Consider the following 144,179-nt stretch of genomic DNA (forward strand, 5'->3'; position numbering starts at 1 on the left):
ATGTATGTTTATGGCTCATATTAAGACACTGTAATTTTTCTGTAGTATATTGAATCACCAAACTGTTAGAACCTCATGGGACATCTATCATGAGATACACTCATCCACTTTGCCAGGAAAAAAACTTAAGGCCCAAAGAACTTAAGTCCCATTGGCAATCCAGTGCTTTTATCAACCTGTCAATCAGGGAAACAGACAGACATTCAAAAGAGTTAGAGAGTTGTGCATCTAGCCAGAAACAAACAAACAAACAAACAAAAAGATAAATTGGGAACCTAAAATAAAAGCCACTGCCTTCATTCACGCAGATAAACAAGACCCTAATTGTAGAACAATTCCTATTCATCTTTAATGTGTTTCCTGGAAATGATGTGTGTTTAATGAGTTCATCTTTAATGTGTTTCCTGGAAATGATGATTCTAAAGCATTTTCCTTAGAGTGAGTTAAACCCGCCTCAAAATGAAGTGCTTGGTAAAAGAAAAATTCAACATATTTGTAGAAAAAAAAAACCAAACTTTTTTCTTTCTCTCTCTCAGGATACAAGACAAGAAGAAGAAAGCTTCTTTCTTGCCAAGTGATCCTCTATTATTAAAATATTTCCAATACTTATATGATAAATTGCTCCCCCTTCAAAGTGAAACATTTCTCCTTAAATTTTCAGGATTATATACGACTATTTTTTAAGTTACCATCACCAAATACACAAAGGCCAAAGACTAGGTATAAACTTCTATGCTTAATCTTTTTAACCAAATAAGGAGAGTGGGAATGACTCTTCGACGCTACCATGTGCCAAGAGGTGACCCAACACACTCATAACAGTCTTGAGTTACTGTGCAATGTTCATTGGTGCAATGGAGAGTGATACCATTTGGCCTCACATGACACAAAAGGGTTATTTGCCTATTTAGTTCACCTTTGTTCTTTTCTCATCATGCTGCGATATATCCAGTGAAACTAGTTGGTGTCCAAAGCCAAATAAAGAGAATGAAATCTCCTCTTGTACTTGGTGGTGAGGATGATGAAGATGATGACAGAGGTGGTGGTAAATGATGATCATTGGTAACATGATTACAGACATGATCACTGTATCGAACATTAATTTAGGACCTCCTATATGCTAAGCATTGTTTTTATTTTAAATGTCTTATCTCATCTAGTTATGACAATAACCCTATGAAGTAGCTAATATGGTCGTCCTCTTTTTTAGATAAGTAAAATCATATATAGGAAGATGGAAGTACCTATATGCAAGCCCTGCCTATCATTCTATAACATCCTAGGTCAATCTAATTATACAGTGTACAGTCATATTTATTAATACTCTCAATATATATGACATATACTTTATATATATCATATGTACTTAAAAGATTGCACAATAATTTGAAGTTCTGAAAATAATAAGTTCTTGAATGCCAGTTTACGATCTATCTCCATTTTTATATCACTGGTAGAAAGTATCTGTATATACTCTCTTAAAGTGACCACTCTGGACCACTCTTTAGCTCGCTCTCCTAAACTGTCTCTAAGGGTTAGAGGTAACAAATATTCTGTTTAATATATCATGACTGCCTTAGTTTCTTTACGCAAAGTAAAAAATACAAAGATCATGGTGCAATTTCTAGTAATTTACACATTCAGTCATTTTCTTTATTAGAAGTTTTTACATTGACATTTTAAATTGTTTTGGCTTAACTCGGTGACTCAATTACACATTCCACAGTGTTAGAAAGAAATGAGTGGTCCAAAAGTCGTGTAAAAATATATCCTGATATGAGCTTCCTGGAAGAGTCAGACTAGATTAAAGTGGGAAGGTATTTGAAAATTTGCTAACATTTGTATAGTTATGGTGAGTTGCATTTACTTTAACTTCAGTGTAGCCTGAAGTGAGAGTTTGATATATAGGGAATATTATTTTCTCAGAGCAGGCTAGTTCTATTCAACATAGCATAAATACTTAGGTATTTCAGGCTGTTCAAACAGACAAACTCAGTAATTCAAGACAACCACCCTTTTCCTTCTCCCCAGCAGATGCGTATGCTCCCTCTGCATAAAAATGATGCAGTTCCTGTTATGAACTGAATGTTTATGTCCCCTTTAATTTTACATGTTGGAGACCTAACCCCCAGTTATGCTGTATTTGGAGATGGGGCCGCTAAAGAAATAAGGTTAAGGATGGGTCTCTGATCAGATAATATTAGTGTCCTTTATAGAAGAAATATCAGAGCACTCCCACCCCTCTCTCTAGCTCTCTTTGTCTCTGTCTCTCACTCTTCCCGAGGGCTCAAGGAAGGGATCATGTAAGGGCAAGGTGAGATGGCAGCTGCCCGCAAGACCAGAAGAAAACTCTCACCAGAAACTGACCTTGATCTTGGACTTCCAGCCTCCAAAACTATAAGAAAATAAATTTCCATTGTCTAAGCCACCTAGTCTGGGGCATGTTGTTGTCTCAGCCTGAGAAGACTAACATAGTTCCTGAATATGATTTTCCCTTGTTCCTTTTCACATCACTGTACAGTAAAGTATTTTTCATAGTGAAATTATTGGGGCAGTGTAATACCTTGGGCTGAATGTAAATGTTGTCTTGAGGCATTTCAGTTTAGCGTCCAGAGTTATTACATCTGACCTCAGCATAGTATTCAGGGGATATAGACAGTAGCCTCTGAGAGCTATGTCTGGGGACATGTATCTTTTTTTCTAGATCCTTATTTTTGTTTGTTTGCTTGAATTTTGATCAAATCTATCTAAGTCAAATGTGGGAAGTCAACTAATTAACACTTAATTGTCCCCCACAAAGCCTTGTAGTAGGAAAATAGAAATGAGAGACTTTTATTTCCAGGTTTAGAATGGGGTTAGGGATGCTGAAAATTGTTGGGTTATCTATTGTAACAAATTGTATACTTGAAAAAAATTATCTCTTCTAACAGATTATATACTTGAAAAAAATCCCTATCCTGAAACTAATTTAGATACTAAGATATTCTTAAATACATTTATACATTTACCTCTTTAACTCCATTTCGATTTTTATTATTGTATGTGGTCAACAAAAGACTTCAAGCAGATCTAGTCTAGCAAGCTGGCATGAAGCTTGCCTATTATTGGTTGTAAAACTGAATGTTAGACATTTCAATTAGTTAATAGTTTATATTGTTACCTCTTAAGAAACAGCTTTTACACATATTTTTCTTTTCTGAAATAGTCTCATTTAAATAAAAAGGAAATAGGTCTTTTCTCTAAGATATTGGCAAATATTAATCTGAATGATTTTGATAATCTTATGAAAAATCTTTAAGAATAGTTATTTAGAAAGATTACAATATTGGAAAGGACCTAAAGAGGTCATTACATTCTTAAGCTGCACTGGACAGAAAGGTGAAATACCATTTCAATATATTGATTGGAGAAATCCAGGCTGTTAATACCAATGCTATAGCTGTGGCATTATGTGAGACCTTACTATCTTTATTCATGGTTTATACTATAATTAGTATAGCTGTGCCATTAGGAGAGTAAGGATTAATTACACAGGCTATAGGTTGCTTTGCAAATAAACAATCACTTATTTATAGGTTAGTTAATGTGATATTGATTCCCCAGCTCATTGTGGACCCAGTGTCAAATCCTGACATTAGTCAGGTAAAGAAACTTTTCCTCAAGGATACAGCCTGAATTAGTCAATGCTTAATATTTTCTGATTTTGTACAAAAGTACTTTTACAAAGTTTGAAGGATCATAATTTAAATTAAGCTATTTTAATGGATTCCGTAAGGTGGAATTTTTTCATCTTTGGTTGAGGTTTTCTCTGGAAGTATCTGCCTCTGGAGAAATTAGATTCCATTAACTGTCTGATTCACTTAACCTGCAATTCTCAGAAAGCAAACAACACTGGCCGTCACCAGAGGCTTTATATTTGAAGAAGAGACCACTTTGGTCTTATAAGCCTGTGGATTCTTTTTCATCTGCTCAGTGTGCTTAGGTAAATGGTATCTAACTATTTACTCAGAGCCAAAGAGGATGTAAAAAAATACTTTCGCTTTCTGGAATTTATCCAAATTAAAAAGTTTCTATAGAAGTACAACTGGCTTTAATCAGGTCAGTCCTCTACTACCTCTGTGTTTTCTAACTTGTTTTCCATTCTAGACATGCTTTTCGTCTCTGACCCACCTATGTGCTTACCATTATTTAGTGGCCATTCATTTTACTTGCCTGATAAAATCCACACGGAAAGGGAATGTGCTATTACTACAACGTGCATAGGCAAGTTTTGGGATTTGGCAACTATAGTTGTGCATTTATTGAACACTCCCCTGTCTTCTTCATTGGCATATAGGAATTATATACTTGATTCACTTTCCTCCCCCAACACCCCCGCCAAATGATTCAACTTTAGGATGGAAAAAAATAGATGCTGAGCTGGTATTAGCAACTTGAATATATATTTACTGCCTTTTTAAGTAAAGTCATTCTAAGAGTCTAAAAAACTCCAAGGATTCTCAGAACTATATATTCAGGCATGCTGAAAAATGTTCTAGGTCTTTCCCTTGGTACTTTTTGCTTTCTGCTCTAAGTTGAAAGTTGAATGCTTGAAAACCAACACACTACGGAAAAAACAATTACCTACAGAAAAATGCTTTATGGAATTGATCTAAGTGGACTTTTATGCCCACTTACACTGGATGAATTTTCACTAAAATTATGCTTTCAAATATAGTAAAGTGTATAAATTCTGAAAATAACTGGATTTGTCATTTGGAAAGTTTCTCTTCACTAAACCTACTTTCCACATGTATCCTGCATAACCTGAGAAGAAGTCCAGGTGGGAGAAACTTCCCATCAAAGGAAAAAACAACAACAACATGTGTTTAAAAATTTTATTATGCTCACACTGTTTTCTCTATTTTATAAAATGTCTCTAAGATATTTTAAAAATTACTGCCAAATATGAAACAAAGAGTAAACTGAAATGTGAGAATTGCAAAGTTAATATGATGCAAGAATCTCCATGTTGGCTCATTCATGTTGGTTCATGAATTAGAGTGGTAAGAAAAAGCCATGAGCGGTTAAGGGCTCTGTGCCATGCAAGGTACTGCCTTGCTCAGGATCTTTTTTTCATAAAAACTCCTAAGAGCATTGAGAAGACTTATCCTCATACTAAATTCACCAGTGGAAATTATTGACCTGACTTGGTAGTTAACTGGAAATTCTAACAGCTTACATAAGATGTCTCATCAGAGAAATTTATCTTTTCTGACAGCCACATAGCATTGTGACCATGAAATAATGGGGTAGAAAAGATCTGTCTTCATATAGTAGGCAGTGAATTCTTTATAAATATCTCCCTATTCTATAGTAATGGAGAGACAAAACAGAAACTCAGATTTGAGGGAATGGTTTTTGCTCATGCTGTATTGATTTCGGTTCTATGAAAACTAGCCAATCCCTTAATCTCTTTTGATTTCAATTTTATATTCTATAAAACAGAAATTAAAATAACCCCTGTTTTTCTTTGTATTTCACAGGAAATTTGTAAGTAATCAAATTTTTAAGCAGTATGTGTGTTCATGTGTTTGTGTGTGTGTGTGTGTGTGTGTGTGTGTGTGTGAATTAAAACATTTTGAAAAGTGTAAACATCTAATTATCAGGCAAGAGAAATTAAAAAAAAATAGTCCAAAAAGAACATTTGTCCCCTTTTATTTGCATAGGAAGCCACTTCAATTTTACCCCCTAAAAATTCACATTTTGTGTAGTTCTGTACATTCATTCTTTATGCCCAAGTCAGTCGAATTGAAATGTGATTTTATTGAGTGTTTATTACATACAGGTACTGGACTAGCCTGGCCTTTTAATAATTTTAATTTCTCTACTTACTCTGAAAGTTTGGTTCCTATTTTGATGTAAATGAGTTGTTTGTTTGTTTTAACTATGACACTGGTATTTTGAACACATCAGACATTTTCTTTTCTATCACACCAATATTTGCTTTATAAATTTGTTTCTCACTTCCCACATCTGTACATTCCAGTTGCTCTATCATTTTATCTCATTACAGTTTTGAACACAGGGGGGCTTTAGGCATCCCTGTATGAAAGATATATTTCTTATTTTTTCTATTCCTCTATTCAAGTCCAGGTGATAGGTATTTTTTCTCTCTTGAGTTGGAAGCATGGGGAATATCTTCCTTCATTCACCTCCCAGCATCTCAAGAGGTTTAGAAATTATGGAGTTAGTAAAGGTATATTCTGGAGAAGTAACATTTTTTTAAATGTTCATTTATTATTTTGAGAGAAAAAGAAGGAGGAGGGGAAGAGAGAAGGGAGAGAGAGAATCCCAAGCAGGCTCAATCTGTCAGCACAGAGCCCTAAGTGGGGCTTGATCTCATGAACCGAACTCTGAGCCCAAGTCATATGCTTAACTGACTGAGCCACCCAGGTGCCCCATGAAATAAAGGGTTTTAATATATTAATTCTTATGTATATTACAATTAACTTTGAAAAAAATAATTTTTCATAGATAACATGTTCTTAAGATATGCTAAGATATGCATTTAAAAACAGTTACTATATGTATATTCTATAAATGCCTTATATCTGGTATATAATCTCAGGCATTATACAAAAATAGATTTTATTTTATAGCACCTATTAAACACCTGTTTTTTTAAGTTTATTTTTTAGAGAAAAAGACAGAACATGCAAGCAGGGGAGGGGCAGAGAGAGAGGGAGAGAGAGAATCTCAAGAAGGCTCCGCACTGTCAGTGCGTACCCCCAACATAGGGCTCAATCCCACACACTGTTAAACACCTATTTTTTTATTTTAATTTTTGTTTTTTAATATGAAATTTATTGTCAAATTGATATCCATACAACACAACACCCAGTGCTCATCCCAACAGGTGCCGTCCTCAATGCCCATCACCCATCCTCCCATCCCTCCCACCCCCCATCAACCCTCAGTTTGTTCTCCATTTCTTTTTTTTTTAATTTTTTTTAACGTTTATTTATTTTTGAGACAGAGACAGAGCATGAACAGGGGAGGAGCAGAGAGAGAGGGAGACACAGAATCTGAAACAGGCTCCAGGCTCTGAGCTGTCAGCACAGAGCCCGACGTGGGGCTCGAACTCACAGACCGTGAGATCATGACCTGAGCTGAAGTCGGACGCTTAACTGACCGAGCCACCCAGGCGCACCTTGTTCTCCATTTTTAAGAGTCTCTTATGTTTTGGCTCCCTCCCTTTCTCACCTTTTTTTTTCCCCTTCCCCTCCCCCATGGTCTTCTGTTAAGTTTCTCAGGATCCACATAAGAATGAAAACATATGGTATCTGTCTTTCTCTGTATGACTTATTTCACTTAGCATAACACTCTCCGGTTCCATCCACGTTGCCACAAAAGGCCATATTTCATTCTTTCTCATTGCCACGTAGTATTCCATTGTGTATGTGAACCACAATTTCTTTATCCATTCATCAGTTGATGGACATTTAGGCTCTTTGCATACTTTGGCTATTGTTGAAAGGGCTGCTATAAACCCCTATTTTTAAATGAGAGACTTAGAGGTGTTAAGTGACTGGTTGAAGGGTCTGTAGCCAAAAGGATGTAGACTCAGAATTCGAGGTGGAGAAATTTTGCTCTTCACTCTGAACCCACTGATGACAGCTTCCTCTATGCCTGAAGGATGTCCTGTTTCCTTTATGCTCATCCTGTGGTGGAGTAGATGAACAATAACAAAAAAAAAATCAAAACTAAGTGAATTGACTTTCTTTAATGATGTTAGTTTCTCTCAGAACACTAACATGTAATGTACTTGGCAGGGATGCATATTGCAGGATCACGGTCTGTGTCTATAGGACTGTATCTTCAGTGGATATTTATATGCATGTGCTCCATCTTCTTCATTTGTCTCTCCATCTAGAACTGGAGTTAACATGCCTGTTAGACATATTCCATTTTTCTGTCTGATTGTTATTTGTCAGTTTCTCTGTCTAGCAATATACTTTAGTATGCACCTAATGTGTCTACATATATCATTGTTCAACCTCAGAAGGCTTGCTTTATCCTATTTCATTTTTCAATTCCTTCCCCATCTGACTTAATGATTTCTATAATAATGGCAATGGATGCAATTCATAATCTAACAGCCTTAAATCTGATATACTTGAGACTGTAGCAGTGTGCTATTTCCTCTTTCCTCTGATTATTTAATTGTGCTTGTATCACTCATGTAGACATGATATTAAAATCAAGAGTGATTGAATTAAGTATATGCTTACTCTGAAATGTGTATTTTTATTGTAAACACATACATAAATTTTTATATGTATATTAACCTTAAACAAGATGTTAGGTCACTAAGGTCCCACATCTAACTGACCTTTCATATCCAGTTCAGTGGATTATAGCACAGTGTTTTAAAGAGTATAAATTTTGTCACAGTGCTTTATAATAAGATTCTAAGAAGCTGATGTAAAGACATCTAATTGAAGCAGGAGCATATTTTTTTAATGGCTAGCTTGGGCAATAGTTCCACCAGAATGCGTAACTCTGCACCAATGATTACTTCTAGAAGTATAATTACTACTTTTTTTTAATGTTTATTTATTTTTGAGAGAGAGACAGAGCATGAGTGGGGGAGGATCAGAGAGAGAGGGAGACACAGAATCTGAAGCAGGCTCCAGGCTCTGAGCTGTCAGCACAGAGCCTGACGCAGGGCTTGAACACATGAACCATGAGATGATGACCTGAGCTGAAGTTGGAAACTTAACTAACTGAGCCACCCAGCGCACCAATGATTACTTCTAACATTGAACAAGATAGCTACATTTTCTAAAATTCCATTTTCTCAAATTGGAATTACAAAATTTGTCTCAAATTGTCACTATGGGATTTTTGCTTCTGGCTATGGTGGAGTAATTGGCACCAGATTACCAGGCTAGCTCTCCTGCCAACATATATACATATACACATACATATACATATACATACACATACATGTATATATATACACATACACATATATACATATACATACACACACACATACATATATATATACGCATATACGTATATGTATATACGTATATACATATATATGTATATATATACATATATACATATGCATGCATGTATGTATATGTGTATATGTGTGTGAACTGGTTTTAGATGTTGCAACTAAGTAGAATTATATTATGATATCTGGGGGAAAAAATGGTGTTTAAGGTGATCCTAGCACTTTGCCTGGAGAAACTTTCCAGATGGCAGTGCAAGAAAGTAATGCTGAGGTTGAATACAGAAACCTTGAAGTATTGAGAAGGGAGAGATGAGAGTTCGTGGCTTCAGGGTGGTCTGGAATTTGTATGAGAGGACACCAGAATGAGTGTGTTGAACAGAGAAGTTCCTCAGTTTGTTTAGGAGTATTCTTAAGTTGTTGACCATACAAATATGGTGAATATGCACGGTGAATCTCCATGAGTCTGACAGAAAAGTTATTTTGAGGTGATAGATGCTATATAGTGGTACACTGGGATATATAAAAATTCCAAAATGGCAGTCAGGAGACCTATTTGAACACCGCAGGGATTTGGTTAAACCCCTGAAAGGCCATGCTTAAGGATTAAGGTGACTGGAGTCTTCCAGGCCTACACTAAGCTAAAAACAAATACGTAAAAGATAAAGCTGATCCTTTATTAAATTAACTAACTAACCCCCCAAAAAGAATCTTAATAAGTTTTGAAGGAAGACAATGAAACTCATTCTCAACATGATAGTATCTATAATGACTACCATACAATAAAATATTACTCAATATATAAAACAGAATAATGGCACCCAAACTGTCAACACATATTTTGATGTTATATGCATTATATACTGTCTTGTTACAATCAAGTAAGCTACAGAAAAGAAGATGTTAAGAAAATCTTAAGGAAGAGAAAATACATTTATAGCTCTGTACTGTATCCAAAAAACTTCACATATAGAGGCACCTGGATGGTTCAGTCGGTTGAGTGTCCAACTTCGGCTCAGGTCACAATCTCATGGTTTATGAGTTGGAGCCCTGCATCAGGCTCTGTGCTGATGGCTCGGAGCCTGGAGCCTGTTTCTGATTCTGTGACTCCTTCTCTCTCTGCCCCTCCCCCACTTGTCCTCTGTCTCTCTCTGCCTCTCAAAAATAAATGAATGTTAAAAAAAAAAAAAAAAAAAAAAACCTTCACATATAAGCAGACCTGGGAAGGTCAAACATGGCTGTTCAAGGGTCAATTGTACCTAGCAATAGAGTTCAAAATATACTGGAAGGAAAACTGGCAATTGGAAATACCTCAACTTATAATTGCATTGAAAATTTAATCAATCCTCTTTCACTAATAGATTGAACTAGTAGATTGAAAACTTAATAAGATACACACCTATTAGAATAGCTAATGTCCAAAAAAAAAAAAAAAAGACACTACCAGTTGCCAGGGAGAATGCAGAGCAGTAAGACCCTCATTGATTGCTGTCGGAGAAAGCAAAGTGCTTTCAATTTGGAAGACAGTTTGATGGTTTCTTACAAAGCTAAACATAGTCTTATCATGTAATCCAGCAAACAGGCTCATAGATGTTTTTCCCAACCGATTTGAAGGCTTACATCCACAAGAGAAAATCCTTTTGAACGTTTAGAGCACCTTCATTCATGATCTCCAAACTGGAGGCACTCAAGATGTTCTTCAATAGGAGAACAGACAAGCAAAGCATACAATAGAATATTATTCAGTAACAAAAAGAAGTGAGCCATCAAGTCATGAAAAGACATGGATAAATTTAAGTGCATATTGCTAAGTGAAAGAAGCCAGTCTTTAAAGGTTAAATATAATAGATTCTAATAATAGGAGATTCCAGGAAAGGCAAAACTATAATGAAGGTAAAAATATTACAGTGGCTTGGGTTTGGGGTGGAAGTGAAGGGTTGAACAGGTGAAGCACCTGGGATTTTAAGAGCTGGTAAGCCACTCTGATATTATAATGGTAGATACGTGTCATTATGCATTTGGCAAAACTATAGACATTCACAGTACAAAGGATAAACCTTAATGTATGTGATTTAAAAAAAAAAACACCCAGGAAGAAATGTAAAAAGTCACAAACCAACCTAACTGTATTACAAATCTATGACACAAACTACGAAATGGGTTGAGGAGAATAGTGCTAACCTACATAACTTCAGAAAGGGGTGGAGTCCTAAATCCAAAGGCAAAATAAAGTGTACATAAGTACTGTATGGTAACTGATGAAGTCGCTTCCCTTGAACATTCAGATTAACAATATTGATTATGTATGCAGGACTGAAAATGATACAAATTGATGGCATGTGGTGGAAATTAAACCTTTTATTGTTGGAGTGGAAATGTACCAATAATCATGAGCACAAGGCTAAAATGGTCGATGGGGTAATGAATTCTAGTTGGAGATATCAGAGTGAATTAATGCTTAATTTAATATAGATACAGGTGGTTACACGAGGAAGTATAGATAAGTGAAGATACATGTAGTGTATAGGCGTGTAATTCATAGCTGTTTCACCAAAAGAGCCTAGAAGCAAAGACACTCTGGTAGCAACCAGCACCCCCAACAACATGTCTTGATTTCTAATGCCATTCTCCAATAAAAGGAGCCAAGCCTCTTTGGAGAAATGGCTGATCTGGAATTGGTGCCCATAATATAAAAAAATGTAAAAGATGATTCTGGAATATGTTATAAAAAACCCACTCACACACATTATGGGAATATGGCAAAGATACATAGTTGATGCAACTGAAAGAACTCCCAACACTTTGAGCACGAAATAAAGTAATATTGCATAATAACTCCAAGTAAAAAATAATATTCATAATTCCATACCGATACAAATAATTTATGTAAATATACAAATAAATGAAAGAGACTAAGCAAATCTTACGTGCACAAAAGGTTCCAATAATGTTTGTATATAGACTGCCTTAAAGGAGGCTGTGCATAAATCCCACTTCTTAAGTGTAGATTGCAGTAGTAACCGCTTTCCAAAAAAGTACAGTACAGGAAGTGGTGGTGGGGGGGGAGAATAATTAGAGAGTGGAGAAATTTAGCAAACACTACCTGAGCCATGTGATCAATGTCAACATGAATAGTGATAATTCATGTTGATAGTATCTAGCCTTGTTATGATGTGATGAAATGACATGTTATGATCCTGGACTCCCCCCGCTGCCCCAACCTCATAGCCCCATTCTAACCGCAACAAAAATATCAGAGAAATTGCAATACTTGAGAAGTCCTAAAAACTGTCCAGGGCAGCAAAAATAAGGACAATCTGAGAAATTGTCACAGTTTGAAGGAACCTGAGGAGACATTGCAATCCACTGTAATGTGGTATCTTGGATGGAATCCTGAAACAGTAATAAAAGGCACTAGGTAGGGGCACCTGGGTGGCTCAGTTGGTTAAGCATCCAACTTTGGCTCAGGTCATGATTTCGCAGTTTGTGAGTTCGAGCCCCGCATGGGGCTCTGTGCTAACAGCTCAGAGCTTGGAGCCTGCTACAGATTCTGTGTCTTCCCCTCTCTCTGGGACATGCTCTGACTCTCTCTGTCTCTCAATAATAAATAAATATTGAAAAACAATAAAAAAGGCATTAGGTAAAAACTAAGGGATTTGGAATAAACTATTTTAATTAACAATAGTATAGCAATATTGGTTCATTAATTATAATAAATGGAACATACTACTTTAAAATAATAATAGGAGAAACTGGGTGCTGGGTACATAGAAGTTTTTGGTACTATACGATTTTTCTGAAAATCTAAAACTGTTCTAAAATTAAAAGTTTTTTTAGTATCAACAAGAATGCAGATTTATATATATATTATCAACCAACTTGATCTAATTTTCTTGGTATAATGCTACATTGTTAAAAAAAAGTATATTTATTTTTGAGAGAGAGAGAGAGAGCACAAAAAGGGGAGGGGGCAGAGAGAGAGAATGAAAGATACAAAATCCAAAGCAGTCTCCAGGTTCTGAGCTATGAGCGCAAAGCCCAATGTAGGGCTCAAACCCATGAACCATGAGATCATGACCTGCACCAAAGTCTGAAGCTTAACCCACTGAGCCACCCAGGTGCCCTGATATGAATGCTATATGGAAAACTCACAGTATGTCGTGTGCTTGGGTGGCTCAGTCAGTTAAGTGTCCAACTCTTGTTTTTGGCTCAGGTCATGAAAGCACAGAACTTGTCTGGGATTCTCTCTTTCCTTCTCTCTCTGCCTCTCCCCTTCTCCTGCTCTCTCTCTCTCGCTCTCTCTCTCTCTCTCAAAATAAATAAAAACTTTAAAACCCTCAGTATACATATTCTTTTTACATATGCATGAAACATTCCCTATGATGGAACTTAATATTCACTGCAATAATGAAACATGATAGTGGCACGTACATGTGCAGTCTCTGGCCTCAGATAACTTATATTACCGATAGAAAAGGATATCTTAAAAAAATCCAAACGTTTGGAAACTAAGAAAGGAGTCCAGTGTATACATGTGTCAAATATAAAATGACAAGGATAGCAGACCTTGGGCCTGAATGATAATGAACATTCAAATTACCTAAATTTTGGGACACAGCTGCAGAGTCTCAGAGGAAAACAATGTATATACCACTAAATTACTGTATGAGAAGAAAGGAAGATTAGAATAAATGATATGAAAGGATAGGAGCAGATATCAATAAAATAAACAATAGAGAATATCAATTAAATGAAAATTGGATCAGCATTAATAAAATTAAAAAAAACCCTAGGTAGACTTAATATGATTATATATATATAATTCTATATTAATGCATATTAAGGATTTAATGAATGAGTACTTAATTGAGTGATAACAATTAAGGATTAATATATGACCTTAAAATATTTCAGCATAGCAAATAGTGCAATTTATAAAATGCATTATATACAATGATATTTGTTTTACCTGAGTAAAATAGAATTTGGCTTTACATTTGAAGAGCAAGCAATAGAATTTATCACATTTGTAGATTAAAACAGAAAAATATGATTATTTTAATGGATTCTGAAAGCCTTTCACACAAAATTCAGTACCAATTCATGAGAGCAAATTTCTGCAAGAGAATGAAAGGAAGGGATTTCCTCAATATAATAAATAATATCTGATACAAACCTATACCTATAATCCTAATAACTGGTACTGAACATTGTACTGAACACGTTTCTCCCAAAAAGAGAAGCAAGGCAAGAATGTTCTCTTTCATTATTTCTAATCAGCACTATACTAGAGGCACTAGTGAATTCAAAAAGGAGAGAAATACATCAAAAAGGTACACAGATTGGATAAGAAGAAAGAATTATATATAATTTTTTGTAGATGACATAGAGAATGCTAAGGTATTGGAAAAATGCCTATAGATATAACAAATATCTTTAACAAGGTGGCAGGTATAAGGTCAGTATATAAAATTGAATTGCATTCTATTAAAATCAAACAAATGGAAAACAGAAGTTTGAAAGTATAATTTAAAATACCATACAAGTGTAAAGCTCTTAAATAATCTATTTATTTTCAGTTTTAATGAAAAACAAATACAATTTAAAAACAGTTGAGGGGTGCCTGGGTGACTCAGTAGGCTGAGCATCCGACTTTGGCTCAGGTCATGATCTCATGGTTTGGTTTGTAAGTGGGAGCCCAGCATCTGGCTTGCTGCTGTGAGCATAGAGCCCACCTGGGTCCTCTGTCCCCTTCTCTTTCTGCCCTTCCCCTGCTGGCATACTCTTTCTCTCAAAAATAAATAAAAAAGTTAACAAAATAGTTGAAAGAAATTAAAGGAAACCTTAATTAAGGAGAGAGATACTATATACATGCATTTGATGACTCTCTATTGCTAAAATACCTACACTTACATATTGACATATAGTTTCAAAGTAATTCCAATTAAATACAATGAACTTTTCTTGTAAAAATTAACAGGCTGATTTTAAAGTTTATATGGAGATGTAATGGACCCGGAATAGTGCAAATCTGCTTGAAAAGCAACAATGTTTCAGGGTGCACATTAGCTGATTTAATTGAATGGTGTAACCTATACCTGATAATGGGATAGATCTGATGAGAACAAGCATATAGATTAATTCAGTGGAATAGGGAATGAGGAAACACACTTGTATGCTCAGTTAATTTCTGAAAAATGTACCAAAACAGCTCAGTGGAAGAAAAAACATTTTCAACAATCCATCCTGGAAGAAGTAGATACCATAAATAAAAAAATAAATAAACTACCTCACACCATACACAGGGATTGAATCCCACATGAAGAAGAAGGTTAACAACCATACATCTGTTGAAGTAGGTGACAAGATGCCTTTGTGTGTCAGTTGGTGGCCAAAATTAAATATGTTTCCAGAAAAAAAAATGTTGAAATCTAGGTCTTGGGATTATGAAGTCTGAATATCTATTACCATCTGATCAGAACCATATATGAGTGATGTCAGGCAAGAACCATCCAGTTGATCACTGTTAACCCACAAGATGATGAGAAATAATAATTTCCTTTTAAAACCAATATTTCCTGCATGCCTTGTTTCTCAATAATAGATAACCAAAATGGAAGAATCTCACTACAGAGAGAAAACAAGCAAAAAACAAAAACAAAATAAACAAAACAGTTGAACATACGCACAGACATTTAAACATGGCAGGAGATAATCCATAATAATGGAATTCAGATGGCACAGAGAATTTATGACCTCAAGAACTTATTAGCAATAGATAATCCGAAAGAATGCATGTTATGTAACAGACCTATGCTAGATAAAATAAATCACAACTTCTCTGTATTTTACTTGAGAGACTGAATTGTATCCTAATCATAGCTGAGACTTAATGTGAATTATGAACAGTGCTGGATATACCTTACCTAGAATGCACAATATATGACTTGAAGTGAAATAATATTTAATAAAACCTAGTATTATTTATATTAACAAGCCAAGGGAGTAAGCAAAAGTTCTTATTGTAATTAATTAACCTGACTACCCTAAGTACTTTTTAGTAGTAGATAGTTTATTTTATAGCAATTAACTGTTAGAATAACTATATATTTATATTATCATGAACTTGTATTGTTTTAAACTGTAACTTGACTGAGGAGAGCAGTGTAGTTTGAGAATATAAACACTATTTATTATATTGTTTCTTGAGAAATTATATTCTGAAAATTAGAAAACTAGGTTATAAACAGATAATTAAATGTGAAAATTAATTCTGTTTAATGGGGATCAATTACCTAGTGTGAACAATATAAATCGTTTAAGCTTAGTTGTTAAAAACAACATGCATATTCAGAAAGTCTATGATTACCCTTTATGAATAATAAGTAGATATATTTTTAGTCAAATTACCTACTATATGGAGGAATGCTAACATCGCTTACCTTGACAATGAACTTTCAGTTTCAGGTCAAGTTGTAGCTAAGCATCTGCTGTGGCCATATGTCGTCTCAGTAGACTGCCACCAGGTGAAATTTGTAATGTGACACCAAATTCTAACAACTATCACAGGAGAAGCTCTAGTCCATAAGGCTTTCTTTTGCTTGTCCCCCCCAACCCCCTCTCCCAGGTCCCAATTTCAGCTAATATTATTTGGGTTCCTGCCATGGAGCTGGAGAATATTTCTGACTACAAAGACTCTCCCACTGGCACCTAGAAAGTGAATGTTAGATTAAAAGTCAGAGAAAGAGGGGCATCTGGGTGGCTCAGCCAGTTGAGCGCCGGACTTCCGCTCAGGTCATGATCTCACGGTTCATGGGTTGGAGTCCTGCATGGGGCTCTGTGCTGACAGCCCAGAGCCTGGGCCTCCTTCAGATTCTGTCTGTCTGTCTGTCTGTCTGTCTCTCTCTCTGCCCCTCCCCCACTCCCATTCTGACTCTCTCTCTCTCTCTCTCTCTCAAAAATAATAAAAAACAATAAAAATTAAAAAAAAATAAAGAATATATTACTCGTGGTGGATGGGTCCTAAATTTTTCATTCTCAGAGACTCCCAAAGCGTGATTAGATTTTTCTACTATTTTGAGGCACCCTTGGTACTTTAGCTCTCTTCCATAAAGCCTGAATATCCTTGATTCAGTAAGATACTTTCAATCCTTAAGTACTTACGAGTCTGATTCCATAATTAAACTGTTGTGTCCATTATTCATTACGATAGGTCAATCTATTTGCTCTTTAAACAGAATGGAGTCTCAATGTGTCAGTAAATGAAATACACTAAAATATGTTAAATTAGTATAAAAAGAGGAACATTAGATATTATCTGACATAATTTTAAAATAAATGCAAGTATTTTATTTTATTTTCCATACTCAAGTTCTCAAACAACAGTTTGGCATAGAGTAGGAATGGAGAAATTCAAATATGGAAACACCAGTGTAGCTAAAAGTTACTGTATTCAATTAGACAAGATATACTTTAGATTTTACATTTGAAATGTACTTATATACAAATTGTACCTAGATATTAAAACTATACCCATTACATTGCTGTTTTTTAAAATTATTATTGAAGTATAGTTGGCATACAATGTTATATTCATTTCTGCTGCACAACATAGTGATCTGACAATTCTCTACATTATGCAATGCTCACCCCAGAAGTGCAGTTACCATCTATCACCATACATGTTATTAAGTTAAAGCCTTTCCTAATCTCACCTAGAAGAGAGGTTTATAATGTTTTGATCAAGTTTGGGAAAATGATCTGTGCTGGGCAGAATTCTAAAACACCCATGTTTCTGCCCCCTGATACATGTGCCCTGTGTAATCCCCTTCTCTTGAGTGTAGTGAACAGATGAATATGATAGGACGCTATTTCTGTAAAGAGATTATGAATCCCCTCACGTTAGTCAAGACAGAGATGATCAAAGTGGACCTGGCTTAGTGAGGGAACCCATTTGAAAGAAAATGAAGCATCAAAAAGATGCCCCCATGTTGTCCTTGAGAAAGCTGATCACCAGGCCGGGAAGGCCATGGGAAAGAACACAGTGGGTAGCCTCTTAGAGCTAAGGGCCTCCTTCCTATGAAATTACAAGGAAATGAATTGTGCCACTAACTAATGAGTTTGGGAATGGATTCCAAGCTTAAAGGGGAATGATGCTCCCTGCCAACGCTTTGATTGCAGCCTGTGGGAGCACAGGACCCAGCTAATACATGTCTGGACTTCTGACCCGTGGAAACCGTAAAATGATAAATGGTATTTACACTGCTAAATTTATGGTGATTTGTTGCAAGCAATAGAAAACTAGGTCATATTGCACTTACACTCTCTCCAAAACACTAAGCTGAATAAGAATGATAGCAAGCATGCAACTCTAAGTCCAATTCAGATAATACCAAACCAGCCTCAACTGACTTTTGTTCTTTCTCAGCTGTGAAAAGCTTAGGTGCTGCACATTTGGAAGGCATGACATCTGTGTTTTTGAGGTTGAAAATGTAGTAATTGGATGAAAAATGCACAAATCTATTATATATCATAGATCATATCACATATTGAATAGCTTTGGGAAAATCAGAATAATGACAATCTTCCTAAAATATGTAAATCGTCTAATAATATGTGAAATTACACACACACACACACACACACACATATATATATATATATATATATACACACACACACACACACACACACGTGTATATATATACACAAATCTGTGGGATAGCTTCTCAGAACTCAACAATCCAAACTGTTAGGCATCTTGTAATTAAGAGGGGAAAGATTTACATGTGACCCCAGGTAGAAGGCAGCAGCATAGGGGTACCTGGTTGTCTTGGTCAGTTGAACATCTAACTTTGGCTCAGGCCATGACCTTGCGGTTCCTGGGTTTGAGCCCTGTGTTGGGCTCTGTGCTGGAGCCCGCTTTGGATTTTGAAGCTTCCTCTCTCTTTGTCCCTCCCTCACTCATTCTCTCTCTCTCTCCCTCTCAAAAATACACATTAAAGCAAATTAAAAGGGCAGCAGCACATGACTTAATAGTCCAGGTTGACAAGCCACGTTGTGTGAAATGTCAGCTTTACCTCTTACTACCTAGGTATTCATAAACGTGTTATTTAATGTCTTGGTGTTTCAGTTTTCAAGTCTATAAAGTAGGGATATCAACTCCCTTTTGTCAATTCTTTGCAGGCTGCATGAATTAAAGTATACAAAATCTTTCTCACACATAATAAATGCTTATAATTAGCTTTACTCTACGTCAAAAGTACAGAAGACCTTAAAGTGCTGCCTATAGAACATTACTATGAATGTTTCCATTTTGTTATTTCTAGCAAATAATACCTACACTGAAATAATTCTCCTCAAAAATGGTAACTCTCAAAACGAAGCATTGTGTTCCAATGCATGCTATGCGTAATTAATGTGTTGCTTAGATGGATGCATGATTTGTCAAGGTCTTTAAAGAAGATAATGTTGATTTTTAATCTAAAATTAGCAACTGATTTGTTTGCTCTGTTCAACATTGTGTTTAGTCTTCCTGTTCCCCTTCAAGTTACCTTATTTGCATATCTTTAAACTACCCTGTTTGGTTTCATCATGTGGCCATATTCACAGTTTGCTTGGTTGTTTATAAATTGCCAAACTGAATTCATCAAATGAATAATGAATACTACATATGACATTCATTATTTTGATTTTCAATAGAGTAAATTGCATCCAATTTGTTATTCATTTCACTTTGAAATGAAACAGATAGTTTTTCCAATAATTATTCTCTTTTATTGACAGTAACCAGTCTCTTACATGAATACCAAGTAATGGTTTTATTATATATCTATAAGTATAACTTTTCATCAAATGGAGACATTTAGTTATTAAATTGATGATTTTTTAATGAAAATTAGCATTGAGCAATACAGCCTAAACAACACAGAAAGTAAATATCATCCCTGTGGTAAGCAGAATAATGTATTTCCTTACCCCCCAAATATCTATATCCTAATCCCAGAGACCTGTGAATATACTATGTTACGTGGCAATTGGCAATTAAAGTTGCAGGTGGAATTAAATTTACTAAAGACTTTCCCTTAACATATGGAGATTATTCTAGATTATCTGGGTGGGCCCGGTGTTATGGTTTAAAAATGGAAGAGAAATGCAGAAGAAGTCAGAATGATGCCATGTGAGAAGGATTCAATCTACCCTTTTGAAGTTGGAAAAAGGGGGCCTTGAGCCAAGGGTTGAGCGCAGCCTCTGGAAGCTGGAAAGACAAGGAAATGGATTCTCCCCTAGAGTTTCCGGAAATGAACATGGTCCTGCCATCCCTTGATGTTAGGCGTAACCTGTGTTAAATTTCTGACCTACAGTACTGTAAGATATTAAATGTGTCCTGTTTTAGGCCACTGCATTTGTGGTAATTTGTTACGACAGCAGTAGAAACTAATATGGTCCTCATCTTCTGGAGGGGTGCTCTCCTGGCTGACTTATAGACTAGCAGACTAGGTGCAAATTGAACACCTATGACCATAGACTCACTTAAATTCCAGACAGCATAGTTTACAGAAGAAGAATATTTCAGGAATCCCCATTAGAGAAATGTTACAAGAGTGACAGCAAGTCCACCAACAGGAACACATCTAGCAGTTGCTGCCAATTTCACAATAACTTCCTTCGGGGTAGGGGGGAGGTTAGCTTAAGACATCACATGAATCTATTGTATATACTCTAACCATTTACCTAGTAATTTTAAATTTTACTCAAATTGTGATAAATATCATACAGTTTTCTATATTTTGCTTAACAGCTTAGAGATAGAGCCCCTAGATCCATTGTTCACATTGCTTATTCAAGGGAAATATATTTGTATATATGTAAATATAAATTATATATAGAAATAAATTATAATTATGAATAAATTATATATATATATATATATATATATATATATATATATATATATATACTTTAGCCTTTTCAAAAAAGAATAAAGGAGAACCACTTTGAGTTTAGAACTATATGGCTATATTCACTCATGAATTTGCCGTAATGAATTGGAAGGTGCTTTTTTTTTTTCTTCCATCCTCTCATAAGAACCTTCTTACTTTGCTTGCCAGCATTTGAAGAGAAATGAAAGAAATAGTTCATAAGGCATGAAGGAGTAGGAAATTCCTTCCTAAAGTTGTCATGTTATCTTTCTGGCCACCTGGCCCACATTCTGACACAGAGAGACCAGTTTAGTTTATTATTTAAAGCTGAACACATTGGTTCTTCAAGAGAAGGCTAAGATCTAAAGGAGGTACTTCACTGGGGACAAGAAATTACTGTGACCTTGACTACATGTTTCATTAATAGTGAACTATTTTCATTTCCACTGTCTTTTTATGTTAAAGCAGTAGGTTGTGGTGAACATAAAACCATGGAGAGCAATTATGGCATATTAAATTGACATATTAAAGATTTTTGACGTTACAACTATTGAGAGTTATTTAATTTATTTCCAGAATGACAGTGTGGTACATATTAGAAACAACAACCTAAAATGTGGCAAATTTTCTAAAAAGATTTAATTTTAAATTTTAAAATATAAGTTTTTCATAGGTCAGATAAAGCACTGATTTATGAGTAATTATTTAATTTTTTCTCCTTTATCCCTCTTCCCTCTCTTAAAGAAGCACGGATATCCAACTCCTTAAAAAAAGAACTGGTACAATGAAATTAATATGTTGCTTCTTGCTGCATTAAAATGCAGTACATAATATAGAACTGGCAAATTTAAAATTTTTACAAAATGAGAAATATACAAGCAAGGGTCAATACACATAATGCTTACAATGTGAAGGCATTTGTTTTAAGCATTTTATATGTATTAATTCACTTAATTGTCACAAAAAAGTAGGACTGTTATTGAGTTTTGCACAAGATAGGTCACACAGTGGATCTGATAAACATAATAATCCTGCTAGTAGAGAAAGTTTCTTTTCTATGTTTCTATCCAAAGCATAGATTAAAATGAGTTTTGGCTCTTTGGTTGCAAATGATAGAATAAATGCAAGAAAGAAAAGGGAAGATAGTAAAAAAACATATTTTAAGGGCACAGTAACATCTGGACTGGCACAGTCAGGGAATAAGGAAGAGGTTGGAGCCATGCAATAAAAAAGCACTTAGAATTACATTAAAAAATTTTTTTTAATATTTATTTTTGAGAGAGACAGAGACAGGATGCGAGTGGGTTAGGGGCAGAGAGAGAGGGAGACACAGAATCCGAAGCAGGCTCCAGGCTCCCGGCTCCCAGCCATCAGCACAGAGCCCGAAGCGGGGCTCAAACTCACGACCTGTGAGATCATGACCTGAGCCAAAGCTGGACACTCAACTGACTGAGCCACCCAGGCACCCCATACAATTACATTTTAATCTTTCACTTCTTAGCATTTTCTTCTGTTGCTTTGTTCTTTCTTCTCAGTAGACGAGTCTTCTCAGTCCCCTTATCTGTTTCATAGAGGTTGGCCACCCCATAGCTCTCGAGGCCTTTCATTCTGTGATCAATCCACATGAAGTTTCTCCTAATTATACATTCTTATGCTAAGACATTAAGTTGGTTAATGTCTCAGATACCTCAAACTTAGTTCAGGTATCTGTCTCTGTCAAAACAGTTCTACTGTTAATAACTTGTCATTCGATGAGTAAAAGAAGTCAAACAGAGGCAGTGGACTAGAAGATACTGTCATTTTGGTCACGGGAATTTTCCAATGTAAATTAATGTATTTGTTATATATTATTAATTCAAACTCATGTGATACCACTAGCTGAGGATCTGCTGTGCAAATTATGTAACTAGACAAAAAAACATCAAAGCTAAAATAAGCTATAATTTGGCTCCCAACTCCCCCCACCTGAAACATGCACAAAAAGGCTGTGAGAGCACAGTCAAACTCAATAATACAAGGAAGTATTTATATGATTATATTAAAAAAGTATAAATATATATAATTTTTGCTATATGCTTTTAATGCATTTAATGTCACTAGGTGTGAAATAGTTCATTCAAATCTTATGATTCTTCTGTGAGATGAAAATTTTTGATTTCTTAAAAAAATAAATTCCATTAGTATATACACATGATTAAAAAAATAAGCAGTTGTAATTTTCACGGGTCAGTCTTGTACCTGTTTCTAGCACATTTCCTGACAAGACCTATTTGGAAACTTAATATTAATTAACCAATTTCTGCATAAAACATAAATCTTATGGATTTTGGGGGGCTTGCAGCACACTTTGGAAAACTCGCAGTGGACAAAAGTAGCATTAAGTGTATGCGGAGTATAAGGGGCGGATAGCCGAACGGATATTAATACAAGCAGGAGATAGGACCATGGACCATTTCAAACATGAAATACCTTACATATTAAAACACTGTTTTTAAAAAATGAAAAATAACTAAAACTAAACAATATTTTGTTTAAAGATAAACATGTGATAAAAATATAAATAAAAAGGCAAAATTCAAAATTTGGGTTATAATGATTACCTCTGGACAGGGAGGGCAGCCATCAGGGATTTGGAATCTGAATGAGGGAAATATTAGATAAAGAGAGCTAGGGACTTATAACAATGTTGTGGTTCTTGAATTGTCTACAGATTCTCAGGGATTCTTTTATGGTTCATAACTTATGTGCATGCCACATATACTTTATATATATCAAATATTTAAAATAACAAAACTAAAAAAGGAATATATTGATATAACTTAATATAAAATTAAATGCTGTTTTATAAACTAATTTTGTACTTTAAACTTTGTTCTTTAGAGTACAAAGGAATACAAGGTCTAAATCGGTGTTTCTTGGGGGCTATATGTCCCTTAAGGTTGTGAAAATTTCTTCCCTTTCTCCTCCCTCACTTTTCCCTCCCTGTCCTCCTCATTGGTGATTACCATAAGAAATTTTTAAGTGTCTGCATTGACTTCAATTATAAGTTTAAACAATGGGTACTAGTACATTCTGCATCATTTCAATGGTTACCTTAAAAGTCATAACTATTACAACTATAATGGCTACATTATAGAATGAATTTACTTCTATGTTTACAATCTGCTGAGTCAACAAATCATTTTACTTTTTAATGATATCAGGTTAATAAGAAAGGAATGGAGGTCAAGGAAAAAGTAAACAAAGTATTCTTGCCAAGACACGACCGTGGGATCTCATAGCACACAATGTAAACTCAAATTTTAGAGTGATTTGAGTAATAAAACTAAAATTGATTCAAGAATGGAATCATCACATACCTGACACTAAAGTATGTGTAGTGAACTCAAAAACCCTTACTGGTGTGGCAACTGGTGTTTTTATATTTTAAGTGGTGATTCAGCTTCAGCAAAACACTATCTGCCATGGTCTAATTTATCGTCTAATTTATCAATTATTTAACGATTTCTATTTAATTAGTATTTTTTTTTTGGTTTTGTAATTGTATGATTGCATCATAGCTTATTACTAGCTCCATGTTTATACATTTTAATTAACTTTATGATTAAATAATTTACCGTCACTGAAAACAGCTAAATATATTTTTCTCTCAAAGGCTGTCTGTCACTAGTTGAACATGTTTGAGATTACCAGGTTGAGTCTTGAAAAGCTCAAATAATTTTCAAGAGTGGTGTAATTTGGATGATGAATTTTCATTTGAAAATCTGAGGGAATCATAATTAACAGAATAAAAAATTTGCATCTCAATCACAGTTGTAAGTTACTAAAAGGAGATTAAACCAATAATATTAGGTAGCAGGTAAGAAAGCAAGCATTTTTATGCTCCCCTATTGAGCATTCCACAATATAACTTTTTAATTTTTCTAAGAAAGGTTGGAAGATACTATATGAATTCTCATTAGAAAGATATTATAACTACCTCTGTAAAATATGACTGGTATCCTTGCCTAGCATTCCAGCTCACTGCACACAGCTCATTATATACAAGATATTCATGTTTATTTGTATAAATCGATGAACGAATAAATAAATGAACAGATCTTGCAGAAATGTATTTCATATTAGTAGCATTTCTCTCCTTCAATAGAAGATATATTCCAGTATCCTAAGTGTCAGATTCTAGTTATCTCTTCTGGTCTATGCCTGATCATTTCATGCTTCTTTTAATCTCCTCGTGTTTGTTTTCTTGCTCAAATGCTTCTTTTAAGTGCATCTGGATGTATTTAAGTATCCAAGATGCCTTCGAAGCCAGTGTCATTTCACTAATATATAATTAAGATTTTTAAAGTACAACATCTTGTAAAGTTTGAGATTTTGTATATGCCCCTAATGTACAGTAGATATGGAATTCCAAAGATAAATTACCATGTGAAGAATTCACCAAAAGAAACTTAAAATAATAAAAATAAATTGATCTTAGCGTTTTGAATCCTCTCACCACCAGGATAGAAGAGATAAAAGAAAGAAAGGAGAGAGGGTTTTGGAGGAGAAGATGTTAGGAGGAAGATATTTTTGGATAAAAATGTGATGTGTTATTCTTTGCTTCCCCTTCTCCCTCCCTATACTTGAACATTCTTGTGAGTGCAGACTCTCACACGCATCTGTGGAGATCTTAATATGTGATGCCTTCATGTGGGAGGCAGAGACCACTAGGGTCTGAGTTCCACCTTGGAACCCTCACGAAATAAAAAGAACTTAAAAACTCTTTAGAGAGTCACGCTATTTTGGGGTCGACCTACATACACTCCCTGATTGTGTGGTAACAATGGATGCCTCTAGGGTTCTCTTCTATTGGATGTGATCTGTGCAGAACAAGTCGTCCTGATTTCTGTCCAATAGCGCCACCTGGAGTCACGGAGGGAACACAGCAGCACGAAGCTGAAGGTGCATATTCAGAGCCCAGGAAAAGAGTGGCAGAGAACCACCTAGAGTAGAAGTTAAGATAAAGGTAGAGGAGAGGTAGCCAGCAGGAAACCATAGAAGAACTCAGGAAAGAAACTCTCCCAAGATATGTCAGTCCCCTAGAGATGAATGATGGGTAAAGTAAGAACTGTCCTTACCTTGAAAACAGCAACTAGAAAAGAGGTGAAGGAAAGAGCTGTTTATGAGAGGGGTTTAGATGAATAAATGGAAACGCCAACTATATCCGTTTTTAATCCTAAAGGCTTCCAGCCTGAAGCAGGCTGGTGTTAACGTAAAATGGTAAACTTATGCTATTAAATTTCAGAGTTGTGATGAGTATCTTGGGTTGAACGTTCTAATTACAGAAATGCGTCTGTAATAACAATTTAAAGTTTCCCTACAACTGATTTTATCTAAGGTTGGGCAGAGAAGTCCTGAAAATTACCTCACTAAATATATGTTAAAGGGGCAATGGTTAACAAAAATAAATTTGCATTTTGGATTCATCAGAAGGAGCTGCTCAACCTCTAGGTCACATAAGAAAAGGTAAAAGTTTTCTTAACTAAGCTAATCCAGTCTTCTATGCTACACTGTCAAAAGAGGGGGTTGTGTTCTTTGACAAGGTTATGTCTGCAGTGCAACCTGCCGGATTCCTGTTACAGACACTGTAGTGTACTTTGGAAATACTATATAGGTGCTCATTTTCAGCTGAGGTCAGGGGAGAAGCAGGATTTTTCCCCCTTTTCTTTCTTCTTTAATGGTGAATGTCTAGGTTAAGTCTTATATTTGCTTTAAAGTGTGGATTTGGAGATATCTTCCATAGTGAGAGGCAGTTATATTTAAGCAACCTGGAAAGTTGAAAGTAAAGTGTTGCTTGAAGAAGAGTCCTTCTGAATATGTTCCCACACAGATTTAAAGCTGTTACTGTCAGTTGTATTTTGTTTTTCATTTCTTTTATATTTGTTCCACTTGCTGCTTTACAGAGTCACCTGAGTACTTACCCTTAGGTGTATAAATTTGGCAATGGTGCCATGGAATTGGTGTTCAAGTAAACCAGGTTATCTGGATTATCATCATTTTCATTACACACTCAGCAATTTCAACATCTTCCCTGCAAAAGATGTAGAAGAGAGTCTACAATAGGTCTCATTTGAAAATTGCATGTATTTTGAAGATATATTAATATCATGTATCTTTACCATCAAGTGAACAATTTCGTGTACAAGTGGGCATCTGTTATTAATATCTGTTGTTTGGTATTGCTACTTGCAAAGTAACATTTAAGATTTCTATTGGTCAACACTGAAATGCAGCCATTGTGTCTTGTTTGAACATCGTGTATAAATATGACAAGATAATTACAAAATCTTTTCCATGTCATGAGGTTTCTGTAGGGCTTAAACAATGATGAAGAGAGATTGGTTATCCGTTGGCTTATAACCATTACTTTTATTTTATTTTTTTGCTGTGATATAATTGTTTTATGAACACATAATTGAAGTGAATAAATAAAACAACATATCATATGCTTTTGATACTAGAGTTTATCTCAGCCTTTATCATATTTATCTCATTGTCATGACACTTAACTGATTTTCCAGTCTACAAATATTTTTTATCATATTGCCATGTCGTTAGTTGAGTAACATCCTGAAATCTCTCATCAAACAAGTAAAGCAGAAACTCAGTTAAGTTCATCATAAATCTATGATACTGTCAGGTCACAAAAAAGTCTCATTTTACATTTCCTAACACCTCATGTGTAATACATTTAAATAGCACAATTTATTATATAAACAATGGTATTGTGCACGAATTTGTGTACTACTGCAGTAATTTGAACAAAGTGTTGTGGTAGCACAAAGGAATAAGGAACAAATAGTACTTTAACAATGGAAAACTTTTGAAGGAGGAAGTATTTAAACTTTGTCAGAAAGAATGAGTAAGAGTTTTCCGTGCTAAAGGCTACAGAGCATTTGAAATGATTTGGCCCCTGCCTTTCCTTTCTCCCTTCATCCCTTCTTTCCTTCCTTCTCTCTTTTTGTAAACTGTACCATCGGTTTGTGTTTTCGTCCAGATATCCATGAATGACTAAAGATTATTTTTTCATAATATAGGTATTTTTTATGATTATCAGCACAATTCCCAAATATAGAGTATTCCCATTAACATATATGGCTTACACATGTTAAAATAATCCATTGGTTTTTAACTTCTATGTGCTATTTTTGATATTTAACTTCCATAGGTCTTTATTTTAAAGCAAGAATTATACCCTTCTCCCTGTTGTCTTTCTCACATACTTTTTATACGAAAGCTATTAGTCTGTGCTTTTCAACATCATTTCAAGAAACTACTTATTTCTCTTTTTTTAATTTAATTTTTTTATTTTTTTAAATTTACATCCAAATTAGTGAATGAAACCTTGCCATTTGCAGCTACATGGATGGAACTGGAGGGTATTATGCTAAGTGAAATTAGCCAGAGAAAGACAAGTATCATATGACTTCACTCATATGAGGACTTTAAGAGACAAAACAGGTGAACATAAGGGAAGGGAAACAAAAATAATATAAAAACATGGAGGGGACAAAACAGAGAGACTCATAAATATGGAGAAGCTACTTGTTTCTTAATTGTCATTCAGTATGAAGAGGTGAAATAGACTCTTGCTTCCAAATCCTGTAATTTACCCGCATTTTAAAAATACTAGAGGCTAATATATTTCCTTCCAATAAAACCAATGTCACCTTGTTTTCCTATAGAACCATTAAAAGGTCTCCATCAGCATCTTTACCAAAGGTGCTTCCCTGTCCTGGTAATTTGTGCTTCAAAGTACTTCGCTGATTGTGCACTCGCTCAGGTGATATTTTGAGTCTCATTTATAGTAGATCTGTGAGTGTCCTTTATGCCTTTATACCAGATGTAAATCTATTTTGCCCCTAAAAATAAAACATCTGAGAAATGTTGAGCCCAAACTCTTATTGTTTTCTTTCACATTTTCATTGCACTGTGCCTCTAGAGAAGGGAGATATATTTACATTTTATATTTATACATACATTTACGTGTATATGTATTTATAAATACATATAAAAATTAAGAAGCATAAGAATGTAGATGAGCTAAATCTCTAGGTCTTTAAGAAAATTTACATTTCATTATTTGAAACAGAAAATAGTAATCAAATAAGCTCATACCAATGTATACCATGCTATAGAGTGGTAATAGGTACTACGAGGACATATGGAGCAAAGAGAACAATAGTGACAATGTTGCCATTCTTTACTAGACCTGACAAAGTAGCCCTCTCAGTTGAAGTGACTTTTGGGGAAAAAAAACTGATGAAAGAGGGGGAATACGCTATACACAAATATTTGAGGGACCAGCTCTAGGTTCAAGGAAGAGCAAGTAGGAAAGGCTGAGTTAAGAGCATATTTACGACCATGTTCAAGAAATACAAGGAGGATAGTGTGGATTCACTGATAAACTAATAAAAGTGATAGGATGTTAAGTGACAGAGGTAGGTAGGGCTGGAAGGGGTAGGTCCATGCTTCCTGATCTTATTGAACTAAGCATGCTATGACAAATATATGGATGTGTGTGTGTGTGGGGGGGGGGTATGTGTGTACATATATTATAGGGACTCAAATATGACAAACCAAAATATGTCACTTATTTTGAGTTGATGCACATGAGATTCAACAGATGAAGAAAGAATCCTTCCCAGAGTTTCCCTTGTCTGACTGAAAGCAGAAACTTTGGGGATATGAGGACTGCCGTAAATCTCCTCCTCTGGGCCAGTTTTATGGACACGATGAAGATGGAAAGTTGGCTCCAAAATGGACCTCATAAACAAACCATATGCTATTAGTTTCCCCCATATATTTATCTTCTCACAGTTTGCTACCTTGAAAGCCCAAACCCTTTCCTTCTGTCTTGTCATTTGAACATTTATTGTTCTCTGTTTGCATGTTGTGTTAGCCAAGTTTCTAACCACCCCTTTCCCTCCCCGCACATTAATGAACTCCCTTTGTTTTCTCTCTTGTGCCCCTGTCTTTTGTGGGTCTAATTTGTGGGGCACCAGCCAGAGAAATTAGGAGGGTAGAGGAAAAAGTTTTTCTTCTCCTTTACAATATATTTTTAATTTTGCCATCTTTAAGTGGAAATAAAAGATTATTTAGCCTATGTAATCATAGTGTTTTCTAAAGGCAATATAATGTACTAACAGTAATATGAAAGAAAAATAAAAATAATATAATTTATAAAAATACGGCTTCTAAAATAGGGGCGCCTGGGTGGTTCGGTTGGTTAAGCATCCAACTCTTCATTTCGGCTCAGGTCGTGATCTCGCAGTTTTGTGGGTTGGAGCCCCGCATCGGGCTCTGTGCTGACGGCATGGAGCCTGCTTGGGATTCTCTCTCTCCCTTTCTCTCTGCCCCTCCCCCACTCGTGCTTTTTCTCTCTCTCTCTCAAAAATAAATAAATAAACTTAAAAAATATGTATTTCCATATAAAGACACATCTATACTTTATGACAGAACAAAGTTGTCGATGCTGGTCTTCGTATGTATCCTTACTGTGATTCTTGCAGCTGTGTGGCTGTGGCCTGAATTGGCAATTCAACACTACAGACGCTTTCGATTACAGTAATGGGACTGTTTAAAAAGTGAATGACTGGGGTGCCTGAGTGCCCAGTCTGTTCAGCGTCAAACTCTTCATTTTGGCTCAGGTCATGATCTCACGGTTCCTGGGATCGAGTCCTGTGTTGGGCTCTGTGTTGACAGCCTGGGATTCTCTCTTTACCTCTGTTTCTGCCCCTCCTCTTCTCTCTCTCTCTCTCTCTCAAAATAAATAAACTTACAAAAAAAAAAAAGAAAAAAGTGAATGATTGCTTGGTTCTGATGAAAACACAGCCAGCCCTACTTTTACTTGATTTACCTAATGTTTTCCTTCTGAAGAATGTAAATTTACTAAACTTTTATCTTCTCAGGAACGTAAATACATGTAAATTTATTTACATTTAAATTCTAAAGTGACATTAGAGTCTAGGCATACAATAGAACATGCTGAGACATTCAGGGCGATTTTTCGTTGTGTGGTATTGTCTTTGCATTTCAGAATATCCTACTCTCTGGACTTTTAAAATATAGTTGTGTCACAGTCAGTGGGATAAGCAAGGTACTTTGAAATTTATCCAAGATTCTTCCTTGGATTTTGGTAAAAATCTTAGTTTTATTCTAACTGTAATGGCATGTGTAATGGCAAACCACTGTGGTTTTTTGATGGAAAGTGACATCAGATTAATATTTTAAAAGGATTGTTCTGTTAAGCTTCAGGGTGTGAAAATTAAAAACCACAATCAAATCAAATAACTTTATTTACAAATTTTTATTCCTTTTTATCATTTTCCTCTCAATGTTTCAAAATAATATATTATTTTTGGACAAATATTAAATGTATTGAAAAAACAGAACAGTCTGTTCCTTGTTCTGTTAACAATAACCCAGTTACCAAGCTTTAAAGTTATAGTAGAGACATTCAGTCTGAAAAAGTTCAGATGTGGACAGTTGGGGAAATAGTACAAAACTGAATATTTGGAGTTGATATTTGTTAAGTTCTAAATAGTGTCTGTGTAGTTAACCACTATGTAAATGTGGGCAGCTACCCCTCCACACTCATAAAGGTGAATCTACAATTGCATTCTCCCTTTGAGTGACCTCACGTTAAACTTAACACTATATTTTTGGGATAACAGTTTCCTTTCTCATTTTAAGAAAACACATAATCCAGCAATGAATCGGAAGAGCAGGTATCATTTTGGCTTAAAAATGATTTTCTGTTTATCCTCTCCCTGTCTGCTTGTATCTCCTGATACAAGTTTTCCCACCTCATAACTCATGCTGAGAGTAAAGTGACCAGGGTAGCTAGAAAGACTACTCAAATCAAAGAGATATGTGGTCCCGATGGAGACAATACTTCTCTCTGAACCTTATATCATGCTCACTTGATTCAAAAAATGGTAGTTTAAGGGAGATGTTTTTTTCCTAGGCCCAATTCATCAAATATATTAGAAAACTTTTCACACTAAAAAACTGTGTGTAGCAATAAATCACTCAATAGTATCTGTAAAAGAGGAAAAGAAAAGCCGCTTTAATTGTTTAAGCCATTAAATCAGTCAAGAAGGACATACCAATTTAGGAATTTTGACAGTCAAATCTTATTTATGAACCATCTGCTAAGTTCTCCATCAATTTTATCATTAATGTTATTTTTGAAAGCATTTGATTTGGTATTAACATCCAAATGTTAACATATACTAAAATTAGGAAAAATGTGGGCCCAGGATCAAACAACATTACGTGTATAGAGTAATGAGGAGACAGTGTAGTAGTTCATTTAAAAGCAGGGACTCAAGTCTGGCTCTGGGGGTTTACATGTTAGCTCCATCACTAAGCAGGTATGTCACCTCAAGCAAATTATTTTCCTTTTCTACACCTCAATTTTTCTATCTATAAAGGAATTTCTAACTACACGTCTGTGGTGAGCATTAAAATAATGAAGTGCATTTAAAATACTTAGAGTGTGCTTGGTGCATAGGAATCCACAAATAAAGATGTGGAATTATTGCTGTAATTTAGAAGATGAGGTGTATTTATATTTTGACTTAAGAACACATTTTTGATACATAATAACTATGTATCTCTTAACTATGATGGAGGACATAGAACTGAGTACTATGCTTACAAGATACTTTTTCCTCTTGTATCATGAACTGTGATACATTTAAGTTTCTCTTTTAAAGTGCAAAAGTTCACTTATGAATTTTAATCTCTTCTGCAGAATAGGCAGCTTCTATTGACACAACAGGGATTAAGGGCCAGATGTGTGTGTTGACAGCCCTTGGATTCCTAAATAAAGTTGCACACATGGCTTGAGTTCATGCCCTTTTATGAATTTCCTAATATTAAAGATAAAAAAAATGGCTATGGTTAAGTTGGTAGTAACAGTTAATTCTACAAAGTCCTAGAGTGAAAGGGAGAAGAGAAATAATGGTTGAGAAGCTGCCAAATTAAAGATACTATGAAGATTATTTCAAAGCAAGAACACCTCTGCCTTCACCTCATCCATTGAAACAAATTACCCATAGGATATTTGACTAAATAAAACAAATAATTGCTTCTATGTATGACTTCAGTTTTAATAGAGACATCTTTGTTAGAACATATTAAATTTTCCAGAGAAAATAGAATGGAGAAATTATAGACATGTCCAGGTATATGAAACAAATTGTTATTCTAAATTTAGACATTAACAAGAATACATTAAATATTTTCTTTAAAAAAACAAGAGAGGGGCGCCTGGGTGGCTTGGTCGGTTAAGCGTCCGACTTCGGCTCAGGTCATGATCTCACGGTCTGTGAGTTCGAGCCCCGCGTCGGGCTCTGTGCTGACAGCTCAGAGCCTGGAGCCTGTTTCAGATTCTGTGTCTCCCTCTCTCTCTGACCCTCCCCCATTCATGCTCTGTCTCTCTCTGTCTCAAAAATAAATAAACGTTAAAAAAAAAAAACAAGAGAGTGGTAAAATAATAATTCAAGATATTTATTAAAGTTGACAACCTACGAGGGCTCCTGGGTTGCTCAGTTGGTTAAGTGTCCAACTTCAGCTCAAGTCGTGATCTCTTGGTTCATGGGTTTGAGCTCCATGTTGGGTTCTGTGCTGGCAGCTCAGAGTCTGGAGCCTGCTTCTTCGGATTCTGTGTCTCCCTTTCTGCCCCTCCCCTGCTTGCACTCTGTTTCTCTGTCTGTCAAAAATAAGCAAATGTTACAAAATATTTATTTAAAAGTTGACAACTTAGGAAGAAAACCCTCCAAAAGACAAGAACATTGAAAAATATTTATCATATCTTCAAAAGCTTCAGTGATACAATTGTCCCGGTCCTTAAATAAAGGCAAATAAGATATGGCTCTGGGCTTTGTGTTGCTTCCAATGTGTTGGGAAACAATGAAGAATTGTAAGAACCTTGATGAGTATTGAAAAAGAGGTATATATACATAGGGCTAAGAAGAACATTGATGAAGGAAGAGTTTGGTGGGGAATAGGAATTAATGAAGAAATGAGGTGAGGGAAAGGAACATTGAGATTGAATTTTGAAGATGCACAGGTGTTCCTCAGACCTCTCAGAAGACATGCATCATAAGCAGAGAACATAGAGAAAAATATTTGGAAGTATGCTGTGATACTCGGGGAATTGCTTTTCTGAAATGAATGGATGGTACATGCTATGGAGTGGGAATGGCAAAGGTTGATAGAAAAAGAAATTATAAATATACCTGGTCTTAACATTCCTTACAAAGAGACATTAGTGACCTAGTGCCACAATGTTAAACTTTTTTTCCAGGGCAATATTTTCCTACTTCCTGATGAAAAAAAGATTCCTTACATCTCTTTAATAACTGCCCCTCCCTTCAAAGTGCACAACTGGGGCCCCATTATTAAAATACAACTTATTTGATTTTTTAAAGATAAGACTCAAAATGCAGTTCTCAGGAGGCATATGTGTTGGCTTCAATCATTTGAAATTATAAAGGGCTGACAGACAGATACTTCTTTACTGAAACACATTTTGATAGGCAAGGATATATAAAATTCTAGAGATGAGGACATTTCCAGCAAGGGAGTGAAAAAAACGCTGTGAGTAAGGAAAGCTAGCCTGGCTTCTTCCATTTGGTCTCTGGGCCTTACTGTGTTACATAGTAAAGCTAAGGAGAGAATTTGCTGTATGTTTCTTTTTGTTCATTCACACAAATGATTTTTTTTTCTGGATAATTTAAGCTAAGCTTCATTTATAAAGTTAAATGCCATGCAAAATCATAGCAGCCACTGTGGAAAACACTATGGAGTTTGCTCAAAAAGTTAAAAATTGAACTATCTTATGATCCAGCAACGACACTACTGGGTATGTATCCAAGGAATTTAAGAATACTAATTCAAAGATATACATGTATCCCATGTTTATAGCAGCATTATTCACAATAGTCGAGATATGGAAGGAGCCCAAGTGGCCATTAACTAATGAATGGATAACGAAGATGTAAGACTAGATAGATAGATCGGTAGATAGATAATGGAATATTATTTGACCATTAAAAAAGAATGAAATCTCACAATTTGCAAGGGTATGGATGGAGCTACAGAACGTAATTCTTAGTGAAATAAATCACAGAAAGACAAATGCCATGCAGTTTCGCTCATATGGAATTTAAGAAACAAACAGAAATTGAGAAATCAAGAAATAAACTCTTTTTTCAAATGTTTACTTTTGGGAGAGAGAGAGAGAGACAGAGAGACAGAGACAGAGTGAAAGTGGGGGAGGGGCAGAGAGAGAGGGAGACACAGAATCCGAAGCAGGCTCCAGGCTCTGAGCTGTCAGCACAGAGCCTGACACGGGGCTCGAAGTCACAAACTGTGAGATGATGACCTGAGCACAAGTTGGACGCTTAGCCAACTGAGCCACCCAAGCGCCCCGAAATAAACTCAATTATAGAGACAAGCTGATGGTTATCCAGAGGGGAGGTTGGTGGGTGAAATAGGTGATGGGGATTAAGGAGCATACTTGTCATGGTTAGCACAGGGTGATGTATGAAAATGTTGACTTACTATATTGTACACCTGAAACTAATATAACACCGTATATGTTAATTAACTGGAATGAAACTGAAACTTAAAAAAAAAGTTATGGCAGAAAGTCATCCCAAAAAACTTAAATTTCTGTTAAAATAAATGGTGTTTTCTTTTCAAACCCAAGTTAGCCCATTAATGCAGCAAAAATCCAAACCTACTATTATGTTATTAGAACCATAAAAACACTATTCATCAAAGCTCTGGATTTTTATGGGCGAAGATGTGAAGACTATCCTATTATTTTTTCATGATTGTTAACACTCCCATTTTATGTTATTTGTCTATCAAATGTTTGAGAAGTTATTGTGCTTCCTACTCATTTGTGTAGCACTTACTGTCCAGTGTCTACAATGAAATTTATTTTTTCTCTGAGTAATGTTCTCATCTGTTAGTGCTGTACAGCTGTCAGTAGCAACAATAGCAGCAGGAATTGCCATGATGTTCTAGAAACTCTCATAAAGATAGAAGTATCTGAATGTCTGAAGGAAAGGGCTGAGGATTCCCTCTTCAGTTCCCATTTACCTAGATACATATTTGGCAATATTGATTGGGTGCTTACTATGTATCTGGTAACTTCTTTATGTAATGGGGATGCAAACCTGAATGAAACAGAGTTACTGTTTCAGAGACACTCACCAAAGCCCCAGTGGAGTAAATACACACATACACTTGAGCTTGCGAAGGCCCCTGTTCTCTACGCCTCTCCCCTGTTATTAGGGTTCCCGTTAGTTTGGGCAAGCCTTTTCACCCCCACTTCAGAGTTGATGAAAATGCAGTTGAGATTAGGATGCAAACACCCTCCCTATAACCTCATGTTTCACTGATAATGGTATTTATTGGTGGTGGTAACACACTGAAATATTTCTATTGGTAAGAATCTAAATTTCAGTGCAGGCCATGGTTGAGTTCTAATGGCTTTAGAGCAGAGTTTTGAAATGTCTAAAATCAGATTAAGGGGACTTTCTATGATCATTTTATTTGCCTGAGGATAATTGGGCTCTGTATACATATTGCCTTAAAGTCAAACCCACACATTACACATTATATTTTATATAACATATAAAATTACCTTTCATATTTCAAAATTTAAAAGTCACATGTGTATACCATATATATAAATGTATTCAATGGCTACATATATGTATATGTATGTTATACAACATAAAATAAATGGACTCCAAAATTTCCATAAATGTAAGAATTTTATAGACTTTAATATAACATCTGGTATTTTTTTAGATCCTTGAGATAACTTTGCCACATGAAAATCATCAGCTTACAAAAATTATTCTATAAATTACCAAATGTCGAATATTTAAAAGAAAGTATCTGTTTAGTTTATTAAAAGTCAATTAAGCAAGCTCAGTCTTAACCTTCTCTCAATGCTTTAATAAAACTGCATTGCATAAGGGACATATTTTATCACCCAGGTAAAAGTGGAAACCTGAAAGCTATTGAGCAGTGTAGATTTCCCAATGTATCATAATTACAGAAACACCTGTGTTAAATAACTCTGAGTTGAGCCACTCTAAAAATACAGAGTCCTTAATAATCCCGTGAAACGAACACATTGCCAACAAGCCACAGGTGTTCACCACAGGAAGATATAAAAAATGTGATGATGAAGGATGTGATGACATTTCCCAACCCATAATATATATATCCCAAAATGAACTTACGCATGTATAATTGAGTTGGTTTATAAAAGTTGTTAATGTGGCATTTGTTTTTTAGAATAAAAAGCAATACAGCTTCCCAAATGTGAATAATATATTAGTTTATAAAATTGGATGCAAAGGGATAAAATCAAGCTAAGAATCAGAGGCTTAATTAAAAAAAAATTATCCGTGGTAACACTTGACTTGCCTGTGTCTTACACTGAATCTACAGATGTATGCAGATAAGTAGTTATATGAATGAATGTTCATTATAATAAAATACAGCTTTTGAATTTTCTTAATTCAAGCAACGACCTTCAAATAGACTATTTACTGTAATAAAAAATTATAATGTTTCACCTAAGATTGTATTTGTTATGTTCACATAAAAAGTTATATCTATAGGGAGCCATAATCAAATTGCCCCATATTTCTTTAACATGTACACTAACCTTTCTATTTCATTCCATTTAACATAAAATAATACTTAGTAAGGCATCTTGCAAGCTTTATTAATGCCTAGCAGACGTTGATGTATAACTGAACTCAACACATGTTTATCCAAGCTGATGGAAGCCTACAGAAGCATGGATAATTGAAAGTTAGTAGGTAATTCAGAAAATTGCTATGCAGTCAAATGCACATACACAGAAACAAACTCACAAGTTTATTCAAATATATTCCCCCCTCCCGCTGCCAGTCCTGTAAGTAAGTGATCCAAAGTGGTAGATGGAAAAGAAGTGGTTTCTGGTTTCTGCCAAAGTACATGCAGGTAATAAAAATATATGTGCCACCATCTGACCCACCACAGCGAAGAATGTCTAGGTTTCTACTTCTAGAACCTAACTGATGACTTTACGTTTCTATGTAGGCAATTCAAACCTTTCCCTCTAGGTTGGTTGTACCTGAGGTGGTCCAGTTGTAATACCAGAATATTAGCAGTCTAAAGAAAAAAGGATTAAGGTTACATAGCAGTTTGGTAGATCTGACTGGGACACAAGGGTCAGTACAACGGACTATAAATCAGAAACAGAAATAACTCCTAAATCTGATATTTTTGACATAAAATATATTGTTAAGGATATGTAACTACTTCAAAAGAAGTCAAATGCCAGTCGTGTAAATAAGATAGACATGTATTTCCCATTTGTGTTCAACATGACCTGCTAGGAGCAGCAGGTGATGGGTTTCTCTGCTCTAGAAAGTCAGGCAGGCATCCGCCTTCCTGTATTTTGTTGTTTCAGCATCCACTGCCGGTGTCCTCATAACCGTATCCATGTCTCAGCCCACGGAGGGAGAGGGAAGAGAAAATAGAAAACAAGCAGTTTTCCTTCAATGAGGGTGCTAGAGGAATCCAGTGTTATATATATTCCAGAACTTAAGCACATGTTCTAGGCTGGCTGCAATGCAAGCTGTGAACTTAATCTCTAACTTGGGGCTCATTTACTCAACTAAAACTCAAGAATTCAGACTAAAAGAATGAAGAGAAAATGAATATTTGAAGATAAGTATAGTCTTTTCCAGAAGAGATAACAAGGAGAAATATTACCATAAATTATAATGAATAGCTGGGATAGTTTTCTCCCTTTCTCTTTCTCTCTCTTTCCCTTCCTTCCTTCCTTCCTTCCTTCCTTCCTTCCTTCCTTCCTTCCTTCCTTCCTTCCTTCTTTCTTCTCATAAATGGCTGAAATCAGGTAAGATTCCAAGGAAAGAAAATGAGACCACCCCCCCCCCCTTTTTTTGGAAGAAGCTTCCCATGCAAAGATTCTAGGAGTGTCAAAAGTTCTCATCTTCCCTGAGGCACTATATTCTGAAAAAATAAATTGTTTGAATTCCATACTAAGTGGAAAGTTAGAACTTAAAGGGTAATGTTCATAGCAATGCTCATATTTTCCAGTGTTCTCCAAAATATGTCCTCTTAATTACTAGTCCCATGAAACAGTTTATGGAAAACTTATTTTTTTGTCAAGTAGATTTGGGAGACATTGCATACTATATATCCACTTGGATAATTATAAGATAATTTAAAATATTAATGGATAGTTTTATACATAGTAAAGAAAGGTTTAAATTTCTTTGTTCCAAATCAATTTCAGAAAATTGATTTAATTCAAACTCCTTATTTTGCAAGAGAGTATAACAAACAAGAACCAAGCATTTATATACCTTAATGAGAACTAGATAAGTCAATTAACCTACTATTGACAATTGTATTGATTTAATCCAGGGGTCAGAAAACCGGTTCAAGGGCCAAAGCAGGACCACTGCCTATTTTCATAAGTAAAGTGTGATGGGAAAACAGTTGTGTTCCCTCATTTACACATTGTCTATGGTTCATTTCTCACTGCAACGGCAGAGTTGAGTAGTTAGGACATAGACTGTATGGCCCACAAAGCCTAAAATATACACTGTTGGGCCTTTTACAGAAAAATCATTTGTCGAATCCTGATTTAATTCACTCAGCAACATTGTATGATGTCAATATAAGTCAGTATCCCAAGCACCCCAGTGTATCGCAGGCCTACTTATAGAAGAAAACCAATTTGATATGAAATTGCATTGAGCTCAGTAAAACCTTTTGGAAACAGTAATTATTCTTATCGCAACCTATGTCGTTTTTTTTTCCCCCCACAAAACTTATTGGTGAGAAATTGAGCTGAATAATATCTAAGACCTCTCAACTGGGTTTTGTCTGTTACTTGAAAGCCACTGAACTCCAATGATGCCGTTGTGTTAAGCACCGATGGCAGGGAGACGAATGGGGGCATAGTACCGGCTTTTGACTAGCTTCCCAACTAGCTCACTGTCCAGTAGAGAAGATAGAAAAGAAATCCATCAGTTATTACATGGCGACAGGATCTCTAATAACGTTAACCAAACTCTATCTGAGAGAGAAGTATGCCACACTGTTTAAGCGTAGTCTCTTTTTTTCTTTTCCTTCGAAGTTACCTGTTACATATATGGCAGACACTGTTCCAATTACTTTCTATGTATTAATACATATAGTCATCAAAACAACTATAAATATAGTACTTCTCAGTCTGAGAAGACATAGATTAAAGGGAGAAAAAAAATTTTTACTCAGAACAGAATGTGTCAGGGGGCGCCTGGGTGGCTCAGTCGGTTAAGCGTCCAACTTCGGCTCAGGTCATGATCTCCCGGTCCGTGAGTTCGAGCCCCGCGTCAGGCTACGTGCTGACTGCTCAGAGCCTGGAGCCTGTTTCGGATTCTGTGTCTCCCTCTCTCTCTGACCCTCTCCCGTTCATGTTCTGTCTCTCTCTGTCTCAAAAATAAATAAATGTTTAAAAAAATGTTTAAAAAAAAAAAAGAACAGAATGTGCCAGGACACAGCGCAAGACAGGTGCTGAAAAAGAGAAAGTGTTTTCTATATTAAGTATTTCATATAAGTGATGTAATTTCTTTTGTTCCAAATGCAATATCAAAAAGGATGGGAAACAGGAGTGTATGGACCAACTCAGAGGAGCATATTATCTAGAAGATTGTATCACAATCAGAAGAAGGATAAAAAAAATCAAATACCAGATGGCAGATATTGATGTCAGATAAATTCAGAGACAATGCGTAATATCATGATTTTGGTTTAGTCCAGTTCAGTTTTTTGGCATCAGGTGTGGTGAGATCATATTGTGAAATTTCTGGGTGGCTCCATGATGGTTTGAATTACTTCACAAAACTCCTTTTGATGTCTGATTCAGTCAAAACTGTGCAGTGTATATACAAGCTGGCATTATAAAAAGTAGTTCAAATAAAATAATGGTTTATTAAATTATATTTTATACACAGACATATATGGATACCCTGGCATTGATAAAATACCAATAATATGATCTTAAGAGGTTATCTAGTCCAATATCTTAATTGACTCAGAGAGGCTGGGCAAGTTTTATAATGCCACACAGCTAATTCCATCATTCTGATTTCAAAAATATTAGAAAAGCCTTGTACTGCAGTGGGCTGACTTATATTAGTTACAGTACAAAACTATTTTTTACTGAAATAAAGTATTTGTATTTGTGACTTCTATCTTAATAAATTATATCTAGTTTTATAGCTAGTATTTTTGAATAACACTGAAAAGACACTTAAATCTTCTTAAAAATATTTATTTTATTGTTTTAAAGCTTATTTACTTATTTTGATCAGGAGAGGGTCAGAGGGAGAGAGAGAATCCCAAGCAGACTCCACACTGTCCATGCACTGCCAATGCAGAGCCCACTGTGGGGCTTGATCCCATGAACCATGAGATCCTGACCTGAACTGAACCAACTAAGCCACCCACGCACCCCTCAAAAGATAATTTTAATACTTACTGCCATTAAAGCATATTATCAGGCCATTATAATATATTTGTTGACAGTTTCACTGTTACATTCTTTGGAAATAAGACTTAATTCAAAAATGCCATTGGAAAAGAATCCAGCTTTTCAAAATCTTGAAAGAGAGAGTCAACAGACATAGAGATAAATGTTTAATTTTGGAAAAGCAATCTCTCAAGTGTATAAATATGAAATAAAAATAATCACTGCCATTTATAAACTTAAGCAAACACAATTCATTACCATAATAAAAACACGTATGGCAAAAAAAATTTATTGCTGGAAAAGTAATTGAATACTGAAATCAATAAATATTTACATAACATGTGGAAAACCAGATACAATCTTTCCCTTGGACTTTGAATTAGTGCAACTGGACTGAAGGATTGTGTCCAATTATGACTTCCAAAGTTAAAGAAAAGGTTCATGACATAGGATGGAATAGTATGTAGGTTGCCCAAGAAGATATGTGGGGATACCATCCATTTACATTCAGAATAATTATGGAAAGATATGAATTAAGTGTCATTGTGGTGTCTGTAGATTTCGTGTTTTTGGTGATGTCTTTGGCCCTTTGTAGCCTTTGTTGCTTTCCACTCACAGACCCAGCAATTGCACTACTAGGAATTTACCCAAAGGATACAAACATGCTGATTCACAGAGGCACATACACCCCAATATTTATAGCAGCACTACCAACAATAGCCAAATTATGGAAAGAGCCTAAATGTCCATCAACAGATGAATGGATTGAGAAGATGTGGTATATAAATACAATGGAATACTACTTGGTGATGAAAAAGAATGAAATCTTGCCATTTGCAACAACGTGGTTGGAACTGAAGGATATTATGCTATGTGAAATAAGTCAGAGAAAGACAGAGATATGATTTCACTTATATGTGGAATTTGAAAAACTTAACAGATGAACGTAGGGGAAGTGAAGGAAAAATAAGATAAAAACAGAGGGAGACAAACTATAAGAGACTTTTAAATACAGAGAACAAACTGAGGATTGATGGGGGTGGGAGGTGGATGGGTGGCTTAAATGGGTGACAGGCATTAAGGAGGGCACTCTTCGAGATGAGCACTGGGTGTCATACGTAAGAGATGAATCACTGAGTTCTACTCCTGAAGCCAAGACTACACTGTACATTAACTAACCTGAGAATAAAAAAAATAAAGAAAAAAAAAAAAGACATGTGGGAACATACTTGCAATAAAAGCAGGTTAAATAGCAATACATGATGAGATTTATTTTATTTTATTTAAAACAATTTTTAAAATGTTTTTTTTTTAATTTTTTTTTTAACGTTTATTTATTTTTGAGACAGAGAGAGACAGAGCATGAACAGGGGAGGGTCAGAGAGAGGGAGACACAGAGTCTGAAACAGGCTCCAGGCTCGGAGCTGTCAGCACAGAGCCCGACGCGGGGCTTGAACTCATGGACCGTGAGATCATGACCTGAGCCGAAGCCGGATGCCTAACCAACTGAGCCACCCAGGCGCCCCAATGTTTATTTATTTTTGAAGGAGAGGGAGACAGAGTGTGAGCAGTGGAGGGGCAGAGAGAGAGGGAGACACAGAATCTGAAGCAGGCTCCAGGCTCTGAGCTGTCAGCACAGAGTCTGATGTGGGGCTCGAACCCATGAAATGTTAGATCGTGACCTGAGCTGAAGTCGGACGCTCAACCAACTGAGCCACGCAGGCGCTCCATGATGATATTTATTTTAATGTTTATATACTATAAACCTTGAGAACAAATGGGAGATTTAACCTACAGCCTGACGGTAAACACTGGATCACTTAGTAACATTAGTAAAAGGAAAAATGGGATTAGTAAGAAGATTCACTTTCCAAACTTCTGTGTTGAAAAACTAGCATTGGTCATATCTGGGACAACATCTAGTCCTTGAATCAAAGGATGGATGGAGGGATGATGAGTAGTGATGCAGCAAACATAGTGATAAACCAAGACATCTGTCATTAGAAAGATCATCTTAGACTTATACTGTGTCAATAGATTGTGACTTTCCTGAGGGGGGAAATGTAATATTCCCCTTCCATTGTTCAGTGACCAAAACAAGTATTCTAGAACCAGATTGTCTGAGTTTAAATCCCAACTCTTCATTTTATTAATTCTGTTACCCTGGGATCAATTCATTTCTCCAGACCCCATTTTAAAATCTTTAAAATGAGAAAAATGACAAAGCCTGTTTTATGATATATTCTAACATCAACTTTTAGATTTCATAGAAGACCAACACAGATTAAGCTCTGCAAGTAAAATATCTCTTTTGGCATGTACTTAATTGACACCTCTGTTGATGTTTGTTTTTACAAACTGAACTGGTAGTATAAAAAACAGCAAGGTTATTATCCTAAACTATATTCCAAAACTTTGGTGGTGCTTATGTATGTACAAAATGTCCCTTGGTTACATTATAAGCCCAGAAGATATTCTGAATGAAAGTATAGACAAAACTATGATAGGCACTTGCAAAGTAAATGTACTCTTCCAACTTCTTATAGTACCATTTATCGCATTAAAATTTGGGGGGAGGGGGGAGAGGGTCTTGGATCTGAATCTTGAAGTAGCCACTTATTATCATATATATACATATACATATATGTATATATATACACATATATATGTATATGTGTGTATGTGTGTGTGTGTGTGTATATATACATATATATATATATATATATATATAGTAATTGTATACATACACGTACATATAGTGGAATAAATAGCAAGAAAATGAATCCTCTGTTCATAAATAGGTAGTTTCCTCAGACTCTTATCTGTTCTCCTACAAAGAGCAACAGTGTTAAAATGTGTATAAAGATGGAGACTCTCTTGAACCCTTTAACACAAAACTTGAGAGCCTGATCAGACTCTTCCAGACTTTCTTTACACAGAAAACGTTAAAGAGCAAGGCTACCTTCAAAAGCAAAGCTACCTATCTGTCTCATTTATAATTTCAAAAACAATAATAAAATTAAAAAAGAAAATAAAAGAAATCTAAAAACAGAGAGGAAATAGCATATCTCTGCTTAGTGCTGTCTAAAATTCCTTCTTTTTCTCAAAAATTCAACTGCCAAGACTGATGACCCTGTTGTGTACTCTTGGATATAAAACTGAATTTACCAGATTTAAAAAACCCAATAGCTTCTCATTGAGTGAAATCCTGCCTGCAGGAATAAAATTCAGGCAGTCTGGAAGCCCACGCTTCTTAAAGGAATGGTATAACTGAAAAAAATTGGTAAATGATTCACTTAAATTCATAGTAATCCTTCAAATATATTCTGAAATTATTTGAAAGTGGTGGAGAAACATGCAGGTAGCCAGGGTCACCAGAGGTGTTATGAGAAATCGAAATGGTTTAAACACCCTGCCGTAAACTAAGAATGGCAGTCTACCCCTTGAAAGATATAGAATTACAACTTAGAACTGGGTGCCTTTGGGATTTCAGCAGGAGAGAAGTTTGTCCCCAGCTGGTAGGACCGCTCTTTCAGTAAATAATTTACCTTTCCATAAACTCAAAACTTACTATGTTTTTATGTACATTAAGACAAATCACATATAGACCTTTTGCCTGCTGGTGTCTTTCTTTTAGTTATACCATTGTAATTATTTTTGCAAAACCACCATCTTTCTAAGAGGGAAGAGAGAGAAAAAAAATAAAGCCACTAAAATGGGTCATTGAACTGTAGGTGGATTATTTATTTCAGAAGATCCAAAGCCTGCATGTCCTTATAAGAAAGTTCCTGTCGCTAATAATGTTCTCATCTCCACCTTAGCTTCCAAATTCCCTGAATTGTGGAACCAACCCATCTGGAGTCAACAGGGAGACTCTTGTCACTTGTTCCTCTTTTCTTCTCATGTCCCTAGCAAACCCCTTTTAGAACTAAGAGATGGGGTGCCTGGGTGGCCCAGTTGGTTAAGTGACTTTGGCTCAGGTCATGATCTCATGGTGGTTTGTGAGTTCGAGTCCTGTATCGGGCTCTCTGCTGTCAGCATGGAGCTCATTTAGGATCCTCTGTTCCCCTCTATATCTGACCCTCCCTCTCTGTCTCTCAAAAATTAATAAACATTAAAAAAAACTGAGACACATATTAACACATTCAGGCTTTTACAAGGTCAGGCTCATTATTACAGTCAAAGTTTCAGCAATTAACATGAAATACGTGCTAACAGAGGGTGGAACTTTTTGATTCTAACTTACCCATGCTATTCATCACTAAATATTTTGGAAAACATTCAAGAAAGATTTGCTATGTTAAATGTTGTCCCCAAAGTTAGTAAATATAGTCCCCAAAGTTAGGACATATATAGTAAAAATATATGTCCCAAAGTTAGTAAATGAATAAAAGCCAGTTAGAGTGTTGTATCTTTCAAGTAACTGACTGATGAAGCATATTTTATTTTTATTTCTTAACCAAATAAATGATGTGATAAAAATAACCATAGTCCAAGAGCAAACCACTGCCTCATACTATATGTTTGGTCATTTCATTTTGCTATGAACTGGTAATTTTTCATATATTTTTGGGCTAGATACTTTTATGGTGTGAAAATGTGAATTAGTTTTTACAATTTCCCTTCATTTTCTGTTTTCCTAAGAGTGTCCTTTTAACTGTGTCTGAGTCCCAGTTCCTGTACAGAGAGCAGCATGAGAATTCTGTATTTCTCCATTCAGCGTGGATTTCTAAAAAAAACCTTCAAGGAGTTTTAGTTCATCTATATCACATTCATGACTCATTCAGCTCTGATCTTTCCGGATTGTTCTTTCTATTGCAGATGTTCTGACTAAAAGATAATTCAGTTCGTAGTGTTGATTCTGACAGAAGAAAACATGAATTATGTCTTTAGTTTCATAAAAACAACACTTCTGGAGAATGGAATAAAACATAAATATATTCACTCAAGACATTTTAAAACCTTAGGAATTAGAGCAGGTTTTATGACTATGTCAGGTAAAAATGGTATTAAAATATTTTGCAGTCCTTTATAGTATCTTTAGTTTAAAATAAAAAGGGCTTTTAAAAACAGCAATACAAAATGAAATGTCAAGGATAGAAATTTGTCAGTAATACCAAGAGAATTGAGAAAGAAAATACTCTCATAATTAAATAATTTTACTTCTGGAAATATAACCTAAGAAAATACCACCACCCCCGACCACCAACACACACACTACACACACACACAGACACACACACACACACACACAGATCTGTTACATTTTAATAAAGATGATGCGATTAGCACATACTATAAGTCTCTGGAACTCCAAATAACATGTAGCAATGATAAATAAATATTAAAATATAATAAAATTCACGACGGTGCTCAAAGGATGGCAAATTTCTCCGTAGTCCAAAGGTGGAAAAGAATCTTCACAATGGTTATGTGAGGGATAATGTCATGGGGCTCATGATTTTCAGGAACAGCCCTGGGGAGATTGGATTCCAGTATGGTAACTAAGACTAACCTTCCCATTATGTCACTGATGATTAACTAAGGGACATCATTTTGTATTAGGATCTGGAGCAGTTTCCTGTACTCAATTAAAATCCAGAGACAAATTCTGACAGCTTCCTGGAGTTGCCACGTTTAGAGTAGAAAGAAAGAAGAGAAGGCCACATAATGGGAATTGCACCAAGGTATTCACTGATTAAGTGAAAAGATCTATGACATTCATCATATGAGCTGAGCACAGAAAACCTCACTCTCATTAAGAAATGTACAAGACTGGGGTGACATGTTAGTTGGTCGTGGTGGCCATAACTAGGGACACACACACATGCAGAGAGATAGAGAGATGGGGGAAGGACAGAGAAGGAAAAAGAGAGAGACACTCACATTCAGGATAAATATACAACAGAGCCCTTTTTCCCAAAGAATTTGAAGAAAACTAGCGACTAAGAACAAATTATTATCAACTTACCTCACAATAAGTGTTAAGTGATAGATCACTCTAAACATAATAAAAAGTATTTTCTCAAAGTGATAAAGGAATAAATAGAATACATAAAAGTGATAAACTATAATATGGAAATAGCATATACTAATAAAAGCAGATATTTATTTAAAAAAACCATTAAAAATTTTAGGAATAAAAATTATAATCACTGAATAGTAAAAGGTAATATCACAATATTTAGGATGAATTCTAGAAATGACTCAGAAAGAATAAGAAATATGGAAGATAGTAGTAATTAAGTTACCCAAAATTCTGCACAAAAAGCAGAGGAAATAAAAGAATAAATGATATATTTAGAACCTCCAAAAATAGCTCCAGAAGTCAGGATTAGATGACATACTAGAGTTGCAATTTTTGAGGACATAATAACTGAGGTTTTTCCAGAATCGATGAAAAACTAGCTGAAAACTCAGTGAAAACTAAATAGGATAAATGAAAATAAGCTAACAAAAATAAGTATATCAGTAATGACAATATATCAAAAGGACTGGAGTCACCTCAAATCGGTATTTTTAAACCCCCCCTTTTTTTTGCTGTTTACTTGATTTACATATAAAATAAATCGATAGTAAATATTGGACCTCTAACTATAAAATGCTAAGTCATTGATCAAAAGAAAATACTAAGAGTACTATAGTACAGTGCATTAGTTACCAAAAATATTGCAGTTGTAACAAAATTACCACAAAAAGTGGCTTAAAACAGCACAAATAGATGACTTTACAGTTCTGGAGCTCAGAAGTCTGAAATCACTCAGGTTCTTTCTGGTGACTGGGGAGAATCTGTTTGCTTGCCTTCCATCTGAATAATCCAGAATAATCTCTCCATCAAGATTAGATATAATCACATCTGTAAAGTCTCTTTTGCCCTTATATAAGGTAATATTCACTAGTTCCAAAGATTAGGCCATGGGCATTATTTTGGGGGCCCTTATTGAGCTAACATAGGCAGAAAATTAATAAGGACACTTACTATTTGGAGAAATATAATTCTTGCATAAATAAATCTGTACATTCTTTTTCCATCATTATCTGAATATAATTTTTCAAGAACTTAATGTGGAAGAGCAAATTATAAAAAAACAGTAAAAATAATGGGGATTTTTTTTACTGGTTATGAAGATACACACATTTATAGTAATTAAGAAACAAGCAAAGAAATAGTATTTGCCAATTGGTATAGGGAAATGTGGGTTCACGTGGAAAAACGCAAATTAGATATTTACCTTATACCATAAAAATAAACTTCAGATAAAGGAGACACAAAAATACATAAAAAACCTGAAAGCACTAGAAGTAAATAGAATTTCTTTACAACCTCCATATTATAAATAATTTTTTGAATCTGGCAAAAATATTAAAATTCTTAAAGCAGAAGGATAATACATCTGACCATGCAAAATTAATTGTCTGATTGATTAAGCAATGCCAAAAACAAACAAAAACCAAAAAACCTACTCCCTGGCATAAAACATTTGTCACATTGTGGAGTTATAAAATTGATATTATTGAACAGAACATTCTTCGTTTACAGCACATGTGATTTTCAGCAAAATTAAAGTGATTAAAAAGTATCCACTTTAAGGTTGATAAAAACTTAAGGTAAAACTGCGATTTTGGAATAATTGTTGTTAATACTTATTAAAAGAAGTCAACAAGAAGTTCTGAAGATACTTTTTTGATACGAAGATATATAATTAATGCATATATTTATAAAAAGGGAAATTTTATTTTCTCTCTAATTTCCTAACAGTCAAATGACAGCGTGTTACATACGGAATTAAATACAGGGTCTCCAAATTTTAATTACTTCTTTTTTCATTGGCAATGCTCTTTTCTCTTGAATTTTTCTAGAACTTTTTCATACTCTATCAACGTAAAACGTTATTTTAATAAACTTCCAAAAATGGCGACTAACTGCTAAACTTGAAATATTTTTAAGTTTTAGTATTAATGTATAAGATACATGTCAATACAGAAAGCCAATGAGTCTGAAAGCTGTTACTTTTAAGAAAGGAAATACTAATATTAAGGAACTTGATTTTAATTGATTCATTTTACTGTTTTGTCTCACTTAGCAAATTAAACGCTGTTATATCCATAAAAAATCACTTTAATAAAGTCCATTGATGAGGTAGCTGGCTTCAAAATCTTACTAATCGAAATTAAATAATCCTATTCTCATTCTTCTCTGAACACAGAGGATAGCCAGTTATCACTGTCATGGTTTATTTGCATGAAAAATGCTTTTGTTGTTTTGATAATCTCATAATAAGTTGATTTTCACAGTGACTGTATAGGAGGAGAGAGCATTCTGTACCGTATTTTAAAATGAATTAAAATGAAGAATGTTTCTGAAATGAGCATTTATTATCTCAAGAGCCTGGGCCAATTAAACTTTTTTTTTTTTAATTAATGTATTCTATACTAAAACAGAAAGCTTATAAGCCTGTCACTTCACTGTCAAAAAGAGCATTGTATTTTTTTAAGGAGTTTTTATCCTTTTGAAGTATTCAGAGGTTAGAAAATCATCTGCAAGGAATTCATTACAAGTTGTAATAAAGGTGATTAATATTTTGGTGATGAGAGAGAGAGAGAGAGAGAGGGGGGGGGGGGAGGGAGAGAATGACAACTCATTTACCTCAGAAATAATCACTGTGACTTCATGAACAAAAGCTGCGTTTGAAGTTTACGTAGTCCATCCAAGTATTTTGAAGCTCTTCTTCCTTTAAGGACAAACTATTAGGTGAGGTGAATTTGTAAATTAACTTTTACAAAACATCCTCAGGGGCGCCTGGGTGGCTCAGTGTGTTAAGTGTCCCACTTCTGCTCAGGTCTGAACTCACCTTTTGTGAGTTCAAGCCCTGCATTGGGCTCTGTGCTGACAGCTCAGAGCCTGGAGCCTGCTTTGGATTCTGTGTCTCCCTCTCTCTCTGCCCCTCCCCCACTCACATTTTGTCTCTCTTTCTGTCAAAAATAAGTAAAAGATTTAAAAAAAATTAAAAAAACACCCCCAACTATCTTCCTGTTACTCCCTGTCTCTTTCCCTTCCCCTCCCCTCCCCTCTCCTCCTCTTCCCTTCCCTCCTTTCCCCTCCCCTCCCTCTCCTCTTCTTCCCTTCCCTCCTTTCCCCTCCCCTCCCTCTCCTCTTCTTCCCTTCCTTTCCCTTCCCTTCCCTTCCCTTCCCTTCCCTTCCCTTCCCTTCCCTTCCCTTCCCTTCCCTTCCCTCTCTCTTTTTTATTTTTACTTGATTGAATCCTGAAGCCTTTTTAAAAATCAAATCATTACCTTTGGGCCCATAGTTCCAAATCATTTTACACACTTGTGAACACTGTATGAAAAACTAGTCAATAGATAACCTCTCCAGTATGTGATGGTTGTTCTAGGACCTGTGCTTTTCATGTACATTTTAGAATCAGTTTGTCAGTATCTACCAAACAGCTTGCTAAGACACTGATTTGAATTGTGTTGAATTTGGTGATCAAATTGGGAAGAATAACATATTCACAATACTGAGTTCTCTAGTTCATGAACATAGAATATCTTGTCTTCTATTTAAGTCTTCTTTGGTTTCATTCATTGTTTTACAGTTTTACCTACAGATCCTGTAAATATCGCTTTTTATATTTATACCTAAGTACTTAATTACCTTTGGTGTTATTCTAGATAGTAGTTTTTGGTTTTGGTTTTGGTTTTTTGTTTGTTTTGTTTTTTAATTTGATGTCCCAATTGTTTATTGCTGGTATAAAGGAAAGCGATTGGCTTGTGACTGGATGACTTTTGAATTTTGACGTTTTATACTATGACCTTTGCATACTTACTTATTAGCTCCAAATGATTTTTGTAGAATCTTTGTGTTTTTCTATAGAGACAATCCTGTAATATTTGAACAAAAATATTTATTTCTTCTTTTCAAATCTATTATTTTCATATCTTACTGCATTTGCTAAGACATTGGTATAATGTTGAATAAGAATGGTATGAAAGGACATCCTGGTCCTTTCTTAATTTAAACAGGAAATTGTTCACTTTCTCACCATTAAGTAGGAGGTTTAATGTAGATTTTTTTGAGTATATTTTCTTTATTAGATTAAGGTAGCTCTAAGGGGATGGGTGTGCCCTTAGGCCCAGGGTAGGGAAGCTATAACAGGTTAGGAACCCACATGCAGAACAAGTTACAAAGTTAGAAACCTGGGGTAGGGGTCCGGGGCTCAAGAAAATACAAAACAAGGGATTGGATTGGGCCATCAGTGAGGTGGAAGGGACAGGAGGAAGGTCTCTTCCAGCTGTGGCTCAACAGTAGCTTCAGGTCTGACCTTCAGAGTAGAGGGACCAGCTGGGAGTGGGGTAATAGGGTGGGGGCCAGCCCCCTCCCTTCCTTGCCCCCAATTCCTGTTCAAGGATCCTCAGTTACTTATTTACTGAGAGCTCTTATCATGAATAAATGTTTATTGAATGCTTATTCTGAATCTGTTGGCATAATCATATGTTTTATCTTATTCAGTCTGTTAATATAATGAATTACATTGACTGCTTAATAATTGTTAAATAGCCTTGCTTTTCTACAAATAACATCACTTGGTCATAACATATCGTCTTTATATATTGCCAGATTTGATTCTCTAATATTTTAAGAATCTTTTGTCTACATTCATGAGAAATGTGTTTGATGTTTTCTTCAGTTGTTGTGTCTGTATCTGATTTTTATTAGGGAAATGGTGGCCTCACAAAATTAGTTGTGAAGTCTTACCTTTGCTTCTACGTTTTGAAAAAAATGTGGGGAACTGGTATCATTTCCTTCTGAAATATTTAGTACAATTTACTAAATTTACCAGGAAAGCCATATATGGGTTTGGTTCTTTCTTTTGTGGATGTTTATTAATTTTTGATCCAATTTCTTTAATAGATACGAGTCTATTTATCTTATCTATTTCTTCTTGTGTGAGTTTGTGTCTTTTGAGGAATTGATCAGTTTCATGTAAGTTATCAACATTATTAGCATAGACTTGAATGTGTTATTTAAGTATCCTTTTAATGTCTCTTTAATCAGTATCAATAAGCCCTTTCTCATTTCTGATATTGGTAATTTGTGTTTTTTCTCTTTATTTTTTGGCTAGGCTGGCTGGTGGTTTATTCACTTTATTGATCTTTTCAGTGAACAACATTTAGTTGATACTTCTGATTGGTTATAAAACGGGCTTCCTACCACTTCCTCTTCAGGTTTGTTAATTTGCTAGAACTGAAAACTGAACTCAGAAAAACACAATGTACTTACTAGAGTTGAGGTTTGTTATAAAATAATACAAGTCAGGAAATGCAGATAGAAGAGATTTATAGACCAAGGTATGAGGAAGGAATACAAAGCTTCCATACCCTTTTCATGTATGCCACCCTCCCGGTACCTCCGTGTGCTGATTAAATTATTGGCCATTGGTGATTGAACTCAACCGCCAGCCTATCTTTCCTCCCCAGAGGCCTGGAGTGGGGTTGAAAGTTCCAACCTTCTAATCACTTGTTGGTTCCCTTTGCAACCAGCTTCCATCCTTAGGTTCTTTCCAAAAATCACCTCATGAACATAAACTGGGGTTGAAACAGGTGTGTTATGAATAGCAAAGGATATTCCTTTGACTTTTATCTCTCCTTAGCTATTTTGGGAACTGGGAACAAAATCCAAAAATGATAACAAAAGGTGTTTCCATCACTTTTATTCTTATCATTTAGGAAATTACAATGGCCAGGAATAAAGACCAAAAATAAAAACATATTCATTAAATGCTATTAAAATTCCCTCTAATTACTGTTTTCACTTTCCCCACAACTTTAGATAATTATGTTTTCATGTTTATTTAATTTAAAGAATTTTAAAATTTCTCTTGAGACCTCTTCTATGACCCATTGATTATTTATGCTGTTTGTCTTCCAAACAGCATAGATTTGGGAGAAAATTCTAGCTATTTTTTGTTGTTGTTAGTAGTTGTTGTTCTTCTTCTTGATTTCTAGTTTAATTCCACGTATTTGAGAACTTACTTAACATGGTTTGTATTTTTGTATATCTTTAAGTACTGTTCTATGACAGAATGCAGCCTGTCTTGGTGAATATTCCATGTGAACTTAAAAGGGTATATTCTCCTTTGAGCCCTCTATAAATATCAACCAGATCATACCGAATTTTACGTCATCTGTATCCCTCCTAATTTTCTACCTGTTTCATCTGCAAATTAGTGATAGAGGGGTTTTGACGTTTCCAACTATTTCAGTAGATTTTTCCATTTCTCTTATCATTATGCCAGTTTTTATCTCATGTAGTTTGCTTCATCTTTTGGTGCATAGATGTTTAAGTGTTTACATTTATTGGAGATTTGAACCATTGCTTATTATGTAACAGTGCATCTCTTTATCTTTGATGGTTTTCCTTATTATAAAATCTGCTAGGTCTTAAATGAATGGTGTCACTTTAGCTTCCTTTTTATCAGTGTTAGCATGGTATCTATATTCTATTCTGTATTCTCTTGTAACCTGTCTGAATTTTTATGTTTAAATTGAGTTACTTATAGGTAGCATATATTTCTTCTTGTATTTTTTTAATCCACTAAGATAATTAATCTTATTTTGTGTTTTTAGGATATTTATACTTAAAGTGATTATTGATATAGTTGGATTATTATCTACCAATTCTGAAACTTGCATTTGTTCTGTTTCTTTTTCTCCACCCACCCTTCTTTTAACCTTTTCTCAGCTTAATGAAGCATTTCATATAATTATATTTTCTCTCTTCTCTGAGCTCATCATTTTATTTTTAAAAAAGTGTTTTCCCTAGAATTACAGTATGCGCTTTAAATTAACCTTAGCTATTTTAACTCCTCTGTCTGATTATTTCAATATCTGTGTCTTATCTGAGTCTATTGTTTTCAATGTTTATTTTTGAGAGAGAGAGAGAGAGTGAGAGAGAGAGAGAGACAAAGCACGAGGAGGGGAGGGGCAGAGAGAGAGTGAGACACAGAATCTGAAGCAGGCTCCAGCCCTGAGCCGTCAGCACAGAGATAGGCACAGGGCTCCAACTCAGAAACCGTGAGATCATGACCTGAGCCACAAGTCAGATGCTTAAGCAACTAAGCTACCCAGGCACCCCATCTGAATCTATGTTATGAGGACTTGTCTTCTTAGACTTTTTTTTTCTTGCCCTTTTTCATGCTTTGTAAGTTTTTGTTAAAATCCATATGTGTTGTATAGGACAATAAAAAGTAAGGTAAATGGGCCTTTAAGGTAATGACTAGGCTAGGGAGTCCACTGTTTTATGCTTGTTGGAGCTTGTTACTGAAGATTAGGTATCAGTCTTCTATCCTTCTAGTGTCTTTGTTTTTATCTCTTCTCTAGACTTTGGGGATTCCATGTATATTCCTCCAAGAGTTTGTTTCTTTCTCCTTTATTTCCAATGTAATCCACTATTATTAGACTAAGCCTTGTTGGTTTGGTTATAAAACGTGGGATAGGAGGAGCTTTCTATGGTTTTCTGATTAATTCCCAATTATTTTAATGGCCCCGTGTTTTAGTTCTGTTAACCATCACGAGTATTTCTCTAGTGATACAGCTTTTTTTTTTTTTTCCTGCTGTGTCATACTCCTTTCTTGAGAGACAGCATCCCACCTATTTTCTTGACGTTCTGTCCCCTGTTATTGTTTCTACCCTTTAGGTGAGATAGAATCTCAGAAGCAGCATTGTGTGGGGAGAAGTTCCTTTCTGCCAGTTGGGATAAGATCTCTGAATTGCTGTCTAGCGAAGCCCTTTTTCCTAGAGAGGACACCTAAGTTTTGGAGGAGACGGTAGGCATGCTTCACAATGATTCATTTTCTTTCCATTTGAGGGATAAGAAAAATCTTACTTGGATCCTCACCATAGAATCTCCTGGCTTTCTAGAGACAACTCATGAAACTGTGGAAGTTCTACTAAGAACCTAGGAGTTTCTGGCTCAAGCTAGTCCACAATTAGCCTCCAGGGTTGATCAAAATTACCAAGTGGCCTCACTAGCTTATAGATTCAGGAATATTTACACTAGAAAATCAAATCTCAATTGCAGTAACACTCTGAATTTGCCTGTCTGTCCGGATTTCAGAGTAGCCTGTGGCCTCTGTTCTGTGATGAGTACAAGAAAAGTGACTGCTTTTTAGTAGCTGACTTTTAGTACCAAATACATCTCATATTGGACATGCTGGGTACCCTGAATTCCTGACCCTCTCTGAATTTCTCTCACAAGCAAAAATTTATATCTTTGTTTTTCCCATTTAGTTGGCTAGTTTGGTTTCCACTCATCCATCTGTTTTGCATCTTAAAAAATTTGATATCCTTATTATTTCTTTTCTCTTAGTACTTGTGGATTTATGTTTTTCTTTCTCTCCTTCATTACCATTTGGTGTCATTTCAGTGGTAACAATTAGCCAACACGTGTCTATTCCATACTTTGCGAACTTAACCTCTTTTCCACATTTCTTTAATTGCTGAATGTGAGTATTAACTAAGCACATACTATATGTAGGTCTGGATATGAATGGTAACACCATTTAGTTCCTGGCCTTATGGTAATTTGAGCACAAACAGATGTTTATAGTAATTGTGAGCACAAACAGATGAGAAAAAGTATAAATATTATATTGAATTAAGCAGACTTGACGCTGGAAACTTTATTTTTCTTCTTAATCTTATTTTAAAAGCCCTGGATGGGCTATTTCTCTCCTTACCTCCATACAAAGTCTTCATCAGGTTCTATAGATTTGCAATCATGCAGGCGTTCATTTCATGGATTGGTAGATTTCATAGATTTCAATCGTACAGTCAACTTTCTTTCCACTGATTAGGATAATATGTCTCTTCTAGCTGGCACTGCGTTTCTAACTTCCAGTCAAGAGATTCTATGAACTGAATAGAAGGGTATTATATCTTAGAAAATGTTGAATTTGAAACCTCTGTGAAACTAGGACCTGCCTCAGTTGCAGAACACTGCCTCACTAAAGGTCATACCTTTCCTGGAGCAGTGGGAATCTGAAAACTGAGTGAGACTAGAATATTGAGATCCAGACACCTTAACCAGGTATAGGACAATTATGATGAGAAATAGTTACTCTAGAGCTCTGTTTGGGGTTGTCTGTTATGAATGAATGTTTGAGTCTCCCCAAAATTCAGATGTTGAAATCCTAACCTCCAATGTGATGGTATTAGGAAGTGGGGCCTTTGGTAGGTAATTAGGTCATGAGGGCAGAGTCCTCATGACTAGGATTAGTGCCCTTGTAAAAGAGACCATGGAGACCTCTCTCACCATGTCAGCCATGTAAGCATACAATGAGAATGCTTTGTACCCCAGAAGAGGAATAGCCCCAGAACCTGTACATGGTGGCTCTCTGATATTGGACTTTTAGAACTCGAGAATTGTGAGAAATAAATTTTTGTTGCTTAAAAATTATCCATCTATGATATTCTGTTATAGCAGGATACCCTGACTAACATGTTAGACAAGGCTTTGTGGAGCCTGAATCACAGTGTGACTTTTCTCTCTGCCCAATCCTGCTTCATCCACTTCCTTTCAAAATTATTGTCCCTTTAGTAGACAATTTATACCCCCAAACTCTATCCCAGCATCTGCTGAGAAGCCAACTCGTGATGATAACAAAAATCAGTTAAAACAGGAAAATTTCACAATATTTGTTTTCACAATGTTCTCTTTAGCACAAGTTGCTTTGGAGAAGCAGTTACCAACGCGTTGTGTGTGCTACAGAATTATATTTACCTCCAAAGGACAGATTAACTCTGGGGCTAATTACGAGAGTACTTGTGCAACAGCAAAAGGGTCAGTTCTGTCATTTTTTATTACATTTGTATTTGCATATTAATTATTTTCACCAAACCAATCTCTTAACTAGAAAATACGTAAGCCACTCCAATTTTGTGTTTTGGTTTAGCAGCTAAAGTTTAGCCTAAATTAGAAAAAATGGTCAAAAACTTGACTTAATTGGGCACACATATGTTAAAAAATATACAACTGAATGAGAGCACCATATTTCACTTTTCTTTGGGATACCTATTCCCCCCAGCTTAATAAAAGCAGAGCGCATGACCAGTGTAGCCCAGATCGCGCTTACCTGAGGACATTACTGTAACAATGTGCCCATCATTTCTTCCCTTTACACTACAACATATATACATAAACGTTCTACCTTTTATTCTTACACCATATTCAAATATGTTGCATATTTCCCAGGATGTATTCATTCCCAATTCAATACCACTAACTAGATTAAAGTTCCACGAAGAGGAAAACTGTATCTTGTTTTAGTTCCTTGCATTGTATGGGACACAAAATGCATACATATACTTACATATATGTGTGCATGCATGTATGTGTGTGTGTGTGTGTATACACAAGTACATATGTGATAGGAACTTGGAAAAATGTAATTTCTAGGTCATAAACTGATTCATAAAAGCTTGTAAAGATATATAACTTATTCTAAGAAAAAAAGTGAGTTCTTATCAACTTTACTGTGAATTAAAATTTTTTTTCAGCTATAATTAATCGTACTTTCTTTCAGAGCCCCCTACTTTGCTTTTCATCCATATTAATAAACCTATTAGATTTGATGCCCTCTAATCCTTATATGCTGATCTCCCCACTCATCTGTGAAAACCTTAAAAGTCATGCCTTTATATTAACTTCTAAGCCCTAGTGCCTAGCAAAGAGTCTGTAATGTAATAAAATTTCATAAGTTTGTTGAATATAATTTAATCTACATTAACTTTTTTTCCAAGCAAGCTAAATTATTAGAGTAAGATACAAAGGTATTAAAGATTTTGCCTAAAATGAAAAAAGTAAAAAACCAAACACGTATAATGCTTGTAAAGTAGATGGATTTAACTGATTATTTTTGTCTCAGCCACTGTCAACAGAAGCAAATTAAGAAAATACAAAGGAACATTAATAAGTCTTTGCTGTATTTGTGCAATATTATGTTTTTCTTCCACAGCTGAATGATTTGTGACAATGAGAATCCACAGTAAGATTTTTAAGTAGTATTACTTTGAATTATCTCAAACTGTTAGCATTATGCTTCTTTTTTTCTTCATTATACTTCTAAATTCAAGGTAAGGTCTGGAAAAGAAACTTAAATAGATAGTCAATAAATTGAGGAAAGATTTTTTTTAAATCTTTTTTAATCTTTATTTATTTTTGAGAGAGACAGAGTGCGAGCGGGGGAGGAACAGAGACAGAGAGAGAGACACAGAATCCAAAACAGGCTCCAGGCTCTGAGCTGTCAGCACAGAGCCTGTCACGGGGCTTGAACTCATGAGCCATGAGATCACAACCCAAGCTGAAGTCAGAAGCTCAACCAACCGAGCCACCCAGGCACCCCTGAGGAAAGATTTTTTAAAAGATTTACAGGGAAGAAAAGCAGCTGGATACACCAGCGCCTTTGTATCCCTTTGAACTTACCTTTGCGCCTTTGAACTTACCCTACTGGCCAACTCTGTCTTAGTTTGCCTTTCCTTTATCTTTGTTCCTTCCCTTCAGTTATTTACTTAATCACACTCTATAGCACCTGGTGCACCTATGCACGTGGAATGCTGCTATTTCCCTTGCTCTCCTTTTAATGGCCACTATCTTTAAGCGATCGAAATACAGACTTTTCAAAATAAGCCCTATTCTCTCACCAGCTGATAAGCTCCTTATGAGTTATTTAGACCCTGGACCTACTTTAGATGTGGAGAGAGTACAACTTACTACGGACACTTTCATATTACCCATGTGTAAATTGAAACACATTGAATGTGGAAGCAATCATCATCATTGTATGATTGTTATAAAAAATCATTACCTTTCATGCTGGAAATGTCACTTAAATGTCAGTTTGGAAAATATAGAAATCCAACATGGGCCCTAACTACATGCTGCTTAATTCACCTATTTTAGATGAAGTGACATTATACTAACCAGCCATCATCTTGTCACTAAATATTTTCTTGATAGAGTAAAATGACTAGAATATACACAATTTATCAACTAAACGATTTCAATTATTCCTTTTTATTCTCTACTTGTGAGACCAGCTGTGCAAACCTTAACAATAATAAGAGAAGTAAAATACCAGAGGAAATATGTGTTTTCATGGTTCCTATCTGGTTATGCAGAGTAGGAAGGTTTAGCTATTTTGGAACTTTGCCTACATGAAGTTCAACTTTATAACTTCTCTTTCCTAGTAAAATATAGGTTACAAAAGTCTCCAAAACAGTTAGGTGAAGCAAATGTCAGAAGATAAAGAGTCTTTGCTATTGGAACCCTTCTGTTAAATCTCTAGAAATAATTTGATTTTTAAAGGCAAGTTGAATCTAGTGACTCATTAAATAAGGAAGCATGCAAATAATTTCAGAGGCAAGAAAGTATTATTCACTTATTTATAGTCCCCAAAATATCGTGTAAGGCTTCTAAAGGTTTCATCCACATAGTCTTTCACGCAGGAAATAAACATATCTCCCAAAGAAGTCCAGCTTGCGTGGTATTTAATGAAGTAAATAAGACTCTATTGCATGCAATTTCAGTGGAGACACATTAGTGGCTCTGGAGGGGAGAGATAACACAGTGCCATTAACAATGAGTGTTTACAGCTACAAACAATTTAACTAAAGGAAACCACATGCTTTACAACTGGTCTGTCTTACAACTAAAACCTAAGTCCCGTGTGATCTCCCTAGTCATATAAATTAGACTATATCATTAAACAGAAGATTACAAAAGGAATTGTCATTTTTAAGAAGATATTAGAATTCAGAGAGTTGTGAAGAGGACGTACAATTATTAGCGGAATATCAGGGTCTGCATTTCTTTGGCACATTTCCCAACATAAAGCCCCCACTCTGCTCTCTTACCAAAAGTCACAGAACAATACTGTATAAAACAAGTATAACTGTGAAGAAGGATGCCATTAAGAAGTCACCACAGGGCACTCAGGGACTCTTAGCGATGTTTCCTCATGTCCCAACAGCAGCAACCAGTTTCATCTGCCATTACAGGGAGTGGGTACTGAAGAATCTTATCACTTCTCCCAAAGTATTTATATCTTCTTTATCCTTGGCCTCATCTTCAAATTCACAGAAATAATTGAGGCTAGCAAACACAATTTCTTCGAGTTTATTATACCTGTCATCTTCTATCCCTATTGTAACCTCTATAGTCTCACAAATTTCGTACTTCTTTCTCTAATCCAGTGGTTCCCAAACTTTATTGTGCAACAAAGTCATTTGAAGGGTTTTTTAAACATGGACTGTTGGGCTCTAAGCCCAGACTTTCTTTTTCAGTAGATCTGGGGTTGGGTTTGAAATTTTTTCATTTCTAAAAATTTCCGGGAGATGCTGATTCTGCTGGTTTGGGGAACTCTTTGAGAATCACATGTCTAAGAAAAAGATGTGAACTTCATCTTATCCGAGTTTAATTTTGGCACCTGCTCTGAATGACAACCCATTTGAACTTATTTCAGTCTTTTCCTATTGTTTTTATTTAATTTATCCTTCATAATATAATTACAGTTAAATATAATTATAATGTATTAAATATATAATATAATTATAATATAATATAATATAATATAATAATTTTGGAGAGCTTTTGATGGCTGTGTGTTTATTGAGCCAGTGGCCATGTATTTTTAACATGCCCATTTTATTACCTAACACTCACCTCTCAGTGCAGTGCATTCTTCTATTTTTCTAAATCTTTTTTCTATAAATTACCATATTAAAAATTGTTAAAATTACTAATTACCATATTAAAAATTATTAACTCCTTCAACCTTGGCCATTCTAACTACCCTTTCATCTTGAAACTTAACTATGTCTTCTGTGCCACCTCTCATGTCCTGCCATTATTTCTCTGTGCTTCTGTTTTCTCTCTTCTCAAATCCATTTCTGTCTTGGTCTGTCTGGGCTTCTATAAAGGAATACTATAGACTTGGTGATTTATAAATAAAGAAACTATTTTTCACACTTCTGGAGCCTGGAAAGTCCAAGATTAAGGTGCTAGCAGATTCGGTGTCTGGTGAGAGCCTGCTTTCTAGTTCACACTGTCTTCTCTCTCGACCCTCACTCACATGGTGAAAAGGTGAGCTCTCTAGGGTTTTATAAAGGCATAAATCCCACTCATGAGGCTCCATCCTAATGACCCAATCACCTTCCAAAGGCCCTATTTCTTAATATCATATTAGGGGTTAGGATTTCAACATATGAATTTTGGAGGGACATAAATATGCAGTCCATTGCAACTCCCCTGCCTCCTTCTTGCTGGCATTTACGAGGATTGTCTCATTATCATTTTTGTCATCATTCCTTGCTCACACTAGGTGGATTAACTCATTCACACCCACAGGTGTAGCAGACACTTATATACTTGCACCCTTGTGAATCTCAAATCTGCCTCTGAAGCTTAGAGCCCTCCCCGGATCTGTACAACCAAATTCCTAGTGCCAGATGTACCACAAAAACTTTAAACTCCACAAGAATAGAAGATGAAAATTTTATCTTTGTATAACAATTATTTTTTATTCATTAATCTTCATTAAAAACATCTCCACTTAGTGGGTTATGCAATAAGAAATTTAGGAGATCTGCTCTGCCTTACATGTTATCGGTCAACTAACCCTCCCAATGTGCCTCAATTCTTGCTACAGTTTGCCTTCTACATCCAAATTTCTCCAAATCACACTGTTATATTGCTGCCAGTGCAAAATTTCTGAAGCAAAACTCTCATTTTTTTTTTGCTCTCCTGTGCAAAATCTTTCCTAGGATCTCTCCCTCTAAATAAGATTCAAAAGGTCTGCCTACATGACTAAACTTAATACCTGTCTCCTCTCTACTTAAGAGTTTATATCCTCACCTCCCAATTTAATTGCAGTTTCCCAAAGATAATGTGTTACTTTTTATTCTTCTTGGTATTATTGGAATTTCTTACATTCTTTTTTAAGCTACATTGACATTTTCCCTGTGCAGTTTACTCTTCTCCTTAAATAATATACTTTAAATATTCTTTAGAAACTATCATACCATTTGGTAATTTTTAAAAGTTGGATTAGTCTCCTGAATTTGTTTCTTTATATCCAGAGTTTTGACTTATATGTTTTATGTACTTAAAGTCTATTAAAGTGTCTGGGCACACAATAATTGCTCAATAGATGTTTATTGAAATGAAGGATTTAGTAAGAGGATATGAAATCATTTGAAAGTGAAAGGGTCAGCAAAGCCATTGTTTCTAGGACCTAAGAGAAATAAATACAAACATAAAGACTTAATGCAAATATTCATAGCAGTTTAATTCATAAAATTAAAAAATGGAAATAATCAAAGTGTCTGTCAACTTGTGAAACAATAAGTAAAAAGTGGAATATCTGTACAGTGCAATTATTACTAAGCAATAGAGAGGAATGAACTATTGATAGACACAACATGGATGTATCTCAAAAGAAAAAAACAAGAGAGTGATCTAAAGAAGCTAGTCACAGAGTAGTATACACTCTATAATTCCATTTACATTAAATTCTAGAACAAAGGCTCCCAAGGAAACTTTTTAGAGGGATAGAAATGTTCCGTATCTTGATTTGTGGTGGTAATTTATGCATTTGTCTTTCAAACTTAAGGATCTGTACACAAAAATTAGATGCATTTTATTGTATGTAAATTATAACTGGATTTTGTTTGTGGTTCGTATATAAACCTGGCTTTAGATCAGATGTTTCATGGTCGTGTTTAAAATCCATTAAAGATAAGACACGAAATGTGAATGCATGGAGATCCAGAAAAAAGGCAATATAAAATGTTAAGAATTGTGTTAAATTGGAGAATGCATGCTGTACCTAAAAATTTTCAAATTTAAATATTGTTAAATATTTCTGTAGCCGAGGAACATAACTCCTTGATAGAGCCAGTCCATGGAAATTGCTTAGTAACTCCTATAGTAGATAAAATGATAGTTTTTGCAAGATCTGGCTGAAAGGAAAATCAGATAATTAAGTTAATTTATTACAATAAAGATAAAAGGTAAATTTTATCTTTTGTCATTTTTTACATTAAAATAGTTCTGCTATAAATTGACCTGGTGAGATAATGGTGAGTCCAAAAGTATAAACTATTTTCTGGAAAAATATGACCAGTCCATGTGAGGTGAATTAATTATACTCGTACATAGAGTAAAATTTAAGATGTGTGTGTGTGTGTGTGTGTGTGTGTGTGTGTGTGAGAGAGAGAGAGAGAGAGACAGAGACAGAGACAGAGACAGAGACAGAGAGAGGGAGGGAGGCAAAAGAGAGAATGAGAGAGAAAAGGATGGGAAGAGGGAGAGAGAAGATATATATACACACACTTTCACACCAAAAACACATACATATATAATTGGCCTTTTGCAAAAACCATTAGGCTGCAAAAATTGTATTTAGCTGGTGAAACCCTTGGTAAATAAGCCAAAGAGACTTGGATCTTTTCTGAATTAGCTGCATTTGAGGTGGTCTTCAGTGTCCCTTCTCTCAAAACATTTTTAAACATTTTAACAATATTTGTTCTTCCTATCCAGGAGCATGGAATGCCTTTCCATTTTTTGTGTCTTCTTCAATTTCTTTCATAAGTTTTCTATAGTTTTCAGTGTATAGATTTTTCACTTCTTTGGTTAGGTTTATTCCTAGGTTATTTTATGGGTTTTGGTGCAATTGTAAATGGGAGTGATTCCTTGATTTTGCTTTCTGTCGCTTCATTGTTGGTGTATAGGAATGCAACTGATTTCTGTGCATTGATTTTATATCCTGCAACTTTGCTGAATTCATGGATAAGTTCTAGCAGGTTTTGGTGGAATCTTTTGGGTTTTCCATATAGAGAATCATGTCATCTGCAGAGTGAAAGTTTGACCTCCTCTGGGCTGATTTGGATGCCTTTTATTTCTTGTTTGATTGCTGAGGCTAAGACTTCCAATACTATGTTGAGTAAGAATGGTGAGAGTGGACATCCCTTTCTTGTTCCTGACATTAGGGGGAACGCTCTCAGTTTTTCCACCTTGAGGATGATATTAGCATTTGGTCTTTCATATATGGCTTTTATGATCGTGAGGTATGATCTTTCTATCCCTCCTTTCTTGAGGGTTTTTATCAAGAAAGCGTGCTGTATTTTGTCAAATGCTTTCTCTGCATGTATTGAGAGGATCATTTGGTTCTTGTCCTTTAATTAATGTGATGAATCATATTGATTTTTTGCAGATATTGAACAAGCCCTGCATCCCAGATATAAGTCCCACTTGGTCGTGGTGAATAATTTTTTTATTCTTTTATTATTATTTTTTTAATCTTTATTTATTCTTGAGAGACAGAGAGAAAGGCAGAGGATGAGTGGGGGAGGGGCAGAGAAAGAGGGAGACAGAATCTGAAGCAGGCTCCAGGCTCTGAGCTGTCAGCACAGAACCCGACGTGGGGCTCAAACCCACGAAACATGAGATCATGACCTGAGCTGAAGTCAGCTGCTCAATGAACTGAGCCACCCATGCACCCCCAAATAATTTTTTTAATGTATTGTTGGATCCGGTTGGCTGACATCTTGTTGAGGATTTTTGCATCCATGTTCATCAGGGAAATTGGTCTATAGTTCTCCTTTTTAGTGGGGTTTTTGTCTGGTTTTGGAATCAATGTAATGCTGGCTTCATAGGAAGAGTTTGGAAGTTTTCCTTCCATTTCTACTTTTTGGAACAGCTTCAAGAGAATAGGTGTTAACTCTTCCTTAAATGTTTGGTAGAATTCCCCTGGAAAGCCATCTGGCCCTGGACTCTTGTTTTTTGGCAGATTTTTGATTACTAATTTGATTTCTTTACTGATTATGGGTCTGTTCAAATTTTCTATTTCTTCCCGTTTCAGTTTTGGTAGTTTATATGTTTCTAGGAGTTTGTCTATTTCTTCCAGATTGCCCATTTTATTGGCATAAAATTGCTCATAATACTGTCTTTTTATTGTTTGTGTTTCTGCTGTGTTGGTTGTGATCTCTCCTCTTCCATTCGTGATTTTATTTATTTGAGTCCTTTCTTTTTTCTTTGTGATTAAACTGGCTAGTGGTTTATCAATTTTGTTAATTCTTCCAAAGAATCAGCTTCTGGTTTCATTGATCTGTTCTGCTGTTTTTTTGTTTGTTTGTTTGTTTTTTGTTTTTTTGTGGGTTTTTTTTGGTTTTGATAGCGTTGATTTCTGCTCTAATGTTTATTATTTCCTGTCTTCTGCTTGTTTAAGAGTTTATTTGTTGTTCTTTTTCCAGCTCTTTAAGGTGTAAGGTTAGGTTGTGTCTCTGAGACCTTTCTTCCTTCTTTAGGAAGCCCTAGATTGCTATATACTTTCCTCTTATGACTGCCTTTGCTGCGTCCCAGAGGTTTTGGGTTATGGTGTTATCATTTTCATTGGCTTCCATGTACTTTTTCATTTCCTCTTTAACTTCTTGGTTAGCCCATTCATTCTTTAGTAGGATGTTCTTTAGTCTCCAATTATTTGTTAACTTCCCAAATTTTTTCTTGTGATTGATTTCAAATTTCATAGCGTTGTGGTCTGAAAATATGTATTGTATGATCTCAAACTTTTTTGTGCTTGTTGAGGGCTGATTTGTGTCCCAGTATGTGGCCTATTCTGGAGAACGTTTCATGTGCACTGGAGATGAATGTGTATTCTGCTGTTTTAGGATAAAATGTTCTGAATCTATCTGTTAAGTTCATCTGGTCCAGTGTGTCATTCAAAGCCATTGTTTCCTTGTTGATTTTCTGATTAGATGATCTGTCCATTGTTGCAAGTGGAGTGTTGAAGTCTCCTACTACTATGGTATTATTATCAATGGGTTTCTTTTTGTGTGTGATTAATTGATTTATATATTTAGGTGCTTCCATATTGGGCGCATAAATGTTTACAATTGTTAGGTCTTGGTGGATAGACCCCTTAATTATGATATAATGCCCTTCATCGCTTGTTACAATCCTTATTTTGAAGTCTAGATTGTCTGATATAAGTATGGCTACTCAGGTTTTCTTTTGTCGATCACTAGCATAATAGATGATTCTCCATCTCCTTACTTTCAATCTGAATGTGTCTTTAGGTGTAAAGTGGGTCTCTTGTAAACAGCATATAGATGGATCTTGTTTTCTTATCCATTCTGTTACCTTATGTCTTTTGACTGGAACATTTAGTCCATTGACATTTAGAGTGAGTCCTGAAAGGTAAGAATTTATTGTTGTGGAAGGGGGGATGGGCTTAATGGGTAAGGGACATTAAGGAATCTACTCCTGAAATCATTGTTGCAGTATATGCTAACTAACTTGGATGTAAATTAAAAACGTAAATTAAATAAAAAACATTTGTTAATGTTTATTTATTTTTGAGAGACAGAGACAGAGCATGAGTAGGGGAAGGGCAGAGAGAGAGGGAGACACAGAATCCAAAGCAGGCTTCAGGCTCTGAGCTGTCAGCATAGAGCCCAACGGGGGGCTTGAACCCAAGACATGTGAGATCATGACCTGAGCCGAAGTTGGATGCTTAGCTGACTGGGCCACCCAGGCACCCCCCTCCCCCAAAAAACAAAACGAAACAAAACACATTTTTTAAAAAGTTGGCATCAGGTTATTAAATCTGAGGTTCTTGGTAACAGAGAGAGGAATCTTGGATTAATTTGGTATTTTGCCCTGAAACCATTGTTATCAGTTCAGACACTCAGGACTAGGCTATCAAAATGCACACAGAAATGTAAAGTTCAAGTTATCAATCTGTAATGATAATCAGGAGCAACAGAATAGACATTATGGAGCAGAACACATATAGGAGCAGAGCAAACCTGTAGAGAAGAGACTTCGTCTGCAAAGCAGATTGCCACAAAGGCCCGATTTATGTGTGTATCCCACTGGGAGTCTTCCTCATTAGCAGATCCTCATTTGTAGGTTAGTGAGGTCTTGACTGTACATCAGACTCACATGTAGATGTTTTACAAATATGAATCTGTCCTAGAATCACTTGAGAATGTTTAAATCTAAATTTCTAAGGTGAGATTCAGGCAGCTCTGTTTATTTTTTAAAGATTCCCAATAATGCTAATGCCCCTACAAATTTGAGAAGAAGCTCTTGGTGGGTCTCTTTTCACATAGTCTACATGCTTCTCTCACACAATGTGCTCCCCCATGTTCATTTCTGCTGTAAGTTGACCTAGGTGAGTGTCTTAACTACATATTTAATTCTTGTTCCCATGTTAAGTTTAAATGAAATGATTTTGGTAAATATGCTATGTTAGGAAGAGTGATATAAAGCACCACTCCCAGCGTTTAGAGGTCAGGTGCCTACCAGGTGCATTTATCTATAGATAGTCCAGAGGCCAGAAATCAGCACTAACCTTCCATCCTTTCCATGTCTTCTGCAGTTATTTTAGTTAAAGCCTCATTACATCTCACCAGGACTGTTGTTTTAGTTACCTAATTGGTGCTCCTGTCTCTATTCTCTTACTTTTCTAATCTATTCTACACATTCTTGTCAAATTAATTTCCCTAAATAACAGTTCTATTCTGGGCATAGTCCCGTTCAAAATCTTTGCCTACTTACTAAAATACAAATGTTATTCAAAGCCTCTAAGCCCAAGTCTACATCTCTACTTTCAATTTAATAGTTCTCTACCCCTATTCATACAATGCTCCCCAGTCAAGCTAATTGTCTCCAAAATGGCCTCATGGTTTTCTGATTATTTCATCCAAAAAAATGCTGCTTTCTTTCTGGAATACATTTCCCCACCAAAATAACTTTAACCCCCAAGAGGGGGCTAGTGACCCATGTCTGAACACACAGGTTTTTATTTTTGTTTTTTCCTTGTTTAAGTGGTTACTTGTTCGTAAAGAGAATCCCTTCCAACAGGAAGCTAATATGGTCTTTATGTCCCATCTCTCATTGATACATACCGATGGCTAGAATCATATTCTACCATGACCCTTCAGTCAAATACAGATTGGAATAAAATTGAAGAAGAGAAAACATTTATGCTAAAAAGGCCACATTATAGTTACCAAAAGGTAGGGATTTTAAATAACAACCAATAACAATAACCAACAAATAACAACAAAAATCTTGGGGAATATTTAAAAATGGTCTGAATCCGATAATGTGATTTCATATATGAAAACATCTGCATTTGGAATGCTTATTTGAAAACTGAGTATTGTGCTTCCACTTTCTCTGGCTGCTTAATAAAAACCTTAACTAATCATTGACTCTGTTTAAAGTAAATTGAGGGGCCAGATAGCCTCTGCTAAAATGCAGAGAAAATACTCTAAATAACTATGAATTAAGGAATTTTTTACGCATAGTATACTGTATTCTTACCCTCAAGGAACATTTCTTTAAAATACTCTCGAATATATATTTCTTGACATATATTTGATGCATACATTTGTGTGCAAAGCATCAGCCTGTTGAAATGCTCTTTAGTGACTGATTGATCTTTTGAATGAGGGTGCTTAGTAGAACATCAGCTTATGGGCTTCCTGATATCAGCAAGAATGGAATGTTAGAGGTTTTGGAAGGTAGCCATAAGATTAATGTAAGTGGCAAATTCCTATCGTTGGGATAAGTCAGCTCTCCATTTCTGCACCTCAGTTTAGTCATCAGAGATCTTAATCATCTAGCCATTTCACAGGATGCCACACTTTATTAAAGAGATCACACCTATGTTTTTTGGAGAAAAAAAGAATTAGGTGCCCTAAACACAATAGTAACCCTGCCTGTGTACTAGATGATAAAAGGTCAATTCTATTAAAAGAGCATATTCTACTATCTCTGTAAAGTTTCAGGCCATGGAGTGCTATGTTAGCATAAAGACTATGCCAAGTTATTCTCTCCTTAGTGATGGACAAGGTGATTACCTTGTTGCTCCATTAACAAAATAACTTAATAATGTCTGGTATCTTCTTTTGAGCCACCATGGATGCTTTGTTGCATGAGCGATGAAAGCAAAAAAATTACAGATCATATTACTGATGGGAAATTAAAGTAAAAACATTACTAAATACATTATGGCTACCAGCTGGTCCATTGTGTGGGATGCTTATCTCATTCTACCATAAAGAGCTGAGGATTCAAAACTACTTAAGAGTTTGGTAGAATTTCAGGATTTTTGCCTGGGCCACACTCAAATAAAAGAATCACAATGAAAAATTCAAAAGGCTTGAGGCATTTCAGGACATTAAGTATTCTCTTTGGGAAAATACTTACTGTTTATACTAGGCTTTGGGAGAAACTGAAGATGTCTATACCTGTAAAGGTAAATACAGACATGACCTGAACCAATTCAAACATGAAAAGCCTGGAGGAAGTTACCTGAAGTCTTCCATTTACAGGCACACCAGGTCCTGCCACAAAGACATTGCAAGTTCACACTTGTCCTTTCTCTGGTTCCCCATGAAGACTAAGTGAGGTCAAGTGTCCATACCTGTCCATAAATCCCTCTGCTCTATGCCTGTACCAGCTGCAAGGTGGCTGCTTGACCTCACAGAGACAGTTGTACATGTCTTAGCCAGAAAATGAAAAAAAAAAAAACAATAACATAACAGGATTTGAGGGTTCAATGGAGTATGAAAAAAATAAGTCATCCTCGATGTTGGGACTTCTCTTCCAAGCAATAGAAATTCAGTTCCATTTTCTTCATATGTGTTCCATTTTATCTTTTTGCTTCTGCAAAAATTTCTCATCAAGGGTGACCGGGTTCTCTTGTGAGAAGAGACTAATGTCTTGTAGAAATGAAGGTTTTTGCTTTCTTTTATACATTTATCTGTACTGTTTGGTTTTATTCTTTTTTAAATGTTTATTTATTTTTGAAAGAGAGAGAGACAGAGTGTGATCAGGGGAGAGGCAGAGAGAGAGGGAGACACAGAATCCGAAGCAGGCTCCAGGTTCTGAGCTGTCAGCACAGAGCCTGACATGGGGCTTGAACCCACAAACCGTGAGATCATGACCTGAGCTGAAGCTGGACGCTTAACAGACTGAGCCACCCAGGCACCCCTGTACAGTTTGATTTTCTAGCCATGTATATTCATTTCTTTGTGTCAATAGCAGTTACATAAATGGTGACTTCAAAGCCATTTTAAGTATGTTTTTTATAATTATCTACCAAAAACACTGAAATGTTATTTAAAATAAGTAAATTCAAGAGTACTACTGTAGAGAGAATTGGGGAGGTAAGACAAAGGAGAAGTGAAAAGAATGTAAGAATCCTGGATACTACATAAAACAAATCAAGAAATAGAGATATGTTATAAAAGATTTACAAGTAGTACTATTACTAAAAATAATAACATCATGAAATTAGGGAAGGAGAGTAATAGGAAGTGGGGTGAGTGTCTTTGAAATAGAGGTAGAAACATATGTTCTAGCTATGGAAGGAATCACTTTTTGATCTTAAAAAATAAAACTTATAAAAGTGTTACCTCCTAGAACAATGATTCTTAACTGGGGAGCAAATTTTGCCCCACGGGACATTGATCAATGACTGAAGATATTTTTTTGGTCTCATATAAAGAGAGAAGATAGATGCTATGGGCATGTATTGGTAGGGGGCAGGGGATCCTGTAAAATATTCTATAATGCACAGGACAGTTCCCCACACACACAAAAAAATTGTCCAGTCCAAAATGGCAGTAGTCCTTAGATTGAGAAAGCCTTTCATAGATAGCACTGTTAGGATAGTGGGGAAAGAATAGAAGGCAAATTTTCACTTTCATCTATTTGTAATGTTAGAATTTTCATATCTTTTATTATTTCCATATTCATCTTGTGGTTAAAGATTCATTATGTTCCAGAAAAAAAAATTATGAAAACACACCCACATCTACATATGTTGATGACATTTTTATTTGAAAAAAAATCCCAGAAGAATCACAGATTACAATTAAATACACACATACATGAAGAGATAAAATCCAAGTTGTCCTCAGAATTATCCTCAAATGACCTTCCAGTTATCCTCCAAAGTACTAAGTCCTGGAAGATAAGCTCCCTGGCCAATTGCCTTTTAAGGAAAGAGGTTTGATCCCAAGAATTCACTTTCTATCCTAGTCGTTATTTATATGTAAACAGAACATAATTGGAATCTTAGGTTTCACTGGCTGTTTTGGTTTTCAGAATTGTGCAAAGGTGACAAAATTGGGCCTGTGAGAGTCAGTCTCATTACATTGTTCCAGAAGATTCCTTAGTAAACATGTAGTTTGAGGAAAGAATGGGTTGTGCCTTTTCATCTCCCCTCCCCAAGGTGCTTCTTCCCTTCTATGGCCTCAGAAACAGGTGTCAAGAACATTTTTTCACATATTGGGAAAACTGGTTTCTCTTCCTGGCTGACGCATGCTGAGCCCAAAGATGTCGTATGTTCACCAAACAGTTCTATCAGAAGTCAAAATTGTTCTTAAGAAAGCATGATACATGTTCCGGAAGTTTTCTGGGATTGACTTGCACTGATAAAATGGGGGCTTGCCTCTTGTCAAAACAAACCAGAATGTGGGTTGTCATCTGAAGCAGCTTAAAACATTAGGCCAAGAGAGAGGGTTGCAGTAGAAGCAGCCTGCATTTACAGAGTTTGACATAGCTAACATATATGTGTTTTCCCTGGGGCCGAGAAGATAGCCTAAAATACAACCAGCGTAAGATATCTGCCAGCTAGAATAGGAGAGAACTGTTGGAGTCAAGGAGTGCATAGCCCTTACCAGGAAATGATGTATGGGGATGGTGGGGCTCAAAAATTCACTAAAATGATAAAATATATAGCATTTGGGTACCTGTCATAACAGTGGATCGGTCATAGACATCAGTCAACTGCAGATAGTACCAACTAACTACAATCATGTTACTCCTATTTTTCTTATTCCCTCTCCTTCAGATCTGACCATGGAGAGTTAGAAGTCAGAATATGAGGAGAAATATGCAAAACAGAGCCATTTCCTATTTTTCCACCAAAATGTTTAGGCTGTGGAAAATGTTTACATGTGGTATGAGGTTAAAGTTAGAGCACAGACCAAATCAGATTTCTTCAATGCAAATTAAAAAAAAGGACATGATTCAATACCCTAAAATGTCCAAAAAACAAAACAAAACAAACAAACAAAAAATGAGGACAAGAGAAAAAAGCTTAAGCTGTTAATTAGTTGTGTGTGTGTGTGTGTGTGTGTGTGTGTGTCTGTGTGTGTGCATGCATGTGTGCATGGGAAGTTACACCAAAATAAGTAGGAAAAAAGAAGATTCCAAAATGAAGCTTTACACAAACTATATCCCTTAAAAAGCAATGCTAGCCAGTCACGTCATGATTCATAAGCCATTTTCCTATGCATCCTCACCAGCCAGAAGCTGTGTGTTCATTGACAATGTAGCAAAACCTGAGGGGGAGCCAGGCACAATTGCCTTTTGCTCCTGGGAGTTGTCAGAAGGGCATACACAGTAGAGAATCTTCTGAAGAACACTGATAAAGCACTCACAAGGGAAATGATCAGCTTTAACCCCATCAGGCCTGGAGAGTCAAATGTTATCTTGTAATAGGTCTAAATAAGTAAGAAATTTCCACTTTTTTTTCCTTCACATTCATCTTTATGCATTTTCCTTAGACAGAAAACTACAGCCAGTTGTAGGAGAGTTTCTCAGTTTTGAAAATAGTTGCCCATTCTGTATTTCCAGACTAAAGTTTCTCACCTGCTGAATGAAAATTTAATTATCAAATCGACTCTGTTTTCAACCCGAGCAAAGGAATAACCTCAACATGAAAGAAAAGTGAGATGGAAATATTATTATAATCTGATTATATGTCATGAATTGTGTTGGTTCCAAGTACCAAAATTGTGGAATTGTGTGTGTGTGTGTGTGTGTGTGTGTGTGTGCAGAGAGATAGAAAGAAAAAACAGAGAAAGAGAGATTGGTTAGAGGCCCTTCTTTCATGCAATTTAAGAATATATAGAAGACTAAAGATTGGGGAAATGTGTTCAGATAATTAGTGATTAGTTCTATAAACTATAAGACAGAGGTTGATAATCTGGCTCACTGGCCAAATCCCACTCACCAACTACTTTATAAATAAAATTTTATAAGGACACAACTGTGCTTATTCAATTTATATATTGTCTATGGTTGCCTTTATAGCACAAAGGCAGAATTGAGTAGTTGGGATAGTCTGGCTGAAAAAACCTACATTATTTACTATCTGTTCATTTGTAGGAAACATTTTCAATCCTCTTGCTATAAGAAATTAAAAGCAATGAGAGATTTTAGGTTAAAATTATGAGTTGACTATATACATATAGTTTCACCCTCTCTGAAACTTTACTAAAGTGATTAAGGAAAAAAAAAGATTAAAAAGAAAGTGAATCATAAGAAGGAAGGGAGGACAAAGGAATATATTATACATCAAATAATATTGAAAGCTGAAAAAACAGATGGTTCAGTGTTGACAGAAATTAACAGAACTAATAATACTGAATTCTAAGCAGGAAATGGGGAAAGCTGAGAAACAGAAATATTTTATAGTGAAGAATCTTTAAAAAGTTCATAAATGGTAACAACGGAAATAGGGATGAGGGAGAAAGTAATTCTGATAATGTTTGGCTGACTGAATGTCAAGACATTAAAGATGTGGGATCCTTTTATGTATATTAATGTTAAAGTCTGGTCCCTCTCATTGGTCAAGATTCTGGAAAGACCATATTGATCTCTGTAAAATATCTGTGATGATAATAGAAACTATTGTATCTCCAGAAAGCTATACAAACCTTTCTTTTTTTTTTTTCAAGATTAAAATTCTTTATTCTTTTTTTTATTTTTTTTTTTTTATTTTTTAATATATGAAATTTACTGTCAAATTGGTTTCCATACAACACCCAGTGCTCATCCCAAAAGGTGCTCTCCTCAATACCCATCACCCACCCTGCCCTCCCTCCCACCCTGCCCTCCCTCCCACCCCCCATCAACCCTCAGTTTGTTCTCAGTTTTTAACAGTCTCTTATGCTTTGGCTCTCTCCCACTCTAACCTCTTTTTTTTTTTTTTTTTCCTTCCCCTCCCCCATGGGTTTCTGTTATGTTTCTCAGGATCCACATAAGAGTGAAACCATATGGTATCTGTCTTTCTCTGTATGGCTTATTTCACTTAGCATCACACTCTCCAGTTCCATCCACGTTGCTACAAAAGGCCATATTTCATTTTTTCTCATTGCCACGTAGTATTCCATTGTGTATATAAACCACAATTTCTTTATCCATTCATCAGTTGATGGACATTTAGGCTCTTTCCATAATTTGGCTATTGTTGAGAGTGCCACTATAAACATTGGGGTACAGGTGCCCCTATGCATCAATACTCCTGTATCCCTTGGATAAATTCCTAGCAGTGCTATTGCTGGGTCATAGGGTAGGTCTATTTTTAATTTTCTGAGGAACCTCCACACTGCTTTCCAGAGCGGCTGCACCAATTTGCATTCCCACCAACAGTGCAAGAGGGTTCCTGTTTCTCCACATCCTCTCCAGCATCTATAGTCTCCTGATTTCTTCATTTTGGCCACTCTGACTGGCGTGAGGTGGTATCTGAGTGTGGTTTTGATTTGTATTTCCCTGATAAGGAGCGACGTTGAACATCTTTTCATGTGCCTGTTGGCCATCCGGATGTCTTCTTTAGAGAAGTGTCTATTCATGTTTTCTGCCCATTTCTTCACTGGGTTATTTGTTTTTCGGGTGTGGAGTTTGATGAGCTCTTTATAGATTTTGGATACTAGCCCTTTGTCCGATGTGTCATTTGCAAATATCTTTTCCCATTCCGTTGGTTGCCTTTTAGTTTTGTTGGTTGTTTCCTTTGCTGTGCAGAAGCTTTTTATCTTCATAAGGTCCCAGTAATTCACTTTTGCTTTTAATTCCCTTGCCTTTGGGGATGTGCCGAGTAAGAGATTGCTACGGCTGAGGTCAGAGAGGTCTTTTCCTGCTTTCTCCTCTAAGGTTTTGATGGTTTCCTGTCTCACATTCAGGTCCTTTATCCATTTTGAGTTTATTTTTGTGAATGGTGTGAGAAAGTGGTCTAGTTTCAACCTTCTGCATGTTGCTGTCCAGTTCTCCCAGCACCATTTGTTAAAGAGACTGTCTTTTTTCCATTGGATGTTCTTTCCTGCTTTGTCAAAGATGAGTTGGCCATACGTTTGTGGGTCTAGTTCTGGGGTTTCTATTCTATTCCACTGGTCTGTGTGTCTGTTTTTATGCCAATACCATGCTGTCTTGATGATGACAGCTTTGTAGTAGAGGCTAAAGTCTGGGATTGTGATGCCTCCTGCTTTGGTCTTCTTCTTCAAAATTACTTTGGCTATTCGGGGCATTTTGTGGTTCCATATGAATTTTAGGATTGCTTGTTCTAGTTTCGAGAAGAATGCTGGTGCAATTTTGATTGGGATTGCATTGAATGTGTAGATAGCTTTGGGTAGTATTGACATTTTGACAATATTTATTCTTCCAATCCATGAGCAGGGAATGTCTTTCCATTTCTTTATATCTTCTTCAATTACCTGCATAAGCTTTCTATAGTTTTCAGCATACAGATCTTTTACATCTTTGGTTAGATTTATTCCTAGATATTTTATGCTTCTTGGTGCAATTGTGAATGGGATCAGTTTCTTCATTTGTCTTTCTGTTGCTTCATTGTTAGTGTATAAGAATGCAACTGATTTCTGCACATTGATTTTGTATCCTGCAACTTTGCTGAATTCATGTATCAGTTCTAGCAGACTTTTGGTGGAGTCTATCGGATTTTCCATGTATAATATCATGTCATCTGCAAAAAGCGAAACCTTGACTTCATCTTTGCCAATTTTGATGCCTTTGATTTTCTTTTGTTGTCTGATTGCTGATGCTAGAACTTCCAGCACTATATTAAACAACAGCGGTGACAGTGGGCATCCCTGTCGTGTTCCTGATCTCAGGGAAAAAGCTCTCAGTTTTTCCCCGTTGAGGATGATGTTAGCTGTGGGCTTTTCATAAATGGCCTTTATGATCTTTAAGTATGTTCCTTCTATCCCGACTTTCTCAAGGGTTTTTATTAAGAAAGGGTGCTGGATTTTGTCAAAGGCCTTTTCTGCATCGATCGACAGGATCATATGGTTCTTCTCTTTTTTTTTGTTAATGTGATGTATCACGTTGATCGATTTGCGAATGTTGAACCAGCCCTGCATCCCAGGAATGAATCCCACTTGATCATGGTGAATAATTCTTTTTATATCCTGTTGAATTCGATTTGCTAGTATCTTATTAAGAATTTTTGCATCCATATTCATCAGGGATATTGGCCTGTAGTTCTCTTTTTTTACTGGGTCTCTGTCTGGTTTAGGAATCAAAGTAATACTAGCTTCATAGAATGAGTCTGGAAGTTTTCCTTCCCTTTCTATTTCTTGGAATAGCTTGAGAAGGATAGGTATTATCTCTGCTTTAAATGTCTGGTAGAACTCCCCTGGGAAGCCATCTGGTCCTGGACTCTTATTTGTTGGGAGATTTTTGATAACCGATTCAATTTCTTCGCTGGTTATGGGTCTGTTCAAGCTTTCTATTTCCTCCTGATTGAGTTTTGGAAGAGTGTGGGTGTTTAGAAATTTGTCCATTTCTTCCAGGTTGTCCAATTTGCTGGCATATAATTTTTCATAGTATTCCCTGATAATTGTTTGTGTCTCTGAGGGATTGGTTGTAATCATTCCATTTTCATTCATGATTTTATCTATTTGGGTCATCTCCCTTTTCTTTTTGAGAAGCCTGGCTAGAGGTTTGTCAATTTTGTTTATTTTTTCAAAAAACCAACTCTTGGTTTCGTTGATCTGCTCTACAGTTTTTTTAGATTCTATATTGTTTATTTCTGCTCTGATCTTTATGATTTCTCTTCTTCTGCTGGGTTTAGGCTGCCTTTGCTGTTCTGCTTCTATTTCCTTTAGGTGTGCTGTTAGATTTTGTATTTGGGATTTTTCTTGTTTCTTGAGATAGGCCTGGATTGCAATGTATTTTCCTCTCAGGACTGCCTTCGCTGCGTCCCAAAGCGTTTGGATTGTTGTATTTTCATTTTCGTTTGTTTCCATATATATTTTAATTTCTTCTCTAACTGCCTGGTTGACCCACTCATTCGTTAGTAGGGTGTTCTTTAACCTCCATGCTTTTGGAGGTTTTCCAGACTTTTTCCTGTGGTTGATTTCAAGCTTCATAGCATTGTGGTCTGAAAGTATGCATGGTATAATTTCAATTCTTGTAAACTTATGAAGGGCTGTTTTGTGACCCAGTATATGATCTATCTTGGAGAATGTTCCATGTGCACTCGAGAAGAAAGTATATTCTGTTGCTTTGGGATGCAGAGTTCTAAATATATCTGTCAAGTCCATCTGATCCAATGTATCATTCAGGGCCCTTGTTTCTTTATTGACTGTGTGTCTAGATGATCTATCCATTTCTGTAAGTGGGGTGTTAAAGTCCCCTGCAATGACCACATTCTTATCAATAAGGTTGCTTATGTTTATGAGTAATTGTTTTATATATCTGGGGGCTCGGGTATTTGGCGCATAGACATTTATAATAGTTAGCTCTTCCTGGTGGATAGACCCTGTGATTATTATACAATGCCCTTCTTCATCTCTTGTTACAGCCTTTAATTTAAAGTCTAGTTTGTCTGATATAAGTATGGCTACTCCAGCTTTCTTTTGGCTTCCAGGAGCATGATAAATAGTTCTCCATCCCCTCACTCTCAATCTAAAGGTGTCCTCAGATCTAAGATGAGCCTCTTGTAGACAGCAAATAGATGGGTCTTCCTTTTTTATCCATTCTGATACCCTATGTCTTTTAGTTGGCGCATTTAATCCATTTACATTCAGTGTTATTATAGAAAGATATGGGTTTAGAGTCATTGTGATGTCTGTATGTTTTATGCTTGTAGTGATGTCTCTGGTACTTTGTCTCACAGGATCCCCCTTAGGATCTCTTGTAGGGCTGGTTTCGTGGTGACAAATTCCTTCAGTTTTTGTTTGTTTGGGAAGACCTTTATCTCTCCTTCTATTCTAAATGACAGACTTGCTGGATAAAGGATTCTCGGCTGCATATTTTTTCTGTTTAGCACACTGTAGATATCGTGCCAAGCCTTTCTGGCCTGCCAAGTTTCAAAGGAGAGATCAGACCCGAGTCTTATAGGTCTCCCTTTATATGTGAGGGCACGTTTATCCCTTGCTGCTTTCAGAATTTTCTCTTTATCCTTGTATTTTGCCAGTTTCACTATGATATGTCGTGCAGAAGATCGATTCAAGTTACGTCTGAAGGGAGTTCTCTGTGCCTCTTGGATTTCAATGCCTTTTTCCTTCCCCAGTTCAGGGAAGTTCTCAGCTATAATTTGTTCAAGTACCCCTTCAGCACCTTTCCCTCTCTCTTCCTCCTCTGGGATACCAATTATGCGTATATTATTTTTTTTTAGTGTATCACTTAGTTCTCTAATTTTCCCCTCATACTCCTGGATTTTTTTATCTCTCTTTCTTTCAGCTTCCTCTTTCTCCATAACTTTATCTTCTAGTTCACCTATTCTCTCCTCTGCCTCTTCAAGCCGAGCCATCGTGGATTCCATTTTGTTTTGCAATTCGTTTAAAGCGTTTTTCAACTCCTCGTGACTGTTCCTTAGTCCCTCGATCTTTGTGGCAAGAGATTCTCTGCTGTCCTGTATACTGTTTTCAAGCCCAGTGATTAATTTTATGACTATTACTCTAAATTCACTTTCTGTTATATTATTTAAATCCTTTTTGATCAGTTCATTAGCTGTTGTTATTTCCTGGAGATTCTTCTGAGGGGAATTCTTCCGTTTGGTCATTTTGGAGAGTCCCTGGCATGGTGAGGACCTGCAGTGCACTTCCCCTGTGCTGTGGTGTATAACTGGAGTTAGTGGGCGGGGCCGCAGTCCGACCCGATGTCTGCCCCCAGCCCACTGCTGGGGCCACAGTCAGACTGGTGTGTGCCTTCTCTTCCCCTCTCCTAGGGGCGGGATTCACTGTGGGGTGGCGTGGCCCATCTGGGCTACTTGCACACTGCCAGGCTTGTGTTGCTGGGGATCTGGCGTATTAGCTGGGGTGGGTAGGCAAGGTGCACGGGGGGTGGAGGGGCAGGCTTAGCTCGCTTCTCCTTAGGTGATCCACTTCAGGAGGGGCCCTGTGGCAGCGGGAGGGAGTCAGATCCGCTGCCGGAGGTTTGGCTCCGCAGAAGCACAGAGTTGGGTGTTTGCGCGGAGCGAGCAAGTTCCCTGGCAGGAACTGGTTCCCTTTGGGATTTTGGCTGGGGGATGGGCGGGGGAGATGGTGCTGGCGCCTTTGTTCCCCGCCAAGCTGAGCTCTGCCGTCCGGGGGCTCAGCAGCTCTCCCTCCCTTTGTCCTCCAGCCTTCCCGCTTTCTGAGCAGAGCTGTTAACTTATGACCTCCCAGAGGCTAAGTCGCGCTTGCTGTCAGAACACAGTCCGTCCGGCCCCTCCGCTTTTGCCAGCCAGACTCGGGGGCTCCGCTTGGCCGGCGAGCCGCCCCTCCGCCCCGGCTCCCTCCCGCCAGTCCGTGGAGCGCGCACCGCCTCGCCGCCCTTCCTACCCTCTTCCGTGGGCCTCTCGTCTGCACTTGACTCCGGAGACTCCCTTCTGCTAATCCTCTGGCGGTTTTCTGGGTTCTTTAGGCAGGTGTAGGTGGAATCTAAGTGATCGGCAGGACGCGCTGTGAGCCCCGCGTCCTCCTACGCCGCCATCTTCCGCTATACAAACCTTTATTACTGGGGTTGCCTCTGGGGAGAAACTCTAGGTATCCTGGTGAAGGTTATGAAGAAGATTTATTTTTATTGATTTGACCTTCTGTACCTTTGGCAGTTTTTTCATGAACATTTATATATCATGAATCAAAAAGCAATGATATAAAAAGCACCTCCCAAAAAGATTGTTTTTCTTTTAAATAATGTTTTTACTACCTTTTCCAAGACGTAAGCCGAAACTTGATATACTTCTTTTTTCTGGATTTCTTGTTGACAGGAATTATTAAACAATGAATTTTATTTTACAATGCTGAAATTCAAAGTTGTTCAGACTCCCAGAAGTCCACTGATGTATTCGGCCTCCCCCACTATCCTGAAATACACATAGTCCACTGATAGGCTCCGTGTGTTCCAAAATGGCTCAATGAGAGAAATGTAAGAAAGGCCAGCTCTTTCTGGAGGACACTCAACTGCGGAAATGAGAGGACACTCAACTGCGGATGAGAACATAAGTTTCTTTCTAAGCAAATTTTCTTAAGAATCTCATCTACTCTGTTCCCAGTTGAGGGTCCTATCTCTCACCTCCTAGAACCAGCCTTACACCTGAGTATTATGAAGGAAATCTGACATTAGGCAAGTAAGTGTATACACACATATATAAAAGTGTGTATATACATATATATATATATATATATATGTATATGTATATACACACACACACATACAAAAGTATATATATAAATAAAAATATATATACATCTGATAAGTACTGTTCTATAAAGGAAAATTGCTATATGCTTGAAGAGCTAACATATTGGCATCTGATGAAGTCAGCCAAGTTATAGAGACTGTTTCTTTGAACACATTACCTTAGAACTGATGTTTTAAGAGTGAGTTAGAATTATATAATGGAGAGGTAGGGTAGGTAGAATCAACTCTGATAGAGGAAACCACATGTATAAATTATTTATGGCAGAAGACAACATGGAATTTTGGTGCAACTCTAAGAAAGGCCCATATGCTTGAAAGGGACAGAACAAGGAAGGATATAGTGGTATGAGGCTGGACAGGAAGCCGGAGCTATAGGGAAAACCTGTGGGTGACATGAAGAATTTTCCCTTTATCCTGAAAGCAATAGAAGGCTTGAAGATTTTGTACACTAGAACCACATGATTTGAATAATCTTTTAAAAAGATTCCCTGATAAAATTGAGAGTGGCTTACAAAAGTACAGGTATGGAGAACAGAGAGCTTTTAAGAGGGTGCTATAGTACATCAAATAAGGTATTGTGATAATGTGGATTTATTGGAAAAGGGACTAACACAGAAGGCTTCCAAGATCCAAGGATTCAGTTCGGGAAACTGGAAGTATGATAGAGAAATTTCCAAGAGAGTGACCACTGGGGAACATTTGTCAAGCATGTACGTTGTGTGTGTTGGGTAACGCTAATAGATAAGAAAGTCACAGGCCCTTCATTCACAGTATTAAAAACAAAACAAACATAAAATGAGAAACAATTGTGTTATGGATTTTATTACAATACAGGGAACCAAGACACCGTTTTTGCTAGGAGTCAGGAAAGGCCTGCCTACAGAGTGATATTTCAGCAAAAGCCTAAAAAAATTAGAGGTAGCCTTGTGAAATGTTCAGGAATACTTGTTCTAGGCAGACAGGATGCTGAAGAGAAATTACAGCATGAAACTGAAAGAAGTTGATAATCTTAAATATCAGAGATGGAGAATAAAAGCCAAAGAAATGTGATAAAAGGAAATGACATAAAATGTAGATAAAGATTTTAGGTGAAATTTACTGCAAAATTGTTTAAAGCAGGATATATTTGGAAACAAAGTGAATATTCATGAATCAAAAGTGTATAAATACATGGCCTTATAGCCTGTGGATGCATATTGTGGATATAGTTAATAGATTAGACATTGTACAGCCATAAAGCATAAGATTGTATATGCAATACAAAAATGTTTATGCTTTAACATCAATATAAAATATTATGATTGCAATTAGTAAATCTCTATGGGTGATTATAGCCTTTTTTATTATAATTTTATGTAGTTTAGAAATTTCCATAATAAATCTATACTATTTTACTAGTAGTTGAAGCAAATAAAAAGAGAAGGCTTGAAAATTTCTAGTGGGTTTTAGAAGACTTTCTGATATAACAAAAATGGAAATAGCTTTACTTGTTTAAGAAGTAGCTCTAAGAAAAAAAACAAGAAAGAAGAAATGACTTTATTTACTGTTGTGGGTTGAATTGTATCTCCTAAAGAGATATGTTGAAGTCCTAACCCCCCAGATCCCCAAAATATGACCTTATTTGAAAATTGGGTTTTGCAATGTAATTACTTAAAAGTAGGTCAGTGGAGTGAGAACTTACTCCATTATGACTGGTGTTCTTTTTTTTTTTTTTTTAATTTTTTTTTTAACGTTTATTTATTTTTGAGACAGAGAGAGACAGAGCATGAACGGGGGAGGGTCACAGAGAGAGGGAGACACAGAATCTGAAACAGGCTCCAGGCTCTGAGCTGTCAGCACAGAGCCCGACGCGGGGCTCGAACCCACCCACCGCGAGATCGTGACCTGAGCCGAAGTCCGACGCTTAACCGACCAAGCCACCCAGGTGCCCCTATGACTGGTGTTCTTGTGAGAAGACAGACTTTCCCAGAGGGAAGACAGTGTAAACATATGGGAGTATACTTAACAGGGAGAGAGATTGGAGTAATGCAGCTGTAAGCTAAGAGATGGCAAGAAATGATTTTCATCTCCAGAAGCTAAGTAGGAAAAAAAATATCCAAAGTCCAGAGGAAACGTGATTCTGGTGATACCTTGATTTTGGATGTCTTGTGTCAAGCACAGTGAGAAATAAATTTCTGTTGTTTTAAGCCATGCCCTGTTATGGCCTTAAGAAATTAATTAGCTCAGATGAAATAGTTTGTTAACCAACAAAACCACCTAAATCAAGAGCCACTCCTCTCACTTAAAAGGACCACTGAATTCATGTGGTCATCATTCAGATTTTAATTGCACCAGAAAGCAAAGGTATTATTTCGGATGTGTGTATATGAGCCTATGTATGTTTTTGTGTCTTTGTCTGTGTGTGTCTGTGGATATCCAGGAGAAGCACTGTTTAGAAACAGAGAGATGTGTCCTTTTCTGTTTTTCTGTTTGGATTCCGTTAAAGTTTCCTATAGCTTGTGTTTATGTGAAAAGGGTAGACTAGCACATTTCAGATATTTTTAAATCAAACTGACAATGCTGGTGTGAGGACCACACTCTATGTATCTGATTTATAGTCTCCAAAAGCCCAGCTTTACGGTGCTTTGAAACATGGATTGGTTTCAAGATTTACTGATCAAAACATAAAGAAATGCAATCATATTCAAGATGAGAACTGTCTCTGTGACAAATCAAATAGTCCCTATTTTATAGGCATTCAAAGACTTCCCACAAACTCAGATTATTTTCCTTACAAGTTTGAAGATAACTTAGCCAAGGAAAATGAATGCTTCCAAGCTTCAGTGCTTTACCACAATTAACTTTTTGCTGACAGTAGTGTGCTCACTTTCTTTCCTCTTTAATAAACACCAAGTGGAGCAAACAGAATTACTTTCCTAAACCTCTTTGGTGAAATGATGATAATGGATCCAATTCCTTGATCAGACTACTGTAATAAAATACAGCTAATTTTTTATTTTACCATGTATAGTCCTTTTCCCTCCCTCCCTCTCCTTGTTTCTAGTCTCTTCTCCTCTTCTCTTCCCTTCCTCCTTGCTCTCCTTCCGCTTCTCTCTCTCTCTTCCCTTCCCTCTCTTCTTCCCCTTCTCTCTCTCCCTCAATGTAAGTCTTCTTTTCTTCTCACTCCTATTCTGCCTACTGTCACCTTATCCTTTTAGTAACATTTTAATGTGTGATACCATTTTGGTCCTCAAAATATTGTGCTAGTCTGTACAACTAAATGAGCAAAGTTCTGCAAGCATCTTTTTTACTATCATAGAAATATATTCATTAACCTAATCCCAGTTAAATTATGGATATGCATAGTGATTTAATACATTTCAAGATTTCTTAATGAAATGGTTTTATTGCTTTAAAATGTAAACATTATGCATTAGAAATGCATTTGGAAAGGCCCGTGAGCAGTAGAATTTATACGTTTTTGTTACTTCCTAAAAATGAATGTGTCTGCTTTTTATACTGACAACTCACTGAGAAACACAATTACTTTTTTAAACAACTGGATGTCATAGATTTACAGCCTAGTGAAATCATTTCTAGATTTAAAAATATGTCTATACTAATGTTATGCTTAGGAAGATATACTGAGTTTTCTTTCTTTCTTAAAATTATTTTATTTTATTTAAATTCCAGTGTAGTTAATATTCAGTGTTATGTTAGTTGCAGATATGCAATTTAGTGATTCAACAGTTCCATATATTACTCTGTGCTCATCAAGATAAGTGTAGTCTTCACCTATTTCACTCATCCTCCCCGCCCCGCCCCATATATCAGCAACAGATACTCCTCTTGCTTTTTTGGATTTCAGTGACCCCAGCAAACAACTAGGCAGAACAGTACAAGATTGCATGTGAGATATCTCCAAGGTACAAACAAAAATACCAAACTCCTCATGATTTATCGGAGATGGCTATGACCATCATAAAAAACAGTTCCAGAAGAGAGAGGGGCTTGTTTTGGTGAGGAAGTGTGTCAAGCAGTGTGATTGCTAACAAAGGGGTAACAAACATGCATATTTTTGTAGTTTTCCTGAGTCTTAGGATCCAAAGACACACCCAGAAGTGCTGGGGTATAGAAGAGAGGACACAAAAGTTGGCAGAGGGACACAGCAAGTAGATAGAGGGCAAATATCACCATTTTCACCACCATTGCCACTACGAAGATTATGAAGTTCCCACAGTGACATACAACAGGCTTTATAGAGCCCTAGGGTTCCCTTCTCATGGGTCACTGGCACACACAGGGAGGGTTACAGGTAGGAACCTGCTGGCCATGCCAAGAAGGTTTCTTGTTGAGGACTTCCGTCTCTGCAGTCGGTGGTTGCTAAATATGTAACAAAATTTATAGGATGCATGTGGGGAAAGTTAAGGAATGAAGAGCCTGAGAATGAGATTTAAAGTTTTTCCTGTCACTTCGAAGTTGGTTGTGACCATGTGACTACTCTGGCTAATAAAATGGAATTGCAAATGATCTGTGTTTAAAGCCAAATCATGGCACCACTGATGCTTGGCTATCAAGCCCTCTCTTGTCCCACCATAGTGATTGAAGACACTTTGATATCCAGATGATGCAGTTATATGATTGTGGGGCCTTAATCATCATGAATCCTAAATCACTATGAAGACCTGATACTCTTTCCCAACTTGCACTGAATATGTACCTTGAAGTGTGTGTGTGTGTGTGTGTGTGTGTGTGTGTGTGTGTGTGTTTGCTCTTAACTTATCATGATTAACATAATACCCAAGTTCTGAAATAAATGGGGAATATGGAAAAAATGAGATGGAGGTCAAAAGATTAAATGGGGGGCGCCTGGTTGGCTCAGTTGGTTGGGCGTCTGACTTCAGGTCAGGTCATGATCTCATGGTTCAAGGGTTCAGGCCCCGCATTGGGCTCTGTACTGACAGGTCAGTCTAAAGCCTGCTTCAGATTCTGTGACTCCCTCTCTCTCTGCCCCTCTCTCGCTCATGCTTTGTCTCACTGTCTCTCAAAAATAAATAAACATTAAAAAAATTAATAAAGAAGATTAAATGTATGGTTGATACAGGTTAAATTATAGAACAAAAAATGTGATGATAGATCTTCTAAACTCAACTTACAAGCTAGGTAGATTAGCCACCATAGACAATGCTGTCCCTAATAAGTTCTCCCTATCAGATGAGCATTCATGGGGAAAGGCAGCCCACAGCATCCCAAGGGTTTTCTTCCACTATCAAAATTGTTCCCTTGGGTTGGTTTTGGAATCCCTGGTGGGAAATAAAGATTTAGTCCCCAGAAGGCTCTGAAATATATTGGAACAGTACATTAATTTTATCACCTCCAAAACCACTCTAAGTCTGAGAATTAACTCTTTATTCAGTTTCCCTTTCTTAATTATATCCCAAATAACATTCAAGGAGATGGATGAAATACTCCAATGGATAGATACTCAATAATAATGTACCACTGACAATGTTTTAAATATTAAACACCTTTTATTTTTAAATTTTCAGGGTAATTAAAATTTGAAGATTAAATAGCCTTGTGAACTTATGTCCAGATACATTAAAATCCAAGGGAATTAATACGTGAAATATTAGTTTTCTTGCCAAAGTGACTTTATGTATCCAATGACCAAAACTTCTTAAGTTCAAGATGAGGAACCATGTTACCTTCTTCCTTTATTCCATTTTTCTTAATTTGCTAATTCTCAAACTAAAAAAATTTCAAAATCTGGTAGGAGTTGAAGTTATCTCAGGAGATTCAGCCCAGTTCTTACAGGAATGGGAGTAGTTAACTTCAGAGAATTAATTCAGCAAGTATCTGAAGTCTTCCTTTTTGAAAGAGTCCAGCAGTTAATACATTTATATTAGTTCTTTTGTTTCATAACAGATCACCCCAAACCTAGAAGCTTAAAACAACAATCATTTATTTAGTTCACCATTTCATGTATTGCCAATTTATTTTGGAGTCAACTTGATGGTTCTTCTAGGCTTGCTTGAGTTACCATGGCTGGTTTATCTCATTGGACAAAGCAGGTGACAAGCCTAAAGCCAGTCAATACAGGAAAGAAAATAGACTTCACTGCTTGATATTAGTTGCTGAAACATTTTGTATCTGTTTTGGGATCTACTACAAACACAGAAGATTGTCAAAGCACAATCACCAAATGTAGAAAATATGCTTATCTGTAGCCTCTCAATTAGTTTCCCAGATTTTGTATCCCAGACAATTTGAGTTGCCAAAAAATATAGCAAAAGTGTATTTGGATAAGAAGGTAGTTAGGGAGAGGAAAAAGTTATCATGCTTTTAAACTCACCACAATGCCAGTTATTTTATACCATCAGTTGAGACCTATCCAGTGTGGTAGTTACTAGCCATATGTGGCTATTTACATTTGAATTTAAATTACAAAAATTAAGTTAGATTAAACATTTAGTTCCTCAGTTACATCAGCCACATTTCTAGTGTTTAGTAGCTATACCCGGCTAGTGACTATCATATTGGGCTGTGCAAAATAGAATAATTCCATTATTGCAGAAAGTCCCATTGGAGAGAACTGGTCCAGACATTGTGACCTGTGAACATATATAACCAAATGATAACAATACTTTTCAGTTCAAGGGATTTCCTCAATACCGCAGTCATTTGTGTGTTGTTTTGTTTATTTGTTTGTTTTCCTTGGAGGAACCACAATCCATTCAGAAATTATATAAAAAAGGTGTTCTACAAATTAAAAATTTCTGCCCTCTCTGGAAAGTGACTCCTAAGACATGTGGCCACAATCATCAGCCTGAATTAGTCCCATGGCCAATGTTTCCCTTCAAGGAGATCATAAGTACACTGCTATTATGTGCCTAGAGGAAAAGCAGAAAAAATTGAAAGTAATGTACAATATCTCATAAAGTTTTACACATTTCTTATTAAGTTTATTCGCAAGTAATTAACCTTTTCTTGATATTGAATATATGATCTTTTATTATATACCAATTAAGATTGGTTATTTTTACTTAGGTAAACTTTTGATGTTTTTATGTTAATTTCATACTGTGCTATTGTTTTTCATACTTTTTTCTATCGATTTACTAGGCTTTCTAGGTATACAATACCATTACTTAAAGAAAGGTAGCTTTACCTTCATTTCCAATTTTTACCTCAAATTGCATTCTCTTGTTAATTATTCCCTCCAATACTATTATAGCCTCAATTAGGAGTATACCTGTAATAAAGCAGCCATGGAAAATGATCCCAGTGGCAAAACATAAAGTAATACAATCATTTGTCTACATTCTCTTGAATGAAATATGACCAGAAGTTTGGATCTACTTCAATTCATAGACAGCAGCCAACAATTTTGCTGGATGACCAAGGGCACAAAGGAACAAGACTGGAACATCTATGACAAAAACTCTGGGGAAGAATTTTGTGTATGGACTTCTCAAAATGAGCAAACACGATGGCAGTGTTCATTTCCTGTGTCAATGCTCATCCACTGCAGAGGAGTATCAGGTAGCGAATATGACTTTATCTGTGGTTATCTATCAGCCTTCTTCCTTAGTACTCTGTACTTGCTCAAGGGGCCTAAATATCACATAGACATGGGATAGAGTTAGAAGCTATGTTTACGAATCTGAATTATCCCTATGACTGGTCACCAACACTGATAAGGTACTCTCTTCCAATAGCAGAAATCAGTGCTGAGTCCCTTACATTATTCCCTTGGGACAAAGTCAACCATCTTTTGTCAGATTGATTAAACTGGAATCCTTCAGGTATGGAGAGACGGTTTATCTTCACTGGAACAGACAGGTATTCAAGGGATGGATTCGCGTTTCCTCTCCAAAGTGTAGGTGGCAACATCACCATCTGCAGACTTAAAGAATTCCTTGTTCACTGTATTACTATCCAACACAGCATTGTCTTTGAAAAGGAATGCATTTCACATGAAAAGAAAGTTAACACTGCACTTATGTTTATAGACTCAACTTTCTTGATGGAACAATGTGATCACCTACAGAATATTTAGTTGTAGTATACAGAAACAACAGAGATATATTGGAGTCATATCCTACAGAGGCTAATGTTTTGAATCTACAGTAAATATGTGTTGTTCTTTCCCTCATAGTCAGAATATACAGGTCTGGGAATCCAGGGATAAGAGTCACTCTTTTGTATTTTATTTATTTCTATTAACTTTATTGAAGTATAGATTCTATTCAGTAAACTGTGTCCTTTTATATTATATGATTTGACGAGTTTCAGTAGATACGTAAACTCATATATTCACAGCCACAATCAAGACAGAAATTTTGCGTGAACTCTAAAAGGTTCTTTTTACCTTTACAGCCATGACTCAATCCATTCCTGGCATTTAGGGTCAGGTCTAGAAGATGTGAGGTCTTTAATGCAGAGCTTGAGCTGGGAATTTGAAGCCCTAACCTCATTTTTCCTTCATTTACTTTCTCCAGAGCAGTTAGGAGGAACCAGCCAATCTAAAATATTCTAAGATAGCAAATACATGGTGACCCTGAGCCTTGCCTTCTACAGATATTTGATTAGGAAAATCCAATGGTGACATTTTGCATATCTCTATTGTCACATCACACCATGGCCTACCTTCCGATACCAGTGCTGCCTTTGCTACAAGAAATAGAGTCATTAATGCCTCACAAATATGAGATTAGAGAACCCATTCCAGAAAATCAGAACTAATTCAGGAAACTCATTCTTAAGATTCTGTTGCTTAAAAAACCCTTCCAGTACCAAAACTTGAATCAGTCAGAATTTATTTATGGTAGAAACACAATAGTGCCAGAAATATACTAAGACATTTACCACAAGGAATAGATTTACATGACTGTGGAGACTGGCTATGCAGGTCAAAAACTGTAGGCCAGCCTGTCTGGAAGGGCAGGCTGAAACACAGGCACAGGTTAAGGCTGTTACTCACAGGTAGAATTTCCTCAAGAAAGTCTCAACTCTGCTCTTCAGGCATTTCAAAGGATTATATTAGGGCATGCAGAATATATAAAGTCAACTGATTATGGACTTTGATCACTTCAACAAAATACTTTCACAGTTGGGGCACCTGGGTGGCTCAATTGGTTAAGCATCTGACTTTGGCTCAGGTCATGATCTCACGGTTCATGGGTTCAAGCCCCATGTTGGGCTCTGTGCTGACAGCTCAGAGCCTGGAGCCTGCTTTGAATTCTGTGTCTCCCCCTCTCTCTGCCCCTCTCCTGCTCGTGCTCTGTCTCTGTCTCTCAAAAATAAGTAAATGTTAAAAAATAATTAAAAAAATACTTTCACAGCAACACCTGTTCCAGTGTTTGATTGAATAACTGGGGGGACTGTAAACTTTTATAGTTGACACATAAAAAAATACATATATACTATCCATGAAATATATGTTTTTCATTCTGTTGTTTATGTTTTCTACACTATTGAATTTTTGCCTTGATCTATCTTTAGTTGAAGAAAATATTTAATTAGTTAACTATCAACATGTAATAGTACCATAAATTTGCTGGCTTAAAATAACACATATTCATTTTATCACAGTTTTTGTGGGTCAGGGATCCAGCTACTGCTTAACTGGGTCCTCTGCTTCATTGTGTAACATGAGTCTGCAACCAAAGTGTCATTAATGTCTGGGGTCTCAAATGTAAGCTCAGCAGAATAAGAACCTACCTCCAAGATCATTTATATAGTTTTTTTTTTTTTTTTGGCAGTTTTCAGTTCCTTTTAGGTTCTTGGACTGTAGACATCAGCTGTCATGTGGACTTCCCTAACATGGCAACAGTTTCATGGAAGTCAGTAAGGGAAAGTTTATACTACAAGACAGAAGTCAGACTCTTGTAAACTGATCATGAAAGTGACATTCCCCTAAATATTGAACTATTCTATTGATTGGAAGAAAATGATTTAAGGAAAGAGAATCATACAAGGCATGAATATGAGGATGCGGGCATTACTGGTGGTCATTTTAGACATTACCTACCACAATTATAGAATTATTTCTTATTATTTATGTTATGTCCGTCTCATTCTTCTTACATTGCCTGTAGTTCCTTTTAGGAAACTCTTTTCTTACATAATTTTGTATTTTCTTAAATCTCTGTGTATACAACACCAACAGTCCCTTTCTCCTTATATCTCAGAAAAAAATAAAAGCTCTCTTCTCCTGAACAGAATTTTCTCTGTGGTAAGTAATTATTGAAACACACAGGTTAACCTGAAATATTTAGTCACTCTGGAAATTTTTTAAAAAAAGCAAAACTTAATTTTTCCACAACTTGAAGGTACACCTGGCTAACCAATTACACTCAGAACTTTATATCCACTCAGCCACATGACACTTGTCTTTCAATTAAAAAAAATAAACAGACTTTTACACATTTTTCTAATGATGGATATTTTATTTCTCAATTAAATATTTTTATTGTTTTATTCAAGAGTCTCTTGTATATCTGAACCTCCTGCTACGTACATCATTAAAAATATTATTGGACTGCACAAATCAGAGTGTAGGACTGATAATGCCCAGAATGGTATGGGGGAGATTTAAAAACATAAATATTCAGCTTTCAATTTTAGCAGATTCCTCCATTACTACATGATTTTAAGGAAGAAAAACCATACAGTTTGTTAAAAAACTTTATTGTGATCATTGTTACTCCCTCCCGCATCTAAAGTCTTTGTTATCTTTATATTTTCCATCTTTTATAGTTCCTGTATTTCTGAACACTTCTATACTAAAATTTGGTGCAGTAATATTTAAAACATTTCAGTTACACTCCCAACCTACCTTACGTTTAAAACCTTGACATCTTTTCTGGAAAGTTGCTAGCTACTAGCCTGCTGGGAATGCTAAGCCCATGCTTAGCCCATGGAAACTGAACCATCCACCATTTCCAACACCATTTCCTCATGTGTGTCTTCTGCAAATATATTGATCCATAGTTTCAATGTCTTTGTTTTTCACTGGTTAATAATTGAGTTCATCCCATCCATAGGAGTTTATGGTTGTCACCTCAGATTGTGCCTTCTTTCTATTACAAACTCAAAGGTTTATGCTATGAATGAAATTGTTTCCCACCCACCCCCAACTTCAAAGATTGTAGCCTTGACCCCCACTGTGACAACGTGTGTTTGGAGATAGAACTTTCAGGATACCACTCTGCATGAAAAATAAAGTATGAAGTGATTTACATAAAGCCAAAAATAAGAAAGACAAAGAATACAATCCCATACACAGATGGATATACAGAGCAGGAAATGCAACATAGTTCTCAGAGGACTCTGTATCAGACACCCAGGCCTTCAGTCTGCCAGCTTGCAATAATGTCATCTGCCTGGAGTGGTGATTTCATCAAGCACTCTAATAAGCTCGCTTAGCTTTTCTCACAAAGTTTTCAGGCAACTTTTGGCCTCTTCTAGCACATCTGAAAACTGTAGATATGTGCCTATCAGCCCGGCAGGCACAAGTAACCGGTAACAATCTCAGAAAATTCTATGTACTTAGTAGTAGGTGGTTGATATCACAAGAATATCTTCTCTTTATCAAGTGCTTATCAGGCCTAAAGTCTATCCTTCCAGGAAATTACACACACTTTCATTTTACAGTGAATAACATTAACATACCTGTATTTAGGGAGCCATTAAATATAAAAAAAACGATATATGTGGCTTAATCTGATTCTCCTGATAGATTTTTTTAATATATTTTAAATCTCAGTAAATTGCTTTTTAATAATTCACAGAGATATGTGAAACTAGATTTTAGTGTTCCCTATTTTTGTTTCTATTTAAAAACTTAAGAAAAAAACACTATGGCTGATTTGGGAACTATTTTCAGTTCCTCTTCCTTAAATCTTCTTAAAACACTAATACAAACTCACACCTTGTCACCAATTTCACACGAAACATTTAAAAGTATTATTCCAAGGAACACAAAGTAGGATCTATATATAAGGCAACCAATTTCTTCTTGTATATTTTTATTTGTCCTGTGTGTACTCACTGAGTTATTTATACCTAATCTTCACGTTAAAATTAAAGGATGTTTCTAATGTAGAAACACTACATTATAATATCTACACTAATTATATCATGACCCTTAGATAATGTAATTATAATAGCTAAGTGTTTTAAAGTTATTCCAATATTATGAGACACTAAATGGAAGTTAACTCATAGATTATTAAAAAATAGAGAACTACATACCTACTAAATATTCAATAAAAGAGCAAAAAAAGAGGTTATATACTTTGTCTAATATATAATGCAATGTAAGTGGACTTTTTAAAAACTTCTGTCAATGTCAACATAGATAGTAATTTTTTACACACAAAGGTGTAATATTTAGTGTATTAGGATTCATCTGCTTAATTTTTAAAAGATGAATTATTATTATTATCATTATTATTTATTTCAAAGACTTTATCTTTTAGAGTAGTTTTAGGTTCACAGCAAAGTATATAGCTAAGTATATATTTCCCATACACTCTTGCCCCTACACATGCATAGCTTCCCCCATTATCAATAACCCCAACCAAAGTAGTACATTTGTTTTAATTGATGAATCTACATTGACAAATCATAATCACCCCAAATCCATAGTACACCTTACTTGGAGTTATACTTTAATTGGATTTGGATGAATGTATAATTATATGTATCCATCATTATGGAATCATGTAGAGTACTTTCAGTGCCCTAAAAATCCTGTGCTCTGGCTATTTATCCCTCCCCACCAATCCCTGGCAACCACTGATCTTGTTATTGTCTCCAGAATGTCTTCCAGAATGTCACATAGTTGGAATCATACAGTATATAGCTCTTCAGATTGGCTTTGTTCACTTAGTAATATATTTGATAAGCTTGATAGCTTATTTTTTTCAGTGCTGAATAATATTCCATTGTCTGGATGTACCTCAGTTTATTTCTCCATTCTCTTGCCAAATGGCATCTTGGTTGCTTCCATGTTTTGGCAACTATGAGTATAGCTGATGTTAATATCAATATGCAGGTTTTTGTATGGACATAGGTTTTCATTTCCTTTGAATAAATACCAAGAAACACAAATTGTTGGATTATGTGGTAAAAGCATGTTTAGTTTTGTAAGAAACTGCCAACCTATCTTCCAAAGTGGCTGTACCATCCTGCATACCGACCAGCAATAAAAGGTTCCAATTGCTTCACATCCTCGTCAACATTTGCTATTGTTGGTGTTTCAGCTTTAGGCCATTCTAATAGGTGTATAGTGTTATCTCATTATTTTAATTTGCATTTCACTGATGACATATGATGTAGAAAGGCTTTTCATATGCTTATTTCCTATGTGTATATTTTCTTTGAAGAGATATCTGTTAAGGTCTTCAGCCCGTTTTTTAATCATGTTTTTTTTTTCTCTTATTGATATTTAATTTTTCTTTTTATATTTTGGATAACAGTTTATCAAATAGGTCTAATGCAAATATTGTCTTCTAATTCTCTTGATATTATTTTTCATAGGTCGGAAATTTGTAATTTTAATGAAGTCCTACTTATCATTTATTCCTTGCGTGGAATGAGCCTTTCCTATTTTATCTAAGAAGTCATTGCCATTCCCAAGATTGCTTAAGTTCTCTTCTGTGTTATCTTCCAGGAGTTTTATAATTTTGTATTTTACATTTAGGTCTATGATCCTTTGAGTTAATTTTTGTGTAAGATGTAAAGTCTGTCTCTTGGTTGTTTTTTGTTTGTTTGTTTGTTTGTTTGGCATGTAGATGCCCAGTTGTTGCAGCATTATTTGTTGAAGAGACTATGTTGCTCCATTGTGAGTCTTATTATTTTTCAAATAGAATTATATATTTTTCTAGAGTAAGAAATATAAGCAGCTAAACTATCAAACAATAGTAAAAAGCTTATAAGTTGAAATACTTTTATCCAACAAATCTTAATTTTTTAATTCTTTCCAGAGGAGACTATTGCAGTATTTTTAGTTACATTCTGGTATTTGTCTCCATATGTATAGATATTTATTTATACCCTGCTATTGCTTGGTATTTTAATTTAAATGATCATTTCTTGACTTCTTATATGGTAATGAAAATTGTGCTCTCAAACCTCAGTTCTCTGCCAGCTGCTTCCCAGTATCCCTCCAACATAGTGATTTCATGATTTTTCAGATTAAATCATTATCAATAGTTACATGATTATACCTATGAAAATATTTTTAAATTCTTAGTCAAAATACTTCTGAGTTAGTTTCTTTTCTCATGAAATTTCTTCAAATTTTTCCTACAGTTGAAAAGGTTATTTATCCTTTATTTAGTTTTTAAAAATATGTATGGATATATGTATGTATGTATGTATTTATATACAGACACACCTTGTTCCTTTTACAAATATTTCAAATATCTATCAATGTATTTTCTAAAATTCCAAGTAAGCGAAATATATTACAAATATTTCCTGATAAACATTTCTCTCCTGTCTCTCTAGCCTCCTTTTCCATTCTGGAATGTTATAGTCCACCCCACAGCAAGTGTCCTGGATTTTTTTTTTTTTTCCTTCTCTCCTACTTCAGATTTCAGATTTTCTAAATCCCATTATTTCTCAGATTATTCTTGTTTTACCTGTGTTATCTAAGCTAATTCTCTAATAGTATCCTGAGAATGATCAACAAAGTTAACATTTTGAACTCTTTCATATTGCACTTCCTTTTCCTTCAGAATTCTAAAGGCATTGCTTCACTGTTTTTAAATATCTTCAGCATTCCTATTGAGCAATTCGAAGCTCTTTAGATTTCTATTTCTTGGTATGCAATTTTGTGCTCTCTGACACTTTTAAGATTTTTTTCACTCTCACTTGTATTCTCATATTTTATTAGGATATGCTTTGATGAAGGTCATCCTTTCGTTATGCTGAGTACAAGATTGATCTTTTCATACTTGTGGAAAATCTTCTTCCATGGTTTACTTTTGCAATTCTTCATCTTAATTTTTGCTTTTATTAATTTCTTGTTCTCACATTGCTTCTCAGATGTTACATCTTCTGGGCACATCTTCTAATTTTCTGTCTTTTCTCTCATTTTCCATCTCTGTCATTTGTGGGAATTTTTAGAATCATTCAATTCTTCTATGAAGTTGTTTTAGTTTGAAACAGCATATTTGAGTATGTAAGAAGTTTTTATTGCACACTTATTTTTTATCTCACGTAGGTTATTATACTTGATTTTTAAATATAATATATTCTCAGTGATCTTAAGATATAAATATTTTTTCTTTTCCTTTTATTATTTTTATTATTTTTATTATTGTGACACTTGTCCCTCCTACTGGAGTCTTTTCTCAAATATCTGGATATCTTTGAATGTCCATTTATATTTAAGAATTTGTCCTTAAAAATCATAAAAAATCTCAATATATGTGTTGATGAATGAATGAAGGCTCATGAGAAGTGGGACTGCTCAGGAGGAGGTATGTATACTGAATATTTTTAGATCTCCTTTACCTGTCTTCTTTTTGAAATATATTCTCCCTGATCCTTTGACTTCTTTCATTTCATTTCATTTCATTTCATTTCATTTCATTTCATTTCATTTCATTATCCTGGTTATTTTTCTGATCTTTCTTTAATGCTCCTACTAAATTGCCAGTTGAGTATCTTCTCCTATGAGTAGAAAATAATAAAAGGAGACAAGGTCAGAGGGTAGCAGGGCCCAATTATGTAGAGGTTTTAGGCCATTACTGGAAATCTGGCTTTTATTCTGGGTAAAACGGAGAGGATTGAAGGGTTGGGAGTGGAGGAGTGACATGATCTAATTTTTAGAGAACGTAATGGCAAAATTGCTACACATAGGTTCGAGGTAGGAGAGTGGGAGGTAAGAAGGGGGGAAACAAGTTAGTGGCTGTAAAGTAAACTTGGTAACAGTCCAATGTGTTTGTTTTAAATGTAAGAGGGACTAGCTGGAATCTAGATTTCGTGTTCATAGCTATTTGTTTAGCTGTGTATCTGTATTATGTTATTTGCTAAAATTATACAAATGATGGATACTTTAGGTTTCCAAGAGGCACTGAGACCAGTTAGAAGGATTTCCTGCTGCTCTCTTATTGACTATTCAAAATAATATGACACCAGTTTCATTTTGTTTTCTTTCTCTTTCTTTTTTTTTCTTTCTTTCTTTCTTTCTTTCTTTCTTTCTTTCTTTCTTTCTCTTTCTTTCTTTCTTTCTTTCTTTGACATTAGTTTCAATGTCAGTTATTGAAGAAATTTTTCAGGCATATCCTAAACTCCTGTAGAGAGTCTTTGTCTGACTGAACAGTGCTTGGAGGTAACACTTTAGATGCTTCTGAGGCCTTACAAGCTTTTATAGTTTATCTTTCAGCTTCATCTTTACCATGGTTTCCTGTGAGTGCCCTGGATATTGGGTTGGAAAATATTTATTAATTTTAGTATTTTTTGCCATTGGAGAGACTTAAGAATCTTCAAAACCAGCAAGATCTAGCTTCTTTTCATATAATTTCTTCAGCTTATCACTTTTGTCTTATATTATACAATAAGCAGCAAGAAGAAACGAAGGTAGACTTTTCATTCCTTTGCTAGATTGCCTAAGCCTTTAGGTCCATTTCCCACCTTCCGTATCACTATAGAAAATAAGATTGCTGAAAGTTCTGCCACTTGGTACCACTGATCTACTTTCCTATAGTTTCTGACAAGATTTTTCTCATTTTCTTTTAAACCATCCCCAGTTCCTTATCAAAGCCCCAAATTCTGTGAATAGTTTGGTCAAGGCTAAAGCTTTCACTACTTCTTTCCTCAGAATACTTAATCTTTTTAAACTTCTGCCCCCTGCCATTTTGAAAGTCTTTCTCACAAGTAATGGTTTTGTTATGAGGGCCTTCCACTTGTGGTGCAAAATTTCTATATTAACTATGTACTAGCCACGCAGTAGTCATCTATCGCTCCATAACAAATCACTCCCCGATTTAGCATTTTAAAGCTATAAGCATTTACTATATAATATTCCCCATGGGTCATGAATCTGAGGACAGCTAGTTGCATGGTTCTGGCTCTAGGTCCCTTATGAAATTGCATTCAGGTGGTCAATCAGGCCTTAGAAAAGCTTCCAAGGTCGCTCATGTAGTTTTTGGCATGCTTCAGTTTCTCACTGGTTTTTGGCTGGAGACTTCAGTTTCTTGCCACATTAGTCCCTCCATAAGTTCCCTAAATGTATTCATAATATAACATCTGGCTTCCCCAAGAGTGATTGATGACAGAGAGAGAGAGAGAGAGAGAGAACCCAAGCAGAAACTTGAGTCTCTTATCATCTAATCTCTGAAGTGATACGTGGCATACCATCACTTCTGCTTTAGCTAAATCATAGAGACCCACAGCCTTGGTAGAATGTGGGAAGATGTGAGCGTCAGGACAAGGGGGTCACTGGCAGCAATGTTTTAGATTACTGACCACGCTGAGTAAAACTGAGTTCCTCTCAGATCATAAGCAGCAAACTTAGATCTTTTCTTGGTAAACAAGTGACTACCTTAAAGTGGGAACTACAGTGCTTCTGACACTGAAATTTCTCTTATGGCAGAAGTGTCTGGCACTAAAGCATTCAATGAACTGCAGTAACTCATTTTATGGGTCATTGGATTTAATGGACAGATCTTTTTTTTTTCTTCATTAATGATAGTCCATTTTCAGAGCATTGCTATTTTTAAGAATAAAATGCATGGAAGCTATTAAAAAAGCCAAGACATTTTAGAATTAGAATTTCTGCCTCAGTTTTCACAAGAGTCAATCATAATGGGAGCTGGCATCCAATATAAATATTAAATACAGGCTGATTTCCCTCCTGGTCATATGCATTTAGATGGTCCCTAGGGGTACACTTTAGACATCATGAAACATAGCTTTTTAAAAGCAGTTGCCATTTTTATCAGAACTGATTTTGTTTTCCAACAAAGTAAGCATTTTAAAAGAAAACTGCCAAAAATCATGCTATGTGCAGGTCTAGATAATGAACCAAATATTTCAGTTTAAGAACATATTCAGTGTTATCAGATATTTTAAACAAAAGACATATACTTCGTAATTAACACAGCTAGACAAGTTGAAAGATACAATAACTTTTCATTTGGTTTTAATTAGGTTGGAATTATGTCTTGGTTTCAAATTCTTTCTTTAATTAGGACCCCAGGTCTCCCATTGAAAAAACAAACTATTGATATACTAAAATCTTCATTGGATGAATCTCCTGGGCTATATATATATATATATATATATATATATGTATTTATATATGTATTTCAATCTCAAAAGTTTACATGCTGCATGATGCCATTTATGTAACAGTCTCAAAATGACAAAACTATAGAAATCAAGAACGGATCAATGGTTGCCAGGGACTAAGGTGGTGGGCAGAGTAGGTACTAAAAGGATAGTACTAGGGAATTCCTTTGTAATGATGGAAGGTTTTTGTATTTTGATTGTGGTGGTAGTTACATTAATCTATAAATGTGGCAAAATTGAATAGAACCACACACATGTACACACACACACACACACACACACACACACACACACAAGCATGTGCATGTAAAAATTGGTGCATTCCAAATAAGACCTCTAGATTGTTCCAACTGACCAGTGTAAACTTCCTAGTTTTGATATTGTACTGACAGTAATGCAATATGTCATTACTGTGGAAAGTTGAGTGAAGAGTACACAATACTGGTCTGGACTACGTTTCCCATTCTTGTAAGTGCATAATTATATTGAGATAAAAAGTTAAAAAATAAAATAAGTGAGTAAATTATTAAATGGATTGCAATCAGAATAGATGTGTTTAATTCCACATTTCACATTTTTTCATGGGAATGTATGGAGTCCGTACTTGTCAAAATTCAAGGAAAATTAAACTAACAATAAAATGATAATTTAAGTAAATCATAAATATATAATTTAATTAATAAATGTGAAATACTAAGAATTACACTTTGAGCTTGATATAAATGAGAACACTGCATTTAATAGCATTAACTTATTTATGACACTTTTATGTTACTTTAATGAAATGATGAAAGTCTGTCCTTAAATTGCAAATTACATTAACGTCAAAATCTTATGTAAATGAATTAAAGGTATTATTCTCCAAGGTTATACAAATTTAATGTTACATTATTTTTTTCTATTATGACATCAAAACCAAAGATATCCAACCCTCCTATTAATGTTAAAAATTATTTAATAGTCACACATCACATTATAGAACAGTAAATTTAACTATTTAAAAATGGAACTAGGAGAATGTGCCTAGAACAGGATAAATTCTTTTGTCCATGGACTTATATATTTATTTTTTAAGTCAGCATGACTATATTTTTCTTGGCAATTATCCTAACATATAAATATTAAAAAAAAAACTCTTGGTAATTCATTGACCTGGCATTTAAGATGGACATTATTGCATCCTTAATTTCTCTACTGAGAGAATTTTTTCATAATTTAAGTTGAAATGTATATTTAACACCAATTATAAAATATTAGTGAAAATAGAAAAGCAATTTCTATTGAATGGTACACATTTTCTTTTTTTAATTGAAAAAAATTTTAATGTTTATTTTTAAGAGAGAGAGAGAGAGACAGAGCACGAGCGGGGATGGGGGGCGGGTCGGAGAGAGAGAGGGAGACACATAATCTGAAGCAGGCTCTAGCCCCTGAGCTGTCAGCACAGAGCCCGACTCAGAGCTCGAACCCACAAGCTGTGAGATCTTGACCTGAGCTGGAGTCGGACGCTTAACTGACTGAGCCACCCAGGCGCCCCTATGGTACACATTTTCTTTTCCTTACTATTAACAGAAGTAAAATTAAATATTTTAAGTGTTTTTAATAAAATATTTATAGTTCTAATGTAAATTATGCTCCTTGATTATTTTTACTTCTATACTGAATATAGAAATTGTTTTTGTTAACTTCTGGAAAATGAAATAAGGTGTTAAACTGAGATGTGACATTTGTAAAGGAAGATACAGAATATTCTATCCATATACATAAATAGAAACAACTGAGAAGCTACAAAAATTAGTAAATATTTATTATACTTCAAATGAATCCTTAAAAAATGTGCCTCCAAGGAAAATAAAACAGGGGAAGTAAGGATATAACATTTAAAAAATCTGTCCCTGAGATTTGTTAACATATCATGAACTAAAATGATTTTGGGGTGTATTATTTGTATATCAATTGGCAGTGCACTTCATAATGGAATAGAATAAAAGACTCAGAAATACATCCAATTTCACAATTTAAAAACAAATTAATGTATCCAAATGAATGAATCATAAATATTTGGGAGGGAGCTCATTATGAAATAAATTATGTGCAGAAAATTCGCTATTGTTTGGAAGAGGAAATATCAAAGTAGAACCATATAGCTTAGCATTCATCAACAAATTCACAGATGAATTAAACATCTTTTTAAAAAAGAAAAGTATAGTTGCATACTTAATACTTCAGAGGGTTTCTGAGTCATATTACGCAAAAGTGACATTTGAAAGGTGTCAAGGAAAGCAAGAGCCATAATCCTGTGCTTTTTGTGTGTTGAGATTCAGCAGACATGAACAGTTGGAAGGAGGGGGCTCTGGGTGTTTTACCTAAAACTCTTGCTTCATGTAGAGGAAGCTGTGATCATCACTAGCAGCATCTTGGGTTTTAGGCTCTTCCCTGACCCCTAGAAATCTAGCAAAGGCCTCTCCTTACCCTCAATCCTCCAGTACTTCCTTCCAACCATTTTATTTTCATTTAAGTCTGTGTAATTATTTTTTGTTTGTTTGGTATATATAGATTGGTTTCTATTTTTCTGACTAAAATGGGCTGTTACAATGACCATTATCTGGATGTGAGATTTAAACTGGGGTAGAGGAGTGCATTCAACAACTTGAAATAAAATGTTATTTTCAGGGAATTTGTAAAAATATAATTTTGTTCAACTTAAGGTCTAGATGATTACTTCATGAAACATGATTTACTCACTTGATTTTCATCAATTTCTGGCATAAGTCTATTTGCTCAATAGTCTCTAATTTAATTTTGGATATTACATACCTGAAAGTTTTCAGTCACACGACTGTCTAAGCAAATTATGAAGGAAGGCAATTCCACATGTGTGTTGAGTATGTCTCACTATGTAAAACTTGGATTATCCTGTCAAAATTGGTCTACCAGATTTAATGTCCCCTTGAAACCTTAATAATACTTTCTCACAAAGCAAATCTGATAATAAAATACAGGGAAACAAACTAGCCTAGTGTTTTTCTTCCTGAAATATATTACCTAATGATTACAGAACTTCTATTGGTTACAAAATGAATGTTTACTTTTAGAGATAGTATGAATTTTGTAGAGGAATTTATTTTAGCTGCTAAGTTCTGAATGTCTTTAATCCTTAGAAATATTTTTCCATATTTTATTATAATACAGATTTTTTATTGATCATTTTTCATAATCGTTTTAAAATGATTGCATTAGATAATGCTATATTTTAGAATAACCACTGGGCAATGGCTCATAGTACTGTGATTTAGAGAATGTACTTTGGTCAAGTCCACCAAAGCCATGGACTAGTAAGCCAAATTTTCGTTGGCTTGAGATGTATCATTTATGACTACTTCTCAGTTATCCATGTGGAGAAGCTTGTTTGTAATTATAAAATATCCAAGCAGCCAACAAGATAATGTATTCTTTGGGACCAAAATAAATTAGTGTGCCCATAAATTAAGATGCCCATAAAGACAAAGGATTTTTTTATGTTTATTTATTTTGAGAGAGAGAGAGAGAGAGAGAGAGAGAGAGAATATACACAGAAGGGGCAAAGAGAGAGGGAGAGACAGTCCCAAGCAGGCTCTTTGCTGTAAGTGCAGAGCCTGACTCAGGGCTTGAACTCATGAACTGTAAGATCATGACCTAAGCTGAAGTCAGACTTTTAACCGACTGAGCCACACAGGTGTCCACCCCCTTTAAAGATAAACTTAATACAAGAATGCTTGCTTCTCCTGAAATTTGTAAGAATGAATTTATTCCGCCCACAAACTTCTCTTCCCATATTATCCTAAGTAAGATCTAGTGTTGAAACTAACTAAACAGAGCCCCAATGTATACATCTTTTCCCAAAGCACTTACATTGTAAGATAATTAGGAATATGCTCAGAAAACAATCTGAGGATTGTGCATAATTAAAACCATAATTTTGCAAGCATTTCTGCCATTTTGGTTAGAAGAAATGTTTGTAGTGATTATAAACCAGGATTTGCAGCTTCTGTAATACAGAGGTAGAGAGAAAATTGGGAGCAGCCTTCAAAGTATGGTGCCTTTCATTTGTGTATTTGAAGATACACCAATGGAAAAACAACTACAATCTGGCACCTACAAAATATCAAATTCTTAGGTAGATTAACTGAGATTAGTCCTTACAACATTCCCATGGGGAATTTGTTTCCCAAATTTACATGTGAGAAAATTGAGCCTGGATAGTATGGTAGAGATGAGTAGCCATTTGCTCAGATGTATGCTTTGTTTGTTTGCTTGTTTTGTTTGATTTTCTTACCTTTTTTCTAGTGTTAAAAAAACAAAATTAAACCAGATATATTTGAAGATCTCATTGGCTGTATTAAACAATTTATAAATTGGGCAGCATCCCAGCTAGCAAGGGATGGGGGGCTCAGTTGAGCTGCAGAAAAGGAAAGGTTTTTAAAAGCAGACAGGGAGAAGAAAAAAGAAAATTATTAGCAAGCAATGCATTATTTTAGGCAAGGTTGATCTCCTAAGAGAAATAGGAAGGTATGGATTACTCCTGGTGCTGATCAGGAAATTCCATTTTGTCGGTTAAAGGTTACATTTCTGGGAGGGTTGAAACTGCAGTTAGGTTAGGTATTAAATCTTGGTTTGCTGATGTGGGACCTTAATATCAGTGACTCCATTTTGGCCTATGGTTTTCTTTTTTAATGCTAGTTCTTATAAAATTCATTGTGTCCACATGACTAAATTGGATCAATGGAATTTGTGTATTGGTGTAGAGGTGACCTGTTCCATTTCCAGTCCTGGTTCATGTAAGTATCCCACAACCTTTTGCGATGATTTTTTTTTCCTTCTGGCTGGATTGGGAATAACTTCTAAGGAAACCAAGGAAAACATATTGTGGAAATGAGGGTGTGTTGGTCAGCCTGGCTATCTAAATAACTACATGGAGGAGGCTAACTTGCCTATGTGTCCACTCATTCATTACAACCCTACCATGCTTGGGGCACCTGAGTGGCTCAGTGGGTTAAGCATCTGACTCTTGATTTCGACTTAGGTCATGATCTCATGGTTCGTGAGATAGAGCCCCGTGTCGGGCTCCATGCTGACAGCAAGGAGCCTGGTTGGGATTCTCTCTCCTTTACTCTCTGCCCCTCCCCTGTTTGCATTCTCTCTCTCTCTTTCTCTCTGCCCCTCCTCTGCTTGCATTCTCTCTCTCTCTCTCTCTCTCTCTCTCTCTCTCAAAATAAATAAATAAATAAATAAATAAATAAATAAATAAATATAAAAAAAAAAAAACCTCTACACTGCTTGAGCCATACATTTTGTATGCAGTCAGTCCTCTCCAACTAATTTGGTTAAATTGCCTGAATTCTCAAACTTGGTAAACGGAAGAAAGAATTCTTGAATTCAAGTCATAGGATTTAAAATCCCAATGTATCTACCACAAAGTCTGTTCTGTGTGTGTAAGTGTATGTGATGACAGATAAGCATGGGTACAGTAGGATCCTTGTGACTGATCATTTACAAGGTACATAGGTGTTTCTGAAGAAATTGACATATAACCAGCAGGACTTTGTAATGTGCACACATATTTTAAAAGTTGTTCTTTCATTTGCTGAAACTGTTATGTGTCACTGTTTATAACTTTTAGAACTATTTGGCTTTGTAAAAATTAAAGATAATATTACTGCGGCTGTAAGCATTACATACCAAGAGTCTCTGTCCTTATCCTGTCTTTTACTTGGGAAATCATCCATGATTCCATTTTGTTTTGTTAGAGTCATTGGGTGTCAGTCTTCTGAGGGCAGGAGTTTGGTTGCTGTAAGTTATCAAGCAAGGATTAACCAACTTGACTAGACAGCTACTGGTAGTGTTTCTTTGTGCAATGACTCTACATAACTTGCATCATATGTATCTTTTATTTGAATGGATCACTGTTGAGTAGGAGATAATACCATCTATGATTTGTGTAGTATGGAATAAGTAGAGAATTATCCTAAATGGAATGATTTAGTAGATTCTCTATCATTAATACAAAAACAAAAGGGAAACAATAGTCCTCTTGCCCCTGTTCCTCAATGATTTCATCCATCAGGGTGATTGTCTCCACACCCGTAGATCATCAATCCATTCCTTTTCCTAGGGACTTTTTTTCCCCTAACACAGACTCCTTCTATCAACCCTAAGTACAATTCAGGGGGAGTGATTGTATTTAAATACAAGTCTGATCAAATGTTCAATAACTTCTTTTCAAAGGCCTTTAATTGCCACTTCATTCTAAGGTTATTAGGAGAAAGTCTAACTTTCTATATTCATAACTGCTAATTCTAAACTTCTAGGAGAACAAATCCTGACCTATTTTAGACTCTACATAATTAATTTTTGAATAAATCTTGAATTTATTCAATTTTTAAATAATTAAATTTGAATAAAAAATGAAATCATGTTTGATAATTATGGCTTGGGAAGGTTGGGTAATGGGGAAGTCATGAGCCATGCATTAAAATTTTCTATGAATGGATGTTGGTGGGATAAAGGACTCCAGAACCCCCAAAAGAATGGTAGAAAAATGTTTTTAAAGTGACAGTGAGCAGTGAAGGTAATAACTTTACATCTAGATTCCAGACAGCCAGGTTTCAATCAAGGCCAGGAAGTTTAGGGAATATTCGATTATAAGATATAGATAAAAGGTTTCTGTTTTGTTTTTGATTTCCTTTAGTGGGTCATGCCTTTCATGTTCCATATTCTCCATACAATGGTATGTATATATAACATCTCCTTTGATGTTATGATAGGCTTCAAAAATACTGTAGTATGACTCAGCACTCTCCCCTTACCCCCCAGTCTCTTCCTCTCCAGTGTTCATTTCCATTAATGTCATTACTTAACATTTCCCAGTTATTTAGCTCAATAGCCTGAGTCATCCCAGAATTTTCCCATTCCCATTAGGATTTTAACTCCTCAGTATTTCTTCAGTTGTGTTCCTGTTTCCATCCATGGTATCTATGCTTTTATTCAGATTATCATTTCTCTTGGGTATTACAATCATTTTCCACATATTTCCTGACTTTACAGGAGAGTCTGGCAGAGAATTTGTAGCAAAGGCTTTGTGTCAGGGCAAAATACACTTGGATATGAATTCTGCCCATGCTAATGACCTTGGACAGGTTGATTGCCTACATTTTTCTTATTTGTAAATCACTACAAATGTAGTGATGGGGTTCAGGAAGGCCACCCTTGAATGTGTCACTTTGGCTTGTGGATTATTTCAAGCTGAAAACAGTCAAGGCCAAAGAGCCTCAAGAAGAACTTTTTCCTCCCCCTTAATTGCCTATAAGAACTTAGATAGGGAGTCTGTACCAGGAAAAGAGCTATTACCAAAGATAACTTTTTTGTTTGTTTTTTTAAATCAGAAAGACTTCTCTACTTGGCATGGCAAGGCAATCATTTATTTAAGAAACATTTGTTCTTTCCATCTTCCTGTTAATTGTCCTCCTGCCCTTTAAAGTCCCAGACCCCTACCCCCTTATCCACTATTCATGTGACTTAGATAATTGTCTCTCCTTTTCTCTTCATTCAGGATGCATAATGTACAACACTGTACCAAGGTTCTCATATATACTTACTATATTTTTTCTTCCCTCCTCAGACGCAGAATTTCAGAGACTTAAAAAGATTTTATGACACCTAAATTGTTATAGAAATATAACTTACATTGTATATTTGTATGTTCAGTTATATACTTGTCAAATATCTATGTATCAAGTAATTTTTATGAGTTTAATTGGAAATTGATTAAGCCATTCAGAAATTTGACTGTGTATATCAAACAAATGCCAGTACACATTCATGAAATATTGCTAAACTGAAGATTATATTCATGAAAATAGCAAAGCATTAGATTCTTAAAATATCGTGATTTTAAAACTAGATGATAATGAGACATTAAGCATTATTAAATAAAGATAGGATATTTATTATAATGTAGGACTTCAGATTTCTTATTTTGGAGGTCACTGGAATAAGGAGAAAGCAAAAAATGCTAAAGCATACATAATGTAAACTAAATGGCTACATATATTTAAATTCATATATACTCAAGGGTACCACTTCTGACAAATGTTACTAAATGTCAAGCTTAATTATAAAACTGAAGACAATTTTAATTATCAATTAATATAATTTTAGAGGCTTTTAAGAATTTGAGAATCTCTCAAATCTTACTTAAATCAACTTCATTGATTGTTAATGCAGCCAGCTGTCTTAGATTTCAAGAAAATATATTTACTAATAACATTTTGAATAATCTTTTTAAAGCCAACAAATGGCTCCAAAAATCTATCAGAAAGAATACTTAACTATAATATCCTATAGAGGAGATTTTTGTGTTCTCTGAATTTTATAATAAAATGTTTTACAGAATTTTTTGTTAATTTAGCATCAGCTTAATAATGCGTGCATAGGAAAAAAATATCTAAGAGACTACATGTATTAGTTATCTCTTGCTGTGTAACAAATTACCACAAACTTGGTGACTTAAAAAAACAACACAGTATTTATCTCACAGTTTCTGTAGTCCAAGAGTCTTGTCATAGCCTATCTAGGTCCTCTGAAGGCGGTGCCCAGTCTTGCCAGAATGGGGCTGTCATGTGGAGACTTGAATGGTGATGCATCTGTTTTCACCTCACTCAGGTTGTTCGCAGAGTTCATTCCGTTGCTCCTCTAGGACTGAGGCTTGGGTTTCCTGGCTGTTGGCTAGAGGCCATTCTCAACTCCAAGCGATTGCCTTTGATTCCTTTAGGCTACAAACTTTTATGGGCCAGTGTTTTTGCCATTTGAACTCCCCATTGTGGCCATTGACTTCATCAAGCCAGCAAAGAAAATCTCTAGAGCAAGCCTGCCAGCAAGACGTTGTTTTATGAAAAGTGCACAATCACAGGACTGATTTCTCATCACCTTTCCATATTATATTAGTAAGAAGCAGGTCACAGATCCTGCCCACACTCAGGGGAGAAGATTATGTGAAGAAGTGAATATTTGGAGGGGAGATTATACAACCTAGAATCTTTCCATCAGACTATAGAAACAATAAACTTATAAAATTTTAAGTCTAGTTTCAGGTCAGGAACAATGATTTGGAAACTACTCTAGAAATTCAGTTCTCTGAACAACATATCCTTCCCAACACTTTCCTAATGAAGGTTTGGGAATGTCATAGTTTATCCATAATTGGTTATTCAATGAATAGCTGATGAATGATGAAGGAATGATGAATAATTATTGAAGGAGTAATGAATAAATGAAGGATTGCATGTTTAGTTTTATCTTATACAGCCACTAAAATAAATGATTTCTCCTTAAACGAATGAAAAGTAGATGAATAAGGGAGAATATAAGCTTAATGACTTTGGTTTTTTGTTTTGTTTTGTTTTGGTGACAAAATGTGTCCTTTTCCTTTTTTTAAAAAAAAATAAGGGATAAAGGTTCACTGAGTGCACTTTATGAGAATGTTCACCTAATGCACTTTTTCCCCATATACTCACCATTTTTCCAATATAATTGAGTCCAATGAGTTATTTATAAAAGGCAGAGACATTTGGAAAATTAGGAACCCTGTTTCCATTAAACCATTACAAATAATGGTCCAATGCAAATAATTACAAATTACAAATAATACAAGTGGTATCAACAGTATATATGGAGGCAGTTATAGCAATACATTTAAAAATGTAAAATATGGGGTACCTGGGTGGCTCAGTCCATAGAGCATCCAATTTTGACTTGGGTCATGAACTCATGGTTTGTGAGTTCAAGCCCCAAGTCGGGCTCTGTGCTGACAGCTCAGAGCCTGGAGCCTGCTTCAGATATTGTGTCTTTCTCTCTCTCTGTTCCTCCCCTGCTTGCTCTCTCTCTCTCTCTCTCTCTCTCTCTTTCTCCCTCTCCCTCCCTCCCTCCCTCCCTCCCTCCCTCCCTCTCCCTCTCTCTCTCAAAAATAAATAAGGATTTTTTTTAATGTAAGATGTATTACTTACCAGCCCAAGGATAAAATGTTATAGTGCAGATGTAATTAATAAAGCATTTTTATCTTCCAACTGTGACAGCTTTTTATCTTCAAGCATATTAGACCTACGCACAGCAGTTTCATAGCCCTTAGTGCCAGGCCAGTTACTCCCTCACCACATGTTGCTGTGAAATTCATTGCAAGGGAGCAAAAATAGAAGATTTTTTTTTTTTTTTACTGCTGTTTGCAATCTCTGGTCAAGACAAAACTGCACAACGGGGCACCTGGGTGGCTCAGTCAGTTAAGGTCCCACTCTTGGTTTTGGCCCAGGTCATGATCTCACGATTTCATGAGTTCAAGCCCCGTGTTGGACTCTGTGCTGACAATGCAGAGGAGACTACTTGGGATTCTCTCTCTCCCTCTCTTGCTGCCCCTCCCCCCTCAAGCTCTCTCTCTCTCTCTCTCTCTCTCTCTCTCTCTCTCAAAATAAAAAATAACCTTAAAAAATTAAAAAAAAAAAAGACAAAACTGCATTTGTAGCTCTGAGATACAAGAAACAATACTGGGAAGAACATGTTAGGAAAAAATGCAGAAGAGTTTTTTTCATGTCACAATCTATGGGAGTGTAGAATTTGACTTGTTCATGTAAAATTGGAAGCTCTGAGAATATATCGAATTCAAGTCTATGTCATTCTTCCAAATAGATGACTCTTGCTTAATTTAGTGAGTTATTCTATTTAAATAAAGGCTGTGAATATTTTTACTGCAACATTTTTATAAAAGCATAAATTTAAATATAATTTACTATTTTCAAATTTCAGAAATCAATATTTATATGATGTTATTTTGAGAAACGTTTGGAAAATATGCACTATTGGAATTATTAGGTTGTTAAGAACTCCTTCTGTAGCCTCTTCCTAGCTCCTATTTTCTCCCTTTTGAAAAAGAACGTTTATGATATTCTGGAACATAACACAATAGTCACTTAATTATTGTTACTTTCAGATAGGAATAAAAATAACTAATCTAATACACTTTATTTATAATTGATGCAAATGAAATTATTAAAAATATTACTTTAAATTCAAAACAGATATCAGCTAATCACTGACATAAATGTTTGTAAACTTATTCGATGGAACTTTAAATGTTTCCCTTCTCTCCAAAAGTTCTGCATTTCTAGCTAATACTGTTCAATGTGTCTTGACAGACTACATAAATTTTACATAAATTTCCAGCTTGTTAAACTTTTTTTTCCTATTAAGAACTTTTGAAAATTTGTCAATCTATTATCGTTGCATATGCATGAGTGGTGTCATACAAACAAACGCAGAATTAAAAGTGTCTGGAAATCTTTTAATATTTTTCACATTTCATCTCCTCTAAGCCAAAGATATTCTTTTAAATATGTGTATAAAGTTCTTGTCACTTCCTCATTAAATATTTCTGCAATTCCATTAAAGCTTTCACACATGATAGCAATGCCATCTTAGGCCTGGCAACACATTTTCTTCACATAATAATGACTATACTGAATGTTTTTTTAACTGTTTAAGTTATACTCCTCATCTTCACTATCAGTTGAAAACAAGGAGTATGGTCTCTGCGGGCATCATATCCCATTGACAGACGTGACTTCATCTATAGACACAGTATTGACGTTGCAAACTGCGTGTCTGTATCCCACCAAAACTCGTATCTTGAAACCTTAACTCCAGAGGTGGTAGTGTAAGGTTGGGGCTTTGAGGAGGGGATTAGTCATGAGGGCAGAGCTCCCATGAATGAGATTAGTCGCTTTATAAAAGACACCACAGAGTTCTCTCTCACTCTTTTTATACCATGCAAGAATAAAAGGAGAAGTAGGTTTTCTGCAGCCTAGAAAGGGGTTCTACCAAAACTTGACCATGCTGGCACCCTGATCTTGGACTTGAAACCTCCAAAACTGTGAGAAATGAATGTTTGCCGTTTAAGACCTCCAGCCTATGGTAACCTGTTATAATAGTCTGAACTGACCAACACACTGGGTAACCTGTGTAATTGTTGATCCCAGTTATGATATCTTTTGACATTTGGATCTTTTTTTTCCCCAAAGATTTTCTTTTAAAAACAGACATATTGTGAATGATGCATTGCCATACTCAACTCCTTTTTTCAAAACAATACCATATTACATTCTAATCATCAAATATTTGGGGACTGGCACATACTTTGAGATGTGTCATGAAATGTTTGTACTTTTAAAGTAACTTTATAGAATGTCTTTCATTATATTTGGTATACATGATTTTGAATTGAAATGTTAGCTATTTTTTTCCATTATAATGAGGCCAGATTTAACTTGATAATTTCCTATTGGTGATACAGGTAGTTATTTTGCATTTCTGTCCTCAATATTATCCTTGTTTCTCCAACAGGCACTCTGGATTGAGGGTCTTTGCACGTACTGCTCTTTGGGTACAAGTGTTTTTCTCCACATCATGCCTGTCTGGCAAAATCCATTACTCCCCTTAAGACCTCCCTCAAAAATCATTCTCAAAAGGAGGTCTACACTGACCCTATTTGCTCTCTGGACCTTTTGAATTTTTTCCCAAGCCAAGTCCTCCCTGTTTACTTTACTTGGAAATAATTCAACTAATTTTTACCATAGAATTATCATTAATTATCATAATATGTAAGTTACTTATTATACCTGTATTGTTTATTGTCTCTGTACTCCAGAAGACAGAAATAATTTATTTTGTTTATTGATGTGTCCCACACACTTAGAAGAGATCCCAACATATAGTAGGGAATGAATACATACATGTTAAATGGGTACACCAATTTGGGAATGAATGAAGGAATCAGTGAAATCCTAGCTTCCCTAAATGACATATTGGAAGTTTTTGGTTTTTTTTTTTATTAAAAATGAAAACGCAGATTTATATTTTGATACACTTTTGAAGTAATCAAAATTAATGAAAAAGATCATATGTTTACCATAATGATCACAGAACAATTTTGGAGGTCTGAAAGAAAAATAAATATCTACAAGAGTAATTTCTTTTGGTGAACAGGTGGAAAGAATACACAAATTTAGAGAGCATGTGAGTAAATATTACCTCTATTACTTGTGCCAATGTATAGAATTTAGTTTCTACCTTAAAAAAATCAGACCACCTTATTGTTATTTGATCCTTACCAAACAGAACTGTGGGTTATATTTCAGAATTTATATACCTGATTTTTAAAAATTTATTTTAGCAGTTCTGTAAAGCTTCCCATTATAGTTATTCCTTTTTTCTCTTTTCTCTATGATGTTCAGGAGAAAACACATACCTTATTTTACCTTGTCTAGAGGTTGTGTTCACACAAAAAGGTAACTTCCTAATTAATAAATTTCCAAGGTGAAAAAACCTAAGGTATCCAAAGTCTTTCCAAAAATCAATAATCACTTCAAGTGAAAATTAGTTTAAAATTGTTAATTTAGTTAACAGTTCAAGAAATACTTACCCCCCCCTCCCCATAAGTCCAGCCCATAGTATTGGTTCATGATTGAAGTAATAGATCATTATTTCCTCTGCTGAATACCAAATAAAGTAATAGACTGGACTTTAGGAGTCTAGTTTTAGAAAAAGAAGAAAAATATCTTCACACACTGTAGCTACATTCAGACTAGTGAAATGGTAGTGCAAACCTTGGGAAAGGACAGTCATATCTCTTATCAGAAGAGATCTCACAGGTATTGGTTCATTGATGGAATTGCACTGGAATTTCAGGGGGAACTGTATACACCTTGAAGATTCTCTATTCCTCTCTGTGCCTCTTTCCCTTTCCCCCTCCAAATGAAGTATATAGAATGTACCACTGAGGTCACTATTAAGGCATAAGGAGTTTGATTCTCTCTATTCCCTGAAAAGTATAAGTGTTGGTTGGAGGATGTTCCACAAACACTATAATTTTCCTGAAATTCCACTCTGGACAACAAGCTGTGTAATCAGTCCCCCAAGGTTTCAGATACCTCTGAGGGCAGTAGTATTTTGTAAAAAGGTTGAGATTAAGAAAAAAAAAAGTTGCAACACAGTTCAAACCTTATCATTAATACTGTTTATCCTTTCACAAACATCAGTGGCTGTTATGGACTGAATGTTTGTATTTCCCAAAGTTCATATGTTGAAAACCCTAATCCCCAATGTTATGGTATTAGGTGGCAGGTCCTTTGGGAGGTAATTGGATCAGGAGAGCTGAGCCCGCATGATGCGATTAGTCTCTTGTCAGAAGAGAGCTTGCTCTCTGTGTTCTCTCTGCCATGTAGGACACAAGGAGAAGGCAGCCATCTGTAAATTAGGAAACAAGTTCTCACTAGGGGCCAGCACCTTCATCTCAGACTTCTTAGCCTCCAGAACTGTGAGGTACGTGTTTGCTGTTTCAGCCACACAGTTGGTAATGGTAATTCGTTAATAACAGCCCAATCTAACTAGGACAGTGGCCGTATCAAGTTTTACATTTGATTTAGCAGTTTGTTAATATCTTTTAAAATTCAAAATATATCAACCCTCTTCACTTCCTCTTCCTGCCTAGTGTTGGTGGAAAAAACATCCTCAGTCTAGGATTCAATGCTCTGCCAGTACTCGCACATCACTACATGGTACAATATGATCTACAGAGCCAGAAAACTCAAATTAAAGTAAATTTGCATCAGTAAGGAGATGACTGAAAAAAATACAGTGTATCATATCATGGAATAATATGTCTATTTCAAAATAGTGAGTTTCTTCTGAATTTATTGACTGAAAGAGGCTTCCATGATGCTTTAAAGGACACAAATACGTTGTAATGAAATGTATATATAGATCTTCCTCAATTTACGATGAGGTTATGTCCCAGTAAACCTATCATAAGTGGAAAATATTGTAAGTCAAAAATGCATTTAATATTCCTAACCTACCAAATGTCAAACATGGTAGCCTAGCTTAGCCTATTTTAAGTGTGTTCAGAGCAGTTACTTTAGCCTACAGTTGGGCAAAATCATCCATCACAAAGACTATTTTATAATGAAGAGGTGACCATCTCATGTCATTTGCTGAATACTGTACTGGAAGTGAAAAAATGCAATGGCTGAATGTGGACAGAATAGTTCTAACTGTATCAGTTGTTCACTTTGGTGATCATGTGGCTGACAGGTTGCCTAAAATCTCTAGAGGGTATCATACCACACGTTGCTAGTCTGGGAAAAGATAAAAATTCAGAATTCGAAGAATGGTTTCTATTGAATGTGTATTGATTTTGCACCATTGTAAAGTTGAATAATTGTAGATTGAACCATAGTAAGTCAGCGACTGTCTGTACAGTATTATATCTTGATGTAAATCACAAATGAATAAGCAACATCCAAAACTTATATAATTTCATAACCATGAAGAAGGATTTTGAAGGAGAAATACTAATCTGGTAACACTGTTTATAGAAAGGAGGTGGAAAGGGGAAAGTAGAGGGGAAATTGCAGGTTAGATTCTAATAAAAAAAGTAACTAAGAACCTCAAAAATGTCCAGCCACACGGGTGATGTTTAAAATGGCAAAAATTTAAGTAAACACCTGTATGTTTATATGCATATATATGCATGCCATGGGAGTTTGGATGGATTGATTTTGTTACTTCCAAACATGATGTTTTGTTGCTAATTAAAAACTGATGCACATTTTTAATTAACGTAAGACTATTGATAGAAAAAAACCTGAACCATCTTATATAGTGTAATCTCATTTATTTCGGGAGATACAATGGAGAATTTCTAAGTTTTCTTTAGAAAATTATGTTTTTAATTTATTTCATAACTAAATAGTGTAAAAAACAATACAATATTTCAATACAATTCAAAAACAGGAAATATGGAAAGTCTATGAAAATTGTGAGGAATTCTCTTGGGTACAGTAGTGATTCGAGTGAAAAGGAACCAAGGAGCCATATTTAGTAAAACACATTGTACAAGCAGTGACATCTGGCCCTTCTCCCATCCACACATTTTAGTTTTCATCTGCCCTTTGCAGGTGGTTTGTTAGGGAACGTAAGTGGAAATGCATAGTCACTAAATCATACCGTCCTAGATTTCAATTAGTTTTTTTCTATTTTTAGATTTAAGTGATTTTAAACAATTTTCTATGTTTCCCGAACTAAAAATTCTGCATTTCAAAATGAATCCTTTGCAGAAGGCTTTTCAAGGCAACATGGTTGTGTCCCTTTCTCCAACTGCAGGTCCCAAATATTCCCTCCTGCTCTTGCTGTCACTACACCTCATTTGAGATTTCTTTTTCTCCAATGCCTGGCTTCCAACATCCACAGAGCAATGAACAAGAGAAAGGGTTACCAGCGCTTGAATCAGGTACTGAGATATTACAAGTCTACCCTGGTCTTCTGGGGTTTAAGATCTCAGGATGTTCTCTTAAACTAGTTGATTCAAGGTCCAAGTGAAATGCCACATAACAAACAGCTCCTTAAGATGTCTGCCATCCATTCCTTGCCTGCTTCCCCTCTTCCCTCAGACCAGGACGGGGCCAAGCAGGCAGTTGTAAACAAATGACAGAATAATTGAATAAACAATTATAAATTCATCCTTCACTGCAATTCTTACATATTCTCATAGAATTGGGAAAGGAGGTTGAAAGGTGACAAACAGTCACGTGTTAGGCTAAATACTTCCAAGTGGAATGAAAGGTGAAGGTGCATTGTCGTACAAGAATTTCCATCCTAGCACTCCCATCCCTGCAGTTTAATCTCTGGAGTGGTATTTAATTCAGGATAAAATAGTATTCAGCTGGTTTCTTGCTTATTGCCATATTAATATTATTAATACTTAATTCAGTATCTCATTATTCAGAATTGAGGTGGTAAAGATCAGGTTGTATTCATGGCTCTATATAAGGACTGAGAAGGTTCTGGCTCTAAGACTAGCCTACTCCGTCCTTCCATCTGTCTGGTTGGAAAAGCCTTATTGAAATCATTCTTTATAGGACAAAGCCATAAGTAATGAGCTTTAAATTTACCGGGGCTAAATCTACACCAGGAAAAATTCTAAGAGTATGACCAAGTTTTTGGATGCTACCTCTGGATAGTCAGCATATATCACTAAGCAACTAAATAAGCTCCTGTGCATAGGACTTTAAGTGCAGTGCACAACACATGATGATGATGATGATGATGATGATGTTAATTTATTGGCAGTATTGCACTGATCCCCAAATGGTTTGGTCTCAGGGACTCAGTCAGATAAGCTCACTTGGATAAGCATCAGTTGCATAAGCATCTGACTCTTGATTTCAGCTCAGGTCATGATCTTATGGTTTGTGAGTTTGAGCCCCTTGCTGAACTCTGCTGACAGTGCAGAGCCTGCTTGGGATTCTCTCTCTTTCCCGCTCTCTCTGCCCCTCCCTGCTTGCATTGCATGCATTCTCTCTCATATATATATATATATATATATATATATATATATATATATATAATGTAATATAATATATATTAATATATTAAAAGCTCAAAAAACTTTATTACATGTTAACATGGAAAACATACTTTTTTATGAAAATAAGCGTATTTTAGAAAATATTTAGTAAGAGGTAGTGTTAGTTTTCTTTAGATAACTAGATATTTCAGTAGAATATGTAGACATATATAGAAATAGATTTATTATGAGGGATTGGCTCATGGATTGTCAAGACTGAGAAATCCCATGATCTCAGTCTGTACACTGGAACCCCAAGAAAGCCAGTGGTATAGCTCTTCTCCAAACTTGGAGGCCTGAGAACCATAGAAGACAGTGGTGTAAGTCCCAGTCTGAGTCTGAAGGTTCAAGCACCAGAGCACCAATGTCCAATATCCTAGGGCAAGAGAAGATGGATGTCCCAGCTTGTACAGAGAGTAAATTCATCTTTCCTCTTTTTGTTCTATTCAATCCCTCAGTAGATTGGATGATTACTACATTGGGGGGAGTGGGCTACCCTTTCAAATACTGAAGGACATCCTCACAGACACTCCCACTGATAATGGTTTACCAGTGATCTGGGTATCCCTTAGCCCGGTCAAGTTGATACATCAAATGAACCATCACCTAAGTGACAATGCTTTATACTCTTTTGTTTTTTCAAATGTCTTTAACAGTTGGTTCAAAGATGTTCAAAAGAAATATAGAGCAAGGCACAAGTATTAGCCATATATACAATTTTACATTTTCCTGTTTTTAAAAAAAGCACAAATTACATTAATTGTAATATGCTTTCTTTTTCAATATATCCAAACTATTTTCAATTTAACATGTAATTAATGTACACAGTTATTAAGATAGTTTACTTTCTTTTTTAACACAAAATCTTTTAAATCCTATAGTTGTTTCGTATTGCAGCTCAGTGCTCAATGGCCATGCGAAGATAGTGGACATTATACTGAACAGCACCGGTTTGGTGGAAGAAAGCTCCTTTCAATCTGGTGTTGATATCACATACCATTTGGCTTCTTGAAATCTTCTCTATACTTATTAGAAAAATGAGAATAAAAAGACAATAATTTATAAATTATTATGAAAATAATTTGATCTCAGAGACCTCCTGAAATTGTCTCAGTGACGCCGAGGGGTCTCTAAACTACACTTGGGAGGAACTTCTACACTGAAGAGGTGAATTGATTCTTGTCTTCTGAAGTTTGAAAGTGTAGTGGGTCTTTCTTTCCTACCTCTTTGCCCCTCTTCAGTGGTAACAGAAATATACTGGCCTCCCTTCTACTGTGTGGTTCTTAGGAAACTCATAGAAGTGGTTGAGTTGGGAATGTAAGCTTGTACAGCTTTCTGTTCTAGATTTGCTTGGCTGCCAGGTCAACCTAGGAAATAGAAAATCTTTCCATAAGGCTCCTGCCTCCTTCAGGCTTACATTGGAAATGCTCATGTTTACTTAACTCTTGCCTGAGTTGTTTGCTTATTTGTTTCTTTTAATCATTAGTCCTCTTTAAGAAGCTTCACCCCCAAGGCATCCCTGCTCCCTTTTCACCCATCTGCCATGTGAATGAGAGAAGGCAATTGGCCTTTTCTTTCTTTCTTTCTTTCTTTCTTTCTTTCTTTCTTTCTTTCTTTCTTTCTTTCTTTCCTGTTATCTTAATTTTTAATATTTTATTTCCAGTATAGTTAACATAGTGCTATGTTAATTTCAGGTGTACAGTGTAATGATTCAACAATTCCATACCTCACAATTCCAGTGCTCATCACAAGTGCACTCCTTAATCCCCATCACTTGTTTCACCCATCCCTCACCCACCTACCCTCTGGTTATCATCAGTTTGTTCGCTGTTGTTAAGAATCTGTTTCTTGATTTCTCTCTCGCGCTCTCTCTCTTTCTCTCTTTTCCTTTGCTCATTTGTTTTGTGTCTTAAATTTCACATATGAGTGAAATCATATGGTTGTTGTCTTTCTCTAACTGACTTATTTCGCTTAGCATTATACTCTCTAGTTCCATCCACGTCATTGCAAATGGCAAGATTTCATTCCTTTTTATGGCTGAGTAATATTCCAGTGTATATACACGAAATGTTTAATTGACAATGGTCTGTTTTCTAAAGAGTGTAGCCTTCAATTCAATGTTCCAAGCTAGTTGTTTCTCTGTTTCTGTCTCTGTCTCTTCTCTCTCTATCCCTCTCCACCCTACCTCACTGGTAAATATTAAGCAATTTCAAAGGGCAGAGTAATCTGCTTTCTCTACAGTGTTCTCTTTACAAACCATTATTTTCAGGTAAAGTTTAGGCTCTCAGTCTTTCGGCCTCTGGCTTTTAAAAATCTCTAGTTCTTCCAAGTCACAAACACGCTTGTCTTTACTGCTTCTGACTCAAATTTACTTGGCTCCAAATTGTCTCTTCCATCTTTTCTCTTTTCCAATTTTTTGTACCCGCACTGCCCTGAGCTCACTGAACATAGAGGTGGTCTAGTTATCACCTAAATAAGATGCAGTTTAAAAAGAAAGAAAAAAAAGGGGGTGAAGGAAAATTGGGGAAAAATACACTAACCGTAACAAAAACTTGAATTAATATCTCTGGATCTTAGCCCTCCACAGACGTAAATTGAATACTACATGGTTTCTATGATTTTCTTTTAAGGAATTTAATGATCAAAAAGTGACATAAGAAAATGCCAAAAGTAGAAACGAAGAAATGCTGTTTTAAGGAAGCCAGCTGTCTTATATGTTTGCCAATTACCATGTTGTAAGGGCAAATAAAAGTTATAAAAAAGAGGCTTCAATCTCCCTGTTAATAAAGGATGAGATGCCTTCCTTCCTTGTTCTTAGATCATTTACTTTAGAAAATTTATCTTAAGCACTGTATCCATTTTTAGGAAATATTTATAAGTCCTTTTGAAAATGAGATAGAACCTTTTGCCAGCATTTGATCCCAAGAACATTTTTCTCCAGGACTTAGGAGCCATCTCCGAAATGTAAACATCACCTCTTGTCTCTCAATTTCAGTGTGAGCAGGAGCCTAACTTCCTAGGTGAGCACGTGGCACCAAGTTGCAGAACCACCTCCTTTCATAAAGATATGAGCAGTTTATTTGGCCCATAGATAGAGCCAACTAGTGAACACACATGGTCACTCCAGTGAATCCAGGATGAACTGCAGGATTATAATTCCTCTTGAGGACTACCTGCTTATCTTGAGAACGTTGTACCTGCTCGGCTTTATAACGGGGTAAAACTTATTTTTGTCTTCTCTGTATCTTAGCAGATTGCCTGCAATATGCATCACATTCTGCTTTAATGCTTGTTCAATAATAATTTTTTTCTAATCCCTTTGTTAAGATATCTGGGGTGGGAAAAAAGTTTTAAATTATATTTCCTCCACACTTCACCTTAACAACAACAACAACAACAACAACAACAACAACAACAAAAGAGATGGTTGGAGAGACAAAAGTTAGACAAAGGCCAAACTGTTACAAGTTCTAGGTTGACGAAATGCACACTATTCAGCACTCTGTGTGGCTGCACACTGCCCGGCTGGTAAGCAGCGTGGATACGAATTGAATCAAGGCCACCCTTCCTGCTGTGCTGTGTGCTCCGGACACAGAGGTGACTGTACTGATGCGCCAGTAGAAAGATGGAAAATAGGCTGAGCTCTAGTGGAAGGCCTAGAAAATGAGTGAGAATACTAGGAACATTGTATCATAATTATAAAACTGAATCGATTCCCAGACAAAAGGGCAAATACTAAACTCTCAAGTTAAAACCAGTGGCGTGGCTTTCTTGGTGAAGCTAGTTCCACGTGCACAGTTCCCAACAGAAGAAAGTGAACACATCATTGTGGGAAGAAGCAAGCTTGGCATTTGAGAAATTTGTGCCAAGGCTAGGTCCTAGAAGAGTGAAGTAATATCTATCAATATCACAGATAATACATTGTGAGCAATCCTCTCAATGAAACAACTAAGTTACTCTCTATATAACATACACATATGTATGTAAACACACACAAGGCATACACACACACACACACACACACACACACACACACACAGAGACAGAGGCACAGATACAATGTTACACTAGCGTGGCATAAATCATAAAGTAGAGAATTCACAGACCAAAACCAAAAGGAAGGCAGGCACCATAGAGTTATGACAGCCTAGCCAACTTTGAAAAACCTGTTTTCTAACTGAATCGTGGAGACCAGGAACTATCATTTGATGACACACAGGGTTGAAGGACAGAAGATAAAACTTAGGACTGAAGAAGAAGAGAGGCTTAAGCTAGGGCCACAAGAAACACAGCCTATATGCAAAAGTGGACAAGAAATTATTCTCACCATGCAAAAGAGTAGAGTAAGATTTGTCTTCCCTGAAGTGATCAATGATAGGATAGGGAGAGAAATTCTGTTCAGAAAATTTAAAATCAAAAGTGAGCCCTCCTGTGGGTTTGCAGTCCAAATTCTCACTGCTTCTGTGAAAACCCTCATGAGAAAAATGTGTAGAGCTTACAGATAAGAAGCAGCTATCAAATGTAAATTTTCTCTAGATGAAACTAAATTCAAGCTCAGCCTTGAATAGACATAAAATTCGAAAGAGAAGAAAGCACTCGCAGAAAGATCATTTTTTCACAAAGCAGCACAGGAGATCTGAACCTGACCAAAGCCAGAGTGCAGTAGGTCAGCTAAACCCAGGCTTAATTACCCAGAACACCTGTAATATGAAAATTAATATTCACAGATCCATAAAGATGATAATTAATGTTAATGCCATGTATCATTTTTTAGAGTACTCTGGATCTCATTCTCCTTTAATAAACATGAAAATAATTTCAAATCTTCAAGTACTTGGCCGTGGTGCTAAGTTATGTGTATTATCCCATAGAATAGACATGCCACATTCTTTTCTCAAGCCTTTCCCAATTAATGGACTTCTACTTTGTTTTCTATTTGGTGAATAGCTCCTTTTTTCACTATTTTATTTTCAGTCCTTCATTTTCTTGATTTTTCTCTTTTGAACACTTATTAAGGATATTGGCTATGCTGATATAGAACATAATGATAGTTCCTGAAGCTTGTCATATTGTTTTTTGCTGTATGTCCTCTTAAATTTTCTAGAGGTCATCTTTCAGATCTTCAGCGGTCGCTATTCAATTACTCAGTATTTTATTGGATGTTTTTCATGTTGCTAATTTCTAGGAGTCTGCTTCTTTATATTGAGGATTTTTCTTCTTTTATAAAAGTAACATCTTAAAGCAGATACTAATTAGATTGTCTTAAAGTACTCACCACAGGGGCACCTGGGTGGCTCAGTCGGTTGAGTATCTGAGCATCCGACTTAGGCTCGGATCATGACCTCGTGGTTTGTGGGTGCGAGCCCCGCATCAGGTTCTGTGCTGACAGCGCAGACCCTGGAGCCTGCTTCAGATTCTGTGTCTCCTTCTCTTTCTGCCCCTCCCCAGCTCACTCTCTGCCTATCTCTCTAAAAATAAATAAACACTAAAGTGCTCACCACAGCTAGTTTACTTGCTACATGGTGAGGATAGATAATAACAATAGGTAACAATAGATAATTCCCCCGGGTGATGGAAAGCTTCCCATACTGGATAGGTGAGATCGACAGCCATTCTTCAGTTGGGCAAACTGACAGGGAGAGGAGGACATAGGGCACCACGCAGGGTCACCTGGGAACCAGGATCTCTGGGAGGCAGTGTTTGTAGGAGAGAGGAAAAGGTGGACCCTGGTATCCATGGGAGTATGTGATTGACTTGTTTGAATAATTACACTGGCTGGTAGGGAACTGAAACATGCTACTCAAATATCAGCAGGAACTGGCCTGGTTTCCTCAATAAGGAAGACTTTTTGGCTCAGGGGCCTTATCAGTGAGAGGAGAGAGGGGAGGGAAATGGTGGGTAAGCCATTCCAGGTCCTCTCCATTCATGAGATGTCAAGAGAACACAAAATATTGCACCTTAATGTTAGGATTTATACTATGAATTCCAACAGAACATATAAAGTATGAGGAAAATTTGAATGAATGAATGAATGAATGAATAAATAAAAGACAGCAAAGCTCTGCCTGATATTGTTGGAGAGAAATTTAAAAGGAGACAGTAAGAAGATTCACTTATATATTTCGCAATTTCATTGTTTATATCTAAATAAAGCTGAAATAAAAATATAAAGTAATGAAAAAAGATTATTTAAAGCCTGATTGATTTCTTTTAGTGTTTAAAACAAGTAAAGGCAAAAAAAAAATTAAAAAAGAAAAAAGGGGCGCCTGGGTGGCTCAGTCAGTTAAGTGTCTGACTTCAGCTCAGGTCATGATCTCACAGTTCGTGGGTTCAAGCCCTGCATCGGGCTCTGTGCTGACAGCTCAGAGCCTGGAGCCTGGAGCCTGTTTCAGATTCTGTGTCTCCCTCTCTCTCTGCCCCTCCCCCACTCTCACTCTGTCTCCCTCTGTCTCAAAAATAAATAAACATTAATTTTTTTTTTAAATAAAACTAGTAAGGGCAAATAAAGCTTATTTGACTTGAGAAAAATAATGATTAGAACACCTATTAAAATAATATTTAAATCTCTACTCCCATGTATTTATTATTTTGTAAAATATCCATTGTAAACTCATATTTTAATTAAAGCAGTGTGTAAATGTACTTGGAAATCTGTATCACTAGAATTGGATTGAGATAGAGATATAGATAACATTCCTTTCCTATGGATGTTGCTGGTAAGCATGCCCATAATTACCTTTTAAGTTCAAAGATTATGCAGTGTTTTTTACAGAATTTATGCAATGCAGATTGCACACACACACACACACACACACATACATGTACACGTTGGTTTACTGAACAAGTTCATGCAACATTCAGTAAATATTTTTGAATAATATGCCCTGAACTGTTCTAGTCCTCAAGAGGAAGATAGGCACACTCTCAGTATGCTCATGACACAGGGAGGGGACAGACATGTATATGCTGAAACTTAACAGAACCTTTATATGAGACTAAACATGATCCAAGTGTTGTATGTGTGAAAGATGAAAACACTCGTAGTTAAAACTAGTAATATATATATAAAAACTAGTAATATATATATATATATATATATACACACATATATAGTATACTATATACTATACTACATACTATATATATGCTACATGTATACTACATATACTAGTACATATATACTGTATATATGTGTATATATATGGAAATATTAAATTGTTATTAAAATACAATAACCCAAAAGCTATTCAATGGCTTCTAGAGCTAGAGTTTCATATTACTAGTAAGGTTTCATGTTCATACTTTGGTATTGTTTATAATTACTAAAACTATATAGGCAATATGACAAATTTCAGAAACTTATTTGGAGTAATTCAATTAAGCATATCTTGACTAATATTTTACCAAATAGAATCTAAATATACAAAAACGTAATTTAGCTTTGTGGAAATTATTGTATATTTTGTTTTGTATGTTTTGGTTAGGAATTTTTTTTCTCCGTATTTAAACAATGCCATTTTTTCTTGCATTTCCATATATATCTTTCTCATTCTTTCTAATTGCTGCATACTCTTTTGTAGTTTGACGTATTATAATTTATCTAGTCCTTTCAAATGTGGTGGTTATTTAGGTTGCTCCTGTATATTTATATTTAAAAGCAGGGTAAAATAAAAGATTTTATCTGAATCTTTGTGCCTTACCTGCAGACATTTCTCTAGGACAGTTAGCAAAATGAGGCATTATCAGGTTAAGTGCAATTGCTTTTTTCCAATGTCTTTTTCCCCCTTAAAATTTCAGTTTTCTTTGGGATTCTTTTCTTGGTTCTTCTCTTTTTGCCTATCCTTGTTGGCGAGTATTTTGTGACATTGTTTTTTAATATTAATAAATAGCTTGTTTAATTAATTAATTGGTAGCAAAGTGTTTTAAAATGTATGTTTTGGAGTTGCTTGCCTTAAATAAATTATTCCTTGAAATAGAAGTCCAGCTGTGGAGAGATACAAATGAATGGACTTTATAAAATGTCAGGCTCTTATTAAAATAGTTGAAAGGATGGGCCTGAATTTACCTTAATTGCAGGTTTGAAATCAGACCCCAACCGCTTTCGAGACTCAGATCCATTCAAAGCCACCATTCCCCACTGCTAAGATTTAGGACAAGATGTGATGCAGCTTCATGATAAACACTTGTAGGCTGATGGAAGAAGGAAGAAGAGCCAATAAAGCTTAAATTGTATGATTTTCCATGGTGCTCAAAACAGGCTACCTTCCCGTACATCTTCTGATTCACTCCTTTAAGTAAATACCAAGGCCCTTAAACTCAGCAGGAATATTGTATTTCACACAATCTTATGAACCTGGTTTTCTGAGAGCTACGTGGTTTTGTTCATTACCACTGAGAAAGGCCACCGGGGTGTGGTAATAAACAGAGGGAGGCATTTGCCAAATCCAAGTGGCCTCAGATTTATTTCTTGAGCTCCAGAAGCATGACCAGTGAACCAAATCAAATGATCCGTGCTTCTTTGGGCAGTACAACTGTACCAGCAAATAGGAAACAAAGTTCACACACAAACAAGGAAGTCTTTGGAACAATAATTTTGTAGTGATTCTCAGCCTTGGCTGAACCCTGAAAACATCTGCACGACTACTTCAAAATATCGATTCCTAAGCCTCACTCTGACCTTTTGATTCAGAACCCCTGGTGGTAGGTAGGTAGCAGGTATTGGCATGTTTTATGGTTATGTGATGACTCAGTACACAGTTGGCTTGGAAATCCCTAGCGGTTTGTGAATAAAGAACAAACCACCCGGCTTGGGAGACTTGGAGAATCTATAGCAAGTAATTATGGTTTTCTCCATGCGAATAATTTAATAGGTTTCCCTTTGGAAAAACGTTGTCTTTACTGGATCGGAAGTGTGTATTTGTTCATTTGCGTGTAAACACGTGCATGTGAGTGCAGGTGTGCCCTTTTTCCTACTTATTGTGAAGAATTAAATTATAACAGTTTTTACAGTTTGTTCATACACTTGGATCCTGAGCACGTACCAAGGTAGTCAATTTTTGGAAGATTTAAGGTTTCTAGTTTTGTCCTTGGGAAAATACTTAGGGATAGGTACTCCTTCAAAACTTTTCCTCTGTGGAGGGTAAGGTAAAGGGAGCCTGGCTGAGTTCATTCAATAATATACAGTAATTCTATCATCAATGTAATAATTAAAATAGCTCTATAATTACTGGAATTAGTGTCATATGGTTTACCTTTCTTTTCTGTAACTCAGAGAAACTACTGTGTATTTGCATATTCATGGATGGGACTTTTTTTCTTGGGCTTGTCTTTTCTTACATAACACTAGCCTACTTATGCTTTTTAGTAACTCTCCAAACTTTCTAGACTGGAGATGACACTCCATCTTATATTATTTTGTCATTACTCTTATCAATGTATGCATTCACATTTTAAAATTTGTATTGTAATTTCAATAACTAGGTCCAATTCAGAAATGCATATATTTGGATCCAATATCTTGAAAGGACAATAGTCTTATTTAATTGTGTTTAATTGAATTTAAAACATTTTTTATTAAGTATGTATTAATCTAGTTGAAATGGTATATAGTTTTAACTCATATACAAAACCATGCCAGAAATATTTTTAGAGGGCGAATATTGGCCTTACCAATGAGTGAAGTCAATTAAAAGGTGTGAAAAGTGTCTGAAAAAAGGTCTACAACAGACATCATACTAGATGGTGAAATGTCGAAAACCTTCCTCTTATTATGGAGAACAAGATAAGGGTGCTCAGTATTCCCACTTCTTTTCAGCACTGTAAGGCTGGTCCTATCATTTCATAGAGACCAGGGAAAGAAATGATTTTAATTATATAATTTTAATATAAAATTCAAAAAAAAATCTAGAAATAAAATACTAAGTTTTTTAGAGAGTGAAAAGTATAAATTCTGAGTTCATATACAAAAAATCCCAAACAATTGCATTTCTATACTTCAAAAATAGCTAGAAAACAAAACAAAACATAAAACACACTTAAAATATTACTAACAGTGCAAGATGTCTAGTAATAAATCTAAATCAAAGTTTGAGAAGGCATTTATATCAATATAAATAATATAAAATTCTATTTTAAAATATGAACAAACACAAATAAATGTAGATAAATCAAAATCATAGCTCTCAATCTTCAAATTTATCTATAGATATGCATTAACATGCAGTCCTTATAAAAGTCGCAATTGTTTTGAGCAGCTTGATAATCCAACTAGTTTTATATCAAGGCGCCAAGGTCAAAAATATCCATTCCTGAAGAAGTATAAGGATATCAAAAAATATATTGATTAATAATAAAAGTAATTAAAATATGATATAGAAACATTGAAAAACCGAACAACAGTACGGAATCAAGAGGCCAGTGAGTAACAGACACTTATATTTAAATTTGGTTAGAGTCTGCTTTTGGTTATTTATTACTGTATTAAAATCTATTACAATATTTGGTGGTTTAAGCCAATCCATGCTTTATTTGTTCAAAACTCCGTCGATTGATCTCATTCTTCTGGCTCACTTGGTATGGATGAAGGTACAGGAATGACTGGAAAATGATGGCTTGGAGTTGCTACTTAGGGTGGATAATACCTCAACTGAGGCCTTCAACAGAATCTGGTGTACCTTCATGGGAGCCTCTCTGCATAGATACTTGTGTTTTCTTACAATATGGTGCGGGTGGGTGGTTTCTAAGAAGGTGCATTCCCAAATAAAAATGAGATCTGCAGGTCTCTTAAGGAATCAACCTCAGAATTAAACAGCATGATATTCCACCTCATTTTGTTGTTGGAACAGCTTACAGAACCAGCTAAGATCAAAAGAGAGGGAAACTGGATTCCCCTTCTAGCAAGGTCACATCACAGAAGAACACCTCAGTATCCTGCTCATAGTTGAGAATCACTGGGGAAATAAGCTTTTTAATAAATTGTGGTAGTGCGACTGATGATTCCTTAGGGTGAGAAAGAAGATAAAACCTTAGAACTTTTGTTCTAAATCCAAAATGAGACACCATAATAAGAGTGAAGAACAACACATAATAGGAAATGTTTTTAAGTCATATGACCTGACAAAGACACGTGCTACACACAGAATTACTATAAATAATTAAGAAACAGAATACAAAACAATGAGCAAAAGAAAATAATAGAAATTTCATAAGTAAAGAACGAATGGCCTATAAATATACAAAAAGATGGTCAACTTCACTGTCAAGCATGTGGTTGCATAGCCAATTTGTCAGAAGCACAGGTAACAATCTGAACTTAGGTTCGGCATCTGAATTGAGGGCAATTTTGTGGGACTGAGCCTTTAACTTGTGGGATCGGATGCTATCTCCAGGTAGACAGTGTCAGAATGGAATTAAATTTGTAGGACATGGTGAGTCAGTGTCCACTGAGAATTGGAGAATTGCCTGGTAGTGTGAAAATACACGTGCTGGAATTGTATTGTCCTGACCACAGCAGTTAACTTACTATACGCACACACATGCACACACACACACACACAGATGCACACATATACGCACACTCATGAGTATGCTGAACAACTCTGGAAAGCAGCGATGGGAGATTTTATATGTATTACTGTATTTGTGTTGTTCAGGGCATGTAGTTCTCATGAGAAGTATGATACACATACGTATAAGAGAGACAAAGCTGAGGTTTTTCATTATTATTTACTACTTGACTTTGTTTTTGTAAATGGCAGCATTCTTACAAACAGAGTGTTTACTGATATGAAGTAATTCAGTTGTCCATAAAAATAAATCTCTTGTGGTTGAGTAAACCAGTTAAAGTGTTGGTGTGAACAGACGTTTCTGAATAAGCACTGTAAGTATGCCGTGAGAGAGTAAGGAAATAATGCTAAAAATATTTCAAGAGTAGGTAAGTCAGAAGCTCTAAATCTATAATTCATCACATGAAAAAATAATTCTTCTCAGAACAGAGTAAAATTTTGTTCTGTCAAAAGCAGTTCTTGTATTCAAAGTACAACAACAGTTGTACTAAGTAGTGTCAAATATATAACATTGCCTTTATTTCCTTTACATCGTAGTTTTTGAAGCTTTGGAAAGCTTACTTGTTGCGATAGATAGAACAAATAGAAAGACAAACGTTCGGGTATAATAAGAAAGATAATTTGTTCTCCTTTCTCTGCTATGGTCTTAGTCACATAAAGCAATTTAAATTATTTTGATTGGTGCCGGTTGATACAAGTGAATAGTGGGATAACACTAAAAGGACCAAAATTTTAAAAAGACAGAAAATACCAAATGTGGATGAGGCCATGAAACAACTGAAACTGCCAAACATAGCTGGTAGGAATATAAATTGGAACAGTTACTTTGAAAAACTCCTTAGCATCCTCTATTAATAAAGCTGAACATATACATTTTTGAGGTGTGCATACCCTTCTAGACATAACCAACATAAATGCATGGATGTGGGAACTCAGTAACAAATTAAGCAACATAGCCTCAAACTGGAAACTGTCCAGATGTCTATTACAAGCAAGTGGATGCATTAATAATGCTCGATTCATAAAATGGAATAATACACAGGATGAAAGTAAATCACTCACAGCTCAACAAAAACACACATGTGACTTAGCAAAACAATCCTGAATTGGATAGAAGGTGGGCAAAGGAAACACAGCATATTATTCCATTTACTGTAAGTTCAAAAGAAAGGAACATTATTCTAAGTTGTTAGCCCTCAGGGTAGTAGTTAACTCTGGGAGGGAGAGAGTAGGATCGGAGACAGAACAAGTGACCTCTGTTTCCTGGTTTAGCTATTGATTACACAGGTGAATCACTTTGTGACATGTCTTGAAACTGAATCTTACGATGATGGCAGCTTTTCGTATGTGTGGTATTCTTTGATAAGCAATTGTTGTTAACATCAGCACTAAAGAAATCAGCATTGGCATCATTTACTGATCATTTGGATTGATACCTTAACTCACTAACACTCTATCACATAACATATTTATGTCATTGGATATCTTGAAGTATTTTTGAGTTATTTCCTTAAAATGCTGTGGGGAGAAGATATATATCAAGCCGTAAAAGTTATATGTCAAGATTGACATGTGGGGCTGGTCTTCAAAATTATATAGACATTGATTTAAATATTCTACAATTTATCAGCTACGTTACCTTGGTGGACATGATATTTTCATTAAAGTATTAATGCATGAGTTAATTTAGTTACTTCCATATAAGCAATTGCTTTAGAAAAAAATAATGTAAAGGTGAATAAATATAGACCATCTCTTTGAGAAACTCATGAAACTCACAATTTGGAAAGGAAAGTTAAATAAAGATATTATAATATAATATGGTAAAATAATATGCAGTGCAGTTTGGAAGAACATAATGTATTTTGTAGAATAATCACTCTTGGGATGGGATGAAATGCTAACAAAGAAGAAGCACATGCTAGATGTAAAGACACTGCTGAAGGAAGTGAAGACAGAGAACTCTGAGAATTGGGATTACAGGAGTAAAAAGAATGGCCCAGGGAACAAGGACAGGACTATTAAGCAAAATGGGGCAGGACAGCGAATATGTGTACCTCTGTCTTAATCTGCTCAGTCGGCTGTAACAAAATACCATAGGCTAGGCGGAAGGAACAACAGACATCAATTTCTTATAGTTCTGGAAACTGGGAAGTCCCAGATCAGGTGCAGGCAAGGTAGATTTCATTCTGAGGCCTCTGCTCTCAGCTTGGCTCTTACAAAGCCACCTTCTCACTCTGTGATCATATGACCTCTCTATGCATGTATGTGTAGGGGAGAGATTGTGTGTGAGTGTGTGTGTGTGTGTGTGTGTGTGTGTGTGTGTGTGTGTATTTGCATGTGTGTAACAGAGAGAAAGAGAGAGAGAGAGAGAGAGAGAGATGGGGAGAGAGAGAGAGAGAGCAAGTACTCACTCTGGCGTCTCTTATAAGGACACTAACACTATTAGATCTGGGACCTGCCTTATGACCTCATTTAAACTTAATTACCTGCTTTTAGACTGTTTTCTCAATACAGTCACATTGGGGGTTAGTTCAACATATGAATTTGGGTGGGGGGGGGAGAGACACAATTCAGTCAATAGAAATGTAAAATTTTAATGTTTGTTTTTAATTAAATTTACATAAAATCTACCAACCCCATAGAATGGTCATAAATATTTAATGACTTCATCCTTTCCTAGTCTCATTCTTTTTCTTTCTTTCTTTCTTTCTTTCTTTCTTTCTTTCTTTCTTCACTCCTTTGTTTCTCTTTCTCTTTCTAACTCTCTACTTACTAAAAGGAGAGATAGATGTCATGTATGTGATAGAATCTTTAATAGTTTCTTCATGTCATGTCTTCCTAAATTGATCTATAAATTATATGTACTTTCATTTAAGAATTCTAAAGACAAATTTGAAGATAGTACATTTAGAAAATATTTAATGACAGCCAATAAAATTTTGAAACAGGAGAGTAATGAAAGAGCTTATTCTTCCATACATCAAAATGTATCATAAAATTATAATAATTAAAACTGGATATTCACGAAGAGATAAGTGAAACAGAATGAGGCAGTATAAGTATAACCTTGTTTATAAAATAGGTCTCAATCTTGCAATATACAAAACTGAATTTCAAATGAATTAAATAACCAGAATTGTATGTGTGTGTATGTTTTACCTAACATACACACGTACACACAACTAGGGATATGTATATGTGCATGTATGTGTGCACATGTGTATAACTTCAAAATATCTTAAAGTGAGGAATACCATCCTAGACAAAAATTTGTTTAATGTTTATTTATTTATTTATTTTTTGAAAGAGAGATGGAGGGATGGTAGAAGAGACAGAGGGAGATAAAGAATCAAAGCAGGCTCCATGCTGTCAGCACAGAGCCCAATGCCAGGCTAGAACTCAAGAACTGTGAGATCTTGACCTGAGCTGAAGTCTTGATGTTCAGTGGACTGAGCCATGCAGATGCCCCTAGACAATTTTTTTTTTATATTTTAATTTTTTTTACTTATTTGTGACAGAGAGAGAGACAGAATGTGAGTGGGGGAGGGGCAGGGAGAGAGGGAGACCCAGAATCCGAAGCAGGCTCCAGGCTCTGAGCCGTCAGCACAGAGCCTGACGCAGGGCTCGAACCCACAAACTGTAATATCATGACCTGAGCCGAAGTCAGACACTTAACTGACTGAGCCATCCAGGTGCCCCCTTTTTAAATAATAATACAATGTTTTGGTTTAAAATCATGACAAAAATAGAATGGAAAAAGAAACAGAACAACTTCTCTAGGTCAAGCAAATAAAAGGGAAAAAAAGTCATAAAAAGAAACAAAGGTAAAGAAGTCAACAGGATAAAGATCCTGCTATATATATATATATATACACACACACACACACACATAAATATACATATATATATATATATACATTTGAATACTCGGATATATATGAGTATTCAAATATTTATAAGCAATTTTGCAAATTGATAAGAAAAATTGTAAAACCCCAAGTTATCTTTTCTCATGACTAAAATTTAGGTTGGCCTCCACCACGTGATCTAGTGGTTGCAATTTCAACTACAAATGTTCTCACTCTGTTCCCAATGGAAGGTGGTGGACTGCCACACCGTATATTACCTTTCAATTGCAAAATGATATTATCTCTAGCCATATTTTTCCTCTGGTCCTCAAGACAGACCAGGTGCTGCTTTTCATTATCCTGCAAGCGTTGAGCTAACTGATAAAAATAATCACCCCCAGTGTAATAGATACACAATTATGGATCAAGAAACACAATATGATTATATGGTTATGAAAAGTTGTCCAGAAAAGAATTTCTAGAATCAGATAGCCGGTCTTAAATTCCGATTTTGACCATAATTGCATGCGTGTCATTTCACACATACGTACGTTGTTTCCTCCTTTGTAAGAAGAGAGTCTGTGAGAGCTAACTTTTTCTCTGTGTGCTTTCAGTGTAGTCAGGACTCTTCACAAAACTGTATATGTGTTAATTCATTGAATCTTTGCAAATACCTCATGAAGGAAATGCTATTGGTGTCTTTATTTTAAAGCTGAAGAATATGAACTGGAGACGCAAGGTGAACTTCTCAAGGTCATAGAACTGAAAGTTGTGGAGGAAGAGGTCTCTGGGGCAGCGACTTGCCTGAGCATCAGATCAGAGAATCATCTATGACCTGCAAGGGAGAATGTTCTCGTATAGCAAGTCTAGTGGGTTATTTATAAGAAAGGTTCATCTGGTGTCTGGTACTTCAGAACTCCCTCTCAGGGAAAAGCTGGAGAACGTTCATGTAGGAATGAATATCCACCTAATTATAATTGTCTTCAGAGTTTTTGGTTACTTGGGGAGCTGCGATGTTCTGCTTTGTTTGGCAAAATTCAAGCACACACGTGTGTCTGCTCAACCAAAATGTGTGTGTGTGTGTGTGTGTGTGTGTGTGTGTGTGTGTTGTTTTGTTTCAGCTTTATTTCCCTAGTTGACATTCCATGGACTTGATACCAATTTCAGTTGTTTTTGTTTGTTTGTTTGTTTGTTTGTTGGTCAGATCTGCCCATGAATCCCTTTCCAGAATCACTGCTTGGCAAGTAACTGTTCTAGGATAACCCTAGGGGAAAGCTTTATTGCTTAACAACCGTGGGGCAATCATGCCTCTTTTAGCCTGAGGGCACTGGTGATATGCAGAGTTCCTTGGGAGTGGAGCTGCAGGGACCTTTTCTTCTGTAATATGTTTTAGCTCATCTCCCCATGCCCCCTGCCACGTAGCAACACCAATTAGTCTTTACAAAGGGGTATAGTAAAGAAAGCTTCCACACAGGATGCACAGCAGATGAATCCAGGTAGCTGTGTTTCCACAGTTCCCTAAGGTCTCTCATACGTCCAAATTTAATTTGCCAGGATGATTCTACTTGCCAATCAGTAGACCTTATACGTATAGGTCAGAAATAAGATGCCCTGTGGTTTAGAATAAGAAATGATTGATTTCTGGCAAAGCACTGTGACTCCAAGTCACAATGTCTTTTTTTCCCAATAGGGTATGAAGTTCACATTCTCATTTCTGTTTTAACCTTAGCAACCCAAGACTACACTTTTCCTCTTTTCTTACGGATTGAGCAACCATTGTATTTGCTTCCCCTAAAGCCTGTACTTCATGTGATACGAGGTCTAGGCTCCTAAAAATTTCAGGGGACAGCTTAATTAGTTGATTTGTACTTCGTTACTTGGTTGTGATAGGTTTATGTCCCACGGCTGGGTAAACCTCACTCTGTTTTCTGGAGTCTCACTTCCAGGTTTTTTGATGCTTGCAACTAAATTCTTTCTCTCGTAGTGATTGTTACCTTCAAAGGACACAGACCACTAAAACCAGATGAAATGTAAAGGAGAATTCATAGGGTTTACCTATCAGCCCCCAAGGAATATATATCACCCAGCTGCATTAAACTACCTCATTCAAGACCTGGTAATTCATGAACTGATGTTACTCTCTGTGTCTTTGATGCAACATGGACTCATGCCTCTTTCTCACTCTCCTCTCTGAAGCACCTGTTATAGATACACATTCTTGGAAGATACCTCATTTGCAAGGACTAGGCCAACTCTTCATCTTTTATCAAATTATCTGTGGCTAAAAGGCAGAGCCATTTTTACTTAGATGGAGGTCATGTCCATCCCTTCAGCACAGACCTTAGCGATGGAGAGTTCTCAGATAAAGTTGCAGGACATTTCACCACATTTTGCCAGTCATTCAGCATGTGTGAGAAATAATGTGGCAGGAGTGGGGAGAAATATATAAAGCAGCATCGTAATAAAACCAAGGATATACCAAATTTAAATTCACAGTGAGCCCCATCAGAGACAAAAGGAAGAGTATTCTGAGGGTCAATATAATGCAGTGGCTAAGGACAAAATAGAATGGTTGAGATCAGGTAGCAGGTTTGGACTGGAATCTCAATTCTTCTTATCACCAGCTGATTGACTCTGGGCAAATTATTTAACTTGTCTGAGCCTCAGTTTCCTCTTTTATGGAATTTGAAACTTTTTTAAGAATAAAAATAAATTTCCTGAGTACAATTTCCTTATAGATAGTCTGTAACAAGGTGTCCAGTCCATAATAACTGATCAGAAAAGGTTAGCTACACAAATAAAAAAAAAAAGTCATATGCTAAATGTCATGAGCACGCTATGAAGGCATACATATGAGTTGTGTCTTTCCACGATGTCAGCTTTATTCAATCATAAAGTTAATCATAATTATAAAGCAGGTCCAGGATTCCAAACTCAATGACATTTTGCCATGTGATTAAACTTGGCTTCTTACACAGCACACAGAGCAGAACATAAGACAAGCCATACAACAAACAAGATAACGAACCAAACGCGAAGTCAGTCTGTGGGCTCGCAGTTGAGATAAGGCCTCAGTCTGGTCCAGGTCAGCTCTTGGCACTTACTACCTATTATGTTCAAGCAGGGAAGGATCTCAGTTCTGTTCGGAGATCAATCAGGCTGAGCCTTCGGTGGCAGCTGCCTTTTTAAGTGGTCAGACATAGAGGGGTCACATTTGAAGAGTCTGACAGTTTGCTGCAAAAACCCTCCACTTTTAAAAGGGATTTAGTCAGTCTTGGGCCCCTGCAGACCTCCTTTGCTTCTGCCTGTTATCAGTTCTGGAGTGTCAGCTGATGCTGGCCCCGGCCATATCTCCTAGCTGCAGTCTCTGTAACTGCTTGCGTCATGGCTTGACACAGGCCCTTGTTTGACACAGGCTCCTGCTTGACATGAGAGACTCCATTTTGCCCCCTACAATGACTTATAAAGTGAGGTAAGCAGGACTGATGAGTGGTAGAGATGTTGAAGAAGACAGAGTGACAGAGTGACAGAGTGAAAAAGTAACGTTTGTACTTGACAATTAGAACTCGTGTTATCTGAAAGGTTATTGATTACGGTGACTGTTGAAAGACAAAGTCGGAAGGGAGGATGTGATGGGGAACATTACAGTTATATCGAGCCATATTGCTTATGGTTATGGAGAGAGTAGGGTACAGAAAAGAGAAGTCAGTATATGTAGAGTGTATCACTGCAACTTATGGAATTAAGGGAGTAACATGTATGCTGTTTGGCCTAAAAATAAATCTCAACAAACAAGATTTTTCAGCTCTCCTCCCACCTTTTCAGATAGAGATTTTAAGGGATAGAAAGTTATAACTGTGGGCTCTTGAATAATATAAATCTTGACAACAGGCTGCCAACTTTTGGGGGCAAGATATGTATGTATATCCTTCATGCCTAGTATGGTGCCTGATACATAATTCATGCTTAGAAAGGAAAGAATTCTTTCACTTTTCTTTCTTATATTTATTCAACAAATACTCATTTAGCATTGACTGAGTGTCTGGAGATATGTTAGGTGAAAGATAGGAAACAATAAGTGGGATGCAGATTTTTTTTTCACACATACATCACTCCAGTGGCTGATGTATGTTTTGAAATACTATTAGCTGGGGCTCACGAGTACTAAAGGGATGATTAATTTTGCAAAAAATACTTTCTGGGGAAAATGACATTTAAAATGCATCTTGGAAGTTGATTGGAAATTCATGAAACAGAAAAAGAGATTATTCCAGTAAGAAGGAAAAGCAAAAAAAATTCAGAGATGAGAAGGCAGTTTATAATTCATTGGAACTATGCTCTCATGTGACTATTTACAAACCATGAGATACTTGCAGATGTATTTGTGATATTGGGAATGTGATCACATTGTGGTCACATTTTAAATATTTATATATTTCAGTACTGATGGAATGCTATAAATACCAATACTCCAACTGCACTTTTTATGTGGTTTTAAGATTCAGTGAAAAATTAAGCTTTCAGGAGAAATAATTACTGTATTGCATAACATGTATTTGATGACTTAACACACTATATTCCATTATTCATCTTCTGTAATGTGAAATATTAATTTTAAGACACATCACTAATGATAATTAAGACAAACTAATTTTAACAGATTTGGTATGCATTGTCCTTTTATCCCAATACACACACACACACAAACACACACACACACACACCACACCCACGATAAACACCAAAGGATTATACTGAGATGTAATCTAGGTTAATGGGTGAAACATAGGATTTGGGGTTTGAGACCATAAATTTTAAGTAATCAATTCTTGTCTGATCTTGTTAAGATTTCTATTTTATTATATTCCTAGTCCTAACAGTGACATGGAAATCTTCACTGGTTTCTTAATTATAAGTTAAAAAAGGGGGAAAAAAAGAAAGAAAAAAGAAAAAAAAAGGTTATCACTAAAGACTTATGGAGAACTACTAAAGTACTAACCATCTCTTGCAACAAAAGCAAAATTGGAATACAAGTGAAGAGACCTGGGTTTCACCCAGATCTGAAACTTTATTTCCATAAGATACGACAAACCTTAGTTGCTTTATTTGTGAATAAAAGAGACACACAACCAGGTTTTTGAGTCAGAGACCTCATTTGAGAAGCTAATGAAAGCTGAAGACATTGTTACTTTCCATTGCCCTTATTTTCACTTTAAATCTGTGTTTTCTCAACATATTTTTAGGATTCAGGAAGCAAGGATTACGGAGTCATTAATTTTCACAACACCCGTCTGTCCTGGGCGGGTGATTTGACTCTGAACATGTTTTCTTTAAGTTTTGGCTATCACTGGTGGGTGTTGCTCTGGTGAACAGCAGAAAGGGACTGGGGTCTAGAAATTAAACAATGATGCAACAGTCACCTGAGGTATATGTAATTTCACCATTTTCAGGAAGTAATAGTTTTTAAATAAGTCCTATTGTTGGGGCCCCTGGGTGACTCATTTGGTTAAGCCATTGACTTGATTTCAGCTCAGGTCATGATCTCAGGGTTGGTGAGTTGGAGTCCCGCTATGGGTTCCATGCTGACATTGCTGAGCTTGGTTGGGATTCTCTCTCTCTCTCTCTCTCTCTCTCTCTCTCTCTGTCCCTCCCCCCGCTCATGCTCCTGCTCTCTCCCAAAAGATAATTAAATAAACTCTAATTTTTTTAAAAAAATTAAAAAATAACTAAGCACTATTATTTATAGATCTATTCAGGTAAATTGTTATAGCAGACATATATTGTACAACTTTTAGGCTGATGTTTTTTAATCTCAACACTGTAAATATTTCATTCCACTCTCCTCTTCCTTGTGTGGTTTCTAAGGATAGTTGCATGTATCCCTATCTTTGTTCCTGTAAAAGTAAGATGTTTATTTTGTTTCTTTTCTCTCTCCCCCTCCCCCAGGCTTCTTTCAAGACTTTTCTATGTCTTTGCTGTTCTTTAGTTTGAAAATGATATACTTAGGTATAATTTTCTTTTCTTTAATTTATCCTTTGGTGTTCTCTGAGCTTTCTGGATCTGTGGTTTCGTGTCTGACATTGATCTGAGGGAAATACTTGGTCATTATTATTTCAAATATTCTTCTGTTCCTCTTTCTCTTTCTTCTCTTCCTGGTATTCTCATTATGTGTATGTTACACCTTTTGTTGTGTTCCAGCCCTTGGATATTCTGTTCTGTTGTTTGGGGTTTTTTTTTTTCCTTCAGTCTTTGTTCTGTTTGCTTTTCAGTTTTGGAGGTTTGTCCTGAGATATTCTCAAGCTAAGAGATTCTTTCCTCAGCCGTGTCCAGTCTGCTAATAAGCTTATCAAATGCATTCTAAATTTCTGTTACAGTGCTTTTTACTGTAGCATTTCTTTTAGGTTCTTTCTTAGGATTTACATTTCTCTGCTTAATTGCTGGTTTGTTCTCGCATGCTGTCTCTTTGTTGGAGTCCTCAGCATATTAATCATAGGTGTTTAAAATTCCTGGCCTGATAATTTGAACATCTCTCCCATGTCTGCTTCTGATAACTTGTCTCTTCAAATTGTGTTTTGTTTTGTTTTCTGATTTTTAGCTTGCTTTGTAATTTCTTTTTCTTAATAGCCAGACGTGATGTGCTGTGTGGAAGGAAGTGTTGCAAATAGTCTTTGGGAATATGATGGCCAGGTGTCAGGGGAGGAGAAGGGGTCTACAGTCCTGTGACTAGATCTCTGTCGTTTAGTGAGCCTGCGCCCCTGGACTGTGAACTTCATAAGTGTTCCCCAATCTTTTTCTCCCTGCTCAGGTGTAACAGGAAGGCTGGAGTTGGCTGGCATTGGGTATTTCCCTTCCCCAGGTCAGTTAGGGTCTGATGATACCCCAATAGGTTAGGCTGCAGTTAACTAGTTTCCTCTGAAGGCAGCCCCTGTTAAGAACAACAGAGTATGCTGAGTATTTCAAAATGGTTCCTTTCCCTGCTCCTTGCTAGAAGTGTGAGGGGATTTTCCTCATATATTTCCCTTGGGAACCTGGTTGATCTCCTGGAGGTAAATTCACCATGTCGTGGGGCCCTCTATGACTGGGTCCCCCTGGAGTTTCTAACTCTCAGAGTTGCCCCTACTGTGCCTCCAGCACTTTGTCAGTTACCACTTGGGCCTTCCTCACAAAGCACACGCCCCTCTGGTGTTTTCTGCTCTGGGATCTCTGCTCCAGGAAGCCTGCCTTTGCTGGTCAAATTTTGGGAGCCGCAGTTTGCCCTGTGTCTTCTCCTCTTTTCTGGTTTCAAAAAGAGTTGTTGTTTTTTTAGTCTGTTCAGTTCTTCACTTGTTAGAACAGGATGGTGACTTCCATGCTCCTTTCATGTGGAACTGGAAAACAGAAGTCCATTTGTACAAGTTGTGTGCACCACACACTTCTCCATGTTCTAGGGGTGAAGTCGTGAGAGAATGTAGCTGAGTTAAGATCCTGAGACAGGAAGAACTAAGGATGGGTGCAAACAGATAAAACAGATGCTTCTGTGTATGTAACAGGTACCAGCTTCTCTCTCTACCCCTGACAATAATTCTGCATTTTCTTGGGAACATCTCAAAACACTTGGACATATTGAGGTACAGAAAATTGTCCTAAGCTGCGCTGGGAAACAGATTCTTGTACCAATGCTGCTTCTTACTGGTTATGTGACTTCTGATACAACTCTTGGCCTCTCTGATCCTCATTTTGTTACTAGGGACAACTGGAATTGTGGTATCTTTCCTCAAGGCTGTTTAATTTCAAAAGAAAAAAAACTTGAGTGGAAGCACTTTGAAATCTCTAATGACCTAAAGAAACATAAGCTATGACTATACTTTCTGGAGATCGTTTTGTAAACGACATTAGCATTTTTAAATGACCATCTGATTAAAAACAATTCTGCACTTAATCCTGGCTACTTCAATATCATGTCCGTAGGCATGTTTTGATTTATACATTATTATGCAGAGCTTTGCGGTTGTTTAAATATATCCAGTCTTGCCTCCAACAAGTGGGACTCAGGGCAGAGATTTTCATGGTTAGCAAGTTTATTTAAAGATCATTAAAAAGACCCTTCTCCTCTGATTGTTGACCAGTGATGCTCTCAAATTCTCCAGTCAAGTCCTGGTTCTGAAATCGTTTTCATGTTGTGCCACTTTGTTTGCCTGAGCTGTGCTGCAAAAATCCCTCCTGACAGTCCAACATCAAAGGAAACAATGTTGTTTCCTTAAGCAAAAAGGACAGAGCTGTGGCTGCCCAGGCTTTACAAGTGCCAACAGCATTTCTTTCTAAAGCACCTGCTGTTACATATCAGCCTCAGCTGGCAAAGGACACAGACAATGACAGCAATTTTTTTTATTATTATTCCTTTCCAGTGTGTGAAAGCAGGGTCATGAATTTTATACGGAGAGCATTAATTTATGGCACGCAGACAAGCACTTGCTTCCTTAACCTCCAGACTCATGAATCGTAAATATTACTGTGGAAGGTAAGAGAACAAGTAGCTGCAATAGAAAGTAATTGACAGGCAACACCAAAGAAAGAACTCCGTTTGGAAGGTATTCGCCATCACAGAGCACTGGATGTGAAGCAGAAAATGAGATGTGCACAGTCAAAAAGAAAACTAGTTACAATGGTCTTGCTCATCTTTTTATCACATCCATCCACGTAGTTTTGTTTTCTGTCACCTCTCTAATCTTATTGGACTTCTGAGAATCAAATCTAATTCTTAAAAATCCTATACGTTGTTTATACAGGCAAACCTCGGTGAACAATGCAGATTTTGCCCCCGGCCCTCCATAAAATAAACGTATACAGTTAAGTACTTACTTTGGTTCTTGTTGTGAGGCTCTGGTGACCATTTAGGAAGATCCTGCAATGTTAACCTCAGCAGCTTCCAAGTTTTCAAGACTGATACTCAGAAGTATCAGTCTTAGTCAAAGGTTGTGTTGTTTTCCATGCCCAATGCTTTATGCAGATAATATCACATTTATCTCAGGAACTTTGAGTTAGAAGCGTACCCCAAATCAAAGTGCTAGCCATTCTCCAAGTCTGAAAGCTTTTATTGATCTGCTCCTGTCTCTATCACTATTCTCTTTGGGGGAGCTCAGCCCTCCTGCTCACAAACAAAATTAGATGTCTCTTCATCAAAACTCCACTTACTTCCGTGGTTCTTTTTATTACGTTCTAATCTTTATGTTTGTTTTCCTCCTAAGACAGCTTTATGCTTTGGGACTTCTCAAGTCCTTCTTCCAGGTCTTCCTTCTTGTTCCAAGACCTCTCTTTAATTAAGTTCCCTTTGCGGCCCCTCCAAACAATTGTATGTTAGAAAACTTAAATAATTTTCTCATTTCCTCTGAAAAAACAAGGATTAATTTATCCTCCTTTGGAAACAGGGAATGAAATATTTATTTCTTTTATTTTTATTTGAAAGTCGGAACAGTAATAAAATTCCTATCGTAAAAATGTCAATGCTGTTAGTGTTGTTATTACTGCCATTATTGATAAACCTGGATCTGTCGGCCTCTATAAAAATAGATTTCTTTCCTTGATGGTGCCAGAAAAGAAATGAGAAAATGCCCCTGTGCCTCTTCTTGTAAGCAATCCTACTGTCTGGAAAAGTCTGGTTATATATTAAAGGCTGAACTCATAGAATTTCTGTTGTTCAAAAATTCTTCCAGGCTGCTTTTCGTGTTGCCCTGAGTTTTTCTTAAGATGACATGGTCTCTTCACTGTTACTCGGATTGTTTTAGCTTGGTGATGCTTTCTTCTTTTTGATTTTTCTGTGCAATAGGAAACAAAATATGTATGCATTACTTGTGAGTATGTCTGACTGCTTAAGAAGGGCTTAAGTCTTTTTCTTTATGTGGTAAACTGCCCATGTAACCACTACAACCACTGGCAGAATATTTACCCCCTATTCTTGTAGATGCCCCTTCTCCTCTCCTCAAATTTATTGACAAGCAACTTAAGATACAATGTTTTATTTCTTTATTTTTGATATGGAGTGAGCCTTCTGGCTAATTCCATATTTCTAGAACAAGACACAATTAATTTTCATCAGATTGCCAGTATGGCTCAAACAAATGGAGAATGAACCCCGAGGACTTCAAAGATTATGAGGGAAACGTATTGGGTATCTGGACAAAATAACGTAAAGATAAAAATGATGCCAATATTGAAAGGCTTTTCTCATCTCTCTCTTCCCCCAACCTTCTTTTACCCACCTTCACCCCTGGCAATTATCTGCCACCTTCTCTTTATCCTGACCACAGGATGCAGACATAGGCCAGTGTAACCCTTGGGAATGATGTGGCTTAAAGAAGCTGCAGGGTTACTCTCTCTCCCTGAACCTTGACCTTGGCTCAGCTGTGCAGATGTCTAAATTCTGTGTCTCAGCGAGAGCTAGAGAAGTGTAGCTGAGCCTCTGGTTATCCTCACAGGGTGGATGCAATGACATCAATGTCAGCTTTGCTCTTTGGCTAACGCTAACATTTGTGCATCAGAGTGAAACTAAATTCCTGCTGGTCTTTTTTTTTTCCCTCCAAAGCAAGCAGGAAGCTTATCTGTCTAATTGCCCAATGACAGTGTCTTAGTTCAATTTCTTGTATGCACTTTTACAGTCCGCTCATCTTTTCTCCCTGGATCTATAATCCATTTTTCATCTGGCTATCATTCATCCTACTGGGTGAATTGCAAGCTCATTAGTGCGATGAGGAAGGTCCATTTTAATTTGGCACTGACTTTTCTTATCCCGTACCTACCAATGACCCAGGCTTCTATGACTGATTTATAAGCACCATATATGTCTCATTCTTTACTCTCATTCCTATGCACCTTGTGTCTGTAATGCATTTTCTCAATTTGCCCTTTCAGTGAACCCTTGCTTACCTTCAAGATTCAGATTAGTTATTACTTGTTCGGAAAATTCTCTTCCAAATTCTGTATTTCTATCTCAGGTGGTGTTAGATGATCCTCTGACTCCACACAAATATAAACCAAGATATAATTATATTATGACATTTATCACATACTATTGTAAATGTTTCTCTACTATGGCAATATCCATTTTATTGTGGGCAATAAAAAAAGAATGTTTCTTTTTAAAAAATCTTTACATCCACAGAGTTATACTGTGCTTGCAACATTAGGGCTAGTAAGTAAATATTATTTGAATTCACAGAGGATAGCACATCCATTGCACCAAGAATTTTGTTGTCTTGTATATCAGTCAATTTTTCTGTGGTAACAAAAGAACTTGCAAATTTTAATAGCTTACAAACAACAGAATTTATTTTTACTCCCATAGTCTTTGGATGGTTATAAGTCTGTTGTGTCTTCTGCAAGTCTACTGAGCTCTGTCGGCCTGTGATCACCTGATTCACATCTTTTCCCACTCTAGAACTTGAGTTAAAAGAGCGGCTTCTGTTTGTAACATGCTTTTCTCATGGCAGAGCAAGATTAATGATAGAAAAACAGATGCATTTTAAATTTTTCTTAGGTTTTATTTATTTATTTTGAGAGAGACAAAGACAGTGCAAGTTGAGGAAGGGCAGAGAGAGAGGGAGACAGAGAATCCCAAGCAAGTTCCATGCTGCCAGCACAGAGCCCAATGTGGAGCTCAAACTCTTAAACTCATGAAACCGTGAGATCATGACCTGAGCTAAAACCAAGAGTCAACGCTTAACCGACTGAGCCACCCAGGCACAGGTGCATTTTAAATAAGATGCATTTTAAAGTTTCAGTTCATATCTGGCATATTGTCACTTTGGCTCATATTCCATTACCTTAATCAGATCATGTGACTGAGATTCATAGCAATGAGTTGAGGATCTAACTCCTCCTATAGGAGGAGGAGAGCTTAACAGGACAATAGATGGGGGAAATGTATAAAAAAATAATACAATATATGTATATATGTATA

Source organism: Panthera tigris, chromosome A1, assembly GCF_018350195.1.
Source record: "Panthera tigris isolate Pti1 chromosome A1, P.tigris_Pti1_mat1.1, whole genome shotgun sequence".
Lineage (NCBI taxonomy): Eukaryota > Metazoa > Chordata > Mammalia > Carnivora > Felidae > Panthera > Panthera tigris.